Genomic DNA, 107,208 nt, shown 5'->3' with positions numbered 1-107,208 from the left:
TGGGTTAATGGTGACCATGGAGGTGGTGCTGGTTGGACTGGGTGGTCTGAAAGGCCTTTTCCAGCCTTAACAATTCCATGATTTGCTTGATGGGTTTACAGGCCTTCTGTTGGAAGGACTTCTTGAAGGCATCTCTTCCTGCAGCATTCCTCTCCAGAAAGCAGAGAATGTTACTGTGGGGTTTGGCTGGAAGAGGGATGTGGGGCTGAGTCAGGGAGTTCACTCCCTCATGGGGTTTATGAGGTGTAATTGCCCAGACTGGCAGCAAAGGTCCATTCTAGGAATATTTGGGATTTGGCCCTGACTTCTCCTGGGAGGCAGTTTTAGAGCTTCCTGTAATGTCTGCGCCAGTGTATTTGTAATGCTGTGTGTCTGTCCTCAGTTCAGTTGACTTTATAGAGACTTAAACCCTTCATTTCTTAGACAAAATTAAATGTTAGTCTCCTCTCAAAAGCAAAGTTCTCTGTTCCTGGTCATCCTATCTGTATTTATTTGTTTGAATTAATTTTCCTTGGATGGAGGTGACCAGAAACAATGGGATATTCCAGAGAGCGGCTCATGGCTGAGGCACCAGGGATTTCAGTGTTGAGAGTTTCCTCTCTTCTGTGAACAGAATATGATCCATTATATTGAAAGGACCACATTTGTCCCCTTAATGGCTGTATTGTATTTCTGGTTCACAGCCATTCCACGATAAATTTGAGACTTTTTCTCTTCGGTCACTTGTAGTTTATAGGAGCTCCCAACAGGCACTCTCATTACCAGTCCCACTAGTCCAGACTCAGCACCTGACACTTTGTACTAGTGAATTCCTCAGTACTTCCATGACAGGGGTCCTTGTGGAAGTGCTCCCATTCCTCCTGTAAAAAGCCTTTGTCGCTGACTGATTCATCTGCAAAGTTAACAAAAATGGTTTTACTAAAAACATTAGTTCCTAGATTGATGCCTGAATTTTTCTCATTTTCTAAAAGCCCTTTTGCTTAGTCCCTGATGAAATGTTTCTGTTATTTCTCCATGCGACTGAACCCGTCATTTCCTCATTGAGGTTTATCTAGTAGATCCAACCTACCTGGACTTGGTTGATTTACAGCTGTTTGTTTTCTAAACTGCTGAATTCTCTGCATTTTCTGTAATTGCTAGATCTGTTTAGATAATTATCCTTCTAATATATTCACATTTTATCTCACATTCTTTTTGTAAACCATATAATCCATAGTAGCCTATTTTGAGCAGTAAATTAAAGTTTCTGCAGGAAATAGATTTATATTTCTATGTTCAGTGATAACAAATATAACCTGAGATTCCAACTAGGGAAAAAACACTTTTTAAGAACACTTTGAGTCATTTGGCATACCTAGCATTGTAGTAAAATTGGGAAGAGGAATTACAGTACCTCTCAGACTAAGAAGAATTTAAAATTAAAAGGCAAATACTAATCAAAAGGTAATGGCTGATCTGTATTTAGTGTAAATTATGTGACGTGCAAGCCTGAGTAAGGCATTGAAAACCACTGGTTCTCCAGGCAGTGTCTACAGGGACCTCCATGGACTTTTTTGACAGTGAAGTGTCTGAATAGAGCAATAAGAATCAAAAGGAATTCTGGTTTTGAAAATGGAAAACGATGTTAATGGAAAACAGTGTTGGGCACTGCTGAGGTTTACGGAACAAGCAGCACTTTCCCCCCTCTGTGGAGTTAACCTGGAGCCATGGGTATAACTAGGGATCTGTCAGCTCCCCTGGACTGCGGGGGCCCCAGGGATGTCCAATTCCTTTTCCAGTTCCTACGGGAGCATCCCAGCGTTCCGAACTGGAGGAGGAACGGAGCAGAGCCACACGGGGACCACAGGGAAGAGAGCCACTCTTGAAGTAACCTGGTAGGTAATTTTTGTCGTTGCTTAGTGCATGGAGGGGCGTCTAGTGGTTAGGGTGCAGGACTCTCACCGCTGCGACCCGGGTTCGATTCCCAGCCCCCCGGGCAGATGGAGCTCGTTAGCCCTGTGAGGCAATCCATCTAAGAGAAGGTCACTCTAAACAAACCTACATCCTGAGACCCTCACTGCCACTGTCCAAGCGTGCTTGGCCCCGGCAGATGAACCTCAGGATTAAAGGGTGGGCTCAGTTCAGCGCAAGCTGTCTCTCACCTAAAAAATCCACTGCGCAGGCTCGAAGGGTTAATGACCTTTCCCAAATCTTCGCTCGCGAAGACTGGCCATTATTATTTAGTGCATGGAAGAGGTGCCTTGCTTCAGGATTCTGTGGAATTGTCATAATGAGCAGTGCTGAAAATACCCTCGCTGCGTGTCCAGGGGGATGGAGCTGGGGGCCTGACACTCGGACAGGGTGGGACCAACTGGTGCAGCTGCTGCAGAGCAGAAGCAAAGATGGCTCCGAGGTCCAGAATGAGCAGCAGGCGCTGCCTCCTGGGGGTGCGAGATGTGGAATTCCCTGCGGAGCTGCACAGCCAGGTCTGGGGAGTGTCAACCCCGCCCAGACAGTGCTGAATCTGCCACCGCTGCACCGACACAACAGCCCCTGGCGCTTGGGAAGTGGCACTGACAACAGCGTCGTTTGCCCCCATCACTTCCCAACGCCTCTTCGGGAATTCTGCTGGACTCCTCCCGCCCTTCAGGGGGCTCCGCGCGGGAAAAGCCACAGCGGCTCTTCGGGCTCTGCTCGCCGAGACTGTGCGGAGCCTCATCCCTTGGAGCGTGGCGGTGGGAGGTTGAGAGGTGGAAAGGCTGAAATTGTGGAGAAATCCCACCGTGTCCCCCGACCCAGGGAGCGCGCTCCCGCCATTGCCGCGAGCTACCGCGCATGCGCCTGAGCCCCCGGCGGGCGGCCCTAGGACCCTGCAGGGCGGCTCTGGGATAAGCGGGGCAGTGCGGGCGGGCGGCACTGGGACCCTGCAGGGCGGCTCTGGGATAAGCGGGGCAGTGCGGGCGGGCGGCACTGGGACCCTGCAGGGCGGCTCTGGGATAAGCGGGGCAGTGCGGGCGGGCGGCACTGGGACCCTGCAGGGCGGCTCTGGGATAAGCGGGGCAGTGCGGGCGGGCGGCACTGGGACCCTGCAGGGCGGCTCTGGGATAAGCGGGGCAGTGCGGGCGGGCGGCACTGGGACCCTGCGGAGCCCTGCGGGCGGTACTAGGACCCCGCGGCGCTGCCGGGCGGTGCTCGGCCCCAGCGCGCCCCCGCGGGGGTCCCGCCGCCTCTCCCGCCGCAGCAGCAGCGATGGCGGTGCCGTAGCGCGGCCGCCGATCCCCCGCCCGAGCGCCGCGCCCGGGCCCGGTGGGAGCCGAGCGGGGCCGCCACCGCTCCTCCTCCTCCCGCCGCCGCCGCTCCCCTGAGTCCCGCGGCCGCCATGGCCACCGAGCTGGAGCCGCCGGCCGCCGGCGCCGTGTCGGGCGCGGCGCCGCTGGAGGCGGAGGAGGACGAGGAGCACTGGCTGTACGGGGGTAGGTACCGCGGGGCCCGGCCGGCGGCGGGCCCGGCCCCGCCTCAGGGCCGCCCCCGCCTGCGAGGGCCGTGCGGGGCCGGGGGAGGCACCGGGGGCGGCCCCGCGGTGTGCGGGGGGAAGGGAGCGGCATCGGCCCCCTGTGCGCATCGCAGGGACCGCCGTCCCCTCACAGGGACCGCTATCCCCCCCCGTCCCCGTCCCCTCATAGGGCGGCGGTGTGTTATTGTCCTTTTATCACCATCACTGGTGCAGGGAGGTTAACGAGGTGCTTTTGTTGGAGTTGCAGTTCTCTAATCGCCCAAACCTTTTGGCCTAACAGGGCTCCGATGTGTCCAGGGCAAACCACAGGACTTTACTGAAACCCTATTGTCCTCCCCCTGGGCTTTCCACATGAATGCTTTTGTGTTTCTTCTTCCCTGGCAGGTTACAATTCTATATAAAGACCTTCATATCTTCCTGTGTGATGTTTGTCTCTACTCTCTGAGACTTTAGATGTATATTTTGAATTTTGTTCTGTGCCAGTGGCTGAGGCATCACCTCTGCAGATGGATGTTGCTTGTTGGATTGGGTTTATTTTTAGTTGCTCCATTTCTAGTTGAACTTTGTTGGAAAGAGAGCATTGGGGTTATGGTGCCTTGGCACCAGGAGGTATTTCTGTACCTGTGATGCCTTTTGTGCTTAAATTTACTTTTTTTTTCTTTCACTTGAATAATTTCTTTGTTCTTGCTGTTGTTTTTGCAGATGACACCACTGGTAAGCAAGAAGATGGACCAATTTCTGGGTGAGTCCAGAGGCTATTTATTCACTCTAACAGTACATGCTACAAAGAAGATAAACACTTGTTAAGCAGAGCTTCATGAGTGCTTTAGACTGGTGCTGTTGCCAGGAACAGCAGCCTGTCCTTTCCCCATCCCATGGGATCGTCCGCAGCCACCGTGGTCGGCTGGCACACATTTATGGATGTGGAAGGCGGACTAGCTCAGTCAACTGGTTTGATTTAAAACTAACTTTTAGCCCTTTTTTCATCTCACCAATTAGTTTTAAATCAGATCTGTTTTCCAGTTTAATGCCCTGGGAAAAATGATGCCTTGAGGACTGGCCTTTGTGCTGGCCTGGCGTTGGTGAAACTGTGGCCTGTGCTTTAGCCTGGAAAAGGTAAAACATCTTGGGTTAAAATCTTGACATGATCAAATCAGCACATTCTGTGAGGTGTCTAAAGTGTGTGGTTTGGGTAAGACTTGGACATAAATTCGTTGATCAGTTTGGGTTTCTGTGTGTGGAAAGTATTGTCTGTCCTGGGTCATAATTCCTCTCTATTTGCAGCTGTATGTTTTGTTGAGCTTTCTCTCAGCACAATATTATCTGTTTGCCATTTTAAAATGGAGCATTTTCCAGAAGACATGATCTTCACTGGACTTCTGTGTGCTCAGCACCTGCCAAAGTTCAGTCTAATGTTTATTGTGGCCATGGATTCAGTGTCTAGAATTTCTGGGATTTTTATGGATGCTGTCCTACTTGTGTGCTTAAGGAATACGAAAACTTGTGCAAATAAACAAGTGCTAAAAAACTCAGTAAATTGTTACCTAAAATCATCAAATGAGCTTTGCAGGAAAGAACAACTTTTAGACAGAAATTTACTGCTGATTTGCATAAATCTATTGTTCCATATCAGATTCATCTGAATGGAATTTTACTTCACAAGCAGGATTAGAAATCTGAATTTCCAGCAACTGCCTTCAATAACTGTAAGATGCAGGAAGGAGAAGTACTAGTGCTCATGTTAGCTCTCCTTTTTTTTTTGTTGTCCTCTTTTTGTTTTTTTTCCCCATTTCTTCGTTGCACAATGAGAATCTCCTTAAATGAAGAGCTGGGGGGTGTTTTAAGAAAAACCACTCTTTGTTTGCTCTGTTGTCAACGGCTGCAGCTCCAGGGATGCTCTGCTGGTTTGTCTGGAGTGTTTGTCCCCAGCCATGGAGCAGAGATCCGTGTAGTTTGGGCTGCAGTGTCCGTTAACATTCCCAAGCCTCAGGGATGTGTTGAACACCAGCAGGATGCTCTCACAGCAGCAGTGCCCAGGATGATGTTGGCATTCTGGGGCAGTGAAAGGCCGTGAGGTTTTTCTGGGTGCAGGTGGTGCTGGGGACCTGCCAGATGGCTCATTCCTGGGAAGCAAACAGGTTAGGGAAGGGCTGCTGGGGAGCAAATGTCTCTCTAAACTCCAGTTCATAAATTTTAATGCACACCCACAGATCCCTCATGTGACTTGAAGCTGAAGGTAATACTTGTCACTCTTCTGAAGTCAGGAGTCACAGTCATCTCAGATTCTTAAACGAAATTCAGGGGTTGAGGTCAATGTTAGGAGTTGATTGGATTGGGCAAAAGGTTTTGGTTCCATCAGAGAGGTTTTCTCCAGTGGTCCATCCTTTGGTCCTCCTGTCCCAGCCTGTGTCTGCAGCGTGGAAATACTTGGAGGCTCATTTTCCCTCTGACATCTTGGCTGCTTTTTATACCTGGAAGTGTCTGCAGGTGTCACATCAGGAACATGGTGACCACGGGACCTTCCCTGGGCAGCTGCAAAGCCCTTCTTTTTGATCTTGGCTTTATGAATTTCTTTGTATGTGGGTCTTTTCCAATATGGGCCTTCAGTTTCTGCTCAAATTGTTTGTTTGTCAGTCTTGTGTATGTTTGTTGTTCGATGTCGGATTTTAAATAGCAACATCTCCACAAAGCTCTTGTGGAGAACTGGGTTTTCTGGGCTATTCTAATTGTCTCTCTTGAAAAGTCAGAATTGTTATGAAGTTCTACCGGGTTTTATCTCTGACATTAGAGACAAATGACCTCTTTCTGTATTTTAGTTCTGTGACACTTGGCATACTCTTTTCTAGCATGTGTGCACCAATTTGACATTCTTGCTTGGCCAATGCAGTAAATAATGTTAATGTTTGCACAAACTCTTTATTTGAGGTAAATCCAAACCTGGCCATTGCATTAGGGCTAATTTGTAATGAGTGGGAAGATTGGGTGGATAATTATCTGTGTTTTCTTCTTGGAATTTTAACTTCTCGTTACTGTAAACTATTTGCAGACACACTAAAATCACTTTTTCCTCACTTTTTGGGATGGATGCCCTTGCTGCTTACTAAATACTTGTGTAATGATGAGATCCTTAAGGGTGAGGGGAAATTTTGCTTCTTATGGTCTTATTCTTCTCAGTTGTGATTGTGCCAGACCAAAGCTGGAAGCTGTTCTAGCTGCCACTTACACATTAGCTGTGGAGTGCTATCAGGTGCTCTCTGGGTGTGTGAAACTGATTCTTTCCAGCAAAAGCAAATCCAAACCAAGGCAGGAGGATGGAATTTTTGCCATGTAGTTGAGCTGGGTGCCAGCGGAGCAAACACAGGACATGAATAAGGTGTTACGTGAAAGTCACCTGGAGGAAGGTTTTAGAACTGTTTGTAGGTGAACCTCCAGGCTGGGCTTGTCCACCTGCTGTTCTGTGTCATGGTCACTTTGTTTTGTGTGTTCCCAGACATGCAGAATCTGCTCATCCTCTGCAGGATGCTCCCCAGGAGAGCCGGCCTGTCAACAGTGAGGACCGGGAGATGTCCCAGCACGTACGTGTCCCCTGCCCACGGTGCACAGGGTGGGGCTGTGCTGCTCCACACTCCTGGAGAAACAGATGAGCTGTAAAGATCCTGGACTGCCTAATGCCTTATCTTTGTAGTGTCAGGATGCACTGACAGCCATTCCCAGTGCCAGCAACACTTCTCTTGTCAGCCTGCCTTGAGGAGTGTGAAGGGAGTCTGGTGTGAGCTCTGCTTGTGCCCACCCAGGAGGCGCATGAGGAGCTCTGGTGCTGCAGTCTGGCAGGAAAAACAGAACGTGGTGTTACCTCCAGCTCAGTATTCAATGTGACTTCTCAAGGGCCAGTAAGATCTGGCAAACACTGGGATAGAAAGCCCAAAGTGCTGGGAATCAGTTTTGATTCAGGCTCAGACCTCTTAGAATGCAATCCATGGCTCGGTGCTGAAAGAGAAGGAGGAGGGTTGCTTCTCCCCTCCCTTCTCTCCTGGTCTCTTTGATGGGTTTATTTTCTGCCACTGTGGCACATCAAGAGGGCTAACAGAGGGTTTGTGTGCCATGGAAAAGGAGGGAGGGAAGGAACACCTTCCTCATGCCCTTTTGTAGGGTGACGTGTTAATTCAGCTCATGCATCTCACAGAACCGCACTGCCAGATGTCTGGAAACCTTCCTTGCCTATTCCTTCATTTTTGTGCCCCAGCACTGAGGCTTCATTTGGGTCAAATCAGCAGCTGTAAAGTGAAGGGACCTGGGGACTGACTGTGCTAAATCAGCTAAGGCAAACTGCTCAGCAGCTTCCTACCACAGAAGTTGTGAGAGAATATTTGCCTGAAGGTTTTTTGGGGAAGCCTGGTGAATGTATTTTGGTAGGTTTTATTTGTGGTCATGTCCTTTGACCGTGGAGCTGTGAGGGAGGTGTGTCAGAAAAGCCCTAACCCTTTCATAAAGGGTGGGGCAGAGGAGCTGAGGGACGTGGTGACATTCTTAGACCTGAGCTAAACCTTCCCTGCATTCAGAACCGTGACCCTCCATGAGAGCTGGGGCAATGCCTTCAAAGGACACAGGGGTTTCTCTGTCCATTGGTGTGAGGACTGCTCAGGAAGCTTTCCCAGATGTGGCTGAGTGTCCTGGGGCATTGTCACTTGTGTGCATCACTGAGCTCCTGTGGTGGCACTGTTGCAGGCCCTCCCCAGCGGCGAGGATGATGAAGATGACAGCGACAGCGACAGCGATGATGACGATGTCAAAGTGACCATTGGCAACATCAAGACGGGAGCACCGTCCTACATGTGGGTATTGCTGCTCAGGGTTGGATGCTGGGGCTGAGGTGGCTCCAGCATGTTGGGATTGAACTGGGAATGAGGCAAGAGCTGCTCTGTCTCCTGGGAGACACAGGGGTAACGGCCAGAGCACTGGAATGGGACTGGGAGCTGATGGGCAGCTCTGTCCTGCAATTGCTTGTTGGAGAATCCATCTGTAAAATAGGAATGGTATTCATGGGTCTGCTGCTGGAAAATTACCCTACAAATTACTGTGCTTTATGGGGCAGAATCAAAGGTGGGAAGTCACACTTAACTCATCTGTGAAAACTTCCAGAACCCAAATCTCTATTGCTGAGAATTTGCATAAAGCTGTGGATTTACTAATTCCCAGCTGTCAGATTTTTCATGGCTCAGAAATGGTGAGGCTGGATTTGAGAACCAGGAGATGGAATTTTTTAAAACTGCCTAATGTGCATTGAATAAAAATAATAATACAGCGCTCTTGCTTGCTGCTAGCAGCCTTCCTCTCAGGGGAATGCCTTACCTGTGCTTTGTTGCATATTCTAGTTCTTCCATTTTATGGATAATTTTCTTCTCTTGTTGTAAAGGTAGTTTCACTCTGATGGATGACTATGAATAGCAAACCCAGGTGAACTAAAGCATCTTCTGAAGGGTGTCAGGGCTTGAGTATATTTTGCATGTGAATCTTCAGCCAAGTCATTTGTTCAAATGCCAATGCAGTGATTCTTTTCCAATAGGGGAACTCCTATGAACCTAAACTTAAAAACGGGTAGAGGCTATGGAGCATCTGCTTCAGGTACCACTGTTGTTTTTATCCTTTACCTTTTGCAACGTTTCACTCCCCTGGCACTGAGAGCTGCAGCAGCTGCAGTTTTTTTCTGTTTAGAAGGATATAGAATTAGTGCATCTTATGTAAATCAGGCATAGTGCCTTTCCTAAAGATGAGTGCTCCTAGGGCAGTCTGAAGGTCCAGGATGCAGTGGAGGGATTTATTTACGCATCGCTGAACAAGGTGATTATAGTTCCTTTTAAACTATAAAAAAGTACATTATTACTTTATAGTAGAAAACCCAGAATATTTCTAAACTGTATTGTTGCACTGCTTGCCTGGAGAAGGACTGTAACTCTACTCCGCGTCTTGAGCTGCTTGCAGTGTGGGATACTCAAAGAAACAAACTCTGGCCTCGAGTATCAGCTCTACAGGTTTCTGCTGATGAAATTTCCCCCCCGTTCAGTTTAGTGTCTGTTGTATGTTGAGACTGGGATTCTTTCCTTCCACACATGTGAGACTGTCCTTTTGTGGGCTTCATCTACTTACTTCCCTTAATTTTTTTTTTATCCAAATGAATTCTCTTCTGAGTGAGAAAATAAGAAAAATTCTCCTTGAAGGTTCTGTATCAGATTTTTGCTGACTCCCATTAGTCCACAGTCAGTAATGACAAAAATATAAATATTTTGCCTGTGGAGAAAAATCATTTTATTTTATTTTCCTTTGGGGTAAATTTCATGCATGATCTAATGGTTTACTGTCTGTAGTACCAATCTGGGTTGAGTTTGCTTCTCTGCTGTTCAGCTGCAAGTGCTGCACACCCTGGCTGTTTGTTTGTGGAGTGACTGAAGTATATTTATTAAAAAGTTGATTGTGGTTACCTGTGTGCTGCAAAGCCAGGGATTAATTCACAACAGCTCTTTGGTTTTGACTGGAATAATTTGCTCAGCAAATGAGAGGATTAAAGGCATTGCATTAAAAGTAGTAACAGTTTCTCTCTCTCCAAAGCCAAGTTGCAGCCCAAAGGTATTGACTTGGATGCCGCAGGGAATATAAATGGATTGCCTGTTATAGAAGTGGATTTGGATTCATTTGAAGACAAGCCATGGAGGAAACCAGGTGGGGCCTCACAGTTCCTTGTGATAAATATTTTCTGCAGTTTTAGTTGTCTCTCTTTAATTTCACATGTCATTTCTGTCCATTTGTTGTTGCCGGGGAACAGGGCAGCTGGAACAATGAGTGTTGCTCAGCCTCTGATGCCTGTCTAGACAATCAGTGGCATTTACTGATTGAACAAGCCATGCTCTTTCTAAAATTGGGCTGCATTTATTCTAATAATTTAGCTAAAGGGAACAGCTGTTTTTTTAATGATCTGTTTTATTAATTCCCTAGTTCCAGAAAATGTTGCACTGATACCAATCCAGTAATGTTTGTTGGCCTTAAAGGCATTTGAGTGGATCAGGATTTGGGTATTGATTTGTGCTCTCCTCTTCCTGTGCAGCAGCTTGTTCTGTGTCTCAGAACAAGCCCAGAGTTGTCCCCATGTCTCCTCCTGGTTTGAGTCCTGGGACTGCCCACACTCCCTGGTGTGAGGGAGATTTCCACTGTTGCAGGACAGCTGTAGGATGCCACAAATGAACTGCTGCTCTTCATCTGACACAAAATGAATTGGAGGGACAAGAGATCCAAATGTGTGCTGTGCTGCTCATAAAATGTGCTCTGGTGAAATGTCACCTGGAACAAAAAATCCTCTTCTCAGAAATAATTCTTCTCCCTGCCTGCCCCTGTATTTTATTTATCTTTCAGAACTCTTGCTGTGCTGAGTAAGTGGTGCTGTTCTAAGGATGTTTGTGGTGTGGTTTGGGTGTCTCTTGCCCACATGAAAGGCATCAGGGTACAGACCAGAGCTAATAACTCTGTCAGGGTATCAAACCAGCACTAAAGCTGCTCCCTGTGATGGAGCAAGTGCAGGCAGAATAAAACATGTAGCCTTTCTCCTGCAGGGATTTCCCTTGGTTGTGAGGTGAGAAAGAGGGGAATGGGAAGAAAGTTAGTTAGAAAGAATACAGTGGAGTTCAGAGGTAAAGCCTGGAAATGGTTGTAGCCGTGCTGCCATTCCCAGACCAAAACAGAGCCAGCTGGCCCTAAAACACTGTGGGAGTAGAGTAGAGGGAAGGTGACTGCAGAGGTGTGTGGCCTGGATTTATTGGAGATGGCAAGTAGCTTGTTATTCAACAGCCTTTTGAGTTTATATCCTTTACAGTTAATTGCTCAGCAAGTTGGGATCCCTTTGAGTGAGGGAGAGGAAGAATAAATCCTGTGTGGAGGAGCTGATAGGGGTCTGGAATAGAGGCTGATAAAATAGATGAGCAAATGTGGTGTTGCTGAGTCGGTGTTGGTGCAATTTGCATGTTTGGGTGGTACAACAGGAAGAGTGGCCTGCCTAGGAGATAAACTTAAACCTCACTGCTTAGACCTCACAGCTTAAACCACTCTCAGAGTGCTTTGCTTAGCCCTGTGTCAGCTCTTTGTTCTGGAATGGTCTCTGTAGGGATATCTTTGTGTGGGGGATGTTTGAGGGACACCTCAGCGGGGCAGGAGGTGCTTTGTAGTGCTTCCTGGGGGGAGGTGGGAGGAGTGCTCAGGGAGTTCCTGCAGCCAGGATTGTCCCTTTGCATCCTTGGCAAAGCAGTTTGTGGGCACCTCTGTTGTTCAGAAGTGCTGGTGCTGAATGGGCACATTGCACAGGAGACTGTCAGTGTGAGATAACAATCTTGGATGACTAATCAGGGTTGTGACTGCACTGTAATTACTTGTGCAGTCCAGGACATATCAATAAAAAACTCGAACTTTAGATGTCTTTCATGGAATGGGTGAGCCCCAGAATCTCTTCACCAAACAGCAAAGGCAGTGATAGTCAGGAGGGGAATGTGTGGGCTCAGTTCTGCCAAGGAAAAGGTTCTGTGACACCATCCCATTTTTGTGCTGGGAGCTGGGGAACTGTCACTCCTGTGCTCTCCCCAGCACTCACCACATGTGGACACTTGGAAGAAACCAATCTGGAAAAATCAGGTTGGTGAAGAAGTAGTTGCAAGCAGCTCTCCATGGCCTGTGTAGGTGCTGTGTTGTGTCCCAGGTGTCCCGTGGTGCTCATGGTGTCCCCCTCCCACCAAAGGTTCTGCCATCTCTGGCCTCAGCAGATTGTGACAGTGACATGCACAGCCAGCTGGGCTCTCTAGAAAAATCTTGGTTTTCTTAGCTCTTTATTTAAGCAGTTAAAGAACAGTTGGAGGATGCCAGGCCGCAGAATCTCTGTGTAACTTCTGCTCCCTCTGGCAGGTGCTGATCTCTCTGATTACTTTAATTATGGATTCAATGAAGAAACATGGAAGGCTTATTGTGAGAAGCAGCGGCGGCTGCAGCTGGGGCTGGACCCTGCTCCCCCCATCAGCACTGAGAACAAGATCACGGTGGGTGACGTGTTCCTGCTGCTCATGGCTCCAGGAAAACTGACTCTTGGGGCTGTAATCACAGAGAGAAGGGTTTGAAAGCAGAAGGTGCCTCAATTCCAGACTGTTCTGTGTTCTTTGAGAGATTAGAAATACAAAAACGAGTCTTTAAAGATTGAGTCTCTCAGTTCTGTCTGTCTGGCAGGTTTGAACTACCACAGCAGCAAGACTGGAGGGAATTTCCAGTTGACTTTGAGGCTCCCCAGCAATAGGGGTGTCTGGCTGGAATATCCTGTGGATGAAGGAGGTGCAGGGAGGGGAGCTGGGCTTCCATGGCTGTTCTGCTCACTGCTGTTGAGTGCTGCAGTTGTGTGGCTGCCTTTTGTATTTGGAGGCTGCTTTGGCCATCAGCCTTTGCAGAGTCCATTGGTGGCCAACAGCTGGGAACCAGAACTTCAGCCAAATTGTCAATACAGCAAGTATTACAAGTTCCAGTGTTGACTTAAGGACTACCTGAGAAGGGACATGAGATTATTAAACCTTTGGACTTCTAACAGGAGACAGTGGCCAGCAGGAAGGCTGGAATGGCCTCTAGTTCACAGAAATGTCTGTGCCTTGAGTGGAGAATAGGTGGCTTGTGGCAAGAGCCCTGTGATTGTTCCTTTTCTTTTGCTGAGGGTTCTCTCTGGTGCTACATTCAGTTGAAAGAGCATTAAAGCTGTCTGTTAAATATTGCCTTCCACAGGTTCAGCAGGGGAGAACGGGAAATGCTGAAAAAGAGGTGGAAAACAACATCATCAAAACAGAGTTCAAAACAGACTTCCTGGCACTGGTGGGAGGAAGGATGAAGGCTGGGCCTCCTCCCAACAGGTGAGAGATGAACAAGTTCTTCCTGGGGGCAGCTGGGATCCACCTGGGCCACATCTGAACCTCCTCAAGCCTCGAACAGAAGCTTTTAAACTTCCCAGGAAGCTGGGAAGCTGTTCAGCAGACAGCCCCTGCCTACCCATTCACCTCTCCTGGTGCTGTTGTCAGTGCAGGGAGGGAGTCCTGGATCCCAGCTGATGGGACACATCTCTGGGAGCAGAGGCAGCAAGGCAAACCCCTCAGCTCTGAGGGCTTACCCTGCACACTGCTTGTGCTGGCCTGGCTGATCCCTGCTCCCATGATGGTAATCTCCAGTGGCAGTGGGTTTGGAGTTTGGCAGTGGATAAGAGGTGGTTCCTGAGCCTGTGTGTGACACTGCTGGACTGTGGTAAAACAATTGAGTCACTGATGGGAGCCTCTGCTGGGGAAACCACTTGGCCCTTTTGAGAGCCATGGGTTTATCAAAAGCTGCAAAACAAACAAAGCTGTGTGAAACCTGACAGGCCAGAGCTTTGTGCTCTGGGGGCTTCTGGTGCTTCATTCCCAAATCAGCTTTTGCACACCTGCCTTGCAGAAACCAGCCTGTCATTCCAGCTCTACACTTAGTCTGAGAACCAGCTCTGTGCTTTGAGTTTAAGCTTTAAAGCTCTGCTCAGTGTGTTGGCATTTAAGCACTTTGGGGCTATTTCTGTCCCAGTGTGCAGTCCCTGTTATTACACCCATTTGTGGGGATTCTTTGGATCGTATTTCTGGATTTTCAGAGAGACCAAACTCAGCCCTGCTCAAAGTGAAGTTCCCAGAAGTGAAAACAGGCTTTTCATTTGCCTCTTGTCAATTTGAGTGCTGTCTCTGGAGATGTTTGCCTGTTGGGAAAGAATGCACGAGAGAAGTCTGGGAAAATGGCTCCTTCTGATGTCTCTGAGCCTAAAAAGGTGCCTCTGCTTTGTACCAGGAAGCTGGGTGGGACCATTGATGTGATCGGGGGCCAGGCAGGCACCATTCGGAGGGTGGAAGGAAGACGTCGGGATAAACACGCCTCGGAGGAGAACCCCATCCAGGTAAAGTTTTTGTGCTGCCTTGGCAAACTCCTGACTCTATTGCACTTCTGCTGAACCCTGAGCAAATGTCTGTGCACTCCTGACCTCCCGTCCCAGTTCCTGCCTGCAAAGCAGCAGGTGATGTATTGACCCTACAGGGGTGTGTGCATGGGTTGTTCCCTCCTGCAGGCTCAGTTCACTTCTGGGTTAAAAACTTGGTCTTGCTGGGAGCCAGATTTGTCCTTCAAAGACTAGTCTTCCCTTCAGAGTGGCAAGGCCTGAGTTCCTTTCCTCGTCAGCTCTCCCAGAGTATTTCTTGGGCTGTATAGCTGGGAAGCTCTTCTGTGGATCATTCCCTTTCCCACTATTGGGGTGGAATCTCCAGTTCTGCAGTGGAGGGTTTGTACCTGGGGCTGGTGTTTCATTTTGCTTTGAAGTAACATTTAGTCTCAGCAGCATTTGGTGCAGCCCACGCTTCAGACAGGCTGGGCCTGTGGTACTGGATCTTGTCCCTTGTAAGGAATGAAAGCCTGGGGTATAAAACTGGTCTCAGTTCCGAGCCTGCATGCCCGGGGTATGACCATCATGTTCTGGTTGGCTTCTCTGTAGGAAGCTGCTGTGTGCAAGGTTTGAGGACCATCTGCCAAAAGCTCTTCTCTTAACCCTCTTCTTCCTACCAGCCACTTCTAACTCTCCAAGAAAAGCCAAATGTGGAACAATTCCTGGTTTTGTTTTTACATGTGGTTTTGTGGTCAGTTTATTTCTTGCCAACAAGAGGAGTTTGCCTGAGAGAAAGCATTTGCTGGGCAGTGGTGGCTGTTCCTGGCCCTTACAAGCACTAAGAGCTGCATTTCCAGGTCCCTCTGGTGCCTCTGCAGATTGGTCACTCTTCCCAGGCATCGTCCCCCGCCTGCTTCCTGCCAGCACTGGGAGGTCCCTGCTGCAGGAGCAACGGAATTAAAATGCTCTCTCCTCATTCCTCTGCCTTCTAAGGTCCTTGGAGACCACGGGAGTAAACCACAGCCTCCCCAGCAGCCCCAGCAGCCATCCCAGCCCCAACAGCCTCCTCAGCAGCAGCCGTTCGCTCCACCAGCAGGGCCTCCGCCTCCCCCGCTCGCTGGGCCTCCTCCACCACACTTCCTGCACCCTCCTCCTCCAGTCACCTCTGTTCCACCTCCCCTGCACCCTCCAGGTACGTGCTCGCTCTGAGGAACGCGAGTTGGGACGTCCCAGGCTTGGAGCAAACCAGAGGTTCCGTGGTGAGGTGCTGTTAGGCAGCTGAGTAGGCAGGGAACGGCTCCTTAACTGGCCAGGCTCTGTTCAGTGTCTCCATCAGCCTGTTGAACATCTGCCCTTGAATACTTAAAAAATGGCAGCTGGTCCTTCAAAAAAACAGCTCTGGACTTTGTTTCCTTGAGAGAACCTTTCAGTGCTACTGAGCCATTTGCTTTATTGATAAATGTAAAGGAACGGGTTCCTCTTTCTCTGTGCAAGAAGTGGAGGATGTTGGAATTGCTCTCCTGGGTCAGATCAGCAGATTGTTCAGGTCAGGATCCTCTCTGGCTCTTGCTGATTGTAGGTGTTTCAAAGGTGATGCTGGAATAGGCAATTCTGCAACAGCAGCTGTAACAAATAATTTTTCAGGCCTTGATTGATTTATGCCTTGAAATACCAAAATTGGTACCTTTCTCTGTGCATTTTACTGTTCAGCTGCCACTACAGGGGGATTCTGCTGCTCCCAGAGGAGTCCAGTGTCCAGTGCAGACCTCAGAGCAGTGCTTCATTTTCAAAACAAAGTATCAGTAGTATAAATAAGTTTCTAGCACCAGGCAAATGGTTGAGAGAACAAAGAACTTTGCAGTGGAAAAGGACAAATCTGCAGCATTTTCCAGGGGCTCGGGGTCATTTTTCTGTGCAAGTTTACAGATATAGTGGCCGTGGCCAAAGGCACATATTTCTCTCTTCACTTTTTCACTGAGTCTGTGCATCTTCTGATCCTACATGAGTCATGTCTGTGCTCCTGTTGCTTCTGGCTGAAGTAGTGCCAGTTTTAAGTGAAGGGGCCATGCTCTGGGCTTCTGGCCAGGCTTCAGAGGAGTCACCAGGAGCACTTCATGAAGTAACCCCTGTCTGAGGAGGATTCCTCCTGCAGAACTCACTGATACTTTTCCTGGTAACTTTTCCTACTGCCTTTCATTAAAATGATTGGCAAAATCCAGATGGACACACTGGATGGAGCCTGCAGCAGGTTCTCCTCTGTTCTGAGGTCCAAGTCAGTTGTTCATGTGTTGACACTTAGAAAAGGAATTCTCCGGTGTAAGAGGGCAGCAACATTTTAAATTATAGCATAAAGGTAAAGAGATCATCATTGGAGAAAATGATACAGTTTGCAGGGTAGTTCCTGCTTAGGAGCAGCAATTTTTCTGCTGCTGTTTGCTCCAACATGTGACATTTATTCAAAGTGTCCTTGAGGTTTAGCTTGAGGCACAGAGGTGCCATGCTTTCCCTGTTGTCCTCACTTGTTTTCCTTGCTGATTTCCACAGGCCTGCCACCTCCAGGTCCCATTCCAGGTAGGTGTTACCTTGCTTTCAGTAAAAGCAGCAATTCTGAACACACAGTGGCCCTACTTGAGCATTTGGAGTGAGTGACTTGAGATAGGATGGCACCAGTTCAGAGCACAGTTAATTTAAGACTAATGAACTCCAATGCAGTGTTGAACTCGATCTTATATTCTGGACCTAAATAGTCATCCGTAAGGATAAATTCTGTCTTGTTTTGTCTCTGAAGACAATTTGAAAAAGTGAAATGGAGAACTTGACATGGCAAAAGCCACTTAGATTTGAAATGGTTTAATTCTTGGGATTCCTTTATGCAGGAATTGGGAGTGTGAGACTGAGCAGAACAAATGCCACTTCCAGCAGAGGCCGTTGCAAAGATGCTGAAAACTAAGGAAAAAATGTAACAACTAATCTTGTGTATAAGTCAAGAAGCCCCTAATTCAGAGCTGCTGAACTCCCTAATTCAGGACTAAATTGTTTCTAGCTGTTTTTTTTTTCTACTGGAAATTTTGCCATTGAAAACAGTTAGCTGCTGGTAGAGCAGAGCACTTGGAGCAATAGGTGTGACCAGGTGCTGCCCCTCTGAAAATCCAGGGCTGACAGTGAATTCTGTGCTTTGTAAGGGACAAAGTTACTCATTTTAATGAATGGAGCAATAAAACTTTTGCTGTAGTTGTGACATATCTGCATCCCAAAACCTACTTTTCTTCCATAGGACTGTAAGGGTTAATCTTTACTCCTTGATGACTCTTACGGTTAAGATTTATAAGCCAAAACAAGGTAGTTTTTCTTTCGTTTTTCTTCCCATACCCCCACAGAACTAACACAGCCATAGGGTTTGAATTATGGGAGGAGATACAACCCTAAAGGAAAATGATTCCATTTCAAACAAGGCCTTGTTTAGAGTAAAAGGTTCTTTAACTGCTTTGAACTGTGAACAGCACTGAAGTGTGGCTCCCCTGTGCGAGCTGGGCCTCTGTGCTGACATTACCCTTCTGTGTTTAGGGTTGTTCCCGCCGCCTCTGGCGCCGCCACCAGCTCTTCTCATTCCAACCTTGGATGGGTAAGACCACACCTGGGCTGAGCCAGGGGTGCAGCTCTGCTGGAGTGAGGAAGGGAGGAAAAAAGGTTAAAAAGCAGTGACAGTGATTCATGGTCTGGTCTTGGGTTGGGTCAGGGGTGAGAGCAGAGTCTGTCAGGAATCCTCTGTGCATTTGTTTTCGTCACATTCAAGGCACAGGAAGGAGTCCATACAATCTAGGCAAAATCTGGGGTAGCTGATGGCATGTTTTGTTACTATAAAGATTCTCCAGGTAGTTTGGGAGCAGGGGTACTTTCCCAGGAAGCCTGGCTGGGGTGAAGCAGGGCAGGCAGTGGGGTTATGGAATGTTTGAAAGCCGTGGCAAAGCCCCTGCACCCGTGTGCATTTCTGGTAGGGGGGGTTCCCATAAGGATGTTCCACAGACCTCCAGAAAAAGTGGGGTGACCCTGCAGCACAGACATCCCTGCAGGGACTCCCTGGTGTTGGTAACTCCTCCTTTTCTCTCCCCCAGCCAGCCAGCCAGCTACAACAACAGGCAGCCACCTCCCTTTGGCTACAACTCCGCAGGTGAGCACTGCCCAGAACAGACTGCTGCTCTCTCTCCTCTGGTCCTTGGCAGTGCAGGCTTTTCTGAGCTGACAGGCAGCAGGTTTGCTTTAACTTCAGGCTCTTGCTTGTGCCCCAGCTGATCCCAGTCAGTAGGAACACACCCTGAGTCTGACTGCACTGGGCAGTGCTTGGAGAGCTGAATGTTGGGCAGCCCTGGTGGTGCAGTTTTGTGGCTGAGTGCTGAGGCTCAGGCCAGCTTTCAGCACCAGAGAAGCTCCCCCAGGTGCCTCAGCACCGTGTCCTCGTGCCTGTTTGCACACAAACGTGCTCTCCCTCACTCACACTCTCTCCCTTTTCCCCACCCTCAGAGACAAGCACAGCCATCCACAACTATCAGCTTGGCATCTCCTCCCTGAGCTTTTGAATCCCTCCTCGCCCACTTCCCCCTCTGCCTTGCCTACAGGCACCATCTCCTTTGGTTTTGTAGTGGCAGAGGCAGTGCCAGGAATTCAGCAGGATCCCTCCCTGGGGCAGCCCTGGCAGCAGTGCCCTGTTCTCTCCCAGTCCATAGTGACCAGCACTCGGAGCGGCCTCTCCTTGCCGTGCTGAGCAGGTGGAAGCTCCAGAGTGTGTCCCTGCAGGAGGGGTTGGAGCAGTGCCAGTCCTTCCGGAGCTCTGGGTGTGCTGCTGCTCAGCAGCTGGCACTGCTTCGGGATACCCCCTTACTGGCCCAGCTGAGCAGCCCAGCCCCTGGCTCTGGGCCCATCAGGTGACATCCTTCATTCACAGCTGGTGGCCCTGGCCCTCCCCAGGTACCACCTTAGACCAGAAGGTCCCTGGTGAGAGGTGAGACAGGAGGCCAAGAGCCCAGGGCTAGCAGAGGTTGTGCAGCACTGCCTGTGATTACCTGCTCTTGCTGTGTCTGCCTCGGGGAAAAGGTGTTCTGCTCTTAGCAAACTGCTGGAAGGGAAAGGGAAAGGACAGGAGAGACCATTGTGTCCTTGGATCTAGCTGTACTGCCAGAGGGGATCTTTGGAAGGGGAGGGACAGGGGGGATGCTGTGGCTGCTTCAGATGAGCAAGGCTTCTGCTCTCCTGCAGATTCAGGTTTCATCAGCTACCCACCCATCTCCACATCCCACACTCCCTGGGTGACCACGGTGGACAAGGGCACGAGCAGCTCCAGCAGCAGCCACTGGGAGTACTCGGGCTCCAGGCGGGAGAGGGAGCGGGAACGGGAGCGGGAACGGGAGAGGGAGCGAGACCGGGACCGGGACCGCACCCCCACCACCAGTGAATACAACAAGTGAGTGCTGCTGCTCATCCTGCTCACGTGGGGAGGCTGGCCCTGCCCCACAGCCCCACAGGGGGTTTGCCACAGGGTGGGATTGTGGATGGTACCAGTGGAATTTTCTGAAATGTCTGGGGAAGGGATACTTTGGATCAATGACTCGAGGACAGACCAGGAGCTGGTGTCACTGGCTGATTTCCTGTGTCTGGAGTTGGGGTTCTTTGTTTAAATCCAGCAGAACCAGTTCTTCTTGCCCTCCCACCAGGCCAGTAAATGAAACAGCCCCTCTGTGTTAACCTGGCCTTTCACAGCTCCCTGTGAAGCGCAGGAGCTGCTGCTTCTTGTCCTCTAAATGTCACTGGCAGATCAAAGGACAGACACCCTGTCCCGCTCTGCTCTCCTGGAGAGGCTTTGGGGCAGGGAGTGCCACTGCCTGGGAGCAGCCGGGAGAGACCACCTTGGTGGGAACTGCTGTGCCCTCGGGTGGCAGCAGTGCTGGGAGCACTGGGGGAAGGAGAGGAGGCTTGGAGCCTCCCTGACCTGGAGAGCTGAGCTGGAGGCTGGGCAACACGGACTCCTAAACCAAACCCATCACTTGGGTGTTCAGTCACCAGCAGTGCCAGTGCTCTGCAGGCCCAGAAATGCCAGTAATCATTCAAAACATGATCAGAATGTGCATTCCTGACATGGGGTGCTTCCTGCTGGGGACCTTTCCCAGCCTGGGGAAGGAGCAAACAGGGCAACTTGTTCCTGAGCTTTTTTCTTTTACTTTCCCTTTTTTTTTTTTTGGAACTTATGAGCTTGTGGTCACTGTGGGTGGGAGGGGCAGGAACACAACAGATGGCAAATTTGCCAAACTGGGAAGAACTCAGAGTCCCCCACTCCCTGAGCAGGTCCTTGGGCAGCCAAGGCTTGGGATCAGCACTCCTGGGCACATTGTTGGCATTTCTGGGTGATGTGGAGCACTCTGGAGCTGAGATCGTGCCTGTCAAAGCAGGATGAGTGGCAGTGCTCGGTGTGCTCCTTGGGAGCACTCCCAGATCATCAGTTTATTTGTCCAGCTCATTCCCAGGAGCATCAGGACAACGTTTGGACTTCCTTTCTGTCAGAGTCTGAATGTTGTTTCTCACAGAGGGACTTGTTAACCCTTCATATTTTGGCTTTCAGAAACTGCACATGGACTGTGAGGTGTAGAGGGAAGGGGATGGGGGATGTGTCTCATTTTGGGGTAACTCGTGCCTGCTCCTGTATGGGGATGGAATGAGATGCTTTGTAGGCAGAAGAACCACCTCAGCTCTGCTCACAGAAGAAAACAGCCCGTTAGTCCTACTCAGAGAAAAGAGTTCCAGATTTTCTGGGGTGTTGGTGTGGTGAGGGAAAACCCAGCAGCAGGGGAAGCAGAGTGGTAAGAGGAGCCTGTTTGTGTTGTTTTCCTGTTGCAGGTTTTTTCAGGAGCACCCCCAGTTGCTGTGGGTAGAGTGCGAGGTGCCAGATATCGGTGAGGAGGGTCACAGTGCGGTCCGAGGGGCGTGTTCCTGTGCCTCACTTGTGCTCTCTCCCCCCAGTGACGACGAGCGGTACCGCTACTACAGCCGGGAGCGCAGCTACGACTTCGAGCGCGACTATCGGCGCAGCCGCGACCGCAGCCGGGAACGAGAGGACCGGCACCGCGAGCGCCGGCACCGCGACAAGGAGGAGAGCTCCAAGCACAAGTCCTCCCGGCGGTGAGGGCTGGGATGGGATGGGATGGGAACGCTCCTGGCTGTAGACAAGGAGCTTGATGTTCTCGGGGTGAAGTGTCGCCCTGGCTCATCCTGTGAGCTGCTGATGTCCTCAGAGGTGATGCCCCAGGTGACGGCAAGAGCCTTCGGGAGGAGGAAACATCTGTAACAGGAGAGGAGCCCTCAGTGCTTGTGAGTTCTCAAGAGGGGCAGCACTGAGGAGTGGAGGAGGGGTGACCTGTGCTGTGGGTCCTGTTGCTCTTGTGCACAAGGGCAGAGCTCTCTGCAATCTGAAATGTGTGATCAGAGCTCTCCTGACAGCGAGGCTGGTGATGGGCTGCACAAAGGTGAGACACTGCTGAGGCACAGCCAGATGTCCTGAAATCCCAGTTTTTCTGGAGAAAATGTATTTGCAACAGATGATCTTCCTGGGAGAGCACTGTTCTAGCAGCAGCTCTGCTCCCTGGGCTGAGGCAAGTTCTCTGCTCAGATCCTGTGTCACTTCACATCCTGGTAACGGATTGAGCAGACTTGTTCTTGCTCCTTTTGCTTGGTGCTTCAACTTACTTCCTTCTTTTAGATGAAATTTGGGTCAGCTCTGTAGGTGATGACCTTTATTTTGAAATTGGTATCACAGAAATTCCTGCACAGTGAGGGAAGTAAAAGGCTGTTCTCATCCTTAAGGAGATGAGGAAGTTATCAGGGAAGGACTGATGGCTGAAGGGGTGGAAACAAAGTGTTGGGAAGAAAGGCCAGGACCACCTGAATTTGTTCTGAATACAGAACAAATGGAAGCTGGGCTGGTACCAGATGAACAAGCCAGTGCCTTTAGGGGATATTTCTCAGCTTCCTCCACTCAGAATTGAAACCTTGTAGTAGATACCTCGCTGTAGGAATCCCTGCCCAAGGCAGGGGGTTTGGAATTTGATAATCTTAAAGGTCCCTTCCAACCCAAACCATTCTGGGATTCTGTGAACAGGGTAAAATTCACCCAAGCAGGGGCAGATCTGCTTGAGAGCTCCATGTGCACATATGTGCTGGGGCACAAAGTGGGAACCGGGAGACTTTTCCTCTGCTCCCTAAATCACACACAGATGCTCCCTCTGACTCAAAGCAGTGAGATGAGCAGTGTTTGTGAGCTAAAGAAACAGGGGCAATACTGTGTTTAAGGCCACTTGTGGTGCGTGTCAGAGTCCCTGCTTGAGGCACACGGAGCTCTGTGCCTGGTGAGGCATCTGCAGGCACATGAAAGGCTCTGGTTGCAGTTTCCAGCTCCCTGCAAAGTGCCCAGTCTGCAGGAAATCACCGATGCTGGTTCCAGTATTAAAGGCCAGTCCCATTGTCCCAGCACAACCCACTGACACATTGTCCACGGGGTGGCTGAAGGTGTTGATTTTTTCCCCTTTAATGACTATGAAACCATTCATTAAACTAGTCAGAAAGTTACTCGAGGCCAGGAGCTTTTCAGCCAGATTCAGCCAGTTTGGTGTCTGTGCTGCCAAACCGATGTTCCAGCCATGTCAGGATTTGTCTCTAACCTGACACTGTCCCCACTCGTGGAGCTGTGCCTGTGCTGGGATGTTCATCTGCATTTTCCTGTGCTCTGTGCTGTGTTTTACCTCTGCCACCTTCACCCCATGCTCAGCTCTCAAGAGCTCGCCTGGTTTGCAGCCTGTGAGGAGAAATAATTGTGTGTTGGAGAAGCAGCAGAAAATCTCCTCCCAGGAGGGACCAGAGCAGAGCTCCCACCTTCCCACTTCCCCTGGTGGGAGGCAGAACTGTGCCCAGGGCCCAGTCCGAGCCCCTGCTGCCTGGGATTCCTCCCACATCACAGAGATCCTGTGCCAACAATCCCAGCTTTCCACCTGCATCAGGAAAACGGGTGAGGAGATAGAGGAGTTGTGGAGCATGGAGCCAGTGAAGAGCCAGGTCATGTGTGAGTAAGCAGAAGCAGAAAGAGGATCTGCCTCCCATTGGGAAATCCACATTTCCCTCGCTCCATTGACCCCTTTCTTGCCTCAAGTCCCAGGATTTCCCCTAGGTGTTCAGAGGAGTGAAGGTTCCAAACCCCTCTGGACTTAGGGCTCTCCCTCCTCTCAGCAGCTCCGTGCTGTGCCAGCATTGCTGGAGCTCCCGTGGAGTGGAGGGACGTGGATGTTCCACAGAGCCGCAGTGGCTGTGCCTGCCGGGCTGTGCCGCTGCCACGTGTGGTGTTGGCACAACCTGCGGGATCAGCTCATCCCAAACAAAGCCGGGGAGGCCCTGCTGGTGTATCCCTGTCCGTGCAGGTCCCTCGTGTGGCAGAGCTGTGCTGGCACAGGCACAGGTGTCACTTGTCCCCTCTGTTCCCCACAGGAAGCAGCACGAGAGCGAGGAGGGGGAGAGTCACCGGCGCCACAAGCACAAAAAGAACAAACGGAGCAAAGAGGAGAAGGAGGCCAGCGAGGACGGGGCCCAGGAGGGAGAGGAGCAGGACACCAAGGAGTGAGCAGGCCCCCTCAGCCCTCGGGAGGAGCCACTCCTGGGCCCCCAGCCTGGCACTGCTGATGTTTGGGGTGGGGGGTGATTTTTTTTTATTATTTTTTACTTTTTCTAAGGGAAGAGGCCGACTGGGAGCCCTGACACGGCACAGGGCTCGGGGAGCTGAGGCTGCACGTGCCCTTAAACTTCCTTTTTTGTTGTTTTTTGTTTTTGATACAAGACAATACAGCAGTACTAGTTACAAAGCACTGAGCTACTCTACTCATACACATCCCTAGGGAGGACTTTGGTGTATCAGATCCTATGGTTTCTGATGGAAGATGGCTTCAGCTGAAACTAACACAATTAGGTAATAGCTTTTGGTTCTTTTTTGTCATCATCATTCCTTTTTCAATAGGACAGTAAGTGCAACTTGAAATTTATTGTCCAAAGAACAGTGTGACTTAGACCCCGAGAGCCAGCCTAGAGTCTGACGTGGTAGTGAAGTCTCATCCCAGATAAATTCCTTTATAGCTACAGAAAGAGCCTCTGGTTTCTCCATGGCTGAGGAGCTGCAGGGTCTGCTCTGCCTTCTGGGCACAGGGTCTGCTCCGCCTGACACTCACCCAGCGTGGGCAGAGACCCCAAAACTCACTTTGTTACCCATTGCAAAGGTAGCTCTGTCATGTTACACCTCTGAGTGGTGTAATCGATGAAGACCTGTAGTAAGAGTTTAATTACTTTTGACTTGCCTGTTTTGTTTCCTTTTTCTTTCCTGAGTTGAGCTGAATAACCCAGGGCAGTAGAGAGCACCAAGTCCCAGCATTTTGCCCTCGTGGGGTTGGCGTTTCTATTTGGTTATCACCGACACTCCTGTCCGATGAATTCCTTCCCCTAGATCCCAAAATAAATTTAGTCGAATTCCAAAGTTTCTTTGGACTTAGTATTGGTTGGGGAGAGGGGCAAAGGAGATGTTTCTGGGTGGGGAGAACAGGGGAGATAATTTTAAGGGTTTTGGTCCTTAGGATCCCACCCTTCAGTTTGTGTGAGTCCACGAGTGTCTCATTTTTCTTTGACTTGTTATTTAAAACTGTCTTAAATATTTGTCCTAAAATAATATGGTTCTGAAATGTTCTGTATATTTTGGTATTGTAAACTTGCAAGTCTGAGTGTGCTGTGAAGTGTCGGGGCTGAGACCTGAGCCAGGAGAGCCCTCTGGGAATGGGTGACACTGGGATGAGTCCTTAACTGCAGAGCCTGGGGGAGAGGGGGAAGAACTGGGGGCTGTCTTGGGTTTTGGTTTTTATGGCGGTTTTTCATGTGCTTTGAGGTCACAGGAAATGTGTGTGCCCTGACCCAGATGAGGGGCAGGGCCTGGAATGGGGCTGGAGCTGTTCCTCCCTCTGCAGCCACAGCAGACCCCAGGGTTTGGGAACGCGATGTCTCTGAGGGGCAGCAGAGGATGGGCAGGGGTAACCCCAGCCAGGGAATCTCATCTCCTGGCACTGGGGGGGGACCAGGGGCAATGCTCCTGGAGTTCAGCTGAGAGTGCCCAGGAGCGTTCAGGAGCTTGGGGGGAACTGGCTTCTATGCAGTTACAGGATCCCGGAATCACTGGGGTTGGAAAAGGCCTCTGAGCCCTCACCACCTTGTCAGCAGGATGGCACTGGTGGGGCCTGGGCAGGGAGAAACCACACCCAGCCTGGTGAGGACTCAGGAGCGCCTGGTCTGTGCCCTCCCTGGGCTCCACAGAGAGCCCAGATTTGGGAATTGTGAAATGGGGTTGTTTTTTTCCGGCACTGAACTCTGAACTTGCAGGGCAGCAGTGCCAGAGGAGGTCGGGCAGTGGCCCCAGCCCACCCTGGGTCAGAGAGGGGCTGGCACAGCGTGTCCTGCCAAGGGCAGTGGGGTGTGGCCCTGGCCAGGGCCATGTTTGCCATGGCTGCAGGCTCAGGTGTCCTGGGGCCTCTCCGGGGGTGGGCAGAGCTGTTCCACAGCCTGTGGAGGTGACAGAAGCCTGCTGTAAACAGACTGAATTCCTGGTGGTCACATCCCTCTGCTTCCCTCTGCACCAGGGAGATGGGGAATCCTGCAGGGATGGAGCAGGGGGAGCTTCCTCCTGAGCTACTGAAGGAGCTGGACCTGGGTCCTGCACTCCTGGGAGCCCGGTGATGGTGCCAGGGGCAGCTAGGAAGTTAAGGTTTTATTGTTCTCTTTTAATTAAATAAATAGAGATCAAATGCTTGCCCTTCATACCAGGGAAACGATCTTTGCTTGCACCAGGAAGCTGCTGCAGGTTTGCTGTTGTTGGATGTGGGGCTACTGTTGGTCAGGGTTGTTTTCCCAGCCCCAGGGTATTTCAGGATAGTCCAGCTCCTTTCCTGGGGGCTGTTTCCTGCTGCCCAGAGCCAGCTTCCTGGAGCAGTGTCTTGTTGAGGTCACCTATTCAGGGGGCATTAACTGATACACTGGAAAGAAAAGTGAAAACCACACCTATGACACATATTTTTCAGCAATATTACAATAATTTATAAAGGCATCAAAACAAATTCAACATCTATTAACAAGCTGATTTTTGAAACAACATTTAAATTATGAGGACATTTTGGTGAAGTTGAAGGCACCTTGGAAGGAGGTGGAGTAACAGTAAAATCCTTCTGCAGCTCCTGCTCCCTCCCATTGCCCAGCAGCTCTTCCTCCTGCCCATCAGCCACTGGCACGTGGTGCAGGCAGGAGGAATGGCCCTCTCTGTACACCAATATTTACTGTTCCACCCCAGGCACAGGTTCTGCACATTGATTGGAAAGAGACAAAACATTGCTTCAGGTTTTTGTGTTCCTTTGTGTCGGAGCAAAGGTCGAGGAGGAGTTTTCCTGTGTGAATGATTTTGCTCTCAGCATTCAGGAGAAACAACAGGGAACCACGACTGTGCTGTCAGCGTCCCAGGGCTGTTTGTCAGGCAGAGGGAGGCTGTTGTGGGGCTGGATCCCGAACTGTTGCTGTGTGCTGGCTCTGGAAACAGCCCTGCTGTGCCTGCCTGGAGCTCCAGCGCAGGCAGTGGGGGCCCTGTGTGTGCAGGGGCCAGGGCCAGCTCTGCAGCAGCCCCAGGGGCAGCCTCGCTCAGCCAGGGACGGGCTCCACCTGCAGGGGCACTGCAGGGAGTTCAGCATTTCGCCAGAGGGGACTCTTGATTCGTACAAAGCTGGTCCTGTAAAAGGTGCAGCAGAGGCAGCAGGAGAGGGGAGACCTCTCAGTGCAGCCCGGTTTGAGAAGGACCTGTCACTGCTCCTGCTCACTAAGGACCTGCTGGAAGAGGATGAGTTGCTTCAGGTGGAGCTTGAAAGGAGGAACGTGGCAGGCTGTCAGGACAACCCCCCTGGCCCAGCTCCAGCCCTGCAGGTACATTTTCCCTGTGCAGAGGGTGTGAACTGAAGCCAGGCCGGGCACTGTCCTAGAGGGACTTCCTGCTGCCCTGGGCACAAAGTGGCCAAGGAGCAATGGCCCTTGGAGCCTCCCTGGTCCAGTGAGTTGGTATTTTGCTCCAGCCGTGAGCGGGATGTGAACAGAACTGCAGGAGGAAATCTGCTCTGCCTGACCATGCAGGGGCTCCTCCCCCTGCCCCAACCCCGCCTTGGGCACTGGGATTGATAAGGGAAAGCCGGGCAGCTGAGAGAATCCCAGACAGCATGTGGGACACAGGGTGCTGGTTACAGCCTGTTTACTGAATCACCTGCCTTCTGTGGGAAAAGCTGCTTTATCAAGTCATAAAACCAGGGAAGCTTCTCTGTGAGCCTTGCCCTCGCCCTCTGCTAAAGTCACACTCTGCAACATCACATGTCAGTGAAACCACTTCTGCTGCTCCCTTTGACAGGAGTTCTTTAAGCTATTTAAATTGTCCATTTGCAATAAATCAGTGGAGTTGGCAGGATCCTAAACCAGGATTTATGACAGGACCTTCGTACGGGTCAACACAGCCCCACCATCCTGCCCCAGCAGCTCTTCAGGTGCCAGCTCTGAGTTACCATTGGTTTTTTCAATGTATTAACACATTCCTTGGGTTACTGAAACCTGAAAATATCAAGAGTGGGTCCCTATCCCTACGGAATGATTTATTAGCAGCTCCTAAGAGCCATTGGTTTAACCTGATCAAAATAGGAAAAGGAAAGCTGAGCCCTAAAATCAAGAGAAGTGCCTGACCAGCCTCCAAGGCAGGTTGTGAGAAACGCTGGGAAGAGCTTCCTCTGCAACAGCAGCCTAAGGAGTTTTAATGAGCCTGGGAAGCCACAACTGTTGGATTAACTGTTCCTCGGAGTTCAGCTGCCAGATTTGGTGACAACCTTGGCACAGGAAAATGTTTTCCACAGGAAGGAAGCAAAGAGTCCTCCCTGGCACTGCCCCAGGAGCAGGAGTGGAGCAGGCCCCGGGTCCATGTGTCCCCCGTGGTGGCAGCTGGTCCCTGATCCCGCAGGCAGCGCTGGATGGTGTGAGCTGTCACACGAGGCTCCCTGGCCAGGACACCACCGTCAGGGTGACTTTGTTGCGCTGCTCCTTCAGCATCGGGATCAGCTCTGCGTTGCTCATTCCGATGGCCGGGACTCCATTCACGGCCACGATCTCGTCTCCACACCTGGGAGCACAGGACACACTGGGCAGGCTGAGGGAACCCGGAATTGCAGCCCCCAGGGTCAGATCACCCACCCTGAGCCAATGTCACCAACTGCTCCTGGGAGCAGCTTGTTCCCTTGTGAGTCCGAGGGAAGAGAAAGGGAGGACACTGCTGGTGGCAGAGGGAATGGCCCCAGGAGCACGACCAGGGCAGGGACAGCAGAGGGAGAAGCTGCAAGGGCAGATTTGTGCTGTCCCACACTCCTGACCCAGGTCAGTGCTGCAGGTCAGGCACAGTCCCCCAGGGGAGGTGCTCTGCAGGCTGGAGCTCTACTGTCACCCTGCAGCTCAGGACAGCAGGGGCTGAGGGTCCTGTGGGATCTGCCCCTCTGGCACAGCAGCACCTCTAGAGGGCTGGGAGGTGCTGGAACCTCACCCTGGCTCTGATGGGGAGACACATCCCTGTCCTGTCCTCCCACTCCCACTGAGCCCAGTCCTCCCACCACAGCTCTGGCCTCTCCCAGCTCTGAGGAGAACAAAGCCTGGCTCCCTCCACCCAAACCACAGCCCCTGCTAAGACCAGCCTCTGTCCTTCACAGTCCTGCACTTGCAGCCTGTGGGAAGCCAGTTCCTGCTTCCCAAGGATAGCACTGGGGCTCCTCCAGCTCCACTCCTCCCCTCGGGGATTTCTCAATCACAAACAGCTCAGCAAAGCTCCATTTAAGTTTCCTTTTGTTGCTTCTATTGGGATACTTCTGCTTACCCAAGAGATATTATATTCTAGAACCTCCAAGATTCATCTCAAACATCCCCTTTCTACTTTTCCCTAATTACTCAATTAAGACCTTTACAGCCCTTTAAAACCTAACTGTTAATTCCTTTTCATTGCACCTTTATGGAGAAACCAAAACACTCCTTAATACAGGACTTGGTTTGTTACATGTTTGGCATCAGCATTAACTGTGCAGTTGAGTGTGTAGGAATTACAGTCATTAACTTTTAGCTGGGCTGGTCTCAAGGGGCAAAGGGAAAACCCCGGGACTGTTTGTGATGCCCCCCAGCCACCCGGGTAGTTCACACCTACTTGAGCTTCCTGTCTCGGAAGGCAGGAGTGCCGGGCACGATGGTTTTGATGAAGAAGGGCTGGTTTCCTTTGCTCTCCTCAAAGCCCCCAACGATGCTGAAGCCCCAGCTCTCCAGGTTCCCTTTACTCAGGACAATGTCCTGGCAGAAGTGCAGGTAGCTGTGGCAGAAACAGAGAGAGCTGGTGAGAGCCTTTGAAGGAAAACTGCCTGACCGGAAGCTTCTGATTCCCCTCAGGGAAAGCACATGGATCCAGCTATGTCACAGCCTCATTTTTTTCCAGGATTTGAGACACCCCTTTGCAGGGCTAATTCTAAAATCTGACCATGCCAGACCTTTGGACTCTTTTCTCAGTGTTGTCAAAGAGTTAACAGGAAATTCCCATTCTCTGGAGGGGTCTGTGACCTGAAATACCTTCAGGAATTCTCCCAAGGAACACATGGCCCAGTGACAAACTCACACTAACGGTGAGCAGCAGCTACAGCCACACAATTCCTGAGAGCAGGGCTTGCTGTCCCAGCTGTAAGGGCAGGCAGAGTGCAGGAAAGCACAGAGCAGGCACTGAGCAGCTGTCCAGCCCTGGGAGAGGGCAAACACGGGAGGCAGAGCTGCCTTTCCTCTGCCTGCCAGTTCGGAGCGTGGCCTGTCCTGAGGATGCAGGGTGGCTGTAAGCTGAGAGCTGCCAGGCCCGTTTTTGGCTGCTGGCCATGAAGGTTTGTCTCCTCAGGGAGCCTGGGAATGCGATGTGAAGTGCTCAGCAGCACTTGCTGCCCAGGTGGCACAGTGACACAAAGCCTTGGCCAGGCAGGGGGGGGTGGCAGAAGCGTCCCGTGTGCCCTGGCTGCCACTCAGGGCTGGGTGTGAAACTGCTGTTCCTCACCCCTGAGCTGTTCCAGCAGCTAAGCTTTTCCTAATAAACGTTTTTGCCTCGAGGGCTTCGCTGGAGCCGTTTGCAGAGGAGTTTCAGATTTCAAAAGCCTTCTCAGTTCACTTCTCACCAGGAGAAAGATCCAATTATCTACTTCAAACTGTTTACTTTGGTAGGAGTTTTTCACACATAAATACACATAATCCAGCTCCAGCTTACTGATTCCTCCGTGGATTCCTTCCACAGGTACCACACAAGTGCAAAAACAGCTCTGAGACACATCTGGGGCAGTGCAAATAAACAGCCCTGAGAGCAAGAGGGGCAAGTGCACAGAATGGAAATCAAAGCATCAGACATAAAGGCAGTTTGCTAGAAATCAGTTTTCAGTACAAAAAAAGAGGTTTTAGGAAGGGAAACATTAATTTAGTATTATGTAAAATGACTGTGGGAAAAGAATTGAGGACTTTAGGGAAGGTGGAGGTGCCGGTTTTACAGTGCCAAGCCCGATGCTGAGCTGGCACTTCCTCAGCCCTTTGGGAGTTTGGAGTGTGCAGCTCCAGCAGGGCCCACGCAGGAGCACCACAGTGGTGTGGGAAGAGCTCGAACTTTGTGTCCCTGTCTTGGACAAACCAGGGAAGAAGGCAGGAGGAAAACTGCTTTTCCACCCCCAGGAGTTACCCATAAGCCATATTGTGCACAGTTACTGTTTTCAAGAAGCAAAGGTTTTACAGAGAAAAGATACATCAGTCTGTGACCTTGGTATTTCTGGTACCTTTAGGGTGCAGTGTTTAGGACACAGACCCCCTCCAAACCAGCATTTGAGATGGTATTTTGTACTGCCTATGGCTGGTATTGATTTAACATAATACCATCAAGAAATCAAAGTTTCTATGCTCTATCTGTGACGAACAAGCAGCAGCAATAAATGGTAGTAAACCACTGGTAGTAAACTGCCACCAGTTAACGCAAAGAATGGAGGGCAGTGAGTTTATGAGGACAGCAGGTTTGCATTACAAGACAAGAAATGCCAGCCCCTGGGTCAGCACAGCCAAGGAGTTGCTCCTCCCCAGGGTCCCAAAGAGGGCACAGGACCAGGGCTGTCCTCTCTCTCTCTCCTAAAACCCACAGCAGTGCCTGGCACAGAACCCAGGCCAGGCTGCAGGGGCTCCACTGTCACAGCACATCCCCAGGAGTGCCCAGGTGGCAGCTTTTGGCAGAAACAGGGACCACAGATCAAGAATCAAAGCCTGAGTTAAGCACTGTGGGCTCAAGCGCTGCAACAACCAGATATACTTCCCTAGTTTGGGTTCAAACTAGAAAGAAATACATTCCTTTAGAAACAAAGGGATATTTCTGCTGGATCAGAGGAATAACTGAAAAAATAAAAGCTGAACAAACCCAAAATTGCACATGCAATAAGCATTAAACTCTCCCACTGCACTGCAGAAGGTTCTGGCACACTGAGGCCCTTCAGCAGGGCAGCCCAAAGGAACAGGTGCCACTGCTGAGGACACAGGGGCAGTTGGGGCACACTGCAGGGGATTCCTGCAGTGCAGGGTCAGGGTGGCACACGTGGGGTCTGTGCAATGGGCTCCTCTGCAGCACTGCAGGGTCAGTCCTGTCCCAAGGAAACCCAGCTCGGGGGGGTGACCCCAAACACTGCAGGGGGACACTGGAGGGATCCTCATTTCAGCTGCACCTCCCTGAAACCTGAAACCCCAGGTAGCATTGCCAGGGGACCAACAGCGGTGTCTGTGGTTCACCAGCCAGTTCCTACCAGGTCTGACTGCGAGCACATGGGAAAAGGAGTGAGGAAGCACAGGAATTTTTATTGTTGGAAACAAGGAAGAAGATTTGGTGAGTTCTTGAAATGAAATGACCTCACCAGGTGCCTTCTGAAAACCCTCATGATCAGAACTGTACACAAGGACAGGGGCTGGAGCAAAAGGAAGAGAAGAGCAGAAAGGGCACCTGAAATCCTGCTCCAGGTCCAGTCACAGTCAAAGAAAGGGGGGCAACGTTAACACCAGCAGCAAAGAATATCAAGCAATGTATTAAATGACAGGGAATGCCAGGAGACTCCTGAAATGAGGGCAGGTGATCCACAAGCAGAGAGGGACTCCAGTCCCTGGAGCAGAACAGGGTGTGGTGAAGCTGCAGGTCACCCACAACCAAAGAAACTGGGAAAAAGGAAGAAAGGAAGAAGTACAGCCAGGTTCTGTCTTGCTCTAGTGCTGCAGGAGCACCCCTGAGGAACACACACAGGCAGCATCTGAGGGTTTGTGCTTCAGTTTGGGCTCAGTTCAGGGCTGCTTCCCACTAGACCTGCCCAGCACAGACAGGGATTCCTGGGAAAGCAGAGGGAATGGAAGGAGAGTGCTGAGCACAGGCCAAGTTACAGTCACTCCAGACACAAAAGCCCTTCCTTGGGCTGGTTTGTTCAGCATTTACAGGCTGCTAAGTAACTCAGGGGTAACACAACAGAGCCTTTGTCAAGTGTTTCTTCTTTCAGGTGCCTCAAGAAACAAGGCTGTAAATAATCCAGGCTTCCCACAGAAGGGTTTGGCTTTACTCTTCCATGTGCATCTCCTGCACAATCCTCCTCTAGTCACTGGGATGACAACAGGCTCTGCCTTCGCAGCTCAGTTGATTTTGGTGCAACTGCACAAGTGAGCAAACCAGACTTTCACCTTTCCAGGAAGTCTTAGTGCTGTCACCTGGAACATCCCGTGATGCTGCTAAAAGCTGTGCTCAATCTATGCTCAAAGCCTTGCAGCAGGAAAACTCAGCTATTCAGAATCATTTCTGCTTCATGCTAAAGATGACACAATTACAACAGCCAAGAAGAACAGACTGAAAGAATGTCTGCCCCTAAGTGAGATGAGCAGATTAGAAACTACCAAACAGCTCTGGGGTCTGGCTTGTGTGAGGAGATCTAGAAGGGGAATTCAGTTAATACCTGAACAGGGGCCAGATCAAACATTGACTATTTCTCTTTGAAAAAAGGGGGTTCAGGAGCTTCTACCACACAGTTACTGTCCCACAGGAGTGGGGCAATGATGGGTCACACCATAAAAGCCGTGGAAGTTTCTTATGCGTTCATTACACTGTGATCTCATTGGCAAACAAGGCTTCCCACTGCCTCACAGCTAAATGGGAATGCCAGCAATGCTTCCAAGGTAGTCAACAAAGCAATTAATTCCCAGTGTTTGAGTGAAAGTCAGGCCTGTGATTACCTGCTCTGCACAGCCACTGAACACACATACCTGGGCAGTCCCAGCCATGTGATCCAGAGGGGGGACCAGCTGAATCCCTGCTCCCTGACGTCCAGGGGTGCCTCTGGCGAGTTGAGGGAAAGGATTTCCAAGGCTTTCAGTGTGACTGAGTGGGAAGCAGCGTTAGATTTCAGTGCTGCCACAGCTTCATAATAGTTCAGATGAGTCAAATCAATGCCATTGATGCTCAAAAGTACATCTCCTGTTGATGAAATAAAAAGGGACTATTATAGACCTTCTGCTTTGAAGCCCGTTTCTGCCTCAAGGTGTCATGTGGAATCCTGTTTCCAGCCTCACTTTGGTGTCCAAGTCCAACTTTCACTGAAAAAAACCCCCATTTCCAAAAGGATAAAGGGTCCCAGAGCCTCCTTACCTCTCTTGATTCTGCCATCCCTGAAGAGGCACCCGATGGGCTGCACACTCGTTACATAAATAGGGAGCTTGTTTTTGTTATCCCTTCCACCTCCAATTGTTATTCCTAAAGATTCCTTTGGTTCCTTTTTGATTGCAACTGTCTTTTCATGACTTGCATATCCCTGAGGTAAATCCTACAAAGGAATGACAGCACAAAATGCAGCTTCAGTAATGTAATCAACACAAGAACCCAGACCTGGGAGATAACCGCAGAACATTTATCTGTTATCCAGAACATTCCAGCAGTGTTGCTGGGTGGCAAAGTCAGCTCCCCATGTCTTTGCTCTGGGTGGAAATGCAGAGTAGTGTTTCCCTGGTGAGCCAGCAGGACCAGGGCAGTGCTGTCCTGGTGTTCCCACATCCATTTTGCTGTGGAGATGCTCACTGAGGAAGATAATTTTACACTGAGGAAAAGCTTTGAACTCATTTCAAGGCCATTCCTATCAAGCAATCAAGCTCTGACTAAGTGTTGAGGTTGCAGTGAGAGCACACATTAGAGCACAGGCTGTACAAACAGTATGGAAATGTTCCTGCAGGATTAAATCAAGGAACCACACTCCCTGTATGACAGCTACTTACGGGACTCAGGGACACTCAAACACACAAGCCTAAGCACATGCAGCAAGTTTTCTCACCCAACTGGAAGTTCTAAACACAGAGTAACTCTCTCCTGGTACACTAGGCTGGTGATTCTCCTCTGGCTCATGGTGCCTTCTGTGTTGCACAAACACACACTGCAGCCCCAGAGCACCAGTGTCCTCTGGGATTCTGCTCCTGCACCATAAAGGCCTCTGGCCCCACATCACCTGGGTCAGTGCAACACCCCGAACATGTGGGGCTTGGAGGGTGTGGAGAAGCAAGTCTTGAGCAACACATCAATGGTAAATTCCTCATTGCCCTTTCCAGACAAGAGAGGATTAAACACCAGTTCTGCATCCACATGAGAGACGCTTGAAGAAATTTTGACACCTTTTTCCCTTAAAATGATGTTTCCCAGCAGATGACAAACTGGTTCTCCAATACCAAAAGCCACAAACCTGCTGCTTTTCAACAGGTCAAGTAGCAATGGAGCTGCTGCTCAGCCTTACAGGATAAGTCAGCACTGCAGAGCAAACACAGCCCCTCTGCTGGGCCAGGAACAAGCAGCCCTTCTGCCCTCCTTTGCCAGCCTGACCTTCTGGTAGGTGGATTTCCGTCTGTAGTGGTTCTGGTCCAGCCGCTTCCGGTGGTGGACAGGGCTGCCCCCACTGCTGCTGCTGCTGCTGCTGTTGGAGGAGCTGCCATCCTCTGCTGGCTCTGGCAGCTGCACCCCAGGCTGCCTCAGGATCACAAAGTTCACTCTGGATTCAGTGGTCTGCCAGGAGAAACCAAGAGTGTAAATAAAACAGAGAGAAAAATAAATGAGCAGTTAGGGACAGCCCCTGTCATTCTCCTGGGGAAAGAGAAGGGTTGGCATTGATCCCCACAGAGTCTGGAACAGCTCCTTGACATGCTGCAAAGTCTTTTGTGAAGAGCCAGGGAATGCTGTTGGAAGAAGAGAAGAGGATTGGCAAACACTAGCCAGAAGGAACAGGAGGAGAGGCAGGCTTCACTCATCCCCCCTCTCCAACAAATGCCAAGCAAGAGAAGGTGGAAAGGGATGATTAACTCCTCCACTTGAGTACAAATAGCCAAAATGACATATTGTGTTGTGATCCAAGGTGAGCAGAGCTGGAACACTGACTGGGCCACACCATTGTCGTGACAAGCACTGGAGGCTTTCCTTTCATTGTAAAGAAACTTCTTCAAGCTCTTTCCCTCCCAGCCTGTGCTCTCCATTGTTCCACATCTCCCAGCCATTTTTCCCCCAGAGTACCTAAAGACACGACCTCTGCTCTGAGTCTGCTGCCAATTAAACACTTAACCAGCTGTATGTCTGGCCTTGGCAGAACTACAGGGGAAGTCCCCACTATTGTTACTGCTCTTCTGGTTTGGTGTGTTCTTTCAGATCACTTGACAAACCCTTATTGGGAAGGACTCCACTGGGGTAGGGTGGATGTGCTCCCTTGGGTGTTTCCTGCAGGGCATGACAGAAATATAATTGCTGCTTCACTTCTTGCCACAGAAGGACCCCATTTCCCTGCTGCCACAGCACGCAGGCAGCAGGGAATTCCCTGGCCTTGGAAGAGGGACTTTTTAAGTTACATTTAACCAAGAATTGGAGTTAGCCCTCAGAAGAACAGATAACGTTTGTAAAACTGTCACAGTTTTACAAAAATATTACTTCAAAAGGATTCAATCCCCAAACCTAATGAAGCCAGTTCTGAGACTTCGGTTACTGGCTCCAGTGGGATGAGACAGAGTTCCTCTTCTGGGAATTGTGTGTCCACATTGCAACAGAAATACAGCAGCACTTGTGGGATGCAAACAAGTTCCAAGAGGCCACAGAATGGAATCACATATTTAACATGAAAAGGGATCTCAGTAGTGGAACTATTCCCTTTCCCTTCTTTTCTCCCATGCACTGTGCTCCTCTGATTGCCAGGAAGAGAACTGGTTCTCCCTCAGCACTGACCTCACATCCTTTTGGGATGTAAACAGTGTGATGAGATGTATTGTGTCAGGATCCTCAGATAAAACCTCAGACTGGAGGTACTTGCCCAGGAGATAAAGAACTTAAACTGATCTATGTGATATCTGCTGCACACGAGCAACCCTTAATCCTTTCACCAAAATTCCTTGCCCATGCTTTCCCCAAAACATTTGGCATGCTGCAACAGCAGCAATTCCTAATTGTACAGGGGAAGACCACCCCTCCTCTACCCATTTAGCATCTTGGAATGTTTTCGGTCTGAGGGGCCCCCCGTTGTTTTCTAGACTCTTCCCAAATACAGGGAAAATGGGAAGAAAGGGCTTCAAATCAGCCCGAAGGGTTTTGTTCTGTGCTGCCAGCCCATCACAGCTCCCAACAAGCACCTTCCCTCTGTTTGAATCACAAAGGGCTGTCCTGATCCCTGCTCTATGAATCCACACAGTGCAGACAACATTCCCTCTGCAGGAAAGGCTGCAAACAGCACCAAGGAGATCCAATCACCTCGGATGAACCACTGAGACGTGAGCCACTGCCTGGCCCCAGAGCTGTCAGAGTGACTCACAGTGATACACTCTTCATGTTTGTCTTCATGTGGAAGTGGTGATCCCACACATCTGCAGGGAAGTCACTTTCCCAAAGAGATATTTGAAAGAATGCAGGTTGCTCCTGTGTGTTCTGCCAGCCCTTGGGTCAGAACAGGAGCCTTGCCATCAGCCAAAGAGCTGCAGAGCATTCCCATCCACATCTTACACCTGAGCTCACCTGGATGATCTGTGCTGCGGCCTCAGGTGTCCCTTGCCTCAGATCCTGCCCATTTATTGACAGCACTCTGTCATTCCGACTCAGCCTCCCATTTTTGGCTGCCAAACCTCCCTCTAAGAGATCCAGAATAAAAATCCCAGCCTCGTCAGTCTTCCTGATCAGTTTGATTCCCAGGGGTTCGGAGCGGTCTCTCTTGATCAAGGTGACGTGGATCACTTCCCGGTTTGCAGAACTGGAATCCTGCTGTGCAGTCTTGTTGGAAAAGCCCTTTTCCTGCAGGACCATGAGGTGGAGAACAGGGCCTGGGTGGCGCAGGAAGGAGACAGCCTGGCAGTGAGTCACACTGCTGATGTTGACACCATTCACCTGAGAGACAAACACAGCACAGGCTCTAATCAGGATCCATGGAATCTGGGCTCTGTGCACAGGGTGGGACATCACCCAGCTGGAGCAGGATGTCAAACTCCCTGTGCAAGGCTCTAACTGCAGCAGCTGCTTCTGAGGCACATCAGAGAGCAGTTTTCTCAAAAAGAATGAAGAAAGCTGCAGATAAAGTTAGACTGTAATTGCTGGTGATTAACTGAGGGCAGGGAGAGATAGGACACCTCACATACCAACAAACCTGACACTGCAAAGTGTTCAGTCATTCCTTCCATTCCTTGGCAACTTTCCCTTAACTTCCAGCCTTCAGTACAGACTTGGAAAAGGCTCAAATTGAAGGCTGCCTATCCTCCCTTTTAAGCTGAGGAGTGGTCCACAGTCCACAAGCTTCTGGAATCACCCGGCTAATGACGCTGTTACCAAGGTAACTCAGAGTTCTCACTTTGTCAGTTGTCACATAAGACTCTCTGCAGTCTTTTGGGACTAAGTGTGAGGACCTGCCCTATTAACACCTAGCCAAGACTGAGACATGTACAATCCCACTGGATAACAGAGAAGTTACTCCAGTGGTCTCCCTAAGGAACCAGGTCAGAGATGGGATCAGCCACTTGTGCATGTGGGGCTGCCACTCCTTCATGGAACCACAGTCATGGAATATCCTGAGCTGGAAGGGACCCACGAGGATTATCCAGTCCAACTCCTGGCCCTGCACAGGACCATCCCCAAGAGTCCCACCGTGTGTAGGCATCAGGAAGGATCCCACAGGACAGTGAGGTCCTCGTGGCCCGTCAAATGCCTGGGCAGCCAGGGCTGGAGGTGTCCCCTCCCTGCTGCACAAAGCTGGTGTCCCCTTGGTCCCCCACTGCCACACAGGTGACTAACCTGGGAACTCCCCTGACTGTGGGCTGGTGCTCTGCATTGCTCACATCACATGTCTAATGCTCACTTCACTCATAAGGTCACTTTGGACCTGCCCATGGAGAACATGCAGCTTAAGCAACATGGGAAAACAAGCAATTATGAGACTTCCTGACTAGAGCGTCGCCCTTTGGAGAGAAACGGAGCTACTGCGTGAAAATTACCAGATAGAAATCTTCCACTTTATCCAAAATGGTCTAAATTTAGACCATCAAATATGCAAGGGAAATATGAGTGTGCCTGTAAGGAGCCACAAAAGTCTGCTCCTCAGCCCCAGCAGATACACAATGCTGCTGATACACAGGTCTGATCAGTGCTTTAAAACCCTCAGCTGTGGAAATTTCCCAGTTTTTCCAGGCAGCTCTCCTCCCCCAGCCCTCATGTCAAGTCAGGAGTAGCAATGGCACTACCAGTGGGGTTTTTCCTACCTCCAGAATATGGTCCCCAGGTGCTATTCTCCCATCTGCAGCAATCACAGAGTCCCGCAGCACTTCCTGAACAACAATGTTCCCCAGTGGGGTGTCTTTACCCCCCACGATCCTTATCCCCAGCTCCTCCTCCAGGTCTTCTCGGTGGATTTCAATGGTGGCGGTTTCAGCCACAAGACTCGTTCTGTGAGGGAGGTCTGCTCGAGGAAAGTGAAGAGAAAAAACAACACATTCATAGAATTTTCCTTCTCGTAGCACCACAAGATTCATACCCCTGGCAGGCTGTGTTCAAAGCCTGGAGGGAAAGCAGCTATCAGGAGACAAAAGGTCAGATGAAAGGCTTAAAAACCCTCTGTTTCTTTACAGTTCCTCCAGAATGCTTCCCATTTTCTCCTAGCTTATGTTGAATTCAAACTCTTTATTATTATGGCTCGAGTTCTATTAAAGGGCATTCAGTATGTTTTGGCTACTCTTTAGAGGTGTATTTTCCTCCTGCGACAGCTGTCCTGCTAGAAGCACACACATAGCAAATTCCAATTTCCATGATGCCCATTAGGGAAGGGGACTACCCAGTAATTACTGCTCTGCTGCTGCAGTGACTTTACCATAGGCACCTCACCGCAACTTCCTTCCTCTAATTTCCTCTGCTTCTCTTTTCCCAGCCCCCCTGTAAAACAGGAGTCATGTTTGGCTATTTCCCAGCATCCTGAGGATGAAGCAATGCCTCACTTTGAAGATGAGAGTAGTTGTTAGCAGGTCCTATTGAATCTCCCAGCACTGGGCTGTTCAGGCAGCCCAGCACGGACACAGCCCAGAGCAATGCTTGGCAGGGTGAAGGGCACTTGTCACCAAACCTGCTCCAAGTGCACTTGAGGAGAAGCCAAGAGAGAAGTGAACTGACCTGTGCGTTACCTCTGTCCCAGGCACAGCAGTTGTCAGCTCCAGCTCACTTGGAAGCTGAGAGTAACTTTGAAAGAGGCACAGGGATTTCCACGCTGCTGCCTCCTAACAGGGCTTGAGACAAGCGGTGCTACACTGGAGATGGTTATTTTATCTGCAAGGCTTTCAGAACTGACTATTAATCCAAACCCTAACTTATGCTGTAAAAACACACTCACTGCACACCATTAGGGAGGGACTGACCATGAATATACAGGAAACTGTATATTTAATTTTCCTAACGAGATTAAAAAGAACCTGGAACAGTTCCTAGTTACTAATTATTTGGCTCCACGTTCACATGGACAGGGACTGCCTTTGTTTCTGCAAAGAATTCTGCAAATACTCGCTGCTGTCTAACAGAGGCTCTCCAAATTGTTTTGCTCAGTTCTGTGCTTGTGAGCAGATCCTGCCACCCCTGATGCACATGAACATATCTCCCTTCTGCTCAAGGACAAGCTGAGCAAAGAGATTACTCTGATGGCTGCTAATGGCTGAATAGCACTGAGGATGTCTGAGAGTGTTGGGGACACTTTAGAAACTGAACTGTCTGAGATAATTACCTCATTTTTATATTATAAAAGATAAATACATAATTATACTTGTGTATCAAACTCTCACCTTCTTCAGTCTCCTCAAAAGCTGGATTAACCAGCCCAGGCTCAGCAGTCCCCAGTGACACCACAGCAGCTCCAGAGCTTTCTGCCACAAGTGATGAGCCTCCACCTGGTACCTCTGCATCCTTGGGTGTGCTTGTCTCCCCCTTGGTGGGAGGATCTTCCTTCCCTTTGGAAATGGGATTCTTTTTCCTCTGTAGTTCAGATTTGTATTTCTTGAACCCGGGACACCTGGAGAGAGATTGTCAGGGTCTGTCAGTGCTGTCCCTGCCTGGATGACCTGGCACATGCAAGCTCTGGCTGACAAATGTATGTTCCAGATCTCACCAGCTGCAATGCTGGTAGCACAGATGCTAAAACTTATTCTCATTTGACCTTCAGCTTCCACCTGTACTAATATCAGCTTAAGAGCAGGCTTGCAGTTTCACTACTTTCAAAATTATTAAGCAAATTATTTTAAGAAGGAGAACATAAGAGGAATGTGAGTCTCCCTTGCTAAATATTTACCTGGCAAACACTCCATGAAGAGAACAATACTTAAAATATAAGCAAATACTCAGCTCTGACATTTTAGAGATGACTATGAACTGTATCTTTATGAAAAGAAGGTGGCTCAAGTTTCAAGCTGGGCCTTGAATTAGGCTTTGTTTTTAGCACACAAGAGCAGCAAGGGAGGCTTGTGCATTTTGTTTTGTGGAATGAGCCCTGCCCCTCAGACACACTCCAGCCCCAGCCTCCTCCAGTCCATGCAGTTGATGCCTCTGCCTCAATGAGAGCAATTTAGAGTTTCTGATCCCACTGGGTGCTCCCCACACAGAAGTAATTCTCCATCCAAAATGTTCCCTGTGCTCAAATACACCACAACCAGCCTCTCTCAGCACAAGGGGTGAGGAAGAACAAGCTCTTTTATTGTGAGTCCTTATACAAAAGGTGACGGGTGAGGAGGGTGGTGAATGCAAGATCATCACTTTCAGAGACATGGGTAGTATTGGGTGTTTACTACTCACTTTTCAAATTAAACTTGACTATTTACATTCTGGCTAAACAAGTCTCACCCCAGTATTACTTCCTCTGGTTTATTCCTACTCATTTATTCTCCAAGCAGTAAGATGATCCTGAAATTTAAAGACAGGAGCTGATTGATCCACTTGTGCCCTCTTTAGATGGCAAGAAAAAAATTAATTTTGCAAATGGCAGAGAAATCCCCTGAGAAAATAAGTTTTTAGATGCTTCTTATTTTCTTAAATCTTCTGCTATCAATTAATCTCAGTTAAAACTGAAAAATAGGAACACCCAAATCCCAGGGTGAGTTTTTAACCCGTTTCTTTCCTCCCCATTTTTCAGTGTGACTACAGCCACAGCCCAGGTGAAACAGTTTCACTTCCTAGAATACACCCCTCAAGGGAGATACAAACAATGATACAGTTTCCAAACAGCTCTCTAAACATTTGAGGGTGCCTCCCTCCCTCCTCACTCTTGTGCCAGAGGGATTAAGGAGTGACAGGAGTTTACTGATAGCAGGGCAGATTTGCAGAGCAGAGGAAGGCCCAGCCCTGGTGTGAGCCATGGCCCCAGCCCTGCAGTCTGAGCACTCGGCCTGGTGACAACCAACCAGGACAAAGGGCTACTTCGAGAAAAAGGAGATTGTAAACTTCCACTGCTCCAGGGAAAGGGGCACACAAGCACCTTCCAGCACTTCCCCTGCTCTAACATAAGCTCTCAGCTCATGGGGACCAAAGATGAACAAGAACCACCAGGGACTGCAGAGGTATCCCAAGTGTAACTGTTCCCTGCACGTTGCTCGGCTGATTTTTTAAATATGCCACTACCACTAAAAGCTCCAACACAGCTGAAGGAAACAGCCCCTGGAATTTCTCACTGCCCACTGACAGAACACACAGTGCCAAGGGAGGGCTGCTTCCACCTGCACAGGGTTTGTACTTAGCTCCCTGTCCTGCAATCATTAACCAGGCAAGAACAAGGGTTCAAGTGCCACAGCAACAGCTTTGTCACCTGCACTTCTTTTAAAGCAACATCATTCTGCCTGCCAACAGCTCAACCAGCAGTGGAAGCACTGAAACACAAAGTCTCCCTTCCTCTATGCAAGGACAGAAACAGAAATGAAAACTAATTTTCATTTTCTTCTCTTTCTTGGAAAAAGAATGAGAAGATAATGGAATTATAAGTAGGTGATTCAGACACTGTGTAATGTGCAGCTTGGAGGGACTTGCATTATTTGAATCAAAGACTTATGTATTGCACGTCTTAATTGGACCAATTAAACTGGCAACACTGCAGGGTCCCTGGCTTTCAGAGGGCTGACTCTGTGCCTGTCTATCTTCTCTGTGCAAGTGAAACAAGAATAAGCACGTTTATAATCGTTTCAGAGTTGAGTGCCCCAGATCAGGATATACAAACATATTTTTTGGTAGGTTTAGTGTCTGCAGAGGAACTGCAGGTGAGCAGATCACTCTTGGCCTCAGGAGCACGTGTGAGCTGGGCTCACAACACACACACACACAATTACCCTGTCTGCACACACCCACCTCTGCAGCCTCACCCTCTGTCATCTCTGGTGTCCCACCTCGCCCCAGTTTAGGAGCTGCTCTGAGAGTGGATGTGTCTGCTGAGCAGCACGACAACCCTGGTGTGACACAAGGACAGAAGGGGACAGCACCTGTTGTGCAGATGAGCCTCCAGCTCACAGCGCTGCATGGTCTGCTGGCACTCGGCCTTGAAGGGACACAGCACAATCAGCTTATCCAGCAGGTTCCGGACCAGCAGGCTGGACTTGTGGCACTGCTGGAAGGAGAGCTTCTTCCTGTCCATGGGGCAGAAGCTGTACTCCTGCATGAAGTTTTCGAGGCACCTGAAGCAGTAGGTGTGCCCGCAGGGGGTGTCCATGGGCTGCAGCAGGGGCTGCAGGCAGATGTGGCAGATGAGCTCATCGTCCACCTCGTCCTGGAAGTTGTAGAGGTGATTGTCCAGCACCAGGTGGGACTGGCCACACTCGGAGCACAGCTCAGGCACCTGGGACACGTGTTCTTCCAGGGCAGGATCAGCCATGACAGCCAGCATCAGGCACTCCCTCGCTGGGGACACTGCTCATGCAGCAGCTCTGCCGCAGGACCTCTGGGGAGAGGGAGAGAGAGACATTTCCAGCCAACTGCCCTCTGGAGAGAGCTAATTAAAAATTAAACTGAATGCCTGCCTTAAGCTTCCTCCCCCTGGAACCTTCACCCCCACTCACCCTCCTGGGGCTCTTCCTTCCGGAACACCCCCATGGATGAACAACCCAGGGATCAGAGAACCAAGGCCCTCGTTCAGCAAAAGGTTTGAGCACGTGGGTAAACTGAAGCTTGAGTTCCTTTCCATACACACCATGACACAGGCCAGACAAACCCTGCCCAACACATGGGCTGGGACAGCTGAGACAAAGCCTACATGTTCTCCAGGGAGAACAACCCAGGGAGGGAAGGCAAGGATAACCAAGACAGTAATTTTTAAGCTGACGATTTTTCTTTTGCTTTCCAGATTATACCAAATATTTTGAAGATATGTACATTGAAAAAGCCATTTGGAGACTTCCAGTTGTTTGGATTTTTGTTTCGGTTTTTTTTTTGGGGGGTGGGGGGATGATGTAAAAGAAGAGGAAGAAATTTCAAAAGAAACTTAAATCTAAACCACATTTCCTTCCTTTTAAGCCCACTCCCTTAAAAAAAATTTGTTTTAACAAACAATGCATTGTTCCCCACTCATCCATGCCTGAGTTCAGCCATAGAAATAAATTTCCTATAAAAAGACTAAAGCTTCCTAAGTGGAAAAAATGTAAAGAATTGTCCACATCAGTGTTGTAACATCACAGAAAGGTTTGAGCTCTCAGTAAGGGAGAGAGAGAGAAGAGGTAAACTGAGTCCTTTGTAGCTGTTGCTTTGATTTTAATAGAAATATCTTCAGTCACATCCATTTTGAATGTTGCCTGTTGTAATTCATTTCAAATTCCCTTGAGTTTGCTAGCAGGTTACTCTACAGCACAGACATGACTGCAGGGAGGGCTTTTTGAACCTGGCAGTTATTTTAATGAAGTAAGAAATGTGGTACTAAATGAAGCAAACACTCTGTGTGACACAGTGGGGGGTTTTGTGGTGCTGAGGTGTTTTGAAGAGTTTGGAGTTGGGTAGTTTCTTTTAAGTTTACATAAAAAATCCCAGGCTCTTTTAAAACAACAAAAAAAATTGCAAAACTCTGAGGAAATGGAAAATTTCTGAAAGGTAAGGTGGAAAATATCTGCAAACAATTGCTTTCTCTGGAACAGGTAAAAGCCAAGCAAGAGTGAACACTGGTCTGTACCAGTGCCTGGAGGCCATGGCTGGCACAGCAGCACCTGGGGAGGAGGGGAGACAGAACAATAAGAGAGCAAGGATGGCAAGAAAAAATTAGTCATGGGCTTCTAGTAAAAACCATCCATCACTCCAATTAATTGCCAGCTCTTTAATTAAAGGGATAACGTATCACCAACAGAATGAAGCCATTTCACAGGAGAACTTTTCCCCTTGTTCACTTCAAAACATTCAAAGGTTCCTGTCACGGTTCCAGGTGGGTACAGGGCAGGAGTTGTTTGCTCCTCTCTCCTGCTGCTGCAGTGCTGGGAAGCACCTTCCCCTTGAGGAGCTCAGGCTGGTGAACATCCCTAACTCCTGTTTGCCTTTACTCCCTCACTGCTGCAGGGCTCACTCGGTGCTGCCCAGAGAAGACAGCTCTTCCTGAAACAGGCACCCCTGCCATTTGCTTTGTAAGAAATCCTCAGCTGATCTGGAGTTATCTCACAAGTGAAAAAGAAACATTTCAACACCAGCCCATCACCCAAAGTCACCTCCCAGTTCTAATCAATCAGCTCAGCACCAGCAGTTAATGAACACCAGCCTTCCAAGGCAAACACCTTCCAATAAGAAACACTTGTGCTCCGGGTTGTACTATTTGCATAAAACTTTGGCAGGTTATTAAACAAATCTACTTTCTCAGCAAAAAAAAACCCCATGGTAATTTTGCTGATAAACTACTTTTATATGGGGGGTTTTCAGATTATTTACCAAATTCATTCTCTCCTCTCTGTGTTTAAAGGTTATAAAAGATTAATCCCATTTATGAGTAATTTCAAAACTCCTGGAAGATAAAAATACCACCACAATCGTGCTGCTTTTATCTTCCCTGGAACTCTAAGCTAATCTGCTGTCTCACCTCGAGATCCTTGAAAGCCAGGGGTGAAAATTTCATTTAAAGTGCTGGGGTGAATTTTACATTTATGCCACTGTCCTTTCCCTCCCATAAGGAAAACAGTCCTGCAGAGCTGGGGAACCCAAGGCTGACACCTCAGAGCTGAAAGGCAGCCCAGAGCCTTGGACAGGGTAGGAGGCAGAGAGCAGGAGGGCAGCAGGCTCCAACAAGCCTCCTGCTGCTCAGTGACTCAGGCACAGAGCAGATGTGCTGGGAGAGGAGAATTGCTCACCCCTCATTCAGCACAGACCTCTGAAGGCTCTGGAACATGCCCTGTCTCCACACAGTCCCCTCAGCTCCAACAAGCCAGTTTTAAGGCAATCTGAAGTCCCCAGTAGTCCAGCTTTGGAGGGGAGGCTTGATACAAACTCAGCCTTTTACAGTTATCATCACTTCAGTCACTTGTTCCAACCTCTGAAGGTCAGATCAGATCAACCCAAACAACCCCCTTGGTTCTTGTGTTGGTCTTCTTGTTATCCCATTCTCCCCCTCCAGCTTCCTCCCAACAATGCCACCGTGGGTGGCACCTTCTCTGCTCCTGCCTTTCTCCACAGTACTGGGGTCTCTCCCTACACCTCACATAATGCACAGAATGAGGGAATCAACATCAGGAGCTGGCTTGGTCCCACATTACCACTTACTGAGTCCATGGAACTGCTAAAGCCTGACATGTACATGTGCTGCTGCTCCAATGGACTGTGCTGCTCTAAGAGTAACACGATAAATGCCTCTGGAGCTTGAATTATTCAGAGTAACACACCCCATTCCTACACATAACAAAGAACTGAAGAAAATAAACCAGCAGATATCTCTTTATATTTCCTCATTTCTTACCCCATGTGGGTTAGAGAAAGATTGCTTTGGGATCACCTTTATCTTTACTATCAAAAACGAAATTAGAAAATCAGTGTTGGTTTTCTCTTTTTTAAAGTAGGATTTCTTGTACTGTAACACTGACTCAAAGAACAGATTTTTTTTTTTAAAGAAGACTTATCGGGCAGTCTAATCTATATTCCTGCCAAAGCAAGACTATTCCTGACAATATTAGCACATTGCCTATTCTTGTTTGAACTGTGCCAGGGCACAGAGCCTCAAATAACACCCCCCTGTGCACATGCACATCCCTGGGAATAGCTCCGGCAGGGACAGTGCCAAGAACCACAGAGCAGTGAGCCATTCCTGAGGGACACACTCTGCTCAGCACCCCCAGACTTGCAAATAGAACTGATGACTCACTTCTACAGCTTTAAAAAAAAAAAAAGCACAATTATCTAAGAACTCTTTCCATCCCTGTGCCCGCCCTGGCGCTCGGTAACTGGGAAGGACTGTGGCTGTGGCACCTGGCTGTCCCAGGAGCAACATTTCCGCTGCCGAACTCGGCATCTGAAGCCTCAGCATTTCCAAACACAGCTCTGGCTCCTTGTTTTTAAGGCATTTCATTCTGCCCCCTTTAGTGAGGAACACAAATTATGGCCCCATTCAGTCCAGACCTGTCTGCTCAAACAATTCCAGCATCTGATCCAAGTCCCTTTGGGTCAGGAATGTGTTTACCTTCATGACATCCTCCTGAGGTTTAACATTGCTGCTATTCCCATTTAAAGACTGATAAATTACATCACCAGAGGGTAAAAATCAGACGCATAGAGGCACCAACTCATGGGAATTTACCACTTTAGTTATGACTCCGAATAGGATCTCAAGGGACCTATCTAAGATCATATAGAAAGCTCCTGAGAAAAACAACCAACCAGCTCAAAACACAAAAACCAACCCAACCAAAAGAAGAAAATCAAGACTGTTTCTGTTAACTAACTGATTTATAAAACCACAAGTATGGTGAGTAAGCCAGAGCACATATTGCAAAACACAGAACCGTGCAGCCAGTCTGCAGTGAGGACACAGAACAGAGTGTAAAATGCCTCCTAACAGATATGATGACTAGAGGAATGTCTCCAACTGCTTCAGTTCAAAAATAATTAAAAAATAATAATCTCTCAATGAAATGGTTCTCAATATTACAGAACTAGCTGTACCATGGAAAGTATTTCAGAAACACAACTGGTTTATGCTTTTGTGCAGCTGTGGGTTATCACTGATGTGTTTCTCTGGACTGTGCTATTGAAAAGCCCAATAAGAGCTGCAGGTGCGTGCCCCACATCTGCTGCTGTGCAATGGTTCACTGCAATAATTATGCCATTATTATATTTATAACAACATTTCCCTGGGAGACTGGAAATGCAACATTCCAACTAAAGGCTAAACAATTAATTAATTTTTTGGGGCTGGACAAAACAAAGCCAGCACATTCTGGATTAAGAGGACTGAGGGCACACAGCAGCAGGGCACTGACCCAAACCCACCTGATCACATCAAAGCGAGTTCAAGGGGGATTTGAATGGAGCAAACCCAAACCTTGCAGCAATAAACCTTGAGAAAATGTGGCAGAACTCTCACTAAACTTTCTTTAAACAGTTTTCACTCAGTTAAGAAGTTTTGTGTTTCACAGAATGCCACTTTTTTGATTCTAAAAGCAGAGAGAAGTGCATTGAAAAAGTGTTCTGTAACAGGACTTTTTGTGCCAAATTTCATGGTGATTTGGAAGGAAGAGTTCAGGTCCATGGAATGGGACAGGTTTTATATGACACACTCTACAGTCCTGACTGAACACTTACAGCGTGTTCCACAGCGTTTCACAACCACCAGTAAACTGTCTCTAGTTTACAAAGAGGCACAGAAAATAGTGTTGAAATATCAGAGGATTTGGATAAGCAATACTTAAAGTAGGTCACTTTTACGAAAAACACAATACCAAGCAAGAATAGTTTCAGGTGTAAATACATTTTCCTATTATCTTTATTATTTTCTGATATCACTGAAGATCAGGCCACTGAATGTAAAAGTAAGAAGTCTAATCTCATGTAAATGGTGAATTTATACAGCTAAATAAGAAGCAACCCTTTCACTACCTGACTGCCTTCAAGCCACAGGGTTTCTAATAAGCCACCTCCCTCAGCATGTGTGTGAACACTTCAGCTGAGAAACTCTACATCAAAGCTGCTTCACTGTAATCAATAGAAAGATTGACATTTTAAAATTTCTCCTGTCCCTGTCATTTATGCCCATTCTTTAACCATAAATGTGAAAACAAGTTGTATTCCAACCCTCTGGGGTTTCTGTGCTTGTTAAACAATTTGGTATTTGATCTGCTTGAACCTCTGGAGAGTACCTGTTTTCCCCAAAAGAAAACAGAAAACCAATTGTATTTTCAGTGGTTATAATCAGAATTGTTATGCTGTTAGACTAGAAAAGACTTATTACTCCAGGAAATCCTATCCCAAGAGATGTGCTAAAAGGTTTAGTTGAGTAGAGCAAGACTTTCCCAAGGAGTTTTGTCCAGCATCAGCTCTTCAGCAGGATACATAGATTTCCATTTTTGACATAACTCACTTCAAGGCAGATTTACTTTTTTAAAAAAGAAAAAACTGTTTTGTTGTTACATTTGAAAGTTCAACAGAAGAAAAGATGTCTTAAGTTTGTAATACTCAATTTTCAAATCTTACTAGCAATGAACACTTTATATTGCAAGCATTTTTAATGTTAGCAGAATGAAAAGCTGACATGAAAACTTGAGAATCTGGTACTTATGGTTTATTTCTCTCTACCATATGTTAACATAATTTGCTTCTCAGCTCAGTTATTGACTCCACAGAACAGGGACTGTCTCACAGGGACCCTAAATGCTAAAGGAGCAGGGCTACACAGATGTAATTTCGACAAGGAATCCCAGTTCTTTCTACAGAGCAGGACATTCTGCTGTCACCATTCAGTTAATATTAGCTGGGTAACAAGAGCCAATAAATTTCCTCTCTCCTCCGTTCTTCTTAAGGAATTAAGTAGTGGTATAAAATGCTTTCTACCTCCCCTTTTCTTCCAAGGGATCAAATAGGAACTGTTTTAACATATGGCTCTGAAAAACAGATAAACTAAATGCCATCAAATAGAAGACATTGCTGCAGAAAAAGCTGTTTTATTGATTTGTCTTCCTGCTTCTCACCCTTGCAAGATGCTTCCACCATATCTACCGTCCTTCCACACCCTGTGTTCCACACAAACGTGCAAGTTGCTCCTTTTGTGCTCACAGGAATTCTTCTGTCAGACCAGCCACTTAAATCAATTTACAGGATTTGGCCCAAAGACTCCTATGGAAATTTTACCACTGGCAACTTTTGTGGATTTTATTTTTTTTTATTGTCTCTTTAATAATTTCTTGCTAGGAAATTAAATACTCCTACCTCCACCCTCACCTGCATTTTGAATTTGGCAGCTATCTGTTATTCCATACCTAAAAATCACTTTGATGTTTGTGGGAGAAGCTTTCTACAGAGCAAGAAGGATTACAGTGCTATTATTTATGGACCCAATCAGTAATTAATAACAAAAGCTTCTCCTGCAACTAAAGCAAAAAGCCCAAACCCAAACAAAGAGGGATTAGGAGATGTGATGTTAAGATTTAGGTTCATCTGAGTGTCTGGTGGTACATTTACTTTCCAAAGGGCTGGGTTTGCTTTTGGGGACAGGAGGTAAAGATCATGTGTCTAATATATATTTGAGTATCAGATGCTCTTATCACATTGTTGTCTGTGTGTCTACCCATAAATTCCTTGTTCACAGAGAGAAAACAGCACCATGGTTTACAGAAGCTGACAGAAGTGTGTAACATTCAGTCCTGCCTTGGTACAAACCCTCGCAGCCAGCCCGCAAACCCGCACATGGCTGTCCCTTTGTGACCTCGGTTTGTGACACAAGGCAGGGAAAAGCAGGTGCTCCCTCTCACAGACCCTCTGAAGTGCACAGTGGAAGGAGCAGACTGTGCAGTCCATAACTGTATGCTTTTAGAAGTCATTGTTCGAAGCCCCTCACCGAGATGGTCAGAGATATTTAAAAGTAAAGTGAGAAGGGAGGAGGTGGGAGAGAGACTCTTGCTTTTGGTAGACATTAAGTATTTCTATCGCTCTAAGCCTTGCCTGCCTTGTGAGAAACTCCTACAAAGCTTTAATCTTTATCACTCTATCAAGTGTTACTTTGAAATTAAAAAAAATTAATTTCAGTTTAAAGCAACTAATCTTGGCTACTCTCAACCTTCAGCATGAAATAACTCATTTTCTAGGCTAGCTAAAACACAAATAAACAACAAGTGTTTGCAACACTGTTTTCTACAAAACTTTACCATGAGCAATCCAGCAGCATGAAAGCAGTTCTGCACCTGGGGATGAAATATTTCCTATCAACAGACATAGTTTTTAACATCAGAAACACCAGGGCTTTGCTGCAGGATACAGACCACAGAATTCCTCATTACCCTGTCCAAGTCTCAGCTACAGTAGCACTGCTTTTTTAATGGCGTTCTGTTTGAAGTTTGGCACAGTCTGTAGCAGCATCCCTTTATATCAACAGGCACTTGGAATCTCAGCTTCACAGGATACAACCAGATCATTACATTCCCCTGGCCTGGCTCTCTTTCCCAACAGCTCCAGCCTGTGCCTGATGCCATGGGTGACAGCAGGGTGACAGCAGGACACATCACCCTGCTCGTACAACACCCCAGACTTCCTTTCACAGAATCACTGGGCATTTTATCAAACCCAGTGCAACAGACTTTCTAGCCCAAGCTTGTTCCCACTAACTTAAAAAAGTGAATTAAGAAATAATTAAGTCTGTAATTCCCCTTTACATTGCATCTCACCAGGTAAAGGGGAAAGAAAATAAACAAGTTATTTTCATTTAAACAAAAGAACCCAATACTTAGTTCTCTAGAGTAGGTCTCCTCAAACGGCAGCTAAGTTTGAGGTGAACTTAAACTCCTGCCAGTGCCCCTGGGCAGGCAGAGCTGCTGCTGCAACCGGGAGCTGAAATGCCCTTCACCACAGGTGAAGTAAATAAGCAAAACAGCAGAAATAAAACACTCCAAATAAAAATCTCTGGATTAAGAATTACATACAGACCAGTGTTATGGCTCAGGTTTACAGGACTTGAGATACAACCTGCTGCTTAGGACACCTGGATTATTGGTGCAGGAGCTTGACTACAGCTGCACATGGAATTTCAGATGCCTTTTCATAGGACAATTTCTCCTGGTGTATCTTGTTCACTTGAAACAACCCTCACAGCTGGGGGAAACAAAACTGCAACACATTTTTTTGATTTGAGGTTTGTTGTTTTTATTTCAATTCCTATCCTGATTTAGAGCTTTGTCAAAGCAGAAACAGAACATTAAACCCCACTGTTATGTCATCGTATTGGGCACATATTTGCAGGGTGCGTGAATTGATAATTACATTTTCCCTTGTTCTAAAACTAATTTTAAAATGGGTGTGGCCGTCCCGCCAGTTCAGTGAGCTGAGACAACAGAGTAAAGCTGTTCCCAGATCAATGCAGCCACATTCCTCCCTAGCCACCCGTGAAGACCCGCAGCCCCGCTGGGGGCAGGAATGGGGAAGCAATTCCTTCCTCTGGCCACTCTTCAGCCCTCGAGTAGGAGAAAAGTACCCCCGAGGTGAACCTCCCCGGGAACTGCGTTTTATCCCGGGAACAAAAAGGCCCAGAAGACTCATTCCTTGTATTTTCATGTATCCTCGAAATAATCAGGAGGCAGTTTCTCTTCACTACCAAGGGAGATCAGTAAAAGAGGAAATCCTCAGATCGAAGTTTCCCAGGGCAGGCACTGCTTTAGTTATTTATTTGCTATTTAGAGATCTGCAATAGCATTTATGAGGTGAGAAGAATTCATCTTTATCAACCCCCAGCCCTGGGCTAATAGATAAGTGAGAACTTTTCAGATAAGGCTGACCATGATTTAGAGGACTTTTAACAACTGCCACATTGATGGCACAGGTGAATCCCTTAAACTCTCAGAGAAGCAGGTCAAGTTTTATCTCAACCCGTTTTTAACTGTCAGAAAATCTGCTTTTAAAGAGAGAGTCTGCTATAGCTGTTTACAAAACTTGCATGATTTAAGGTCCAGGCAAAGAGTAGGCAAAGTTGAACAACACTTTTTAAAAATACATAATCCCTTCTAGTACTTCCCTTCCAGAATATTCTAAATGAGGAACACTACAGTCTTCGACCAAAATTTGCACAGAGACCCTCTAAACTCAGGGGATCACTACATATCCATCAAACCAGCTTTGGCCTGTAAGCTGCTGATTGTCTCCCCAAATCCCTCCAGCTTTATTCCATTTCCCTCCTTCCAGCCTGGAGTGCTTTTCCCTGGACCAGTACAGTAATTCCTACTACTCTTTCATCTAAATCCCCTCTAACCCTTTAGATGGTTTGTGAGATACTGACTCACAGGCAATTTCTTATCTGAGGCATCAGAAAAACTGCCAGATATTTTCATATTTTCAAACTCAATTGGTGTCAAGAAATTTCTAAGCCAAGAGCAACATTTTCTGTGTTATAACTCAGGGAACATAACGACGAGGGACTGTCAAATGCAATTCCTAACAACTGTGTGAACAGCACCACTAAAGCAAGAGGAGGAGGAAAAGCCAAACAAGAGGGGTTTGTATTAAACCAGCAAAACATACTCAGGCCTGTGAGTAAGGCAACAGCTGCGGCTGCTCTGGCGAGACACACACGAGCAGAATGAAATGATGCAGCTTAATTTTCAAAGTGAAACCAATACTGTAGCTGTTGCAGCAGGATTTTTTTTTATTTTAATGCAGAAAAGAATATATGACAACACAGAAGAAGAATAACTAAATACAGCCGGGGTGCTTCATGAACTACAGATATTTCATTCTGCACTTATATTTATTCTTATTAAATAGTGTAAGTCTAAGACTCTACAGTCTCAAATGTGTAAGTTCTTTTATTAACCATACTTAGGGAAGTACTGCACTAGTTTATGAAACTAATCACAATTTCTAGAAGGTACTGGAACTACAATTCAGGCAGCACTGAAGTTATCCAGAATAATCCTCAATCTGTTTCATCAGGTATCTCCAAACCTTGTGGGTTTCTTTGGAGGTCACATAGCTCTGGTCCCTGCTGGAGCTATTTCTTCCACCTTTTTCAGCTCTCACTCCCCAGGCCATATGGTGGGTCTTGCTTCTTAACTCTTCCTCCCTTCCCTCAGTATTCCTTTGGTTAGGAACTTGAAACTTGTTTAACAGCTGAGGTTCCTTTCTGCTGCACACCACAGGTCCTTCTCCCCATTGCATGGGGTTTATTGTAGTGTAGCCCCGTTATTTCAATGAGTTTCATGTGCATCCAGCTCTCCTGCCAGCTCAGACATAAGGTGAGTAGATTTACAGCACAGCTGGCGAACCCCAGGAAAGGCTGGCCTCCTGTTTATCATTTCTCTGCTCTATCCTCAGCCATAAGACCCCTTTGTTTTTCCCTGGACAAGCACTGGTGCTGCTCTGACTTCATAAGCTGGTTCAGGGAGCAAATCTCTTTGGGGGAGGGAATAAATATTCCTACTGCCTTAGGCCCTTTCAGCAGCAGATACACTACATCTGCTTAGAGAAATGGTGAGAGATGACTCTGAGTGTGCAACTTCAGAGAAAGAAGTTTTGTTTTGAAGGAGTCGTGTGTGCAATGTGCTCCCTCTGTGCTGGAGAGCTGCCAGAAGAGCTCTGGCCTCCCCGCATCAAGGACAAACATCAGTGCCGTCTCTCAAAGGCACACAACTGGCACTGCTGGAGAGCCACAGCTCTTCAGACCACATCACCCAAACCTCGGGCTGCTCTGGATCCTGCAGGGGCAAAAGGATTACATTGGACAACCAGAAACATCCCTGGGCTGCCCATTATCTCCATAGGCTTGCGTGCTGTGCCCCTTCTCCGACACACCCTCTGCACAGCAGAGACCTTCCCGACCCCTTAGTGTCTGCACTGGAGTTGGAACAGTTTCTCCTACGGAGACTTTATATTTTGGTTTTTCTGCTTTGGCTAAAAAACTGGAGCAGAAGTGAAAATATGACCCTTTCTCGGGTTGGTAAGCAACGGGGAATCACTCGTTTTGCATTCCTTGCTTTACCAAGGTAAAATAGGACCCAAAACCGCTCAGGGAATTGAAAGTGCTGTTTCAAGCGCAGCTTAAAGCAAACTAAGCCTGCACTGCCACCGAAAGGGGCAGTCCCGCTCTCCCTGCCACCTCCTGCGCTGGCATCAGCCGGCTGCTGCCTCTCCTGCTCTTTCTCAGTCAGACAGCGAGGATCATGTCAGAAGGACAAAGATGTCAAGAGCACACAGCCAGAGCGGGATCACCCTCTCACAGCACGGCCTCACCCCGCTTTACACCCGTCATAAAAAACTTCCAAATAAAAATCTTTCCACATATATGGTAACTCTTAAACACAGGTTAAACTTCAGCCTGTCCAGAGCATTACCTCATATTTATCACCACCTGTACCTCCTACCTTTAAGGCATTTCCAAAAGGTCCACCATCCTCACCTTGCAGTGCTTTGCCTGTTATCTCAACTTCTATTTATAGGCTATTTTTCCTGCATTAATTACCAGTAAACCCGCCGACTCGGCCTCTCTCCGTCTCCCGGCAAAGACACTTTACCCCACAGGCTCCCTCTGATCCCCAGCAAGAGGAGTCCCGCACAGCACCGAGCCCTGCTGGGCGGCAGGGCCGAGCTCCGAGGAGCCAAACCCTGGGGCTGAGCCTCCACCTGCGCTCCCGATCAGGGACATGGGCTCGGAACCCCCCTGGGAGGGCCGGGCGGGACCTGCCGCCCTCGGCTGATCCGCGGCCGCCTGCAGGGACCCCGCGGCCCCTCGTGTCCCCTCAACCCTCCACGTCCCCCGAGGGGACCCCCGCGCTCCTCAGCCCCAGTGGGACCTCCACGTCCCCTCAAGGGACCTCGAGTCCCCTCAACACTCCACGTCCCCTCAGGGGACCCTCCTGTCCCCTCAACCCCAGCGGGACACCCGCTCCCCTCAGCCCCGGTGAGATCTCCCCGCCCTCAGCCTGGTGGGACCCCCGCGTCCCTCCCACACCGCACACCCCCCCGCTGACCTGCGGCCACCGGGGCTGGGAAACGGCTCTCTCGCCCCCGGGAAGGGCAGTGAGGAGGCGCGGGGAGCCCAGCGCCAGCCCGGCCTGCGACGGCGGCGAGCGCGGCGCCTCCACCAAGTTTCCGGGCGGGGAAGAAAGTCGAAACCTACGTGAGAGAAGGAGGAGGAGGACAGCGCAGCCGCCCAGGTGTCTGTCGCCCGCCCGGCGCGGCTCTGCCCTCCCCTTCCCTCACACCGCCGCGCTCTCCTCCGCCTCCGCCACCGCCCCCCGGGCCGCCCACACACCCGCGGCAGCCATGGCCCGACCCGCCAGAGGGCGCTGGGGGGCGCGGGGCACGGCCCGGGCCTCGGCTGCCGCTGCTCTCAGGGCACCTCCGCCCCCCTCGGGGCACTCCCGCTCCCCTCGGGGCACTCCCGCTCCCCTCGGGGCACTCCCGCTCCCCTCGGGGCACTCCCGCTCCCCTCGGGGCATTCCCTCTGCCCTCGGGGCACTCCNCCCTCGGGGCACTCCCGCTCCCCTCGGGGCATTCCCTCTGCCCTCGGGGCACTCCCGCTCCCCTCGGGGCACCCCCGCTCCCCTCGGGGCACTCCCGCCGCCCTCGGGGCACTCCCGCCGCCCTCGGGCCATTCCCGCTCCCCTCGGGCCATTCCCGCTCCCCTCGGGGCACTCCCGCCGCCCTCGGGGCATTCCCTCTGCCCTCGGGGCACTCCCGCTCCCCTCGGGGCATTCCCTCTGCCCTCGGGGCACTCCCGCTCCCCTCGGGGCATTCCCGCTCCCCTCGGGGCATTCCCGCTCCCCTCGGGGCATTCCAGCCGCCCTCGGGGCACTCCCGCCGCCCTCGGGGCACTCCCGCCGCCCTCGGGGCATTCCCGCTCCCCTCGGGACATTCCCACCGCCCTCGGGGCACTCCCGCTCCCCTCAGCGCATTCCTGCTTTCCTGAGAGCACTCCCGCCACCCTCAGGGTATTCCAGCCGCCCTGAGGGCATTCCCACTGCCTTCGGTGCAATCCTGCTCCCCTCAGGGCATTCCCATTCTCCTCAGGCATTTCCAGCTCCCCTCAGAAGTGTTCCCGTTCCCCTCACAGCACTCCTACTCCAAGCAGGTAATTCCTACTCCCCTCAGGGTGATTCCCACCACCCTCAGAGGAATCCCTTCCCCTTCGAGGCATTCCCACTTCCCTCAAGTGAATCCTGCTCCCCTCATAACATTCCAGCTGCCCTCAGGGGATTGACTGCTCCCCTCAGAGGAACCTCACTCCCCTCAGGAGTGTTTCCATTTCCCTCAGGGCAATATCGCTGCCTTCAGGGGCATTCCCGCTCCCCTCAGGGTATTTCCGCTCCTCTCAGGTCAATTCTGCTGCCCTGAGGGCATTCCCTGCTCCCCTTGGGGCAATCCCGCTCCCCTGAGGCTGTTCCCTGTCCCCTTGCTGCCTGGGGTGATTCTGCTCAGGCCACTGCTCTGTGAAGTGTAGAAGGCTCTTTCCTTCTACCAGTGTTCTTAGGTCTCTGCCCTGGGGAAAAAAACCTGTAAAATAGAATATAGAGAGTAAACCTAGTGCTGTTCTGAGTGCAAGGAGCACATAGTAGCTCAGCTGGTTGAAAACCCACAAAATTTGGGGGGAAATTATTTTTTGCCCTTACATTCTGCCCATTCTTCTGGGCAATAAATGGAAGTACTGGCAATTGGGAAGGATTCTGCTGCATTTAATTTGTTGTCAAGGCAAACTGTAAAAGTTTAGAAAATGAGTGAGCCCGCTGCCAGCCCTGGTGCTGTGGGGCCATGGGGCACCTCGTGATGCTTTTTAAGAGCCAGGGAGGGGATGGCACTGGATACAAGGGAGTGCTGATTTCCCCATTGTTTCTATAAACTCTAAACAGGTCCAGGTTCCAGTGTTCACACTGAGGCAGCTCCCTGTAACTCTCATGCTTCAAACCAGTGGGGTTTAAAAGTTCTCAAGCTGTGTTAGCACTACATCCAAGGTAGGAATTCCTCCCAAAGGAAGGGACCAACCCCCCAAAATTCACCCCATCATATTTTCTGGGTTATAATTGCCTTCTCTGATTCATCACACAGCCTTGGAAATGCCCTTTCTGCAGATGAGAACATCCTGAGGTAATAAAGAGGATGATGTTTCAGCCAATAAAGAAAAAAAATGAACTTTAAACCATCATGTAGAGGAGGATCTAAGAAGGAAACCTTTGTACATTAAGAGTATGTGTGGAACTAGCACAGACCTGTCTGCATTTGATCATTTGGGAATGTCCCAAAGTTGCTGATACAGACCTAAATGGAGAGAGAAGGAAGTGCTTTCTATGCCCTGAAAACACCTTCTCTGCTTCAGCAGGGCTGGGGATTTATGTTATTCAAGAATATTCAGGAAATGTTGGTACAGAGAGAAGAGATCATCTTTTATTTGGGGACTGGAACTAGATGATGTTTAAGGTCCTTTCCAACATAAACCATTCTATGATTTTATTTCAGTTTATCCATTTTGTGCTAAATTTCCCATGTAATCTTTCTGGGTTTGTCTGTAATTCTGTCTGTTCCCTGGTTTTGTCTGTGGAAGTGTCCCAAGGAGGGGCTGTGAGCTGTGCTTGTCAGTGAGTGAGGGAGACTAGGAAATGCACCACCAAAAATGCAACAAGGCCCTTTCTCCTTTTCATTTAGACCATTTTTGGAAATCCACTGAAACTGAGTCACACCAGCAATCCATCTTTGCTCCGCAAGATCCATGTTACCACTGGACCTGAAGTGTCAGGTATTGACTGAGAACTGTGATCCACTTGTGCAAACCCATCGATTTTGCTTAGACTAAATGAAATGTTTGATAGTATTTCTTCTGAAGTACCAAGGCTGAGGAGAATGGATAACATCTATTAAACATTCTGAATGAAAAATATTTTAGGCATAAAGCTGGAAGTGCATTGCCAGCTCAGAAACGAGCACGAGAGCCTGGTGCAGAGACATCAGGCTGTGTCTGCACTGGCAGCCAACCTCACACCACAGCCTGGATTCACTAAGCCAGAACTCATTGATATTGAATAGTCTTGTGTGTAAACAGGCATAGCTTAAGCTGAGCTCCGTGGAGCTGGAGGTCTCCTGAGGGGAGAGGTTTAAACCTTAGCACAGAAGCACTCTTCTCCATGCAGCCTGCAGCTCCTCGGTGAGGACAGGAAATGCGTGGGTGAACTTGGGGCATCAGAGACAAACCCCGGGGGAATTCCTTTAATATTAGGAATTCTGTCTAGTTAGCACTCGCTGGAGATTTTTATCCTGTGTGCTGACCTGTTTTTCTGAATGGACAGTGTGTCCATCCATAATTAAGATATGGTGAAAGTTTATTGTATAAGTATGCTGGAATTTTGGTTTGGTTTTGCAATAAAGGAATGGCATTGAGTCATGGTTACTAAATGGATTCATGGAGGACACTGTTCTCCTGCAGAGCAAACACAAATGTAAGGAACTGAAATTAATTTCTGTTTTAGTCCAGGCAAAAGCAGCCACATTGTAAATAAGGCTGTGGCTTGATGACACAAAGCCTTTGCTCTGTTACTGGTTCCTACTTACTCCTTGTTCCTTCCTTGTTACACAGCCCTCAGCTGTGTGTGGTGCACTGGGAACCACATCGGGACACTGAAAAATGAACCAGGTGAGAATCTTTATAAAGATATTTTATGTAAAATACATAAACACCTTTAAAATAGGTGCATGTATTTTTAAAGCCAGATAGATCAGTTCCCCAGTCTGGTTTCTAATTCAGAGGTGGAATGGATGGATGAGATTCTTCCCTGCTGGTACAGAAGGAACAGTCACAAGAGCAAAGTGGTTAAATATGAGCCTGATCCTGGTGAAAAAGGATCCCAAACCAGAGCTGAATATTCAGTGTGAAAAGCATAAAACGGATTTCTCCACTGGATTGTTGTGCTAGCAGTTACTGTGTTGTGTAAATCTGCATGGCACTTTCAGATATAAATATTTTGCTTGGAAAACATCTCAACATTTGGGGGAGAAACAGTTTCTGGGGTAACTCTCAAATGGTAGCTTTGATTAACCTTATGCTGGTGAGAATCTCTGTCAGCTGTGTCTTCTCTCACAAAGCCCCCACTCTTATGGTCTTCACCCTATCGATTTTGAAACAACAAAATTCTTCTGCAGAACTCTAGGAGTTTTTATTTACTTGCAGTTCTGATTAATTACTTGTGTAGCCTTTGCTAACTGAAAAGACTCTGTGACAAAGTACAGCAATCTCAGTTCGAGCTTTTATCAGCTCTAACTGCTGATAATTTCCTGCATGTGATTTGTACAGTAACCACTGTGTGAGGAAAGATTATGGGCCACAGACCTGTGCAATGCATGTGCCAGGATTAAAATGCTTTCTGACAAACAGAATCAAAAGTATCAAATAAATACGTGTGGCTGTTTATAGAATATTAAAAATAATTTTTATTTCACATGAAGATTTAGAAAGCTTTTTTTTTTTTTTGTAAAATAGGAAAAAGGAACATAAAATTCAATAAGCAAACAACAGAAAAAATAACAGCAGGGAAATTGAATGAGAAAGCAAAATCACATCACACAAAGGTTTATAGATTAGTTTAATCCCATTGATGTTGCATAAAACTCGGTAACTGTGTGTGTTGCTGTCGTCCTCTTGTGGGAAGGTGCAAGGAATATATGACTGCACAGTACTAATTGGGGACTCAACTTTGATGTTTCATCACAAACAAACCTAAATTCCCAACCCACACACAAGAATGTAAACACAATTAGAAAACAAATCCCACAAACAAGGAGAGAGAGTCATCCCAGGAATTTATGATTAAATGGCCTGGAATCTCCCTTTTGTGGAAACCAGAGCAATAGAAGCACACGTGCATGAAGACACAGGGGATTCTGGTAAATCCAAGGCCCAAAGCACATTGTTTGCATCCATTCTGCCAGATTCTACAGCACTTTTGTTGCTTTGGCATTATTTTGTTATGTTTGCTGCAAATTATTGCTACCTGTGCACTACATACTGTAGGAAGCAGTCAGAGTCCCAGGATTTGGAATTTGTCTGTGGGAGCAACCAGAATATTAAGAAATATAGTATAAGAATCTTGCATGTGTTAGTAATGATTTAGGACTGTTTTACATTATCTTTCCTTGTGGTGTTTTATTAACAGTAGTCAGTTATTAATGATGTTGGAGTACTTTATTTGATGGATCTGTAGAATGTTTTCATTACATGTAAACAGATTGATTCCCTGCTTCCAGAAAAGTGCCTGTTGGCAGAAAGAGGGCAACTGGTTTTTCTTAGGAGGAGAATAACCCATCTGACTTTTTAGTGGAGCAGATATGACAATATAAGAGGGGGAAAAAAGGTACATGAAGCAAATCACTTTCCTGGTTTGCTGTCGTGATCATAGTGATGGCTTTTCCTAATTTTTAAATTACACTGTTAAAATGTTGCAGCTGCTTTGTAACCAACTCAGATTTCTTTGTATCATAATGCTTCTGTTGTAGGATTTTAAATGAGAAGGCAGGAATATATCACCTCCCAAGAAAGATACTGTAGCAATAGATAAAATAATATTCCATTGGGTCAACTTCGGGTCCCACTGAATTTTCTGTTATTTTACAGCACTGGACTTGATCTTTGGTGATGCTCAGCCCAAATGCCTTCACTGCCCTCCCTTATTGACTTCTTGAAGAAAAGAGGTAAGGTACCACCAAGATTCTAGCAATTATTTCTATAAAGCAAGTGTGATGTTCAATTTACTTTATAGCCTTTAATTGCAACACTGTTCTCTTAGTTGAAACTGATAACAGATACTAAGTAGATTTGATCCAATTCAGCAATATTATCAGTATAGTTCTGTGCCTGGGAGGTACTGCTGCTCTCTAATACAGACTATGAAGCAAATAATGTGTCTCTGAAGGGTTTAGAATTTGACCTCCAGCCACCTTTGTTCTGTTAACTGTTTAAAAACAAACCTGACTCTCGCAGTCTGTGTTTATGAGCAGACGCTCCTTGGGCAGGGGGGCCAGAGGAAAGGGCTGTGTATGTCAAGGGGTATTATCCTGTCCCCGACAGGAAACACTTCCCCTTGAAGTCCCAAGGGGACTGTGCAGCCTGCTGCAGTCTTCCTGGAGGAGCAGGAGGCACGGGAAGTCTGCAGCAGCAAACTCCCTGTCACAAGGTTTGGGAGCAGCAGCGAGGAGTGCGGGACACAGAGCAGAGTGAGCTATTTCTGGAGCATGTTCGGGTCTTGTTCACTCATTATTTCAATATAATAGATGAAGCACCTTTATTCTACAACATAAGTGTAAAATACTCAGTAGAGGTGAGCTTGGGGGTTTTAATCACCTTTCACTTGGAATCGTTGCTAGAGGATAATCTTTGGACAGTCATAGGGCCAGTTTTCTTCCAGCCTCCTTGGGAATGCAAGAGCTGCTTGCATTCTGCATGGCCACATAGTGTTCTTTGCTGGGACGGCATCTGCATTTGGAAAACTAAAGCAGAGAGCCCCTTGGTTCACACCACTACAACTTCTTTCAGGTCCTTTTCGAGAGCAGGATCTTCCAAAGTGTCTCTTTTTGGTGATATTTCATCCAGTCACACACCTGGATCCAAGAAATGACTGCAGCAGTCCTATAGCCATCACTGAGGGGACAGTGCTTTTTGACAGCTCTGCAAAGAATGTCAAAGGATAAAAATGAAGATCCCAAAACTCATAAAAACTGACAGGTTCCTTTCATCAATTCTCCATCAAGAGCTTGCTGCAAGCCCTTCAGAACAGCAGGTGCCAAAGCAATTGAAATTGCGCGTAGAAAATATCTCCATAGGGATCTCTGCTTTGTTACCTGATTTTCACCCACTTCTGGAATGGAAGAGAGACTCATGTCCATTAATTTAATAGTATTTAACACCATCCTACAAGAGAGTGAAGAAACATCTCAACATTAAGACATTAGAGAGGCAAAATGTACTAAGACACCTTGACGTTTCTTTTCTCATCAGAATTTTTGGTTACTAAAATTGCCCTAGAACACATCTGGTATTTACAAATCAATTTTTAATAACAGTAATATGCATCCCAAAGGAATGAAAAGAAGAATGTGGGATGGCTGCAAGTCTCATCAAGCTCTAACGTAGCGCTGGAGCCATACTAGTTAAACACACTTTTCTTCAAAACTCTGTTCAGGCAAAGTGACATATTTCTAGTGAGACTGTTCAGTCTCCACCAAGAAAACAACATGTCCTGAGGAAAAACAAGATCCATCTGAAGTAATTGCTGTGTGCTGCAGCTGGAGCTCTGTTTCCAAAAAATAGCTAAATATAAACATTCCTGAGTGAATGAGTGGGAAGCCAAGACTGCCCTGCAGCACAGACACCCACTGAATAGGATCACCTATGAACAAGTTAATCCACAGGAATTCATTCTGCCCCAGCACTGAGAAGGAGATCAGGAAAAGAAGCAATACAGCTGCTTAAAGTACAACTATATAATTAATAGGACTTCTCTGGAAATGCCTTTTTGGCATCTGGTACGAGTTATTTCCCACATTCCTCAACCAAGCTACTCCATACCCCAATGCAGAGGTTACATTTGTTTAGCTGTCAGTCAGGAACTCTGCACACATCCCCAGGGACCTGCAGCTCTGGCTGTTTTCTTCTGCTTGTTGCAGTACCACTGGAGGTGATGTGAGAAGGAGACACACAGCTTCATGATTGTGTCCCAGATTCCCGCCTGGAAAGGACACCACAACTCCAGGACTTCCAATGATCTTTGTACTTGTACATCACTTCTGTTTTTTTAGGTGCACTCTAGAATAGAAATCTAAAGTGTCACAGCAATAATACAGCTGTGAAAAAAAGAATAAACCTTTCCTAGGAATACTTTATTTTTAAAAATAATTCTGCCACCACTTGGAACTGGGTTTTGGCAGACCCAGGTGTTAAGAGTTCCATGCTTCTGCAACATGTACTTTAGGCTCTTTCCTTGAGAAATTCTGCAGAGTTGCCTCCTTAAATTCTGGACCAGATGCTTCACATTTTCTGAGAGCTTTCATGGATGTATTACATGAGTTTCTTGACCATAATTATGGATCTTGGCAGTAATGACAGTCCTCTGTGCTTCCCCATTAAGGTGAATTCAGATGCAGGGAATGGTGGTAAGTTCAGTAAAAAAACCCCAAAGGTACCGGCATTTGACACAGGATATTCCAACACTAATTCTCTTCCAGATAGTTCTCTCCCAGAACACTCAAGTCATCAGGAAACCGTTTTGTGCTTTTCTACACAAGGCTATTGATGGTGTTTTATGGGCTCATCCTGTCAAACAATGTGAGAGCCCTGAGAGACTGTTCCGAGCAGTTGTAGAGCCTGCCTTGAATTTAAACTATGCTTAGGGAGAACGACCTTGTTAAATACATTCTGGAGGGGAGTTAATGTAAGAAAACACACCTTTTCCATACAATGTTAGCAAAATGCTGCTAAGCCAGGTGAGTTTAGACTATGAATAATTTATCTGGCTCAAGTTAAGACTCTGCAGGCTGAAAATAATAAGAGAGTTTTGGGTAAGAAGTGTCTCCCTCCAGCCCAGTCATTCCTACTTGTATGAGCTTCAAAATACTGAGAGAAGAAAAATATAGTTACTAGAAAAATGGGGAAATTTGATTTAGATATGAAACAGTTTCTTTCAGAAATAGAATATCTCTGTGACTGCAGTTTAGATATTTAAGATCCACCTTTGCCTGAAGAGCCTTCATCTGTGTTTCAACCACCAAGTTTCTATGATGGACCTCACTGAGTATGTCATCTGATATATCCTGGTGTGTCTTCTGACAGAAAGGGAGCTAATATGAAACCTATTCAACTATCAAGACCAGAAATCTCACTTCTAGTATTATCCTTTTTACATTTTTTTGAAGATCCAACGGTCAAAGTAATGATCCTTATACACTGAAAACAAATAATAAAAATAACAAACAAAAAACCCCACCAAAAAACAGCCAACCGAACAAAAAAGCCAAACCCACAAATTCTACATCCCTGCTTGAGTGAGGGATGTCCAAACTATTGATCTGCATCCCAGGGCTTAGCTAGTTAAGGAGAATTTTGTGAACTGTGAGACAGAAATACATCCCAAAAAACGAATCACCAAAACAGTATTTCCATCTGGCTGCTCCATCTCCTGGATCCAGCAATTCTCCCCTGTGGCTGACAATGCTTTTCTTTGGGTTTTGCAGCTCACAGGACACCTTTTGATTTCTGGTCTAACTCCATTCCACATTTTCCATGGAAGTTCCCCTCTGCTGCTGAGTCCAGTAACAAATTTGCCTTCTTTACACATAACACCTGCTCCTTCTTAGTTTTACCTACGCATCAAAAAGCAGTTTGCAGATATTAATGTGCAGATTTGCCTCCTGGCAGACTCACAGTTTACAACTCATGTTGCTGACTTAGAAACTGAGGCAGGGAATTCAGTCACTACAGCCCAACAACGAACGTGTTCAGTAGAACTCAGGGAGCTGCTTTTATTCTTATTTACATCAGCTGCTCTATGTCTCTATTCTTTTGTTAATTGTGGAAATTTATTCAGCACTCTCTTGCTTTCTACAAAAGGGAAGGCTTCCTGAGTGCATTAATTTGCTGCCTGGGAGAGGAAGGCTGGTGTGTGGAATTTTTTGAGGAGTTTGCCAGATAAGGCCCCAAATCCAAGCCAGACTTGCTATATTTATCTCTGATACAACTCTCAGTTGCAGCAGTGATGTTACAGAAGCAGTTAATTTGGTGCTTAGGGTACAAAGCAAGGTAAAGGCAACTTGATACTCGGTAATTTTGTATTATGATACATTGGTCAGGAAATTTCACTTTTAAAAGGCTATTTTGTAAGTATATCACAAGAAAACTCTTTTCCTTGGTGTCAAGATGTTGCTTCCATGTCTCTTGGCACAGAGCAGTGTGTACTTGTCATGTTGCAATCTAGAGCAAAGCTTGGGTCAGGTCAGATAGCAATAAAATAAAAATCAGGGCCCAGCTGTATTAATTATGGTTACCTGTCTGTGCACAAACAAAAATGCTGATCCCAACACACACTGTGTGCTCCAGCAGTGCCTCTGCAAACAGGGGTGTTCTCTGCCTGCCCAAAACAACACCGCAAGTGTGGGCAGGGAGTTAAGGAGCAGGTAAAATACCTGTCCTTGTTTGACACCAAACTCAGGGGGAAAAGAGTTCTCAAGCCCTTGCCCTGTGTGGTCGGACTACAACAAATTAAGATGAGGTTACTCTGAACATCACAGCTTAAGTCCGACTGAGGAATAGACCATGTGATAGTTGAGGCATGAACTGTTCTTCCTGCTCTCTGCTCTCAAGCCGCTTTTATTTAAAAACAAAACAAAACAAAACAAAAACTCCTCAATGTCTAATTTTCCTTTTCTCTGAGGAATGGCTGGTTTTTTTGGGCCTTTTCCTGGCTACTCAGCATGTGCCCCTGTGGTGGAGAATAAGCCCTGCTCAAACCCCAGGTTTTGCAGTGGTTTCACTGCTTCAGCAAAGATATTTGTGGGTTTTTTTCCATATCAATTAATGCCTACAAGCATAGCAGGTAAAGTGCTTATATCCTGCTGTTCGTGTTCCAATCCTGCACTGCTGTGAGCACACACACACTGATAATATCACTTACTCTTGGACTTGTATTCCCTCACCTGTAACATTTTAGTTACAGAAACATAAAAAATCCATGACAGTTCCATCAATCAGCTGGTTTGGAACAGTTGTGATCTTCTTGTCCTGGCAGACCAAAGGTTAAAGAGCAACTTTTTGGAAACAGGTTATAAATCATTGTCTTTGGCAGCATTTTCAGTTGGATTGATGTTCCTTTTTTTGCTCCATCACTCAGGGCTGCTCCTAAGGAAGCTCTTTAGTGACAGGGTGAGCAGCTCCAGGCACCCCTTCATTCCTTGTTTATTCCTGAAGGTCCCCTGCTGCCCCCAGTGCTGTCCCCAGCCCAGTGGCACTGGGATAGTAAAGTAGGAGTACCCTCTGCTGGCATGTTTTGTTCTGGGCTCCATCCCACAGCTCTCCAGTCTGCCTCTATTAACGCGGAGTTCATTACCCACTTATTTCCATAGACCCATTTGAGAAATTTATTCCAGCAAAAAAATGTTATTCTTAAGTTATTTATGATGAAAAGCTATTTTATTCCTTCATTTCTCTTCGCATTATATATAAATATATATATATATATATAAAGTATTTTATTGCATGAGTTCAAATATTTGGTGACATCTTACTACATTATGAAAGAAGCCATTCACAATAACATCAGGGTTCAGACCCAGAACACTGTTAGGGGTAGATTTCCCTTCAGAGGCATTTTTATACTTTAATAAGTTTTCCTATCCTACCTAAATTTTGTATTTTTCATCATAGTGTAACACGCATAAGTTACTGTAAGTAATGTCTTTCCCTGCTTGGTGTTTAGGTCCTTGACTTAAATATTTTCTTCAGGAATATTTTGTCCAATCTTGGACAAGACATTCTATAATTCATTTTTAAATAGTGATACTCTTGATCCCATGCATGTTACATGGAATGCTGATATTTCCAGGGATCACAGATCAACAGGAAGAGTCTTGAGGAAGAATCTGACAATAGAAATCTAAGGGGGATAAGTTTTGTCTTCTTTTCTACCAAGAAAGTAAATAAGAAAGAAAAATTTTTCTTCTGGAGAAACAACTGGGAGGAAAAGATTACCTTGGGCTAGAGGTAATATTTGGCTGCTGGATCCAGATCCTGTTCTGCCACTCTTAGGTGGAATTCTGAGAGCAGACTCTGGGATCTGGGCCCTTTGGGGAGTCTTGAATCCAATGGACATTTAGCACAGCTGGGAGAAAGGAGGAACTGCAGATGGAGATTAGAAATGCCCTTTGGGAAAGGAAGGAGGAGACAGATTGTGCCGACTGTGGTTTGCCCATGGCTGTTCTGACCATTCTCCCTCATTAAGGGTTCAGAACATCTTGAGGAAAGAACAGCCCAAGTTCCCTCTGGCCCCCAGGTGTCCTGCTGTGTTTAACTTGCCTGCTGTCCACACATCTCTGGCACAGAGGAACCAACTGCCTTCTCTGGGACCTCTCACAGAGGTTTTTAGGCTGCTTTATAACTGAGCAGCTGTTGGACATTCATGGAAACCCACATAAAACCATGGCAGTTGCTCTTAAAGCTTCTTTAATCACCAGTGTCTAAAGCAAAACCTGGTACCTCTGGTTTCCATAAAACATCAGACCCATCTAGAACAATAAAGCTCTCACTGAGCAAGCAACACAGAAGAGATGAGGAAATAACATATTAGGCTGTACACAAAACAGTAAATGAATGTATTTATCTTATGTGTTTATCTCAAATAGTTTCAGGAGGTCTGAAACAAAAGCCAGGCAATGCTTGAGAGGTGTCAGACCTTTGGGACTCATTTCGCAGCTCCACCACGGCACCCATCGATTGGGTAACAGCTGGGCTGCAGAGAAAAACAGCACAGCTCCGTTTCCTCTCCTGTCCTTGACACCCGGGGGATCTCTGATGACTTGGCAGGGCCCTGCTTGAATGTGTCACCTCGTGAGACAGCAGTTCTTGGGGACAGTACCTTCCAGAGGCACTTGCACGAAAGAGGAATTCAGTTCTGAACGTCCGTGTTTCTCCTGATTAGTGTTGGCTGTGAACGCTAAGCCACAGCTTTCCAGTTTACACTGCAGCCCCAAACCCCCAATTCTGACAAAAACAACCATTTCAAAATGCTTTGACGTCTGCTTTTCCGCAGAAATGAGAGCTGCTTTCTGTTCCTGATAGCTCTGTCAATCTGCGACAGGTAGCTGTGAAATACCTGGCGCTTTACAAGTCGGACACAGTTGTAAGTTTGCAAGTCTGAAGCCGTGTGATCACTGCAGGTAGAGAAGTCTGTTAAACTAATAGACTTGAATTTCATTTCTGGGAGGGAGGTTGTACAGTTTGGGTTGCTTTGCCTTGCTGCTCTGATTCCTATGTAGAGCCAGACATAAGTATAGCTCACCTCAGCCTCTTTCTTATTTCTTGGATTAAAAATCTTAGTGAAGTTGCAGATTTTTGACTTGAGATCATCGGGTCTTCAGATCTGAATGATTTGTTTCCAAGAGGCTTTATCTGTCTTTAACGGTGCTTTGTAAACGGAGTGGTCGGATCCAGCTGAGATCAAAAGGTTCCAGTCAGATTAAGGGAGGGGGGTAAATAGCTCTGCCGAGACCCCTCTCAGAACTGACACAGAGCAGTGGCATTAGCAAAGCAGACATCGGACTTCTCCTCTCCAACCATAACTACTGTCCCTTTCACACTCCAACAGGAGCCTTGTACCGTGTTACGATCCCGCTTGTACGTGTTAGTATCCCGCTGTCATTTATGCTGGATAATTGCAAACTGCATGGAGAATGTACATCTGAAGCACAGCAAATAGAAATGGGAAATATCCGTTAAGGTATTGGTCCAATAACGCGTTTGTTAGGGGGTCGTCAGAAGAGGGTAGGAAAAAAAATTGGTGCTTCTTGGCTTGACACTTCCTAAAACCTTCTTTCATTTCCATCTTCCTCCTCATCCTCCCCAAAACAACCCTCACATCAAAGTGCTTGGACTGCAAAAATTTGCAATCTTGAAATACAATTCCACAATTGTTGCATCTCCATCCCCAAAAGTCTCACCGGAGTCACCTAAGCTGTTTCCTAAGGATCTGCAGTCCCCCTTAAAGCAAATGAACGGTGCAGATGTTCAGCAAATTTAGGGATTTGGGACAACCTGCACTTTCCCGTTCCACAATGCAGTGTCAACAGCACAGCCAATATTTATAATTCATTCTCAGCTATCAAAGGACAGGCACAATATTTGCCCAACTTTTTTGGATGACTGGCAATCTTTGGATGCTCTGTATTAAATTAGCTTTAAATAGCTTATTTTGCTGGGGATGTGGTGATTGAAATCCGTGTACCTGCTGGCACAGCGTCCAGGGGACTCACATGATCGGTCCTGCATTCCCAGGTTATCCACGGAGGCTGCAGCCGGGAGACAGCGCGTGTGTGTCTGGGAGAGGGTGGGGTGGAATATTCATGCCATTGGAAACACTCACGTTGTTACTTAACAACTCCATTAACCTCGTGTCACAAGTCATGACCTTGTGCTGACCCTGGCGGGCAAAGCAGCGCAGCTCTGAAGTACAAAACATGAAAGTGCGAGAAAGAAGGAGCAGAGGAGGAGCAAAGCTCAGCTCTCCGTGGAAGGGACTTGCCAAGCCGCTCAAAGCGCCGAACAAAGGCTGTGCACGGGCCGTCCCGCCCAGGCGCTCACTGCCAGGGATTGCCAGCGGAGTCTTCCGCAGAGCTCCGGACTGACACGGCCTGTCAGCCGGGAGAGTCCCTGTCACAGACAGAGCAGAGGGGAGAGCCCCAGAGCACACGGACCGGAGCCTTTAGATCTCCCGCTCCTGTCCCTCTGCTCTGCAGCACAGCCCTGGAGGCACAAGTGCTGCGTTCAGAGCTGCGCCTGGAACATCATTTCACCTCGATTTCAAAAACTGGGGGAAGGAGAAAACTTCACTAACCAAAGATGCTTTTCCCGTAGCTTTTTGTCCCAGGAGTCTTTTTGGTATCAGTGGTGGGACGGTCACAAGCCCAACCAATGTCAGCCCCAGGAAATGGGCAAAGTGACCCCAGTTTTAAGTGAGAAGGAAGAAGGTGGGATCTGATTGGCTAGGGTAGAAGGGCAACAGGAATTTGTTTGGCAGAGTAAGAACTGTTGCAAAAGTTCTGTGGGACCTGTAAAAAGGTACTTTGAAGGCAGGCTGGGAGTGTCGGTGAGAGCTGTGGAGAGGTGATGAGAAATTCCTCTCGGTGAAGAGCTCTGGGGGGAAACATCAACTCACAGAAGCTCAGGCAAAGTGCTTTTTTCTTCCTCTTATTTTCCATCAGAGTAGCAACACAAGTGGTGACACCTGAGGATGGACAAGGGTGGTTCAGTGAGCATGTGAGGAATTAGTCACATGTTGTGCTGAGCACATATTTTGGTCAGAGCAGCTCAGCGCTTGAGGAACTCTGACCTGTGTGACCGAGGGCTTGGTTACTGTTTGCCCTCTCCAGAAAACACCAGGACAGGATGTTTCTGAGGAATTTCCATAAAGAGCCTTTCTAAAATCACTTACTTCAAAAAGAGGCCCTTGGTGCAAGCAGAGATTGGCTTCTGTTCTGAAGTTTGAGGTTTATGAAAATTGGTTTTCTCTTTGATTTTCCAGGAGTAAATAATTACAGGTTTGACATCCGCAAGCTTTTAGGTATGATGAGTCACACCTCCAGCTATGAGATGGTTCATAAAATTCTCACTAGCATCAAAATAATAAACGCTGGGTTATTTTTGCTTTCTTCCTGGATTTGTACCCTTTAGGGTTCCAGGGTTTGGGTTTTCTCCTTTGGCTGTCTAAAGTGAGCTCCTTATTGCGAAGCCTGTGCACAGCAAATTCCAGGAATGAGGCCATCCAGAGGAGCTGGACAACTCTCAAGAATTGCAACAAAATCCCGACAACGAGCAAAGGAGGTCTGGCATGAAATCCTACCCGGTGCCCGTGTGCCAGCGCAGGAGGTGCCCCAATGTATGGAGTGCTGTGTTCTCAGCAGGGCTGTATCTCCTGTTTGATCTCCAGGAGCACCAGAGAGCCCTTCCCGGCTGACAAGAGCCAGGCCAGGCCAGCTGTGCCACGGACCCTCCCACTTCCCGCTGCCGATCCTGCTCGAGGCTCAGGGCTGCTGGCCCAGCTCTCCCTGTTTACATGTTTCCAAATTCAAGGAGGAAAAGCGAATATCAAACAGGCCTGGCCCTTTTGAAGTGGCTAAAGGATGCTATCGGGTCCAGGGGTGTGCTGTGCCTTTGAGGCTTGTTTGTCTTTGCCTGGTCCCTCTGTGCAGGCCTTTAAGGAGCCATTCCACCCTTCAAAGCCATCCCAATCCCAACAGAGCAGCCCTGGCACCAAAGCCAGGGCTGGGTGTCCTGTGTCGAAACACTTTGCTGGGAGGTTTTCAGACGTGGAAGTTTCTTTATTCTTTTGCAATAAATAATTGGACTGAAATTAGTTACTGTCCAACAGGAAGAAAATAAGGGATTTGGTTTGGTTTTTAAGGAGGAGGTTTTGTCCCTCAGCACTGAGCTTCCTTTTTAATGTCATCTGGAACGGTTTGGAGCCCTTTTCTCATACTCACACACGCGTAAGTGATGGTCTTACAATGCACCCTACTCCTTTTCTCAGCTTTAGCTCTTTAACCAGGAGCTCGCTGTGGCTTTTGGCTGGATCCTCGAATCATTGTGTGCTCCCGCTCTCTCCTGGTCAGAGGCTGGAATTGCTACTTGAGCACATAAGTCGTGTTGGAAGGAGAAACTCAAAGCACTTGGGATTTCTTGTGGCTTATTTTAGGACTGTCACACTTTGCCAAATCTTTTATAAGATTATAAAAAATATTTTATAAGGGGAAGAAGTGCTTTTGCTAATTAGAAAGCAGTGAGGAAAATAAAACTTTGAAACTCCAAATTCTTAAAGTAAGTGACAGTTTTGAATATCAATATTAGAAAAACAACAATGAAAAAAATTAAAATTCATTACTAAGAGCTTTTTTAAATCCAGGATCCGATTCTTTTTATAGGTTTGAGCCTTCTTATAGGTTTTCCAAGAACTAGAATAAAAGCAGCTCAGACATAGAATCACAGAATAATTTAGGTTGGAAAAGGCCCTCTAAATCATTGAGTCCAGCACTACCAAGGCCACCACTAACCCATGTCCCCAGGTGCCACATCTACATGTCTTTTAAATCCCTCCAGAGATGGGGACTTCTCTGGGAGCCTCTTCTCCTGCATCTGACACAAAGAGTCTGAAAATCAAAACAAGCAACAATGTCTCTTGAGAGGAGAAAAAAAACCAAAACAAAGTTTTTAAGTTTCATTTTCATCTTTTGTTTATTGCTATAAAAATACAAAAAGTATCAATTCTGTTTCTGTGAATAATTTTAGATATTTTTATTTTCTAGGCAGCTCCTTAACAACTATTTTTGTTTGTAGGTCAATTAGTTGTGCCCTGAATGGAAAGTAGCAGGAATTTTGCACTTTTATAGCGTTGTAGTCAGTGAGTCCAGGTTACCATGAGAGGCAGCAGGGTTGAAGTTTTAGAAAGAGATGGATTGTTTAGTACCTGGGCTTTACTCTTACTGTGAGCAGCCTTTTGGCTCCTACAAGATCTTCTTTGATTGCCAGATGCCCTGGAGACCCCTGAAAAGTTCAGGGTACAGCAACAGGGGGAAAACTTCTTTTGTCCTCTGCTAAAATCATTTCCACATCCCTTTTCTTGCCTAGTAAGGGTTTCCTCTGTTGTTAAAAATCTCTGTTGGTACCACTGGGATGATTTTCATGTAGGAACAACCTCACAAAGGTTTGGGCACCTGGTGATTGCACAGAGTGTCTCTAACAGACAAGATTCAGACATCAAAATGGTCAGCAATGTGAACGAGGTGGTTATGTTCTGGTATGGTTTGTTCTTACACTTTGCTGTGTGATGTTTAGGAAGAGAGGTTGGAAGCAGCCAGAGATGTTCTGGCCAATCTTCCCCAGATGATACAGAGTATATTGAATCCTGCAAAAAAACATCTCCCCCACATTGTGAGATTTCGTACTTGATTAGTTATAAAGAATGGGCAGAGATTAGACACTAATCTTTGATTGGATGCCTTTTAAGGGGGCAAAAATGTTGTGTGATTTTTTTTTCCCTTGAAAGTATTGTCTTATACCAAAATATTCTCCTTCCTTATCTACTGTAATTTGTTTTAAAATTGTTATCCTGGTCTTAGGGACATGGTGATAATTTCCATGACAACACAGAAAGATTCCAGAAACAGAGATTTCTGACTAAATATATGAAGGTTGCTGAAAAGCACAACTGCAAGAATTCTGCCTACTCACTGGGAATAACAGACAGAAGAGTTAAGGTATGTGATCTCATCTTTGGAAACCAAAATGTTCTTTACATTGTGTTGATTTACTTCATGTGGGATGTTTTTAAAATTGGGTGAACAAGCATTTCTCCGAACTATAGCAATTTGCCCTTGATGTGCTGATGCCCAAAGCCTTGCTGGGTGTCAGGTCTTAAACTGTCCTGATTCCACATGTAAATTCACAGAACAAACCCCCACAGAACCCAGGCTTTGTGACCAGGTGGCTGCAAAGAACTGAAACCCTTCTAACCCCCCATTTGAGCCAAGTGTAAAGCTGTGCTTGGATCCCACCTGCAGTTTAAACCTCACATTTGGGAACGTCTCAAAGCAGAGTCATGCCCCTGAGCTGCCACTGCCCGTGCTGGCTGAGGTACCTCTGCTGGAGCACCCAGCTCTCTTAGTGTCACATGGGTTTTCCCCTGCATTTATAGGGGCTTTCTGGAATTCCAGCCACCACTCCCTGTGACAGGAACACCTCCACTGTGCTCCAGGTGTTCTGGGACAGGATCCTTCAGCAGGTACCAGTTTACAAAGACAATAAGTCCCTGTGCCTTTCCCAGGGGTAGCACCAGGGCCAATGACATGCAGCTCCACGCTGGGGAAGGAGTTACTTTGGAATAGTTTATGGATTTAGAAAAGCCCTCACTGGAAGTGATGTTCATTATCACAGGGTCCTGCACCCACACCTGGCAGTGACTAACAGTTCCTAATTTATGCTAATAGCTTCCCCAGTCAGATGGGGATGGTTGGTCCTTCACACTGCCCTGCTCTTTTGTTGTGGTTCCCCTCCAGAGATCACCAAACAATGCAATTTAACCTGGGGGTTGTTCCTGGGAGAGAGCTGCCCACTCCTATCTTTCTACTGCCTCCATAAACGCTCCCTTTGCATGGCAAATAATGCAAATCAGGGCTGAATTTTTGCCTTCCCTAATTGCAAAGCTGGTTACTCCTCTGTGTAAACAAGCTGATGGTGTTTTGTTTGCTGACAGAAAAAAAAAGAATTGGGCCAGTTTATATTTGGCAATGCTTGGGGTTTTGTGGGTGGCTCATGGGCTAAGCCTGATGGAGACATTTGGTTTCTATTGAATGTTGGAAAATAACAAGATTTTGGAGAAAAAATCCTGAATCTTCTTGGTGTGAAGTGTTTGGCTGGGCTCTGATCCCCTGATTTTTCTGCTGTTACATTAATAAAACCTGAAGTAGCAAATGAAAACAGATTAATTGCATACTGTCATCCAGCAGCTTTGGTTCTGTTTTCCAAAATTTTCTGTAGCTACTCACATCTCTAAAAGACTGTAAAGTGCCACAGTGCTCTATTGGTGGAATTCCATATATCTCACCTTTCCTTCTAGAGGTAGAAATAATTCCAAAGGTGGAGGAAAAGGGACTTTTGCATTTATGTTTTTCTGTGTCAAGTCTTGCATCCTGAGGAAGTCCAGAAACTGTGTATCCTTGGATATGGCAGCATCCAGAGACACCACTCCTGTGTCTCCAGCACAGCACAAGATAATGCTCGGGTTTGGGGCTTGGGGGAAAAAACAGCTGGAAAGGGTTGGAGGCATGTGCTGCACTAGGGGAAGTCCTGGATTCTCCTGAATCAGTTCCCAGCCTTTCCTTGTTTATCCTGGTGTGTCTCAGGTTGCTCTGTTCCCTCTAATCAGACTTTCCACAGAGTTCCTTTGGAGGTGTCTGTCACATTCCAGGGAATTGTTCAGTCAGAGACACTCATTTTCCCTGCAGCCTCTGTGTGTGTGACAATGCTGGTACCACCTGTAAAGTCCTGGGATTCCCATATCCTGGTTATCCCAGACGTGCACAGGGATGGGAACTGGGCGTCCTCCCTACTTGAGTGCTTCAGGAACTGATCCAAAGAGAAACCTCTGGATGGACAACTGTTAAAGAGAACGTGACTCGGGGAAAAAGGTAATCCATCTTTTCTTACAACAGACTTGCAAATTGGATCAGCCTCCCGGATTTGCAGTGATCCAAAGGACATTGGCTTAGCCTCATGACTCCTTTTCATTCCATAATAGCCTGTGGGATTTAGTGATAAGAAACTGTCACTAAAGACTTGTCATCCTGAGCCAAAAATCTGTTCACAAGAAGTGACTCCTGCCAAAGACTTGGTTCTCTAAAGCCTCGGACTTTGGTCTCCAAGTGTTGTGGAATGTCATGGGCTCCAAATGCAGGAGGAAAACCATATTTGCAAGCAGAGTTTTCACTTGGTTCTATCAGTGGGGACACTGAGTAGTATAAATGAAGGAATTCAAGAACAGACTGTATTTAGCTCTAATTAAAGGCCAGTCTCAAAATTTGCCAGATTAAGTAAATAGTGTATTAGCTCTGTCTGTCACAGCCACGGACAGAGCAGTCCATTTGGAAGCTGAGTGATTTCCTGGAGGCACATAAAAAGTGTTTTACATGGTATTTTGCCACACAGAGTTTGGGATGAGCAAAGTGCTACTTATGCCCTGATTTAGGTGCCTGTTGCTCTTGTGCAGTTTGGGGTGGTTCTCTGCAGTGGCAGAGATTGCCCCTCGGGGGCTGCAGTTACACAGCTCCCAGAAACACTGGGCTGAGAGCAAGGGAAAACTTTGGGAGCGGTTCGAGGAAGTTACACCCCCAGCTGACTTTGCCCCTGGTGTCTCCAACCAAGAGACTCTGAAATACGGGGTGATTTGATAGAAAAAAACCCAGAAATATGATGCAGTTGTACCCCTGGCACTGCTACTGTGGCAACTCATTGGTGCAGCCTTGGCTGAGGGGTTTCGTGCCACTGAAAGAGCCCCTGGGGGCTTTGGTGCCCAGCCTTGGACCATCCACTGTTAGGGGTGTTATTTGTCCCACTTGTGTTAATCAAAGAGATAAAGGTAAGCCTTAAAATATGTGGGCTAATCTGATCATATCAAACCTATTTCAGATGAAAATCTAATTAAAAATATGTAATCTCTTCATTAAAGGAACTAACAAGGCCTTTCATTATGCCTTCACAGTAGAAGTTCAGGCTGATGCAAGAAAACCTCTAGTAACATGAAGGGAGAGTTCATCGGTCCACACAAGATATTTGTCAGGCATTTGCCACACCAAAGATTTGTCCAGACTCTCCTTATAGGATCTTTTAGACAAGATTTTTCTATCTATTGTATAAGGTTAATATATATGGTATCTCCATATTAGGGAAAAATAGGCTCTCCTCTGAGGCACAATTCATCTCACCCTGGCAGAGATGTATCCAGATGTCCAGGATAAGACAAAGTGTGCCCTTCAAGTGCTCATTTCTCCTAGTTGTAGAGAGAAGTTGGAAAACTAGCCTTCAGCCATATTTCTGTGTGCTCTGCAGACAGAGCTCCTGACACTAATTTGGGCTGTGCACCCCTCAGGAGTGCCAGCAGACAATCCAACTCTTTACCTGTTAACAAGTATAGAACATTCTCCCTGTGGTTGTCTTTAATGCAGATGAATAATTTCAACCAAGTGGTACAGCCTTAGACATAACTCAGGGAATTTTCATGACTTATGCATGGCTGTAGTGTCACCCAGGAAAAGACAGAAGAGACAATTAAAAATTCGGGACAAATCCAAGGAATTCAGTAAGAAAACCCCCAGTGGGATTCCTGAGTCTAATTGCTTTGCTGTATTTTCCCTGTAATTTATGGCACTCTGTCCAAGCATTAACCATTCTGGCAGTGTTCCAGCAGGCTGACAGGCTACATGTTAAAACCTAGCCAGCCTTCCAAAGAGATGAAGTTTCTCCCTCCCCATTCCTCCCTTCTTTTCCCTGTTGTATCTTCAAAAGGAGAAGGCCCAGTGGTAACTCCAAGCTGAGGATTGAGGCTTTTCACAGCCTGGTCACATCTCTGCTCCATGAAGTGCTCAGTCCTCCAGAGATTTGGTCAAAGTCTTCATTTTAAAGTGAGGAAACAAGGTTTTTTTTTGAGGGAAATGTATTCTCCCTGGCTCTGGAACTTGCCAGTGCCAGGTTCTAAGCCAAGACTTCTATCAAACACGGCTGGTGCCCCTTGCTGTCTGCATTAGCACTGTTCTGTGGGAATGGTGGTGCTTCATTTCCCCAGCTCAGGATGATCTCCTACATGTTACAACAGACAACTGCAGATACAGAGGGTCACCTCCAAGGCCTTCAGAGAGTAGATCATGAGGTGTGATGTGCCAAGGGCTGCAGATGGAGGGTAAGTCCTGCCCTGTTCAGCTGGAGCAGAGGAAACTGAGGGGAGACCTCAGTGCAGTTCCAACTGCCTGGGCAGGGGCAGAGGAGGGGCAGGGACTGAGCTCTGCTCTGGGGGGACCAGGGACAGCACCCAGGGAATGGCTGGAGCTGTGCCAGGGCAGGGTCAGGTTGGATCTCAGGGAAAGGTTCTTCCCCCAGAGGCTGGTTGGGCACTGCCCAGGCTCCCCAGGGCAGTGGGCACAGCCCCAAGGCTGCCAGAGCTCCAGGAGGGTTTGGCTGATCCTCTGGGGCACAGGGGGTGACTCTTGGGGATGAGCCTGTGCAGGGCTGAGGGTCGGACTTGATGATCTTTGTGGGTCCCTTCCAGCTCAGCACATTTTGGGATTCTGTGATAACAGAACCATTAGTGTGGAAATACAGGAGTGGTCCATGGAAGATCTATCCATGCACACTTCCCTGACCTGACCAAGGGCAGTGTGAGCTCCCAGTGCCCACACACACCAGGCACACACTGACAGGCTCCTACACGGATAGTTCAGTCAGATCAGGAGAGAAAAATGATAAATGAGTGGTTTAAAAATGTGGCTAAACAGAGCTCCTCTTTCTGCACCAGGATGTACAAAACCACTATGGGGAGTCTTGCTGATGGAGAGCTGGGATACACAATAAATCTCTAGAATCTGGAAGCAAGTAGGCTCACAGTTTGTAAGCAGAAACATCTTTGGTTACCAGTAGGTGTCATTACAGGTTTGTGGACACTGGGCCCAGCACTTGTGACATGGTCACAGCCATGGCCAGGCTTCTTGGAACTCCACCTGCTCCTGTGGAGAGAGACCAGCTCCTCATTCCCACACTCCTGGGAGTTCAGAGCCCTTTCTTCAGTAATTCCTGCTCAGTGTTTTTCCTTAGCTCACACGTTCTCTTCAGCACTGCAATGGGTGTGTAGGAAGTAGCTGTGTTTCTTCTGGGCACACTTTCCACAAGCCCAAAGAGGGCACCTTTAGAAGGCCTGGGTCTACAGTGGAAATGCCATTTTGCCAACGTTTCCAAGTCCACCAAGCAAATCTCAGATTTCAAAGATGTCCAGATGTATTTGACTGAGACTTGAATTAGAAAAATGACCTTTTTACTGTTGCCACATTGTTCTTTGGGTGGTTCGGTTCTCTGCCTCCATTCCCAGGAGAGTGCAGGATGTTTGTGTCAGCACCACAGAGACAAACAAGCAGCTCGTGGGGCAGGAACAAGAGCATGGAGGTTGCAGTGGGGGCACGGGGACTGTGTGTGTAACCCTACCCAAACATCCACCCCCCAAGCTCACATTTCCATGTGCAGCCTGCTCTGCCATGCGGATAGAAACCCACACTTGTATGGATCTTTGGTGGTCAGAGGTACAAACACACAGTCCGAGCTCCAGCCTCCCCTGGTGAGACAGGTTTCCTGCCCTCAGTGACTCCTCTATAGCACCTCTGTGGGTGGCTGGGGCTGTGGGAGGGCTCAGAGAAGGGCTCAGGCAGCCTGGAAGTGCCTTTGCTGGAATTCCTTTGCCCAACACATCCTCAGGTCACATTCCCTGTTCCACAGCTGCAGCCCACTGAGATCCACACTGCTTCTGGAACTCACCTTGGCCTTTCTCTTCCTCTGCTGCTTCTGACTGATTAGAGAAGAAATCCTTGTTCTCAGTCCCAAGGCACTTGTTCCTGCATCCTATTCCCATGGTCCAATTCCCCACAGGAATGCCATTCTACCTGAGGCCACTCTGATCCTCCTGGATGTTAATGGTGCCTCCCAGCTCCACAGCATCAGCAACTTTGACTCCCTGTTCTGACAGCTGGTGCCAGGGTCGTTCCCAGAAATATTTTACAAGGTTGGTTGCAGGTCTGATTCTTCAGAAATGCGATTAAATGGCCCATTCCAGCCCAATCCTGCTCGGTCCTTTATGCTACCATTTATTTTTAAAAAGAGTGTTCTATCTACAGCAAAATTCTTATACCAAGCCTTGTCTTCTGTGTTTTAACTACTGATGCCCCAGCTGATATTCTGCCAAATCCTACCCTGCTGTCCACATAGCCCAGAGCAATGACATGTCCATGGACATCTGGTGAACTGAATCCTCTCTCCTTAAATCCCCAGGTGCATATTGGGATGCCTGAGTAGGGGTAGCTAAAGCACATGGTTTGGGACCTCAGGAGTGGAATATGTTGGCCCTGAAGTCTGGAATAAAGAACACCCCTCCCACAGCCCTGCTGCCACTCACAAGTGGCACAACACTGCCCTGAGTTTTCAGTGCCACAGAACTGCCTCCATGAGTGTGTGGAGAGGATGTTAAAGCAATGAGGCACAAGTGGAGAATCGAGAATAATAATTTATTGTAGAATATATTAACCAGATTCCCAATGCCCAGGTTTGTGGGCTGTAGAGAGCTGTCAGCCATAACCACATGACTGCCATGCACCTGCCCAGCATGTTCAGGGGGAATTTTGGAAAGGACAATGTGGTTCTGCAGGGCAACTGCAGGTCTTTTCTCCTGGCCTTGTAAGCCCCCAGTGATCTGGGAACCACAGCTCTAGCTCTAGACAGTGTTCAAACTCCTTTGTTCCATTCTTAGAACCGAGATTAAAGTATCTTCCTTAAAAGAGGCTAGAATTTCAAGGCAAAAATTTATTCAACAAGCTGATCCACTGAAATCAAATGAAAAATCTGATGCATACAGAAGTACTGGTAGTAGGAGAACAGGTTTACAATGGCAAGGCTCTCTATTTTTTGCTCTATAATGGCTTGAAATATGATGGTACTAAATTTATGTCTTTAAAATTTTTGGACTTCATAAAACTCACATAATGGACTAAGCCAAGCGGCTCCTTAAAGTTCATTTTATTTCCTGCTCTTTTCTTTACAGGTAGGGATGATATCTTTATTGGGGCATCTGGACTTGCTGCAACACTGAGAGGTATAAATTAGGCATAAATAGTCAGAAGAGCACTCAGAGATCTGGATATTTGTGTAGCTGCCATCGGCATCAGAAGCAACAGTAAAGCAAAGGGAGGGAAACACACCAAAAAAGGAACATAACCATAAACCTGAATTTAAATAGTATGGCCTAAATTTTCCATGACTGGTTTCATCAGTCACTCCCTAGTAGCTTTTATGCCCTGCTAAATGACAGCACAGGGAGTCCTGTGATGTGACAGCTCTTTGCTAGACCTGGGTTTGTGGGCAGGCACAGCTCCTGCCACCACTGGTGTTGTGACAAATGTGCTGCTCTGGAGAGCTGAGCTGTTCCCAGGACACTGCTCATGCCACATCTCCAGCTCCCAGCACACCAAGTGAGCAGCACTCATGAGGCTGCTCCTACCCCAGAGCATCCACTGACCACTGCTGCAGCTCTGAGGGCAGGGGATGGGGCTGCTGATGAATTCAGGCTCTGTTCTGCTCCTTGAATTCTTGTAGGGAGATTTTTTGCTTTACGGTGCCATTCAAAAGCAGTGGGGAGGTAACTCCTTTTGCTGTGTGGTTTTCCACTGATGTCGAGCTGTGTGATTATATGTGTGATTATATGGGCTGTGTGATTATATGGGCTATGCTTTGTTAATTATGACCACTTAGAAAACAATCCCACTGCATTGTCTCTGTGCTGGGTGGGTGAGTGTGTGAGCATTTCCAGAGTGAATTCCCAGCTGTGGAGCTCCAAGGCCATGTCCAGCTCACACCATGGAGCATGGGGCAGCGAGTCCTCAGGGAATGTCGACCAAACCAGCCCCAAGACTGGCAGCAGCAGGGCTGTGTTAGCACAGGGCTCCTTTTTGCAGTGAAATAGGGATTATTAACTGGAATGCAGCTCCCTGCTAAAGGAGCTATGCTGCCTCCAGGTCTATATGGATGTACCAGCATGGCCAGGGGTAGCTCACCACCTTCTGTACCACAGAAAGGTACTGCTGCACCTGCAAATAATCTATTGGGTTGTTGCTGTAATATCATAGTTGTTTTATGACAGTCCAGTAGCCCACAGCTGGATTAGGACTCCCACAGCTGGATCAGCTCTCCCACATCCATCCTATCAGTCTGGTGCTGCACTACAGGGTACTTGATATCATAAAGCCATCAATCCCAGTCACTAGGAATTCCTGTGCCAGGATGAATCTCACTGGGCTATTCCTGGAAAGTGAATGCAAAATATGCATGAGGAGTTTAAAGCAAATCAGAGGGCACCAAACATGCAGAGCTTCTGTTTACACAACTCCAAACTTTTTCCATGTGACTTCATGGAGATGGCCAGCAGACTCCAAGGCTTCCTCTGCAAGGCTCCCTCTGCCATTGCAGATGCATCTGGGCTTTGAGAACGTGTGCCCTGTTTCTTCTGCCTGTGTGAAACTGCCTTCTCAGCCTCAGGAATGGCTTCTGCTGGGGGAGATCTCCAGGCTGGGTAAATCCTCACTTAATAAAAGCCAGCCGCTGGATTTCTTTTGATCCGCACGACTCTCCTGGTGCTACAGCAATTTACACCACTTGAAAATGTGGCTAAGGCACATATAAAATAAAAAATCCCAGTCTGCACATTTGCAACAGGAAAGCCTGTGCTAGAGCAGCTCTGTCCCAGCCCTGCCCCTTGGAGAACACTCCCAAGGTGAGGAGGAGGCAGGCTGCCAAGCCCGGCCCTGTGTTAATTCAGCTCCCTGAGACACATCAATCTGGGTTTCTGCTTCTGGGATTCACTTTCCTCAGAACAGTTGCTCATTCTTAGGTTTAATGAGAAGCTACAGAGCTCTTGTAGCTTTTGTTTGTAATTAGAGAGCAAAGCCTAATCCCCACTTCCTGCTCTATTAATAACAATCAGCTCTTCTCCACACAGGAGAGCAGCAATTGAATATTGAAAACAGGGACACCTGCCTTGCACACACGGGCTCTGATCAATAGATCTCACAACACTTCACAGGGGAAGGAAATATTTGAATTCTATGGGAACTGAAGCACAAGGGTGGGACAACCTGAGCACCACCGAGTGCTCCTGTTCCCTTGGATTGCTTGGTCTGGCACTGGCAGGAAAACAAGCCCCAGAGAAAGGGAATGTGAAGATATGGGGCCAGAGGAACTGGTAGTATCCCACAAAGGATGTTCCAAAATACACAGAGAGATATCAAATATAAAGAGATACAAGCTATGATCTTTAAGTTCTGCTCAAAGGCTGAAAACTGGTGGGTCTGACCCAGGGAACTTTCATATGGCCCGTTTTAGAAATAAAATGTTTGGAGCTGTGCGCAGGAGTTTGACTTTTTCCTAACTCACAAGAAACGTAGAACTCCTAAAAAGATTTCTAGAACCCTCCTCAAGGAGCTTTATCCTGAAAGGTTTAGGAGCCACGTTTGCCTTAAAAATAGGATTTGTACCTCTGAGCCCCCAGAAATGCTCCCTGCCCAGCCTGTCTGGCTGTATCATTCACCACTCCAAATCCAGTGTTAGCAGCTCTGTTATTTAAATCTTTCTGAATCCTGGTGACAAACTGGCCTGAGGATTTCCTGCCATGAAAGGAGTTTGTTTTTTTCCTGCAGCTTAGGGACAAGTGGTGTTGAGCAAGAGGATTTGTCAGCTGATTCCCTTCAGACATTTGTTATAATTTGGTGGGAAGATGCAGAATTTACTATTCTCAGCAGTAGGCTGAGCTCTCAAACCTCTCTGTGTTCCTGCCATCCTTTGGGGAGGGGGATGTCCTGGTCTCTGCCCCTTGGGAGGGGGCTGTGGGGCATAAACTGTAGGGTTTATTGCCTTGATGTGCACTCAGTTAGTGCTGCCATATGCCTGTCACACCCCACCACATGCCAAAACACCAGCCCCCAAAGAAGCACGTGGTGCCCTTGCTCTGATGTGTTTTAGGGAGAGAAACAAGGAATTAGGGTGGACTGAGTAAGCCAGGGAGGTCGAGGCTGTTGTGCCTGGCTTAAGAGGCAGTGGTATAATGCATTTAATTAAGTGTTTGTGTAACTGTTTATGCTCTCTTTTTTTCTGAATCCCTGTATCAATGATTAGAAGTTTATGTTGATTGGCAAAACATTAAATAAGCAAAAATTCCCCAGATGGAAATTTTGCCCATGGCAGAGGTGAAAACTACATGGAAAGAGATAAATGTGATGCCCTGACATGTAGAAATATGTTTGGACATGGGGAGAGCCATGAATGAGGGTTTGGTCCTGCAAATGAAACCAAAGCAAGCCATTTCTTTGTGTAAGAAATGATGTGAGATCAGGTTGGTCTGAAAAATCCAAAGAATTGGAAATCTGATGAGGTTGCAAACTGAAGTTGGCTGTGCTGAGTGGAGCCCTTTGGAGGAACAGAACAGACCTGGGAGCACAGGAAAAGATCCACACAGGAAGGAAAAACAAACACAATGAGTACCCCCAAAGGAGTCCCAGCTCCTGAGCTTGCAGGGTGCAGGAAGGACTGAGGGACTTTGTGTCTGGGCAGGGACACTGTGAGAAACTCCTGTAGCGTGGGAACTGTGCCCAGAGCAGAGCAGGAACTCCTGGGAGAGGAGAGGCAGGAAGTCCTTAAAGCCACACACCCTGTGCCCATGGCTCCACCAGGGCCATCCCAGCTGGGCTGAGGTGCCTGGGAAACCATCCTTCCCATTTCCCTGGGTGTCCCTGTGCTCCTCTGGCTTCACCAGCTCACCATCCACACTCCCCCTCTCCCATCTCTCCCACACTTTGACCTCACACCATGGAACTGTCAGAGTGAGGAAACAGTTTGAGCTGAAACATTCATTCCACATTACGTGATTCCAGATTAAAGGCAGGAAACATTTAACCCTTTGACAGCCTTCTCCCCTCATCCTGTGATGCCTTGGCTCCAAACTCCTGGCAAACCACATGGAAATAGGTGGCGAGCATTGGATGTATGTCCTTGTCTTACCAGGGGCTCTTACAGGGGTTCAGGGGTGTCTGGGCTTTATAAACTGAACATTTGCCCTCAGCCCTACTCCCAATTCTTGGGTCTTCCAGTGCTGAGACATATTTGCAGTGTGGGGAAAATGTGCACTGCCAAAAGTACAAAGAGATGAACCTCCCCCTCCATGTGTTTCACTTCACTCCCCAGTTTGAGGTTCATAAGTGCAAATGGCTGAAATTAAAACTACAGAAATAGATAAAATGAGGACTCAATGCTTAGCAGGCAGGATTTACAAACAAAACCTCTTGCTTTCTTTAAATAACACCAGCAGAATAGCACTTACACAGAAAATGTATCACTTCACAGCCCTGGCACAAACATGTATTCTGGGTTCTAAAAGCTGCTCTTTTGGCAGATCGTGGCTCTCCTGAGGGCCAGTTCCTGCTCTCCAGCACTGACTGATGAGCACTGCTCAGAGGTATTTGCTATTTGGGGCTGGCTCTTGGACTCTGGACTTCATAGGTGGTCTTGGCAGCTGAAAGGGTGGCTGAGAGTGGCGACTCCAACCCTCCATTCCCTGCTGGAGCTGTCCCAGCATGTGCACTGAGACCAGCCATTCCACTGCAGCCCTGCAGGAGCAGGAGTGACTCTGCCCTGGGGGACCCATGTGGGCCAGGAGGTGCTCAGGCCGTGGGGTTTCCCCACTGCTCTGCAGGATGGAGATGGGAAACACCCCATGGCTCTCCAAGGCCTGGGCTCTGCTTTTCCATGTCAGCAGAGCAGCTCCAGATGAGGAGTTCACAGAAACAACATTTTGATTCAGGCCCAGAGAGCCCATGGTTTCCCAGTAACCATTTTCTGTGCATTGGGGAGGTTCTCACAAGTGTTGACCTCCCCCAGCATTCCCAGACAGAGGGATGGGAGCACAGACTGTTGAGGCAGAACTGCCATCACCACTGTCTCTATATCCAGCACTGCCACCAGCCTGTTACCTTTCCCAGGGCTTGAGGGAGGCTCAATCTCTCTTATCAAAAATCAAATGCACACAGCAACATAAAGATTTTATTTCTCCCCCTGCTCTTTGCTGACAGCCCCAGAGCTGCTGAGGTGTGCACAGTGTACCTTGTTCTGCTGGGTAAGGAGTGAAATCAAAATGAAACAAAGACTCTTGCTCATTCAAACTCATAGAACCCCAGACTGGTTTGGGTTGGAAGGGACATTAAAGAGCATCTCATCCCATCCCCTGCCATGGGCAGGGGCACCTCCCACTAGCCCAGGTTGCTCCAAGCCCTGTCCAGCCTGGCCTTGGACACTTCCAGGGCTGGGGCAGCCACAGCTTCTCTGGGCAATCTGGTCAAAGCCCTTTGCTCAGAGAGCACGAGTATGAGTTTCAGTCCCCAGCAAATGTAAAACCACGATCTTCACCAAAGAGAGGCAGGCAAGAGAAGAGGCTGTTGCACTTCAGTGGGATATTCCAAAATAGTTCCGCTTTTTCCTCATGGCACAGGAAAATACTGAGCTTTGAAGTGAAATGCAGTGCAGAACACTGTGAGGAGTGGTGGCTCCTGCAAGCATCTGGAAACCTGGATCCCAGTCAAAAGTGACATAATTCAACCCTCTTTGTGAGAGTTCAAAGCCCAGAAAAAGCCCAACCTCTGCTTATCTGGTGAGCTTTGTAACCAGCAGAGAAGGTACAGTGTGTCTCCAGATTCAGCAAAAAAACCCCTAATATCTTTTCAAAATGACTGGTTACTGATTGTGAGTGTTCTGCATGACTGCCCAGAGAGAAGAAAAACGTCCTTAGGAACAGTCTCCACAATCATCCATAATAACAGCACAAGGCATCATCTTCAGAAAATGTGCAGCTTCCCCCTGACCTGCCTGAGGAGACTAGAAGTGTCTCTGTGACGAGATCCAGAGCCTGAGACTTGAAACCCATTTGGATAAGAAGGAAAATGTAAAAAATGTATCTTCTAAAGAAAAGGAGATTGGTATGACAGCTCCTGAACGAATTGGGTCCCAAGGTTTACAGAGCCCATCAGCTCATCTCTCTGCTTCATATTTGGTGGTTTTCCATCTGCAGGAAAAACTGAAGCACCATCATTTAGGATGAACTTTGTCCACTTCATGATGGATGAAGTTATTGCATCAAAGGAGGCTGACAGATGAAGGGAGACTAGAACTGGGTTTGCTGCTGTGCTTTCCATGCTGCTGTTTATTCTAAAATCTTCAATAATGGGCAAAAATCTGACAAAGCAGAAAATCCCCAGCTGTCCTGAGCTCATCTACCACTTGCACAGCTGCTTAGAGAAGAGAACCTGCTTGGCTGAACCAAAGGGATTTCAGAGGGAGCAGCAAAACTTAAGAACTGAGCAGGTTTAAGTGAGCAATGACCATATTAATGACCTCAATATCAAGCACAAAACAAAGGAAGGAAACATTGGGCTAAGCCAGTGGGAGCACTGGGGAGAAATGGCAGGAATTCAAGAGTTTGTCTAAATACAGAGTTGTACTGACTTCATTTAGCTGTGCTGTAAAATGCTTTGCGTAAATAAGGTCAAAAGACTAAGTAGACACTTTTCTTTCTCTATAAACCATGTCTGGAGTTCAAATATTGGGAAATAAATTTGAAACTAACCAGCAAAAAATCTGTTTCTAAACCAAAGGAAGAAGAATTGAGGAAGTTTTTGCTTGCTAAGTTAAATGAGAACAGAGGCATGAATGGAGAGGGACAAAGAGGGCAGAGCCAGTGAGAACAAGGTGGGGGGAATTACCAAAGGAAGCGTCTTGCTTTGTCTCCACTACTGATAGATTGGATCATCTCTAGCCCCATTGTCCCTGATATTGAGGCTTCTGAAGTGAAACTGGAGATCTTTTGTAACTTTAATGACACGGTTTTCCTGCGCTGGCCCCAGAGGAGACAGGCCCAGCTCAAAGCACTCTGAGAATGCACCAACAGCTCAAAGTTAGCAAGTGTGCCGTTGTGTTCTGCTGCTCCAGGGCCTGTGCTGGCCCTGCAAACAGCTCTGCCACGGTCGGGGGGACCCTCACTCAAAATCTTCTACCTTACCAGGGGGCAGAGAGAAATCCAGCAGAAACAATCAGCTGGCAGCCTTCCAGTTCGCCTCGGAAAACAAGTGGATTCCTAGTACAGCCCAGATTCCTTCTGATGCCTCAGGAAGTCACTCTTTCCTCTTCATTTGTACACCTGACACCAATGCTAGGAGCAGCCAGGTGCCCTGGATACAAACATTCCTGTCTGAGCTGGTCCTTGAAATCAGGGTCTGAATTTTCTGTTCTGAACCTCTGCTTCAGTGTAAAAGTGGGATCCAGACAGCTCAGTGTTTAAGGAATGCAGAAGTGAGATGTGACTTCTGCTGTCAACATTTCGTCTCTCCCAGCTGCAGTGTGGGCAATTCCTTTCTTTCTCATGGCTGACCCTCTCCTGTGGGTGCTGAGGGTGTGACAGACGTGTCCATACCCTTCCCCTCACCTACGGACACAGTGACTCCAGTGAAGAGATCTGGCCAAGAGCAGCAGGCAAGTCACAGCAAAAGTTAAGAATAGAGCCTGACTTTCCCATCTCCCAGGTCCCACTGTATTTCCGTGGGGAACCACTGGAAACGTGTGAGAAATGCAACTGTCAGCGACAGGGCAGAAAATAACCATTTCCAAATCCCCTCAATAACTCCCAGGGTTGCTGTAACTGCTCAGTGCCAGCCTTCAGCTCAGTCAGGTCCTACCACAGCCTGTCGTTTCCATCACTTCTCCCAACTTTTAATTACATCCTTGGGTAACACAACTCTCTATGCTCTGTGCATACCTGGAGGGAGGTGCATGGCCTGGCAGCTGCTGTAAAGGGTTGAGAATTAATTACAAAGGACACAGGGTTTGAGCTCCTCTCAAGTGCTTGCTCAGCTGTGTAACCTTGGGGCAAGTCACGGCTGCTTTGTGCCCAAGCAAACCCAGCTGTAAAGCATCTTGAAAACCAGACGGTGCTGAAGGTTTAAAGTGCTCAGGAGAATGATGACGGATGGAGGAAAAAAATTTAAAAAAAGAAATTCTCCAGCTCTTGCCGCCAGTGGGGTTAATCTGGACTGAATCAATGTAACTGAGAAGAGAATTTTCTTTGATATCTGAAAAACACCCCACACTCCCAAATCTGTTTTTCCTTTCCTCTTTTGACTTTATGTCAAGTACCTTCTCTCTCTCTCTCGGGTTAATTTAAACCTTCAGTGAATACATGTTTTTCCCTGGCAGCCTGAAGTTTCTAATTCAGGATCAGGTTCTACATGACTAAACTTTGATCTTTTACATGATTATTTTTAGGCACTTCATTCCATAGCATTCTTGTCTCCCTGCTTTTCCTGCTGCCATTGCCTTCAGTGGCACTGGGATGTTCTGGGGCTCAAGTACTGCCCCCCAAAATAAATACTGAGCTTTATTGCCTTCTGGAGATGGTACACCCTGGCTTAGAACCAGTGTCAAAGCCACTCCAGGATTTGTATTGCTGGTCAAACAAAGGAAACACGGAAGTTTCTGTAGCAGAATAAATGTTTGCCACATGTTAGTATTTAAGAGAAGACTTAAGTGTTTCAATATTTTTTTGCTTTAGCTAAAATGTAGCATTTTTTCCCCACAGGAATGTGGGAATACTTACTTATGTAAGGAATATTTGTGTGTGCTTCCAAAGCAGGGTGTCTGAGATTGCAAGAAGGGAAACCAATATATTTTAGTCTAGTGTAAACAAGGAATATTTAAAGATGTGAGACATATAGGAGCCATTTTATCCACTACTCAGAAAAGACCTTGCATGGTTTTATTAATCACTAATGAAAATAAAACTTTGACAGGTTTGAAATTGGATGAACTTTCTTCCCAAATAAGAAAGGATCAGAGCTGAAGGAGTGAGTTACAAACAAATCTCACAGGCTGGAGCACCAAAACCTCTTAGGCTTTTATGAAAACAAATGCCAGCAAATTGTCTTCAGCACATTTAGCCCTTGTTATACAGCCCTGGGATGGCAAAATATTTAATTGCCATTCAAAATTGGTGATCATTTTTCCAGTAGAAAAATACTTCGGTTTGTATGTCTCTGACAAACTGCTGTTTCATGATATTGAATCTTTGGGTTCAATATTTGAGCTATTGAATCTTTAGATTCAATATCTGAGCTGTGCTATCAGTAACTTAAAACATTGAAATTCTCTGTCATAAATACCATTCTGAAGTGCCTGTGATGACTAATGACACTGCTCAAACATCAGACTGTTAATTAACCGTTAGCCAAAGTAGAAATCCCCTGACATCCTTGGAGACCCCATCTGGGTGATTGAACTTTCCATTTCTCCTCCTACCACCACTTGAAACTGAATTTAAAAACAGGTGCAGGTCATTTGTGGGAATAAAAGAATTTAAAATTAATCAGAACACAAGACATTCTCAATGCCCAGCTGTGGAGAACAATAAATAAACCAGAAAGTGAGCTCTAGATAAAGGCAATCCAGGTGAGCGGAGTTGTCTAATGTGGGGACACAACAGATACAAAATACATTTTCAAGTCCTGGGCTCCACAAATCCTCATCAGATTCAATTTACATTTGTGCTGCTCAGGATGAGTAGAAGGTTGATTTAGCTCAGTATTTCCAGCTGAAACTGCAGCTGGGAGTGGTTTTGTATATCCATCAAACCTGGGGGTTCCCTTCTGTGTCTCTGAGAATAAATCACTGAGCTTCACTTCACGGTCCTGTGAGTTGCTCACATGGGTCTGTTTGAAGGAAGGGTTGTTGCATCATGAATTTTACCTGGTCCAACCCCTCTCACTGAGAACAGAATTATGGAAGTTCATGTTGTTGTTACTGGACTCATAAACCAGGGCAGCTCACGGGATATAGCTTCAAATCCTTGGAATGCTGGGACACAACTGAGGCACTGCCACTGAAGTGTGTGTTAATATGATCCGGATGCTCTCTGAGGAACCCAGGGAGGTCTGGTCTTCAGGAAAACAACAAAATCAGGAATTCACGAAGTCAAAAATTTCAGGCATCATAAAACATTTTCATCTTCAAAAAAGCCCCCAAAACTAATGATTTAAACATACTTCACATGAAGGCCTTGTTTCTTTAAAACAGCATCTTGAACTTGAAGTCTAACTAGCTTGGGAAAAAAAAGTTCAGTAGTTTTGGGTGACCTCCTTGCTCTTGATCAATACAGTCTGGTTTTGGGCAGATTTTAAACCACTCTGATCTATTTGTCCCTCTCTTGTTGCCATGTAGGAAACCTTCAAAAGAATGAGAAGTGTGAGAAACTGCCTACAAAATGCTGCTCCAAGGACCTATTTTGCCCAAATAATCATTTTCAGAAACAGTCAAAATGCTTTTAAAGAAAAATAACCTGGAAAAATAGTGATATAAAAGCTCCCTTTGAAGAGACCGTGTAAGGCTGAAGCTTGCATTTGAACAAATCTCTCCCTAAGTTTCTAAGAACACTTTCTAAACCGCCATTTAAAACCTTTCAGTTACTACTTTTCGCTATTTATGCTCTTCATTGACTTTTTGCCTTTATTTTCCACTCTTGTGACCAAACAAATCTGGTACCTTTTGCTTGCTCAGTACAGCTCACGTTGTTCTCCTCGTGCCCTGCTGCAGTTCATTGCCTGTGTTTGGGAACACCACCATCCCCAAGAGAAGCAGGATTTAATTACTTTTATTAATGAAATCCACTTTTGAAGACTAAACTATTTGACTATGTCCTTTTCAAAATGGAAATAACTGGGAACAAAACCTATTTTTAAAAATCGCAGTTTGCAAATTCTTGTCTCAAAGAGCAAATTCTGTGAGTTCCTCTGCAGACCCAGTAAGTTCTGTAGGTTCCTTTGCAGAACCAGCTCAGACTTTATAGGAAGATGTGAAGACCAAGTGGAAGAGCCTATCACACAACCTAAATTGTTACAGCTCGTCGCCTTTCTGGGGAAAACAATTGCTGTGGCTCCCTCAGAGCGCGGTGGCAGATTTCCCTTTGGAGGTCAGGGCCTGTTTCAAGCGTCTCTTCAGGTCCTGCATGTTGGGGGACTTGGGCCGGACGAGGTGGAGGCCGCGGCGTTTCTCTCCGTTGCAGCTGCCGATGATCCTGCTGAGCTCCTGGCACAGCTGCTGGAAGGCCTCGTGCACACCCTCGCAGTTCTCCCGGGCCGACACCTCGTGGTAAGTGCCCCCCAGCTCCCCGGCCAGCTGCAGCCCCTCCGTGGAGGACACCTGCCTGGCCCGCAGCAGGTCGCCCTTGTTGGCCACGAGCAGCAGGGGAATGTTGGCGTTGGGGTGGATCCTGCGGATGTGCTGGTGCAGCGGGCGCAGCACGCGGTAGCTCTCGTAGTCCGTGATGGAGTACACGAACACGAAGCCGTCGGCCCAGTAGATGGAGCGGTTTATCTGCTCCTGGCAGCAGATGCTGTCGGTGTCATCCTGTGCCAAAGCAAGAGCGGGATGTTAGGAAAACAGGGAGCAGAGAGAGCCACGGCGTGCCGCGGGACTGGAGCGTGGGGTTGGGGTGAGGCTGTTGGTCATTGCACTGGCAGAAACTTCTCCCAACATACCAGGGACAGGGGACACCCCAGTCACACCGGGCCAGGGGGCTCAGCCTGGAGAAAAGGAGGCTCAGGGGGGACCCTCTGGCTCTGCAAATTCCCTGACAGGAGGAGGGAGTCGGGGGGGGTGGGGTTTGGGCTCTGCTCCCAGGGAACGAGGGACAGGACAAGGGCTGTGCCAGGGGAGGGTCAGGTTGGACATCAGGAGGAATTTCTTCACAGAAAGGGTGGTCAGGCATTGGCAGGCACTGCCCAGGGAGGTGGTGGAGTCCCCACCCCTGGAGGTGTCCAAGGAAGGACTGGATGTTGCTCTGAGCTGGGGGACAAGGTGGGGATGGGGCACAGGATGGACTCGATGATCTCAGAGCCTTTTCCAACCTCAATAATTCTGTAATTCTGTGATTCTGTGAAAAATAAATAAGATGGTTTTATTACAAGCAGGGATTTCCATGGTTACCTCATGTTGAGATACCTGGAGGTTATTTGGGGAGATTGAAGAGCCATTTTGTGGTCAGGAGCTGGTGGGTTGCATGTTGTTCTGGTCACTGTTACTGACTGCTGCTTACTGCCTTGTTTGCTGTTCTGATTTTTCTGGTGGTTCTGGTCACTGTTACTACTGCTGACTCACTGTTTTGCTTACTGGTCTAGTAGGAAGGTGAATTGGAAAGCATGTAAGGCAGTGAGACCATTGGGTCACTGCCAGGGGACCGTGCGGCCAGGGGCAGGGAAACAACCTGACAGGTGGATGGGAACAAGCAGTGAACCGCACCAAAAGGCAAGGATTGCCTTTTGAGGAAGAGGTGAGCAGAGCCTGGTGTGGGAGGTGCGAGGGGGTAGTTTTCAAGAGACCTTAAAAAGGCTTGTCCCCTCCCAGTCAGGTGTGCTTGGACCTGGTCACGAGGTTGAGGCACCCAGCGCGCTGAAATTAAAGGTCTTTCTTTCATGTTATTTGGCCGTCTTTGGAAGTTTTAATTAGAGATATTTCTCACAATTCTGTGAACATACTGCAGGTCAGCAGTAAGGTAGAGTGGAGAGGGGTCAGAGAAAAATTGGTTGAAAAGAAGAGAACAACCAAAATACTGCTGTTGGAAAGTTTGCTCTGTGTTCCACGGTACCAAATCCATCAGAAACTCACGTTGATGTTGTGGATAAAACTGTCCTGGGCACACAAAGGGCATTATAAAATTCAGCAGGCTTGGCACACAGTTGTCCCTCAAGGTGTATTTTAGGGTGTTTTCCAATCCTTTATTCAGTCTCCATGGACAGAGGTTCTCACTAACTCTGTCTGGTGAAGCCTGAGGGGTTTTCCTGCCTTGCCCATCTCCAGACAGTCAAAGGCATTTGAAAAAGCAATTTTTTATGAAGAACCAATCCCAGGAACTGGAAAGGAGGTGAAATCTCCTTGCTGGTTTGCAGAGCGGCGATGGGTTCATATTATTTTTTGCTGGTCACACATTTGCTCAGCCCATCCCCATCCTACTCACACAGCCACAACAATGCCCAGCACTGGGAACATAAAGCTGAACGAGACACTGCAGGGCTTGAAAACAGATCAGCTCACTTTTCAAGATGAAGCTATTTCCAGCTAATCCTCTGCCCTTTGTTATCCCTGCTGGCTGTGACCCACCCAGGGAGATCCCTGCTGCAGCCACTGCTGGCCTGCTGGGTGTGTAAGGACTGACATTCCTGTCAATATTACAGGATTTCTGGAACTCTGGCATTGCTTTCATATCCAACAAGGCACCAAGAATATTCTGTATTCGGCTCTTGATGAACCTGGTAGGAATTAGGGGTATTTTGGGGTGAGTTCAACACCATAAATACAGAGCTCAAACTTTTATTATTGTTGCTAAATTCCACTCGAGAAATTTTCATCAACTATTAGAGCATATGCTCCATTATCTACAAAATAAGTATCTGCCATTCACACCCATTTTAACAGAATTTGCATGTGCTCAGCAACCACCCCAAAGAGATCGCTTTTATTTAGGCACCTAAATATGGATTATAAAGCCCATCTTCAGGAAGCAGAGGTAGAAAAGGAGGAGTAAAAATAATCAGTTCTTTCATGACAGATCAGACAGTAAAAAAAGAACTACTGACAAGTTCTTCTGTGGGAAGAAGGAAGCAGAATTTCTGAAGGCTCAGAGTATAAATTAGCCTTACAACTTCCATCAGGAGTTCTGCCAACGGACTGCTCTTTGGGAATATTTCAGGATTGCCCACAGAGACACTGGCTCATCACACCTTGCCGTTCCCTGCCCTTGCCAGCTCAGCGAGGTAAATCCTGTGAAACCGTGTAACAAACGCCCTCCTCACTCCCCCCGAGCCCCTCAGCCCAGCAGAGCTGCCCGCGGAGTGCAGGACCCTCCTCGCAGCCCTGCCGGGAGGTCAATGAGGTGCAGCCCGGCCGGGCCGGGGCAGGCTGTGGGAAGAAGGGCAATTTGCGCAGTTGGTGTCTGGGCTGTCTCCAGCGTGGGGATAATTAACCACCCTCCACGGCCTGGAAGCTTCTTTTCACCACCGAACTCCTTTCACGGCAGAAATAAAAAGCGCTAATTGCGCTGGCAAGCGTTTGGAAATGCGTTTGGAGAAGGTGAACGCTCAGGGAGCCCTAATGAGCAGAAATGCTCAGTTACCCCAGCAGGGCCCACCCGGGAGGGAGAGGGATGCAGAGTCCCCAGCGGAATGCTTTATTCGGGAAAATCAAAGGCTAACGGGCTACTTTTTAAATGGAAATCTCTGCTCCAGAATGGGTTTTGAAGCACACACAGCCGTTTGCCATGTATAGACCAGCAATGAATCACCCAACAAAGCCAGTTATCTGCTTGCTTCTGTTTCTTTCTTAAACATTAACATTTCTGGTGGCTTGAATCCCGAGGGATTCCACATGACTTCCTCCTGGAACACTGTACTCAGCCTGCAGAGTGCAAGAAACTCTTTTCCCTAAGGATTTTAACAAAAACCTCAACCTATTCTCAGTCTTAACCAGTCCTGTTAGGGAACAGTGCCTTCAATTATTTCAGATGCACCATTTGATGCACACACACACACAGGCTTTTATAAGATACAGGTGTCTGTGGGAACTGTTGGGACAGTGAGACCTTTGACTGGGACAAAGAAAGTGAAACTCCTTCCTAAGTTAAAATCGTGTCTGACTGAGGAACCTCAGCTGTTGGCAAGATGGAATTTTGTGGAGCTCTGGGTAGAGTCACTGAACTATAGGCACAGCCTTAATTAGAAGAGAACTAGAAAATAACATATATGTGGTCTGAAGGAGGGAATTAAATCATTCCACTCCCTCTTTTCTCCCTAGGATAGAAGGGAGAGGGGATTCCCTGGGTGAAGGGCTCATTAGGCAGCACCAGTTGTGCCTAATCCCCACCCGCAGCTCCTTTTTGCAGGTCCTGCCTTAGCAAGCTGGCAAAGGGCCTGTGTGCTGTGAAGTCCCACTTGAATATCTGGAGCACTTCCACAGCAGCTTTTGTTTGCTTTTTAGTGTCCAGAGCAAATGAGGGCTCCTCTCTTCCCTCTGTGTCCCCCGGAGGCAGCAGAGTGTGGAACCTCATCAAAGCTTTCCACTTAATCTGCTTCCAGTCATGGGAGAAGTTGGAAATGGGAACTGAGGCTGGGGGAGCTTTGCTTGTCCCGTCCTGCAAACCCAGGCTGGAGCATTCTCCAGCCCAGAAATGCACCCCTGGGGCTGGGCGGGTCAAACAAGTGTACAGAGCTGTCCAGGGTGGCCTGAAAGAGGAGGAGAGAAGGTGCTGTTCCCATCCAGACGTGTTTGGCCAAGTCTAAGTTTAGACTGAGGTTAAGGCCACACCTAGGCTTGATGGCGAAAAGAGAAGACCTGATTTTATCATGACATCTCGGCTATTCTATAGGAATTATTGCTCTCGTAAGATTTCCACTATTCATGTAAAACCAAATTTCACTGCATTTCCTGCTGCTTTGACCCTATTTTCATCCTCCTGTTCTGCGTGTGAAGCAGGTCTTCAGGAAAGACATCTTAATCTTAAATCCTGCTTGGAAAAACATTTCTAGAAATAGGTTCCTAGTGAAATATGAAATCTAGAATATCATAGAATTATTAATGTTGGAAAAGACTTCTAAGATCCTTGAGTCCAACAGAATATCTAAAACACTGATAGAGTGGTGTAGATAAATGCCAACACCTTAAAAATAAGGAATTAATTAAACACAAAGCAAGTGAAAAAGCACTGGAAATGACAACTGCTATGAGGCCTCTCCCCTTGGAAAGGGAAACTTTTCTATATAAGAGAGACTTTGGGTGTGTAACAAGGTCTGAGCTGAGCCAGCTGGGCCTCTGGGCAGGTGAGTTTTCTGCCATGTGGGGACAGAAACCATTTGACAGGAAATAAAACAACCAAGGAGTTATGATTTCCCAAGATTATGATTTTCCTGCTGTTTAATCTTGGGATGTACTAATGTGTTTGAAACAGATATGGGTTAATTTTGACTTACTCTTAAAGGAACCTGATTTAACCACTCAAGGGCTATTAGGTGGGGCTTAAGGTACCCCCACGAGTCCTGGGTTTAGGCCAAGGTATTTTCCTGCTGCTAGGTGGAGTCACTTAGAGATGGAGCAACCATGAGACAACAACTGTGTGGAAAAGCACTGAGCAGATGTTTTACCTCCAGTGAGACAAAGGGAGTGTCCTGCACCTGTAGAGAGATCTGCTCCCCATCTATGGTGAACTTCCTGGAATACAGAGCACCTGGAGGGAAAGGAAGATGGTGAGTCCGGGACTGGAGGAGAAAAGAGCACAGAAAGGCAAAAGGGAACTGTTGGAAGGTAGAATTTTGTGGGATATGTAGCTGCCCATGGGGAAGGAATGGCCCGGCAGTGGTTGTTGTTGGCTCAGTGGGGGGGGGTATTTACTGGGGGGGATGTTTTGGATGGACAGCCAGGATGGGGGCTGGGAAAGAGGCTCTTTATACTGAATTAAATACTCCAAGTGGGGGCATAAATCCCAGTCAGGTTTCACCCCCTATTATTCACTTTATAAAATGTGAACTGCATTTATATTCCATCTCAAACCAAGATATCTAGATGTTGTCTGTAAGAGGAATGAGCTGTTTCCTACTGCATTTTTCTGGATGTCTTTAAAAAAGAAAAGCATTCTGGTTTGGGACAGTGAGTGACTGTATCCAAACCACTCAGATACTCTTTGGGATTTGCATGATTTTAGCAGAGTTTGGTTGAAATCCCCAAAGACTGGACGCTTTGAACCTGACCTCTAGTTAATCTGGATGACACATGTTCAGGGCCAAGTGCCAGTTCAGACCATCCAGGACTGATCTAGCTCTAACAAAACCATCACTAGTCTGGCCTGAAACTTAATTTTGTTACTGGAGTGGGAGTTAAGTGACAATGAAAATCTAAATCTTGATCTTCTGAAATACCTGTGGTTGTGACAAGAACAACTTCAGAGGTTGATGTCATCATGATTTTTCTTTAGAACTTAGCACAAGTCATGTGGATATGTGAAGAAGTGCTTTCTGCACAGCTGGGGTGTACAGCCCTTCTGTCTGCTCCAAATACAATAGTCACTGCTGCCTCTAGAACAATGTGCTGCAGCTCCAACACAGAGGAACCCCAGCTGCTGGAGAGGCAGCAGTTCAGATTAACAGGGAGGTCAGCCAGTGACAATAATGCTTCTGAAAATCATCTTTGTTTCAAGGAAACAAGTGGGTTTATTCCAGTGGCAAAGAATCTGAGCCCATAGAAACATGTACAATACAAGAGAATTTAGCACCTGAATGCAAAGTGTTTTAATACAGACTGTGAGGGAATCTAGCCCTTGTGGGATTCATTTTGGGCTTTTTAAACAGGTCAGATATTAAGCTGAAAAGATGGCACTGTTTTATGGGAACCACGAGCAGCCAACATGTTATTCCTGTTGTGACCAAAGAGCAGGTTCTCCAGAGGAAGGAGAACATGGCTGAGTGATCCCAAATCCACTGCCACCTGTTTCTTCTTTCTGGCACATTTAGCTCTTCTCCAGCATGGCCGTTGGCCTGGGAGCTTAATGAGGAAAGCATGTGGTTCCCAGCAATGGCTTTGGCAGGAATCCACTGCACAGCTCGAGTCTGACTTGATGTACAACCTCCCCGGGAAGGGATGACGGAACAGGAAGAGAACCAGTGCAGCCAAGCATCAGGGTTACCCGGGGTCAGCGAGGGGGAGCCGTCAGGAGGAGCTTTCACATTGTATTTTATCACACAGGCAGAGATCAAAGGTGTCGTGTACTGCTCCCTCTTTCCTGCTCCTCATCCTGAGTTCTGCAGGCACCTCCAAAGTGAACCAATTGCTGCTTGGAATCCTGTCCACCTTTACCCAAACACTGTGAGCTGGATGTGCCAGTAGGAATGAGCTCAGGGGATGTGATCCATCCTACAAAACCAGCCAAATCAGTCAGCATTCCTTGGAACAGAGGCTGTGAATGAAACAGGAACATACCCTCTGAGGTGCCGGCATTAAACAAGGAATGAATGGTCACTTTGCTTATCTGAGGGAAAGAAGGCTTCAGTTTGGAAGTCTCCCTGGTCATAACAGCCTCTGAAAAAAGGGAATGCACAGAAAAACCCCTGAGCTGCATTTTACAGCCTTTGGAATTGCTTTGGCTTCCCCGGGGTTCCAGGGAGAGCAGCGTTGGGTTTCCACGGTTTAGTTGTTCCTTGAGTCTGTGTTTTAGTATAGGTATGTGCCCAAGCAAACCTTTTACTCTGATCCTTTTCCATCGAGTAGGAAAAAAATAGCTGAAGGGGTCATAAATAATGAGCCGTTGATTTATTGCTTTCATAGCTCGAGGCTATTAACTGAAAATATGCACCTTATGGACATCTAACACCGCCTGGCTTTCCTGTAATGTGCACCAGGCACTACAGAGAGCAGATTTATTTTCAAACTATCTGCAGTCCTGCTGGAGAGAGCAAACTCACCAGTGTTGGCTTCATAGTCCCCAATAAATCTCTTGGTGAGAAAACGCACAACCAGGGCTGCAAAACAATGACAAAAACATGGGCCCTTAATGGGAACCAAAAGCAATCTGTGCAGAACACATGTAGCATCTTCCTGGAAGAATTAGTCTCATATGAAACCAAGTTAATCTCTGGATTGCTCACATGTTACTCTGCAAATACTTCTCTCAACACTCACAGAGGAAGATCTGGGGCCAGGCTGTGATACCTGATCCAGAGCTTTTCACAGCTTGTGTTGGAAGTGAGCCCTTGGTTCAGTGTGGCTGTTCAGGGTGGGACACAGAGGTTGGCTCCTTGTGACTGGAGGTAAAACAATCTGTGCTTTGCTCTGAAATAATGTAGAAAAGGACTAACAAGCCAGTGGACTGCAACTAGTCCAAATACCACATTTGTGTCCTGTGTCATACAAGAAGGGAGGGGGATGGATGGGATGGTTCTTCCTGGTCTTAAAAACCCTCCTGAAACCCAGGAGTGAGACCAGATCACACCCAGCAAACAAACTGCATGTGCTCTGCACACTTGTGTCTCCTGCAGCACCCCGGGCCTTCTTATTCCCCTTAACCTGTGCTGCTTTTACATTAGAACATTTTCCTTTTTCTTGATACTTTAGAACACTTAAAATCCCATCATGGGAACAGTAACTTATATTCCTGTAGTGCTTTCCTGTAGTAGATTCCTAAGAACTTGGAAAACCACTTAACTACTGGCTAAATAAAACGCTTTATTCTGCAAACAACTCTTATCATAGATTTCATTTAAACCAATCATTTTTTCTCACAGTGGTCACCCTTTTAGCCCCTTTAGATGAAATTGCCTGTGCAATGATCTTCAACAAACTACTTAAAAATAACAGGGAAATGTGGCTGCTTCAAAGCCAGTCCAATGAAGTATTTTACTGAATCCTGTGGAACCTCAGATGTCATCAATCAGATCTGGTCTTAATAATTTCTGACATCATGAACCATATATTCAAAAGCAAAAATGCTCATTTTACTCTCTTTCCCACTCCTTTGGAGAATAATCCAGAAAGACACCTCTTGTACGCTGCTGTTTGTCTGCAGAGCATAAAATAGCACAATACAGCAGGGGGATAAGAGCCACTGGTGCCATTTTGGGGGGGGGGGGGGGGGGATTTAGACACGGTTCAATAATTTACACAAGGCCAGGTAGAATCATCTGTGAGCACAAAACTCCCAGCTCTGCACCCCCCCCAGCCTCTGCTGCTCACACCCCCCGACAGCAAAGACACTTCACTTTAAAAAATAACAACTCCAAATGTTCAAGATGCACCAAATTCTGCGGTGCTGGGTTTGCATGAGGTGCAGAGGAGCTGGGAATTCCCGCTGGCAGGAAAAGCAGGGAACGCACCTGAGTTCTTACCTGTCTTGCCGACGCTGCTGCCGCCCAGCACCACGAGCTTGATGATCTTGTTGGGCACAAGGTCGCCCACGGGGTACTCCGGGATGGGCAGCAGGAGGAAGTTAGTGGAATACTGGGACATGGTATCCTGAGGGATGAGCCGCATGCCAGGAATGAGAGCTGCTGCGCTCGGCCCGGGGGAGAAAAGAAGGAAAGCGGCCCCTCGGCGCCTGTTCCTGGCCGTGTATCCTTGGGGAGAAGAGCCTTCTCATCTCCTCGGAGCAGTTTTCTCCAGGAATGTGAGAGCGCCCGGCCTCCTCTTCCCGATGGCTCCGCTCAGACAGAGACTTTGGAAAGCAAAAGGGAACTTTCTGATCAGCCCCCGTGAAAACTGACTCCTCCATCCCGCAGCCAATCACGAGGGGAACCGGGACATTCCTGGAGCCGGGCACGGGGAGCCTGAGCCTCCATCCCCGGCTCTCCCCGCGCTGCCTCCCTCCCCACGGCCTGTTTGATGTGCTGCCTGTCCCTTGGCTCTCTGCTACCACGAGATTCTTGTGTTTTCCAGCCGTCACGATACGGTCACCCCGTGCTCTGCTCTAATCCCACCCTGAATAACCCGGTTCTGCCTGTCCAGTTCCTTTGCGTTTTCAATGGGCTCCAACCCCGCTCTGTTGTTCTCCCTGTCCTATTGTGTCCTGCTTTGGGCCCCTTTGGAGCGCTGATGGGACACTCCTCTTCAGGAAAACAAACACATTTCCCCCCCACACCCCCCCGAGTTTTTAGGCAGCTGGGGGTTATTCCCAAATCCCAGCTGACATGTGTGTCCTCCAAGATACATTTGATCTGCTGGTTTATACATGATGTTGGTCCTAATGGCCCTCTGGAACATGGGTCAGCATTGGGTTGGGACACTGCAGCCTCTCCAAACATGGAAAAGGAAATTTAGGGCTGGTGACAGCCTTGGGAAGCTGAGGAAGGGTGAGCCAGACAGAGGGAGTGAAGAAAGAATGACTTCTACAGGAAAAGTGAGCATAGTTTTAGGACAGCTGGGGCTGTGAGGGCTGTGGGGATGAGAGCCTGTAACTGTACAGCAGCTACAATCAGCTTTCAGCTCTCAGCTCCCAGGGATAACGGGCAGGGAAGAAAAAGGGAAGAACACCGGGGAGGGAATGACCCAGATTAAGCAAAACTGCAGATATAAACCAGATGGAAATTAAAGAACAGAAATGTAGTTGGAGCATTTAATCTTTGAAAGACTTCTCTGAAGGGGACTGAAGAAGCAGGAGAGGCAGAGCTGCAGAGATTGCTGAGCCATGGACTGTCCAGCTGTGTGGGACACGTGGATATGAACAGAGATAACCCACCCACAGCCCCTGGAGAGCTGAAGGTGCAGGTTTTCCCTGTGCTCTGCACACTCCTGGCAGGCAGGAGTAGGCTGGGCTCACTGTGGAGGGGCTGGAGACACCAAACAGCCTCTCTGTGCCCAGCTGCTTCCACACCACTGCCCTCATCCCCAGCACGTGCCTGAGCCCTCCCCAGCAGGGTCTGGAGGGCAAGGGGGGGGTGAGATACAACAAGAGGATGGGAAATCATCCCAAAGCTCTGGGGACTGCCATGACCTCAGTTTCCACACCAACACCAAGAGGATGTGAACTGCCCTTAGAAAACTCCAGCTCCAGGGCAGAGCAGTCCAGTGAAATCAGCACAGGAATCTGAAGATTTATGAACATGTCACTTCTCTAAGGTTCTGTTTCCCCTCTAAAAACCACTTGTGCAGCATTATTTGTGCAAGCACAGGGTGTTGTTGCTGTGACCATCATGACAGTCAGCTGAGGAAGAGGTGGAAAAAAAGTCTGGAGGCCCACGCAGCTCATGGTCCTGGGAGGGAGCCTCCAGATCACGTGCCTTTGGGGACATGGCTCCTGTGGGAATGGTTTTCAACTCTTCCAGTGTAAATTTGCTTCCAGAGACTTAAAACACTAAAGCACTAAAAAAACAAAAATCTTTTCCGGGAAATTTCTTTCCCAGGCTGCTTTAGTCTCACATAAGTTTTGTAAGAACAGGCAAAATGAGAGGAGAAACAGGAAAAAAGCTCAAAATCTTGTGGTCAATTAATCTGGCCCTTTGAAATGTGTTCTTGAGCTGGACATGTGATAAATTTGAGATTAGCGGCAGTGTGTCACTGTCTGCCTCGCCAAGGGAAGGATGTAGGAACCTTTGTTACAATTTGCTATTAAAAGCATATGTTAGTGAGTAATATGAAAGGATTCATCACAACAGTCCTCCTACAAAACCGAGCAGCAATATATCTGTCAGCTTCTAGGTGGCCACAGGAGTTTCAGCCTGGGAAGAAAAGCCAGAAAAGAATATTCCATATGTGAAAGACATTCCTAGAAGAAAACACCTCTGCTGGTTGCTCCAAGATTAACTGAAACAATTCAGGTCCTCCTGGACTGTCGTGCCAGTGCTGAGAAGCTCCAGAAAGACCCCTCTGAAGGGAGTCAGTCGCAGTCACACAGAGTTGGAGGGTGAGCTTCAGTGTAGATAAATGTAAGGCAGAAAAAGGATGTAAACTGTGCTTAAATGAAGCTGAACTGGGATGTGGGATGTGAAAACGAGGAGTCACGACCACGGGAGCAGAGCAGCTGCTGTGTGAGGAGGCTGGGAAAGCTGTTTGCCATGTGCTGGAGGGATGGATGCTGTGCTGACACGGGAGAGGAGATGTGTGGGGGCAGCAGTGAGAGCAGTGGTGCAGGAAATGTTGAACTGCTGCTCTTGGCGGCTGGGAGGGCTTGTGGTTGCTTTAAACAAATGTGAAAGCAGTTGTAGGCTGCCTGCTGGAAGCAGACCAGTTGATTTCCAGTTCCTTTGCAATGGGGTTTAATCTGAATTTCTTGTGCACCAGCCCAGGCTTCTTGTGTTTCTCCCCAAAGCTTGTTCCACTGGGTGCAGAAATATCTGTCCAGAGAGAAGGGCTTTGAGTAAACATAAAAAAGCAGCATATTCTCCAAAAGTTTTAAATCTATTCTCAAGCTCCTCATAACTTTTAGCCTCTAATTGTGAAAGAATTCAAGCAGAATATAGAATCAAACCCAGAGGTTTTCAGACCTGACCCTTATCTGATTTTCTTGATTGTCAAAAGAGTCTTTTCACGAGTGAAACCACGCAGAAGGATTCACACTTTTTGAGATTGTGTAACTGTTGGCATGTAAAATAACAATTGTTTTTAAAGGAGATTTTAATTCCTTGTGCACAATGGACTTATATTTAGCTAAGAAACCCATGTTTTAAATTCAAATTCTCTTGGAAAAACAATAACTTAAATTAGAGGGAGAATGTTTGCAAAACTGAGAGTGACTTTGGAAACATTTGGAGATTTCACAGACCACTCCTTCAGCTGCTCATGCAAAGATTTGTGCCTTTGCATGTTGTACAGAAATTATGTTACTTTCACACCAAATTTTTAACAGATTTATTTATTGGTCTGTGTTGCTTTTGGCTCTGCTTTTATAAGATTTTCTATTTATATTGTTGTTGGCCCTCCTACACATCTTCAGAGATGAAGCTTTCCAAAAATAAAAATATTTGCCATTACCACAGTGCTTGTCACAGGGGGATAGCAGGTTTCTGTTAAAACTGGTTGTAATTCTTCCTTGTGCATTGTACAAAAGGAGTAAGAGATGAGCGGAGTCACAGCAACCTTGCAAAGATCCCAGAACACTGGGAAAAGGCTTTCCCTCCTGCCTAGCACTGCCAAAAATGAGCTTTCCTCCAAAAATTCATTTGTAACGGTTGCATTCGCCTCTAACTCATCTTTTGTACAGTATATTGATGTTAGTGGGGCTTGAATGGGGAAACTGGGCTCTTTTGGGGGCAGAAATTGTAAATGTGGTCCTGGGGAATGGCTACTTGCTTTGGCATATCCTGAGATAAAACTCGTCTTCACATCCCCTGCTCCTGAATTTATTCCAGCCCCCAGCCCACTGATCCCTGCAGCTCTGCCTGACCCTCTTGGTTGCAAACTGGGGGCCCAAACTGTACTTAACAAAAATTTTATTTTAACCACCTTTTTGCTCCCAGTGACTAAATACCCTCAAAGCTGGGAAAGGTAAAAGAGGAGGAGATAAGAAAGGAACAGAAAGGGATGGGATGCACTTGAGGAATCAGACTTGATGTGCTTTTAGCCCCATAATTATAACCAGCACCATGTTGTTCTGATCCTGAGGCCAAGGGGACAGGAAATGTCCTCAGATGCTGCTGCTCCAGCTGTGATAAATCACATTTGATTCTATTTTGGGATGTGAGAGAGATGATCATTTAAATATACAGTTCAGTGTGGTTAAACATTGCACAGATCCCACTATTCCTGCTTTTCCTGTCCCTAATTTTGGTGCCTTGCTGTTGATGGCAACCCTGTAAGGAGCACATGTCCTGTTTCACTTTTGGGATCCTTTGTAAGGAGTGGGGTTTTTTAGGTTACTAAACACCCTCCCTGGGGAGCCTGGAGGGGATGACGTGGAGAGCACAGTGTGCAGAGTAGAACATCGCTGCAGGCAGAGACTCAAATGGAATGGAAACATCTTGGCCTCAGAAAAAACTTTGTGCTTTGGAAACTGAACCATCCTCCCTTCCCCACAGATATTCCCACAAGGTCAGGGCTGGGGTGTGGAAATGGTCCTGGCACTGCTGGGAGTGTGGGCAGGGAGCTCCAGCCACATTTGGACAGCCCTCAGTTCATGGTTTGAGAAGGAATATGGAATAGGAGCCAGGTCCTTCCAGGTTGGACACAGTCTGGAGATGTGCACCAGCCAGATGACAAATATTCCTCCCCATCCCTGGCTTCACGAGGGATGAGCCTCTGAGGAGCATTTACTCTCAGTGTGTGCTGAGGGAAGAGCTGTGTGGTGGCTCAGGAGCATTTTCCACTCCTTTTCCCCTAGAGTTACAATGGATGCTGTTGTCATTCCCAGCTCTGAAAGCCTTTTTGTGACTGTGTTGGAGCAGGACGCGTGGTGTGGGACAGCACAGTGTCACTGGGGCAACACCACTGTCCCACCCTCACAAAATCCCATTTCTGGGCGCTCACAGCCCCTGGGAGGAGTCTCAGGAATGGCAGTTTCCTCGTGCTCCAGGCTGGCCGTGGTTCCCCCCGGCTGTGGGGTTGGTGACATTCCCCAGCTCCCCATTTTCATCCGCCACGGGGATGGTGCTCCCCCAGTTCCACCGGTGACACATGCACTGTCCATCCCACTGGGACCCCCAGCCTCTACCCTGGGCCAAAGGAATGTCCCACTGGAGCCTCCAGTCTCCTACTTGAGCCCAGGGAATCGGGGAATCATAGAATACCTTGAGTTGGAAGGGACCCACAAAGACTGTGGAATCACAGGATCATAGAATATTAAGGGTTGGAAGGGACCTTAAATCTCATCTTGTTCCATCCCCTGGGCAGGGACACCTTCCACTAGCCCAGGTTGCTCCAAGTGCATCCAACCTGGCCTTTGACATTTCCAGGCCTTTGACATTGATGGGGCAGCCACAGCTTCTCTGGGCAACCTGTGCCAGGGCCTCAGCACCCTCACAGCCAGGAATTCCTTTCTAATATCTAAACTAAATTTCTCTTCTTTCAGCCTGAATCTGTTCCCCCTTTTCCTGTCACAGTTATTGATGAACAGTTCCTCTCCAGCTTCCCTGGAGCCCCTTCAGATCCTGGAAGGGCCTCTGAGGTCTCCACACAAGGATCATTCAGTCCAGCTCCTGGCTGTGCACAGACACCCCAACAATCCCACCCTGTCCCTGAGAGCGTTGTCCAGACGCTCCTGGAGCTCTGGCTGCCTTGGTACTGTGCCCACTGCCCTGGGGAGCCTGGGCAGTGCCCACTGGGGGCAGGTCTCACCCCACACCATCCCTGCAGTGCCCCGGAGGGAACCCACACCGGCACAGCCC

The 107,208-nt window shown here is 47.6% G+C and overlaps 3 protein-coding genes and 1 long non-coding RNA gene across 12 annotated transcripts; 2 read left to right on the top strand and 2 right to left on the bottom strand.

Annotated features, from left to right (window-relative positions):
- The first annotated feature begins 3,354 nt into the window (after nt 1-3,354).
- On the top strand, nt 3,355-25,218 carry LOC108497981 (pre-mRNA 3'-end-processing factor FIP1-like). Of its 5 annotated transcripts, none has more exons than XM_017816210.1 (17): nt 3,408-3,452; nt 4,196-4,235; nt 4,504-4,609; nt 7,012-7,068; nt 8,219-8,325; nt 9,057-9,115; nt 10,097-10,207; nt 12,428-12,558; nt 13,283-13,407; nt 14,357-14,462; nt 15,435-15,633; nt 16,986-17,012; nt 18,006-18,063; nt 18,554-18,609; nt 19,692-19,896; nt 21,447-21,605; nt 23,958-25,218. In XM_017816210.1, exons 4-17 carry the CDS (start codon nt 7,057-7,059, stop codon nt 24,088-24,090), a joined length of 1,488 nt encoding a protein of 495 aa, XP_017671699.1. In that variant the 5' UTR covers nt 3,408-3,452; nt 4,196-4,235; nt 4,504-4,609; nt 7,012-7,056; the 3' UTR covers nt 24,091-25,218. The 5 variants fall into 5 exon arrangements, with proteins under 5 accessions (XP_017671672.1, XP_017671699.1, XP_017671681.1 ...); XM_017816192.1 differs by having other exon boundaries at nt 6,984-7,068; XM_017816200.1 differs by having other exon boundaries at nt 3,425-3,452; nt 4,517-4,609; nt 6,984-7,068.
- Nucleotides 25,219-26,338: 1,120 nt separating this feature from the next.
- On the bottom strand, nt 26,339-56,396 carry LOC108498648 (ligand of Numb protein X 2-like). Of its 3 annotated transcripts, none has more exons than XM_017817621.1 (10): nt 56,378-56,396; nt 43,602-44,056; nt 40,929-41,155; nt 39,369-39,565; nt 37,642-38,007; nt 35,482-35,661; nt 34,267-34,441; nt 33,885-34,095; nt 29,752-29,910; nt 26,339-28,689 (listed from the first exon to the last, which is right to left on the bottom strand). In XM_017817621.1, exons 2-10 carry the CDS (start codon nt 44,000-44,002, stop codon nt 28,554-28,556), a joined length of 2,052 nt encoding a protein of 683 aa, XP_017673110.1. In that variant the 5' UTR covers nt 44,003-44,056; nt 56,378-56,396; the 3' UTR covers nt 26,339-28,553. The 3 variants fall into 3 exon arrangements, with proteins under 3 accessions (XP_017673110.1, XP_017673091.1, XP_017673100.1); XM_017817602.1 differs by lacking the exon at nt 56,378-56,396 and adding an exon at nt 56,229-56,342; XM_017817611.1 differs by lacking the exon at nt 56,378-56,396 and having other exon boundaries at nt 43,602-44,098.
- LOC108498666 lies at nt 56,238-91,701 on the top strand. 3 transcript variants are annotated; one of them, XR_001875256.1, is made up of 8 exons: nt 56,238-56,414; nt 58,107-58,208; nt 58,303-58,341; nt 58,897-58,987; nt 61,853-61,929; nt 74,107-74,244; nt 75,991-76,173; nt 91,589-91,701. It is a non-coding gene; the product is annotated as an uncharacterized LOC108498666 (long non-coding RNA). The 3 variants fall into 3 exon arrangements; XR_001875262.1 differs by lacking the exon at nt 91,589-91,701 and adding an exon at nt 81,333-81,474 and having other exon boundaries at nt 56,322-56,414; XR_001875266.1 differs by lacking the exon at nt 56,238-56,414 and adding an exon at nt 57,163-57,331.
- Nucleotides 91,702-91,834: 133 nt separating this feature from the next.
- Nucleotides 91,835-101,941, bottom strand: LOC108498660 (ras-like protein family member 11A-like). The gene is made up of 4 exons (XM_017817634.1): nt 101,284-101,941; nt 99,865-99,921; nt 97,555-97,637; nt 91,835-92,773 (listed from the first exon to the last, which is right to left on the bottom strand). Exons 1-4 carry the CDS (start codon nt 101,426-101,428, stop codon nt 92,306-92,308), a joined length of 753 nt encoding a protein of 250 aa, XP_017673123.1. The 5' UTR covers nt 101,429-101,941; the 3' UTR covers nt 91,835-92,305.
- Between the last annotated feature and the right edge of the window lie 5,267 nt (nt 101,942-107,208).

The sequence above is a fragment of the Lepidothrix coronata genome, unplaced genomic scaffold (genome assembly GCF_001604755.1).
Source record: "Lepidothrix coronata isolate B3197 unplaced genomic scaffold, Lepidothrix_coronata-1.0 Scaffold2, whole genome shotgun sequence".
Taxonomy (NCBI): Eukaryota; Metazoa; Chordata; class Aves; order Passeriformes; family Pipridae; genus Lepidothrix; species Lepidothrix coronata.
Note: the sequence above shows the minus strand (reverse complement) of the source record. Positions and strands in the feature narration are given on the sequence as shown.

Excerpts from the sequence above, each read along its gene's own strand:
- LOC108497981 (XM_017816183.1), top strand. The coding sequence starts at position 3,359 with ATGGCCACCGAGCTGGAGCCGCCGGCCGCCGGCGCCGTGTCGGGCGCG. Across the intron at positions 7,069-8,218 it reads ACCGGGAGATGTCCCAGCAC|GCCCTCCCCAGCGGCGAGGA; the intron begins GTACGTGTCCCC and ends GCACTGTTGCAG. Across the intron at positions 21,606-23,957 it reads AAGCACAAGTCCTCCCGGCG|GAAGCAGCACGAGAGCGAGG; the intron begins GTGAGGGCTGGG and ends TGTTCCCCACAG.
- LOC108498660 (XM_017817634.1), bottom strand. The coding sequence starts at position 101,428 with ATGCGGCTCATCCCTCAGGATACCATGTCCCAGTATTCCACTAACTTC. Across the intron at positions 99,922-101,283 it reads CAGCAGCGTCGGCAAGACAG|CCCTGGTTGTGCGTTTTCTC; the intron begins GTAAGAACTCAG and ends ATTGTTTTGCAG. Across the intron at positions 97,638-99,864 it reads GGACTATGAAGCCAACACTG|GTGCTCTGTATTCCAGGAAG; the intron begins GTGAGTTTGCTC and ends CTTTCCCTCCAG.
- LOC108498648 (XM_017817621.1), bottom strand. The coding sequence starts at position 44,002 with ATGCTGGCTGTCATGGCTGATCCTGCCCTGGAAGAACACGTGTCCCAG. Across the intron at positions 34,442-35,481 it reads GGAAATCCACCTACCAGAAG|GATTTACCTCAGGGATATGC; the intron begins GTCAGGCTGGCA and ends ATTCCTTTGTAG. Across the intron at positions 28,690-29,751 it reads TTCCGAGACAGGAAGCTCAA|GTGTGGAGACGAGATCGTGG; the intron begins GTAGGTGTGAAC and ends CTGTGCTCCCAG.